Raw genomic sequence first — 122122 nt, forward strand, 5'->3', positions numbered from 1 at the left:
AGATGTATTATTGTGATGAAAAATTATTCATATTAACAGTATTACTCAGAGTTCGATTGTAATGATAAAAAATACAGCCATGCTTGGAAGAAAATGTTTCAACAGTGTGCTTTTGTTCCCCAGAAAATTGTGCTGCAGAATCATCTTTCAAAATGTTATGAGAGAGCGAAAAGTAATTTGAAAAAAAAAGAGAGAACATCGGAATAGGAAGGACAGAGAAGCAGAAAGGAAGAAATTAAATGAGGTAGAAAACAAAGAAAGCTTTGAATCTGTAAAGTGAGGTGTACCTTTGGCAGAATCATCACCGTATTCATATCCAAATTTTCCTTTATACAAAACCCCCTACTTCAATTTTCTGCTAGTCTGGAAATCAAAGCGGATGATCAAGATGAAATTACTTGAAATGCAGCTTTCGGATACAGAGTCACCTTTTCAAGAAACTTGTTTTTCCTGAGTAAATTTCAGAGACAAATATCAGTGCTCCATAAACATCACTTCAATGGGGCCCATGTTTACATATTCACTGACGATTTAGGGTAATAAACACCATAGCTGTTTTTACTAGAAGAAATGGTTACATCTAGATTTGGCTTGCTACACGCAAACACAATTGATATATCTCAATCAGCAGTCAGTCAACAGACTGCCACCTAAAGTCTATCTATAGCATAGAGGGGAAGAAGCATGAGGATTTAGTTAGTGAGGTTCTAAGCCAAAATGCTTATAAAAGAGCTCTGACTCCAGTAATTTACCTAAATAATTACACTGACTACCTTGAGCTAAGACAGCTTTAAACTCCCTCTTGATATAGGAGCTGGGCAGTGGAGTAGAGTGAAGAGCATGACCTTGTTACTAGGACAAGATGGAATATTGCCAAAGGATTATTTTATTCATATTTCGACAAAAGCTTTTCTTTTTTTTTGGGGGGGGGAGGGAGAGGGGAGTGAGAAGGGTGTTTGTAATTTAGAATTTTGTCATAGAAAGGTAACCTGCAACAACCAGGGCAAGGGCCATGACAGGAAATACAGTTACTTGTTATTTATATTACTATGTATGATTTCAAACTCCTCCAATTAACCAGAAATACAGCTCAGACAGAGATGGAAATGAAGTTCCTTCTAACTGAATAATTTACATTTTGCTTATTAAGTTTTTTGTTATCCTTTAGAGCATCTTTACTGCTTTATTAAAATTCCTTGAACTGGGGATAGTATTTTCACAGCAAACTTGTTAGGCTTGGTTTCGACTCACACTGATTTTTAGTACCTTAGCTTGGTAAAGTTGTTACTTGACTTCGTGGTTTCAAAGCTGGCTACCTGTTGTGAAGGTAGCTCCATGTGATCCTGAGCCTTTGTGCTTAGTCCCTTTGACCTGGTTAAACTGACCTGTACCATAAAATTACCTCATTTCTTGCTGCCACTCACATTCATCTTGCCTCACGCGCCTGGAACCATCTCCATCTACTTGGATCCTAAATATTTGTCTATATATACAGTTTTTAAGCGGTTACAATGAGCAGTCCGCAGTGTGTGGAGACAGGATTTACCAGCAGAAGTTCTTGTTTCTGAAACTGGTTTTAGCTACTGACTGTCAGCTTCTGATTTTTTCCGTTTTGTTTTGGTAGAGCTAAAAATGAATGAGAGGGGCTTTATAGAACCTGTCATTATGGCACTCAAGAGAAAGTTGCATCAGATGAAAGCCTAGACAAACTATTGTGGGAAACCACATCAAGAACCACTCTCTGTATATATACGCAGCAGCCTATAAAGTTTTATTTTGATCTAACATGTGAATATGTGCTCCATAATCTTCCTGGGTAATTTGAAATTGTAAAAGTACAGTTTAATGTATCTTTTTTAGCTCAGAGAACACATTCTTCTCAGAGAATTTTGTAGGTTTCTTGGGAAATTTCCCAGAGATATAATTCTAAGAAGGGATCGGCTAACCTGTCAAAAACAGAAGAAAAGAAGAGAAAAAAGGGGAATTCCAAGATAAGCAGCTTACTTGTCTTTTAAACAATCTCTGTGTTGGTTTGTATATGCCAGGGAGGTAGAATCCAAACCTTTGTATTAAACAAAACTATAAAACTAGTCATTTCTTCTTTACAGATACATTGTTATGAGAGGGCTCAAGACAATGCTGGCTGCCAAATCTCTCACAGAAACAATTTGTTCAACATGTAGAACACAAACTTCTCACAGACTTTCCCCTGCACTTTAAACAATGCAAACTTTTCATGTTATTTTCTCAGCATATTGTAATTGAGATCCTGCAGGTGGTTTTCCATGGCTTCACATTGCATAAGACTCGCAGCTTGAAGAAAAAAAATGAGAAACCATCCTATTCTGAGATGACACAGTGAAATATTTTCCGACTGAAGGAAAACATAGGATCAACAGTCCCCATATGAAGTAACTCAAGTACCCTCCTCCACACTCCTCGCTTGTCAGAATCTATATAATTTGGCAGGTTTGGATAATTTCTTTTGCTCCTCATTTCAGCCTCACCCTTTTTATCTAAGACTGCATTTTTCAGGCCACTGCCTTGAAAGGCTCTGTTGTAGACCGAACATTTATAGCAACCCTTGTGGTACATCTAGACAAGACTAGTCTCTCTTCAGAGCCCATAGTCTTTTACTTCAGAGTTCACATTTGAAGCCCTTGATTCATTGTGGTTTAAAAAAACTTTGAAGCAAAATGCACTCTTTGGCAAAAAGGAAACCCATAGGCTCCTGGCCCTTTTGATCGATCTATCTGATGCCTAGGAAAGCAGAGGCCTTCCTCTGTCTTATTAAGCATGTCCCTGAAATAGCAGAAATTGATCACATATTTTCATTTCAGGAGGACTTCAACCAAAAAACACCCCAATAACCAGGAGACATTGTTTTCAAAGATGTAGAATAAGCTACTGCATCTCCTCAAACACCACTGTTAAAAAACAAGGTGTAGGACCAGGAGAGCTTTCTTTCCAGATGCCATGACTTCAGGACAAAAAGCTCCGAAGTATCTGTGGCCAAGGCTTTGTATTACAACTGTTAAGAGAGTAAGACAGACAAATATGGGAGAGTCAGAACCTAGTGGGAAATATTAAGGCCTTCCATATTTCTAGATAAATGGTCAAACTTTAAACCCATGCTTTACAGAAATTCTAAGTTGAAAGGCTTTCTTTACAAAACAAAAATCAAATTTCTCTGGAGTTATTACTGGGTGTACAAAATGGCTTCATTTACAGTGGATATTGCAAAGAAAAATCCAATTCTCTACACAAGGAGCAGAAGTTCAGATTCCTTCTTGAAATGTTTGCATTTCACCTTCATAATCCCTTTCTATAGCATAGAGCATTTGAAATTAATGAAACTACTGTTTTATCTCGGAATGGTGTTTTTTAAGGAAGTTTGAGATGGATGTTGTAAGGATCTAAACCACAAGTTTTATTTTTCACATTAAAATAAAGGATATGAGGACAACAGTTTTGGATGCCTTAGAGATTTCAGCTTTGCATTGCTATGCCAACATAGAAAAATTCAATTTCAAATACTTGTTACACAGTAGGATTTGTACAATGCCTTATGGGAATATCCTGATCTCTGGTTTCACTTGTGTTCTTTGCAAATTCTGACAACATTCTCCAGAATGCTGGTCAGTCAGAATATTGTGCAGCTGATATATCTTTCCCATTTCGGTGTAGATACAGGAAAAAACATCATCTGTCAACTAGGAAATATATCTGAGAAGGTGAAGATAGTATAAGCAACTGAAAAAAGTACCACTTGTTTTAGAACATAGCATGTGACAGAGAAGAATGATTCAGAGCAAAGTGATTAGTAATTGTTATGGTAAATTACAATGACTTCTAATAACAAAGACAAGGAAAACCAGATCAACTTAAACGAGATAGGGTTACAGCAAGGCTCCTTCTTGCATCCCCAGTTTAGACACACCCCCCCGAGGATTTGCTGACCATTAGGCAGCCAGCCAGATGAGTCCTGTACAGCTGTTGCTTTAGGCACTTCAGTTCTGCTCCCACTAGCACAGTACTCCTTACCAAGCTTATTTTTGAAACAACAAAATTTTAGAAGATCTGTTACTTTGCCTGAAATGATGAAATGAAAGTTAGTTAAATAAGTGAATGAGATGAGTATTGTATCTTATTATTAAAGATTAGCAAACGGGGTATGAGCAGAGGAGAGGAGAGAAGAGGAAGTAAATAAGTAAACTACAACTCTTTTAAACTGCCTTTAATAGCATGTAAGGCTTTGAAACACACAGTGTAGAAAAGAACAATTAACACATCAAGGTAAACAGAGATTTGAAAAACAGTGAAGAGTAACAAATATTTTTATGTGAAGCAGACTATATGAGATCTACCTAGCTGCCTTTTTTTTTCAGAGAAAACCAACTCCTTCTATTTCTAGTCAAAATAAGCCAAGGTACTTTATTAAACCATTTATACATTAGCCGACCAAGAATTAGTCCACAATGGGAAAAAGGCTTCACTATGAGAGTAAGTAAGAATTTAGAGGTATGAAATTAATTGGAATCAGATCAAAAATACAGAGAAAAACACAAATTCCTTGATGTTGGACATCTTCACTACCAGGGCAAAAATGAAAAGATTCAGCCTGTTGCATTGAAAGGGAAAGTGTACGTTTGGGGGAAAGTTACTAGCAGAATTCTCTAGGATAAGTTTGGAGACTAAAAATAGTGCATAGTATCATGGCTAATTTTGGCACAGTGTGTGTGCTTATGACATTTTCTGATTACAAAGTCTGGAGGCAGTGTCAAACTAGGAAAGGCTTGGAATATCATAGAGGTCATTGAACTTCAGTTACTGGAAGAGGATGAGGTTAAAATGTACAAAGTGCAAGGTTGTACAGTTTGGAATTAATAACAGGAATTTTCTACTACCAGCTAATAGTTCATAGGTAAAAAAACAGTGTCTTAATCTGTTTCAGTAGAACTACCTACTGCTGGGGAGAAGAAACTATGAAACACCCCACAGTTTTCCTATAGACAGGCAGGTGTACAATCTATTAGGTAGGAATTTATTATGAACTTTTCTGAAATAATGGTAAATGGATGACAATCTTAATAGAGGACATTAAAAGGATTTACCTTATTTAGCTTATTACCTTATTTAAAGAAAATCTGAGAAAAGGTTTATTATTGTTCTCCAAATATACCAGGGATAAAGGAGGATAAGAGAAACACTGAAAGGGAAGACATTAAAAGTAGAACTCAGTATCAGCATAACATTACCTGAGTAAATTGCCATGAAAATCTATCGTGGAGATTAGAAAAGTTTAAAGCTGTCACAGACAAAAAGTACTACAACTTCCCAATAGGACTATGGAGGCAAACCCCACAAACCTGTTTAAAGATGAAAGCTTGATAAATTTGCAAATGGGATTATATGACCTGTTTGACCGCTGCAGGAAGGAAGTAGACGCCATAGTCTATGAAATCTTTTCTGATCCTGAGTTCTGTTATAGAAAAAAGTAGATGAGAAGGCTTAAGCAATGAAGGCAGAAAAAGGCAACAAGAAGATTTCAGTCCAAATATAAAGAAATTAATTTGAAATGAAATGCAGCTATATTCTGACCACCTGGACCTAGGCTAGCTGGCAATAAGGTAAGCTCTTCTAAGTGAAATTTCAGCAAATATTACTATTCTATTTCTTTTATGGCATACCCAGCTGCTCTTACAGCTACAGTTCTGGGACATTTCCAAAGCTGCTACAGGAGATAGATTTGTGTCCTATCTGAGCAGTTCTAGTTTTGTTTCAGTTATAACAACCGAGGGCCAGTTTTCACTACAGTGATAGTCCAGAGCCAGAACCTCTTTTTAGTACGGCTCCTGTATACGCTCATAAAACCCACTTTGCTCCCCAGGGACGTTCCCTGAGTAGCAATGGTTTTCATGTCTTAGCTCAAGAGAGCTCTGCTTCAGCAGAATGGAAAGGAGTTCCCGTAGTTTATGGACCTATCACACCTTTGTACAACTGCACAAACCCGAGGGTTTTGTTTGCCCTAAAGCCTAGCTGGTTTTGCCAAAAAAAAAAAAAAAAAAAAAGAGACCAACAGAAAGCAATTCTCTTTATAAGCCTTGCCCCGAGCATCTTATAAACAACAGGGGAAAGTCATAACGTGAAAGCAGCTCTTGGACTCCCTTATTTACGATGGGAACAACCTACAAAAGGCTAAATAAAGTAACTCCTAGCCGGTTTTTCACCCCAAGCCTCGGGTTCTGCGTTTCGGTGCCCTCGTTGGGGCGGATGCTCGCCCCTGCTCGCCGCCCGCTGCCGGGAACCGGTGTCACCCCCTTGCAATGGGACAACCCCCCCGGGACGGTCTTTTGTCCCAACTCCCCAGGAAGGGTGAGCCCAAGGGACGCCGAACTGGGGATCTGAGCCCGGGCGAGTGCGGGAAACGCGGGGGGCAGCCCCGAGCCTCGGGAAGCGAGTATGCTCCGTGCATCCCGCGGGGGAAGGGTAGGCAGGAGCGGGGGAGGGAGGAGAGAGGAGGGAGTGGAGCCGGGGAGGGCGGCAGGAGCAGGGGGAGGGGGGGAACACCCAAGGGAGGGGGGCAGGAGCCGAGATGGGGGGGGGGGGCAGGAGTCAGGAGAGGGGGGCAAAGCCGAGGGAAGAGGGGGCAGGAGCCGAGGGAGGGGGGCAGGAGCCGGGGGAGGGGAACTGGAGCCGAGATGGGGGGGCAGGAGCTGAGGGTGGCTGAGCAGGAGCCGGGGGAGGGGGGGCAAAGCCGAGAGAGAGGGGCAGAAGCCGAGGGGGGCGGTGGGGCAGGAGCCGGGGGAGAGAGGGCAGGAGTCCAGGGAGAGCTGAGGCAAAGCTGAGATGAGGGGAGCAAGAGCCGGGAGAGGTGGGGCAGGAGCCGAGATGGGGGGGCAGGAACCAGGAGAGGAGGGGCAAAACCGCAGGGGGGCGTAGGAGGCGGGGGAGGGGGGGCAAATCGGGGGTAGGAAGGGCAGGAGCCGAGGAGGGAGGCTCGGGTATCGTCCCTAAGCAAAAATCATAGAATCACCAGGTTGGAAAAGACTTTGGATCATTGAGTCCAACCATTCCTATCTGCCCCTAAACCATGTCCCTGAGCACCTCGTCTACCCGACTTTTAAACACCTCCAGGGATGGGGACTCCACCACCTCCCGGGGCAGCCTCTGCCAGAAAACCCTTTCTGTGAACACCCCACGGTTTCCCTCTTCCAGTCCAAGCCCATGTAGCCACCCCACCCCCCCTCCGCTCCCCACAAAAGCCGGCTTGTTTTATCCAGGATCCTCTCCATGTGCTCCTTCAACTTGGGCGTTCCCACCAAGATGTTCCACTGTAAGGTCATGATTTGTGAGCGCTTCGGGTGGTCTCCTCGGGCAGCCACATGTACAGCCTGTGCTCTCATTTTAAGAAGAAATGGAGAAGCATTTGATTACAAAGGGTGCTTAAACAAGCCTCTTTAATTATGATTTCTTTCTGCTTTACACTATAAATATGGCTGAAGATTACAAAGGGTTGTAAAATAAATACCAAAAGACAACATTTACAATTTTCCACACAGCTACACCCTAAACCGATAATATAAGGAAATCTGTCCAAAACTTTGAAGTGCTATTATAGTTTGTTATATGACAAAACACTAGGGTTTCTATGTATTTATTTAGCCACCTACCACTCCCTCATCAAGTTTTAAATCCATGTGCTTGCTATTTAGAAAAACATAATATTAAGGGGAGTTGTATTTTCAGCTTATTTGTATTACAAAAACATTAAATGAAAGCAAATCCTAGTAACAATTTATCTTTGACTTGTATGATAAAATCAAGATCTGCTTTTCATCTTTTATAAAGGGGGAGGAAAGGAAGCCTTTGATCTGATACACCTATTTTCTCCTTAATTATTTTCCTCAAACTGAATGCCTTCCCTATGATTCTAGAAATTAACTTTTTTAAAAGTATATTTTACCTTGGATCCCATTAAATAACAAAAAAAAAAAAAAAACCAAACCACAAAAAGACAGATTTGTAGTAGTATTTCTGCTCATTTGGGAGCACGTTGAAAGCAGCAGTAGGTAGAGATTATCTAGGCTAGACATAAGGAGGAATTTCTTCACTGTGAGAGTGGTGAGGCACTGGCACAGGTTGCCCAGGGAAGCTGTGGATGCCCCATCCCTGGAGGTATTCAAGGCCAGGTTGGATGGGGCCTTGGGCAGCTTGACCTACTGGGAGGTGTCCCTGCCCATGGCAGGGGGGTGGGAACTGGATGATCTTTAAGGTCCCTTCCAACCCAAACTATTCTATGATTCTATGATCTAAGTTAACAAAATGATGTAATAAAGCAACTTAAATTCCACAACTATTACATTATTGCGGCTGTTGAAATTATATCTCAAGACTGGATTATTTATTTATTTATTTATTTAGTCTGAGGAACTTGTCAGGTTGCATGGCCTGCTTTGTGTTTTAATCTGTTTTTTTCCAAGCTGTATCTTATTTGCAGTTCTCTGTGATCTTCCCACCCTAAGCAAAATTGCACTTTTGCTTCAGATTGACATCCTACATTGTGACTTCACTTTGGAGCATTATCGTATACTTCTTGTATAGTTTAGTCCACTGAAGTTTATGGAAACACCTTAATGGATCTGAATTATCTCAGTCAGGTACTGGCTGAAGCATCAGGTTGTTTATTTCTCAGGAACAAATAGTAAACTTCTCCAGTAGCAGTGGATTTGATATTTACCATGTTACACAGCTTCTTTTTTTTTGCTATATTTATAAGTAAGCCATTTGTTTTATATGGGAAAACTTGAGTAGAATCCACTGAAGTCATGTAGTTTGGCTGCTAAGCACTTGAAGAAAGCTAAAAGAAAACATTTGGTTTAAACACTGGATTGTAGTGGTATGTTCTTGGAACAAGAACAAAAATATTTTGCCATTAAATGAAAATATTTTTAATTACAGGAGAAACCACACTGAGTCTGTAATGCCTATTTGAAAGCTTGTGTGTACAGAAATGCATTAACAGTAAATTTCAAATGTTCCCATCAGGTGGCTACCATGCATTGGATGGGATTCCTAGTGCAAATAGTTCTACAGGAATATATAGTAAGTTCTTACAAATACTATTAGGAGCTATGTTGCCTCATTTAAAACAGTTCTGACAATCACTGTTATCTATGCCTCTAAAAATTAATGAAATTGTAGTGCTATGCGCAGAGGTGTGTAGCAGCACTGATAGATGCATGCTCCAGACATCCCTGTATATGAAAAGATAACTGATGCTGAAAAGTTTGGTTTGTGAACATGCCACAACCTTTTTTTTTTTAAAGGAGGTGCTTACAGACAAGCTAACCTGAAATTTAGTGTTTCTGCAATAGAAAATTGCAGCTAGCAAAGAGCACACAGTTGGTCTCTTCTGTAATTTTAGACAGAAAGGGAGTAACACTAAACCAGTTAAAACCACTAACCCAACTGCAGTTACTCAAATAATTTACTGACATTAAATTACTGACACACAAGAGCAGAAGTGTGGGTACTTGTGAATGTGCGATAGGATTTATCATACACATAGGAGTTCTCACCTCAGCTCTCAGTTTCCAAGGAACAGAATAGAATTTTCCAGTATTATTGCTTTCCCTTCACCATGTATGTACTAAGCTCAACAGGGGCTTAATGGAACTATGGCGTGCTGCTAATCCTGTTTATCAGTTCTCTGCCTAAAATCCTTGAGGAATATTTGAACTTTTATAACTGTAGCAATGAAGATGAGAGGAAGAAGACCCTCTATGAAGTGGAAAGAAAGGCTTTAGGAAATGTCTTTCAATGTTCCTTACTGGAAACCCAAAGAAGGTAGTTTTTTGAGATTTCTTATTTCATGTAATACTCCCCCAAATACAGATTCTGCCTAAAAGTCTCTTAAGTCGATTATCAGTGCAGCCAAAACATTATGTGGTGTGTAGGTGCAGGCTCCTCCAGTTTAGGAGTAGTCAAGATGAATGCTTTGTGTTGGTTCTTTGAAAAACATCACTGTCAGCAATCTAGATCCTAAGACTTTTCTCCCAATACCAAAAATTCAGTGGGTGCTACAGACTGTGAGGAAAAAAAATAAGACTACATTTGAAATGAGAGATTGTTATTAGTGCTCACTAATTTTGGTTTCAGATTATTTAACTTGAAGCTGTACGTCATTGCCTCTTTCAGGACACAGAAAAGAAACTACCTTTAATGTGTTCTTTGGACAACCCAGATCTGTCTGATAGGGTCAGTCTCATCTCATTTAACATATCAGGAAAAGCTAGTTGTCTACTCTTCTTCTATAGTTATAAGAAAGAGAAAAGAAATTACTTATCCAAGCTGCTTTTGAATGGCTTGTGTTGATTTCTGTCTGTTTAGATTGGGTACAGAAAGTCTACGTAACTTAATGTAAATATCAAAGTTTTAGAAAGCCAAACCAAACAAGATGACTTCCATAGTATGCAACTTGGCTGCATCTCTTTCCTATAAAGATTAGCAATATTGGAGAACAGCTTTAATCTTTCAAGAGCTAGTGGCATGAATGTATTTATCTATGTATGTATGTTTATAAAAATATTCATTAACAAATATTTAATATGTAAATAATTAGGAATTTACAGTGAAGAGTATGAGGAATCAGACAATCCAAGGGGTGGTATCAATAGGACATTTAAGTCAAATGATAAACCATAACTATTTGAATAAGGTTGATCTATTTTTATCTTTATAAATGTGATCTATCTAAAGGCAAGTTACATGGGAGTTTATGGGGAAACTGAAAAATAATGGGCTTTGGATTGTAATTATTAACATAAATTTTATTGTTCTCCCTCTTTATAGGTCTTTCTGGACATGCTTCACTAAAATTAAGGGTAAGTAAATACATCTGGATTTGGTAGAGAGTAGTAATCTGAAAACAGTCTAAGCTGAACTCCATTTTCCAGCATCTAATCCATTTTCCAGTTCAACAGTACAGCTTTAATTAGAGTAACATGATTTGTAATGCATTAAAGCAGTAGGAAAGGCTATGCTAGATCTGGATCAACACAACAAGAAAGTGAAAAAAAACCCAAAATCCCAAAGACTTTCCATAGCACAAATTAAAATCCTGGAATACCTTGAGTGTTTCATGAGAAGTTAATGGCATTAATGCATCTTGAGAAACACCTTTAAATCCAGCTGATTTTGCATGTTTCAGCATGTAATCCCTTTACAGTTGTCATGGAGTGATTGTGCTTTATAAGTAAAATTTTTTTCTCATTGCTATACGTAACCTAATCCTCCAATGTCTTATATGCTGTAGAAAATTTTATATTGGTAACTGAAATCGTATACGTAGTAGAGCTGTAAATTATGTCTGCAGTGTTTTGAAGGGAAACAAGTTAGATTCAAATGAACTAGCACAGCTACTGGATGCAGCATAGCCATGGCAGCAAGCAGTTCAGTGTCAGCTGTAAAATCTGCCTGTAAAGGTAAGTAAATATTTGGACAACTTGCTGGCACAGAGTTCTTGTGCTACAACGGTTACATTATTTAGCTATTTCATACACTGGTTGGGATGACCTCAGCCTAATAAGACAGCATAGCTGTATGTGTTGGCTTCTCCATGCCTTGCACAACAGACTTGAAAGTGCTCATGAAATGGGAAAGAAATTAAAAACTATACCAGTTATCTATGAGTATTTATATTAATAAGTTAGTAAAAAATGTTATACTGTTATGGATACTTCTAGACTTGAACTGTCAGTATCTTTTCCCTCCCCAGTACTCAAGTATCTCACATTATAGAGGAAGGGATAGTAATTATCAGTGTTTCAGATGAATACTACCAGTTCTTGTATGTCTGTGTTTTCTATAAACAATGTTTTTACATATTCCTCTAATTATTCAGATGATTACTTTACAAAATTATTTTTGTTTCTGCACTGTTAAACTGAGGAGTGCAAGAAGACTGGTGACTTGGACCAGTACTTTTTCAGGGTGCCCACTGAAGGCTGATTCCTTTCCTCTTGAAAATTGCTAACCTCGATCATTTCAGTAAGTTGCTTTATGGTGCGGCCCCTATAGGGGAAAATACACCTGGTAAGACACTATTCAGTGTGTTGAAGAGTGTTAGTCTCAAGCCTCTGATCATTTAATATCCACATGGTTTTGTTTCCTGAAACAAAATAAACAGGCTGGCACTTCTGGGGCAAAGAGAAGTCCCATTGATGTGCCTTCTCAGGCCTGTTATCTAAACTTACTTTTCACCACTGCTTTTATATTCAGTGTCTGAGGGTGTTCTTTACATGATGATTGAGATATTATTAGCAACTGAACAATTGTTAGAAATCACTATAGCTAAGCCAGCTGAATTTACAATTCTGCTGCCCTTAAAGCAGATTTCAGAAAACAGTTTTTTTCTCGAATCTAATTTGGCTTAGACATGAATAATTTACAGGCTGCTTCTACAATACACCGCAAAGGATCAATACAGACATAAAACATACCCACTACTGTATATGCCATCTATTGCAAAATGCCACTCTGTTCTTTTCACAGCAGAAATTGCAAACATAGGCACCAATTCAATACAGATTATTTTCTTTAGATCACACAAGCTATCCGTTAATTCAGTATCTAAGAGTGATTTGTAGTTCTTTTATCTTTCTTCTAATTACAAAATCGTATACCAACAGAAAAAAAAAGGTTTTTTCAGTGCTGAGCTTCTGGAACAAAAAATGGCTATTTGTTTCTTCTCATGGTTTATTTCTATTTTAAGCCTACTCACATATGTTAAAAGTAAGAACCTGTGTTTCTATAATGGGACTAGCAAGGTGTCTAATACCTATTCTGTCATATTTGTGCTTTTATGTACTTATGCACAAAAGAAAACCGGATATTGGGAAATGTGATTATTTAGATGGCCTGTACTTACTTGGCTCTACAGTTACAAATAGAAATGCCTTTGTCTGTGAACATCTTAAGTTCTGCGAAGTACATATAGCAGTCCTTATGCTACTATTATCAGGCTTCAAAAATTAATACTGATGTAAATGATGGTAGCTGGCTCTGTCTAAAATGATTTGGATCTGATCTGAAAGTTCTACATATGAGATGTACGTTTTGTAACTGAAGCAATTTGCACAAATAGAATTCTGGAGAATCTAGAATACACTACTGCCTTAGTATATAACTTAAAAATTTATTTGACTTTAATATCTAACTGGAGTCTAGTTGGCTAATTGCAAAAAGTGGACAGAAACCAGTGTGAGTGGATAGTGCTACTGTAAACAGCAATATCTTAAGATAGATTCCATTTACAACACACCCAGTATTCATGTTTTTTACTGTGAAACCTCAATTTTTTTTTTTCTAGAATATGTATATGCAAAGTTTACCACTCACCAATGCAAGATAACATCACAGTCAAGATTTGCCTGGTTCCAAAAATAGCATAAAATTTATATTTTTAAACTTTTTTTAATTTTGGAGAAAATAAATATTTAGAAGCAGTGCTTATTTTATAATCAAAACATAAATTTTTCCAAACTCCCAAGTCTGACAGGCTTTACTAGTTCTGGTCTTCAAGTTTCGGCGACGAAGCAACACAGGATTTACCCTTGGGGTAAACTGTTTGTGTAATATCCAATATGTGAGTATGTGAAGTATAATACAAACTTACCCTTCCCCAGATCTAGCCATTATTGTTAAAATTTAAATAAGAAAGTAATACGCACATACACTTTCATTTGACCTTGGCTTCTGTCACCGTTTTAAACCACATTCTTCTACTGCCTCTGCTCCTGAGAGGCGCTCTAGGGCATTTTATATTCTGGATTAAAACTAATGTTCCCCTGCTGCCCTTATGGGGGTAGTATGTATAACAATGGAATGGCTCAGCACTCCTCGTGCAGGGTCTTAAAACCTAGACAGCTACCATGAGGATCTAGTGATGTTTCTAACTTGTGCTTTTTCCTTTACAACTTAAATGTATCCTTCAGAAGCATTCATCAGTTTTACCTCTCCCCATTCCCATTATCTATACTGGAGGGAAAAAAAAAAAAAAGAACCTCATTTCTCTTCCCTTGGAATAGTTTGGTTTCACTTGCAATGTCAGCAGAGAAGTACATGTCTTTGGAAGGTATTAGTTAATTCTGTTGTCAATGTTAGGGGTTCAGAGACACCAACAGCTGTAGCAACAGCAGCAGTGACAGCAGGCCACTACTGGCAGTCGCAGCTTTTGTCCCTGTGTTAGATTATGCATCATTTTGAAATCAATCACTCATGAGGAGCAGTTCACATACGACAGAAATTCCTATTGAAAACTCCTGTTCTAACAACGGAGCAGAAAGTATGCCTTTTGATGCCACTTCTTTTTTTCTACTTAAAAGACTATGAATATTTTTAAATGCCAGATATGATAAGACTCAGTCTTCAATTTACACTGCCATAGTCTGGTAGACCTTCAAGAAGTTCCTCACATTTCACTTGAGCTATGATAAAATGTATTAAAAATCTCTACTGCTCCAGTGTGCCAAATCACCTTCCACGAGGAGAGCTAAATACAATGCATATAAGCTTGTTGAGTATTATTTCTTGAACATCAGGGCTAAACAATTTCCTATATATTCTAATTGCAGTGGTACATGAAGGAAATACAGGGAAATGTTTTAATCATTATTAGGCAAATGGACATTTCTTGCACAGACTATTAATACATCTTTTAGTTGTCTTGAAGATGGATTCTGCTGTATCTGTTCTGTTGTGATATTTTAATCATTTTGTAATTCTTTTCCATGCTTGTCCTTACTTATAAATTATCGCCTCATTTTGTTCTAAAATATTATGTTTTCTCTTTCTATATCACTATACACAGATTTGCATCTCAGGAACAACCCTTTTTAGGCACTGTGGCACAACATTACTCTAATAATTAGCTAACTTCCACATCAAAGTGCAGTGCTAGTGGTAGCTCAGCTTCAGAATTGGACTATAGCATCCTAAAACCTAATGGATGTAGATTTGTGGCAGTGCTTCTGTCACCACAAAAGCACCTGATCAGTAATTGTGAAGGTCAGGTGGACAAAAGAGGTCAACATGTCATTTGCTGTACAGTGGCCAAAAGCAGTGGGTGGAAGGAGGGTTTCCACACTCTGGGACAAAATGGAGTTTATTCAGCCCCTCACGCTCTTGCATCAAAGACTGAATAAGTTAATAATTTAGACAAAAAATGTGGAAACAGACATCCGCACTAGTAATGTTGCTTGTTCTTTGCAAATGTGAACCTTCTTTCTGTGAACTTAGCTTGGACAGCACAAAAAGTGGTCTCATTAAAGAAAGGAGCGTCTCTCTTGCCTCATCTTTACCCATTGTCATCAATCACTCACACAAAGAGAACGCAACATGAATACAATGTTCTTCTTACACCTTACTCTTAGAGTTTTTTCTAACAGAGTTTAATCCAGTTTAAAAGGGTTTAATCCAGTTTAAAGCAGTTTTTTAAACTTGTATCATTTCACTGAGCTGATTTGAAGCACAGACACAAATAGGGTGGTTTTTTTTCATAGCAAATAAAGCATTAAATTGTAGCACTTAGGTAGGAATGAATACCGTGGGAAGAGGTGTTTGGGGGGGCAGAGGGTAGCAAGAACCTCTTTAATTGGCTTTGCCATTCAAGGAAACTGCAGTGTCGGGTTTAGTTGGTGGTATGAAATGCTAGTTCTTCAGAATAAAAACATTTTTACCTTTACCTTGCATCCAGTTTTTAGAGATGAGAATGCCTTCAGCAACTGACAAAGCTTGAGAAAAGCTGACAAAGCCCAGCAAACTTCCTTAATGGTCACATATGTGGGTAATAATTACTGTTACAATGGAAGAATTTAAAAAGTTAAATCACCGTTCCCTACCTGCACCTACCATCTGTTACCTGCACTTGATGTATTATGCAAATTATAAACAAAGTGCATACAGTTAGCTCTGCTTTCTTTCTTTTTCCATGCAGTAACATTTTCTCCTGGTGTTTAGTGTACATCTACTTAGGATCCAAACAAATACTTTCAATGATAAAGGCCCTTTGATAAAGGGCTGGACTGCATGACCTCCAAAGGTGCCTTCTAACCTAACCTCTGCTATAATTTACAGTCATCTGTCTGTGCCTTAAATTACTTTGTGTTTCAATCAGAAGATGGAAATACTGTAAGCCAAACAATAAGAATAGAAAATGGATACGCTGTATAAATTTATGGGTTTGTATACACTTGTAATATTTTAAAACTTAGTTTCCAGACTGACTTGTTTGAAATATAATTTTTAATGTGTTTATCGGCTGAGCTGCTCTGTATTAACTCTAAAAAAGTCATTTATCATGGAAAGCTTGCCCCCAAGTTAATTTTAGAGGTGCTAGCAAATGCTGCTGTTATAAAGCCTCTTTTCCTGTTTATGGTAAGAACAGATCTTCTCTTTCCCTCGTACTTATTATCTTGCCAAACCCAGAGGTCATTAGCAAGGTGAATCTCTGTTTTTTCAGTGCTGCTGTCAATATAATTTTAGGAAACACACACAACTGCTGTATAATACAAGTTTTCACATGGAAACTTATGAAATCTTCAAATAGTTACAGAAACAATATTCTAGTCCACATTTTTCCCATTGCTGTTATTGATGTTCTTTGTATCTAGTATGTTTCAACCATATATCCCATAAAGAGGTCTCTGCCATTTCTCTTACACAGTTTCTGCAGACTAGGAAGGGGGTTCTAAAAGCTTAAATAGTTGCACCTAATAGAAGTTTATATCCATTAGGGATTAGGATGTTATGGCTCATATCTTATCTCAGCTAACATTACCAGGACTTAAATAATACAAGCAATATACCTGTATAAAAAACCACCACAACCTATTTAGTATATAATTATTCAAAACCCTGGGAAGTCAATAAATACATAATACAGACAAACTTAACTTTTCATTCGTATTCAATAATACAAGTGGAGACATACAGTCAGTTTTCCAGGTTTTCACCTTTAGGTGAAAAAAATGAACAGATAACTACAGAGAAAAATTAAGTTGTTTTTTTTAAAAAAAATATGTATACATTTATTTGAGGTTTTCAAAATACAGACCCAGCGCATCAAAGTCTTTGACAGAGGAGGCTGGTCACAGATCCCTTGTAACTGGGCTGTCAAAAAACAGTGAACAGTCATAAAGTATAATTAGAAGCAACTTGCCCAACATCACAATGCAGAGCTGGAAACAGAATTCCAGGCTTCTATTTAAAAATTGTAGGATAAACAATGTCCCCTATCTTCTATACAGTTTGAGATTTTTTTATCTTTTTTTGCATGCTAACAAAGTTTAGCATAACGCTGTGGCTTATGTGGCCTTCTTTCCCTCTGTAGCATTCTGGGAACAATGTTATAATATGGTCATGTTAAAAGGATATTTCCAGCACTTTCAGATTCTGAAGTTCCTTCTCATACTTTGTATACCACAAACTTGATCTGTCTCAGATCTGTGCAAGCACACACACAGTCACTCCCCCTATTAATAACACATCTGAATTCTGGGCTTATTTCAAATTTCCAAGATTTATTTATTCTAGACATACTAGGTTTTCCTCTGATAAAAATTAGAGAGAGATTGGCTTACCCTATATAGATCACTGAGCTGAAGTCAGGAATCCTCATCCTGTTTCCGATGTGCAGCTAAACCTTGGAGAAGCCATCACTGTACAACCTTATTTTTATCTGATAACTGGGAAAATCTTCTAAAGATGTATAAACCTTTATAAAAAAGCCTGGAAACATCTGGATAAAAAATACTGAATATTATATTACTAATAACAAATGCTTTGAAAAATTAACTGAATATCCATTACATATTAAACTTTCAAGAAGGACGAAAAACATTAAAATTCTGTAAAACTTACATTAACACTTATAACACTTATAAATTCACAGTATGGAAAAATTACCACATCTTTATTTTCTTAAACTAGTTTAGTTCATTATTCTTCAACAAAGTCTTAACTTTTTTTCCCCTTGAGGATCATACAAAGAAAAGAAGGTAGGTCATACAAACCTTGAATGAAAACATCAATATACAGGAAGCACTGCAACCATCACAAAATTTGCAGAGCAAAGGGAAGAAGCAGCAGAGGAAGAAGAAAATAATAATGACCAGGGAAAGTTACAGGGAATTTAGGCAGAAGAGAAGCAGTCATAGTGTATATGCCTCAAGACTTTGATTCTAGTAATTCATGACTGGGTTTGATTCTAAAATCAGTTAGAATTACCATTTTTTATAAATGAATAGTCAGTGTGAAAATGCAATATTTATAACTATAACTAATGTTGACAAATATATTATTCTCACACTACAGCTTCTGTTCTTTGTAAAGAAAATTTAAGTAGTCATTTTAAATATTGCAGAACATAAATTGTTGTTGTTCTCAACCTTTTCCATGTGTAATCCCAAATTAAAGAAAAAGGGGCCACAGGGTTTTCTCTCATTTTATTTTGGAAACTCCCTCCTAAATCAATATAAAGAAAAAGGTGGCAGTCATGATCCATCACTACTTCAGTGCTAAGGACTGAAATAAAATGTGATTCTGGATTTCTCGTAAGAATCTTACATCCACAAAATATTTCTGAATATTTTATAATTTAGAAATTCAGTAGAACGTCCAGGATTTTATCAGTGACCTGCAGAACGTAATGGATTTACATTAATATAAAAATTTTTAATACAGTACCTTCCTAAGCACTTTACACATTTAGTAGACAGACACTAAGAGCACAGAATAAATTTGTCAGAAGAGAAGCCTTAGGGAGGACCTAGCAGCAGCCTTCCAATGTTTAAGAGAAAGTTACCAACCAAGAGTTTGATGCCAGGCTCTCTGCAGAGGGGCAGGAAAAGAGAATGAGGGACAGCAATTACAATCTGAGAAAGGGAATTCCAGATAGATATAAAGAAAACATATTTCAGTATGTTATATTTAAGCATTGGAACAGGTTTCCCAGAGGGACCGTGAGGTCTCGGAGGTTTTTAAGACCCAACCAGACAAAGCCCTGGGCAGCCTGGCCTGAATTCAGTGTTTACCCACTGGAGGAGGGAGCTGCACTAGGTGACTCTTAGATATCCATTCCTGCCTGCTTGAGTCTTTGATTCGATTTGCAGCTAACCTGGGCACTGAATGTGACAACTTTTTAATAGGCAGCATGCAGCAGTGCTTAAGAGTTTAGGACAGAAAGCAAGATTTACCTCTGACACTCTCAAGAATAATGGGGCTAAGCAGAACAAGTAGGCAAACTGCAGTCCGCTTTGCTCCCAGTAACTGAAATAAAAAACAATGAACACACTACTGTTTTCATTTAAGCTTCTTTGGGCAGTCAGAGTCAGCAGTACTTGCATGCATCCCATTTGTGCCCTAGTCTGCCAGGTATTTTTGAGAGGATAGTGGCATACAAACTTTGCCATATGAGAAAGTAATGTCCAGAAATCCATTATATGGATTAAAATGTAATTCTACAGGTGAACTTTAAGTATTGCATCTGTTTTTAGAGAAATATACAGGAAGCAAAAATTATCCCAGGAGTTGATGTCTGCATAAAAGTACTCTTAGGCAGGAGCTCTCTGGTTCAAAGGCAGTCAATTCCAAATTATTCTAGAGATACGAGGAGTATAAGATACTTGTATTCTACTTTACTTTCCAGATTTTGTATTTGGGATATTTTTTGCTGTAGGAGGTATCTTGTGCCTACCCTAAAAATCTGGGTTTCCCCACTTTCTCTCTGTAATAGTAATCAGAAACACAACAAGGACATGTATACCAGGAACTGTCCCTGCTTTTTCCTTCTTGCCTCCATATGGAAGCAAGATAGCAACTCCTCAAGATGCAAAGAGGGGCATTTTGAATGAGTAATAATAGGTTTTAAAAAGAGATTTTAAAAAGATCTCAGTACCTCTAAATACAGTGTTTACCTAACTTACATAATCAGTGCAGCATGAAGTCTTCAGGATTCATTACGTAGACTTCACTTACGGCTCTCAGGTGATGTGAAAATACTTTTCCACTGTATTGTGGGTTGTGCCATCCTTGGCCTGCACCTGTCCCAGGCCCCAGCAGAAAGGCATAGAAGGAGGAGGTTCTAATTAACTAACTCACAATTACCACAATATCCAGTTTAGCAAAGACTGCCTCCTATGGCATAGTTCTCTGTTGTTGCAATATTTTTCTATTGTTCTCATTAGCCTTTTCCTAAACATTTTTGTGAATAAAGCAATGAAATTATAAAACAATGTTTAGAAAACACAAGTATCGAGCAGAGTAGGAATTAGAGATTTGACTGAGAGCACACAGTGCATATTTATGGGGGGATTGCCTTAAAAAAAACCATAGGCACTTCAGGTTTTCCAGAGAAAAATGCTTACGTGCAGTTATTTCTGCGAGGTGATTTTGGTTCAGTGAAACATTAAAAAGCTGCTGCTTTTCCGTAATTTCACTTGATCAGTAACTCACTGGGGATATTATTGTCAGGGCTGTGGATGCCAACACTTTAGCAGAGCAGTTATATGATCAGCAAGTTTTCCACAAGTCCTGATTCAGAAAGGAGCACTACTCTCTGATCAGAGCCTAATATTCATTGCCTTTCTTGAAACGAAAGCTAAGCATCGTCATATTTCTGGTTTCAGTATAGTTCCTTTTTCAAAGCCTATCAGCCTGTAGATCTTTCATACTTTCATATTTCTTACATCTGACCCTCAACTGGCACAATGCCAGTTGAGCTCAGTGCATAATTAATCAGTATCGATTATATTCATACTAGCTACAAGATTCCCATCAGCTTCAGACTGCAGAATATTCTTCCGTTGCCATCTTACTTTCTGTTGCCTTTCCTAGTGTGTGCAGCCTTGGAGACATCTATATTTACAACTTCTTGTGATTTATTTATAAGAGCAGAAGAACCTCCACTCTTAACAATGAAGACATCTCAAAGGTCTGCCTACATATAAACTTGTAGTACCTGAAGCCAAGATTTTGCTCTAGTGTTTTCCTTTGAGATATTTCATGGCAAACGGTCAACCTCCTCATCTCTTCTGAGATCTGCCCCTCTTCTCAAGCTAGCAACCCGAGAACACTCTTCATCTTTTTTTCTCATCAGATTATAGGAAGAACCCTTCTCCCTTTATTATGACTCATCCTTTCTGCATCCTCCTCCAAACCAATTAAAATATCTGAATCAAAGGAAAAGATGCTTTAGAACAGGTTTTTACAACAGTTAATGTACATTTGGCAGAGCATAACACTACCCAGATCCCTTTACTTTGGCTTCACGCCATCAGAAGCCATCTAGTCACATCTGTCTGATGATACATGCAAACTGGCATAAAGACTCACCAGGAAGTGCTTTTCAGTCTAAAAAACATCCATTAATCAACATTTTCTTAACTGGGGCTTTTGTGCCAAATCTCTTGGCCATGACTCTCCATAAGTAGAACCAGGGTATTTTGCTCCCTTGTAAGAATAAGCCCCAAATTACGTCTGCATACATTTAAAATACAGTGCAACAAAGGTCTACATGCATCTTTTCAGCAAACACATTTGACTTTGGAGTCCTGTGAAAAAGAAGACATGTTAAAGCCCTGCTAATACACAGACTATCAAAAGAAGCATGTCATATTTGAAATTCAGAACTGATATATGATTCAGCTCTGTCTTTTTCTTTTTCCTATCTCTGAGGTTCATGACTCATTTACTTACTTGAAGGATATCTGTCAGAATGTCTTAAGCTATTATTTCACAGTCAGACTTTATTCTACAGTCTTACACAAAGTAATAGCAAGATTTCTTTTGAGACTGTTTTGTATACCTTCTAGTATTTTTCCTGAAAGCTTTTAAACTCTTGGAGAACTAGGCATGGAATCATATTAAGGTCTTGCATATTTCAGGAGCATCATACCCTACACACAAAAATCCCCCACCAAAAGCAGCTATCTTCTGGTGTTAAGTGCATGACTTTATTAAGCCCTATTTGATTGCTAGTCCTTTTAAATAAAAGGAGAAAAAAGCATCACCTGTTATGCTAGGCACTAGGCAGAAAGAATAAAAGCAAGTAGTTTGGAAGGGTAAGTAGATAAGCAGCTAGAATAGAAGAATCCTGTACTCTTTTCTGACCTTTTCCCAGCTTTTATTGATATTGCCATTGTGTCTCTTATGAAGCTTCTCGCGTTGCCTGCTACCACAGCCAGGACAGCAGATGAGATAGAAGGTTACCCTAGTATGATAGATGTCTCCATATGTTTCATACTGAATTGGTGTTCAGATGATAACAGCAGTCACTTTTTTTTTAAGTAGGCCACCTGTCCCTCATGCAATTGTGTCAGCTGCTTAGGTTTAAAAATAATTTTTGCTAAAGAAAAGTCTTCATACTAATAGAATCTTAAAATGTGAGATAGTGAGATAAAAATTATATTGCTTATAAACTTCAGTGGGAAGGGGTAAATCTTAGCAGTTTTGGATTGCTCATTCACATTCCAATCTTGCTTCCTTTCCCTTCTATTTTATTTTCCTTCCCCAGCTGAATAAGATAAAATTCTACAGAGAGGACATGTGCCCAGACAAAAAGAGATCATCTAACAATTCTTGTTCAGCTACTGTTAGTTTATGTTAAAATTTAGGGGCTTTTTCTTTTGTTTTATTGAAGAAAAGTCCTGTAAACTTCTTGTTGGAGAGGACAGTTGCTAGAAGTCAAAGGCTATTCTGCATCAGATGGGCCTGCTGAGAAAATCCTAAGGTTGAGAAATGAAAAGGAAGCTATACAGGAAAGATGGGACCAGAGAAGTTAGAGAGGAAAACTATTTCAGCACATGTAGAGAAGATAAAGTAGATAACACTGAGTAACAAAGAAAATGGGCTAATTGAGCTGTCAGTTGACTTTGTGATAACTGTTACAGCTAAACAGTCTTCTTTTAATTTTCATGCATTTAATGTTATATCCAGAAATTCTTATCATGTTACAGGAAAGTCTTAATAAGCCTTTTCAGCTGCCTGGCATCATTCTTCTGAACTACTAGTTATTTCCAAAAATGTTACCTGTTTTCCTAAAGAGATTAAGACTATCTCCCATACTTCTGCTTGATGCAGTTTCCTAGAATCACCTTGACTTTCAAACTCGTGGATAGAGATGATAAACTGGAACTTATTTTTATTGTGCTCTGATCTCCCATTGTCCCCCTATACCCTCTATTAAGGAAGAGCCTGTACTCTCACTATTTCTTCTGAAGCCTTTTTTCATACAAGAAAAACATTTTTTCAGATGCTGTTGTTGAGTATAGAAAGAGCTCTGAAGAAGGAGTCAGTGATTTTAAATGTATTTTTAGATACAAAATCAATTTTTGGCTTTGGTCATAAGGGAAACTGGTTTAAAGAAACTGAACCAGTTCTCTTATTTCATAGCTTCTAAAGCATGTCTGATTTCAGGCAGTTTGAATACTAAAAGCATTACTAAAACCAAACAGGCAAAGAGTTCCCCTCCATCCCAAGCCCCACCCCACAGTAGTATTCAGAAGGAAAAACAGGGTAACTTTGCAATGTGGCTTTTTCTGCTTAAATGAAACATTGAGAAGCAACATCAGAGTTTATTTTCAGTTATTGCTCTGTTAAAAAAAGAAAAAAACAAACCCTGTAGTCTAAATCAGCTTTTCTCTTTCACATGAGCTTTATCAGGGAATTACCCAAACCTTCAGCATTTTTTTTCTGACATTATCATAGAATCATAGAATCTTAGAACCGTTTGGGTTGGAAGGGACCTTAAAGGTCATCCAGTTCCAACCCCCCTGCCATGGGCAGGGACATCCTGCTAGATGAGGCTGTCCAAGGCCCCATCCAACCTGGCCTTGAACACCTCCAGGGATGGGGCAGCCACAGCTTCTCCGGGCAACCTTTGCCACTCTCTCACCACTCTTATGGTGAAGAAATTCCTCCTTATATCTAATCTAAATCACAGAATCATAGAATAGTTTGGGTTGGAAGGTACCTTAAAGATCATCTAGTTCTAGCCTTCCTGCCATGGGCAGGGACATCTCATCAACAAGATGATCAACAAGAAGGATGTTGAGGCTCTGGAGCGTGTCCAGAGAAGAGCAACAAAGCTGGTGAGGGGGCTGGAGAACAAGTCTTACGAGGAGCAGCTGAGAGAGCTGGGGTTGTTTAGCCTGGAGAAGAGGAGGCTGAGGGGAGACCTTATTACTCTCTACAACTACCTGAAAGGAGGTTGTGGAGAGGAGGGAGCTGGCCTCTTCTCCCAAGTGACAGGGGACAGGACAAGAGGGAATGGCCTCAAGCTCCATCAGGGGAGGTTCAGGTTGGATATCAGAAAAAAATTCTTCACAGTAAGAGTCATTGGGTACTGGAACAGCTGCCCAGGGAGGTGGTCGAGTCGCCTTCCCTGGAGGTGTTTAAGGAACGGATGGATGAAGTGCTGAGGGACATGGTTTAGGGAGTGTTAGGAATGGTTGGACTCGATGATCCAATGGGTCCTTTCCAACCTTGTGATTCTGTGATCTCCCACCAGGCCAAGCTGCCCAAAGCCCCATCCAACCTGGCTTTGAACACCTCCAGAGTGTTCCCTGCTCCAATTTAAAGCCATCACTCCATGCCCTTGTAAAAGCCTCTCCCCATCTTTCCTGTAGCCCCTTCAGGTATTGGAAGGTCACTATAAGATCTCCCTGGAGCCTTCTCCAGGCCGAACAAGCCCAACTGTCTCAGCCTGTCCTCGTATGGGAGGTGCTCCAAGTTACCCAAGGATATTCTCAAGAAAACATAAGCCTTTGGAAAACAGAAAGAGTCTGGAAAACTTTGTACTTCTGCTGCGCTTTTGGTTATGAAAACAGCTAATACGGCAATTTTTGATGAATGTAAACTGTATAAAGCACTACGATGAGCCTATCCCTGGAGGTGTTCAAGGCCAGGTTGGATTGAGCCTTGGGCAGTCTGGTCTAGTGGGATGTCCCTGCCCATGGCAGGGGGTTTGGAACTGGATGATCTTTAAGGTCCCTTCCAACCCAAACTATTCTATGATTCTATGGTTCTGTGATTCTATGGTTCTGTGATTCTATGGTTCTATGATTCTATGAAGGGGAAACGACGGTGGCAGATTCTGTGAGCCTGAGGCGTTGAAGGAAGGAGAAAGCCCCGACCTTTCAGGGCTGCTTCGAGCACCCCCGAACCGGGACCTACCGGGCTCGCTTTCTCCACCCCCCCCCCTCCTTCCCCCGCCCCCCTCCTTCCCCCGCTGTGGCAGCGCGCGGCGCGGCCGGGCACGTGCGGGGTGCCCCCCCCCCCCCTCCCCCCCGCCCTGCCATTGGCTCGCGGGCGCTTCCCGCCTCCTTTGAAAGCCCGAGGCGGCGGCGGCGCTTTGTCAGTCGGAGCAGAGCGGGAGAGGGAGCAGGTAACACCCTGCCCTGCCATTGGGGAGCCTCGACGGGGGCTCCGAGCATCGCGGGGCTCGTCATGATTTCGAGTTGGTGCGCGTAGGACAGCAGGGCTTGTTTTGGCAGCTTTATGGCGGGGAGGGGTCTTTTTCTTTGTGTGTTTAATAGCATCAGATAACAGGTTGGAAGGGATCTTAAAGGTTGTCTAGTTACACCCCCCCTTCGCACCAGACCAGGCTGCTCAACCCGGCCTTGGACACCTTTAGGGATGAGGCATCCACAGTTTCCCTGGTCAACCTGGGCCAGTGCCTCACCACCCTCATCCTGAAGAAATTAGAATCATAGAATAGTTTGGGTTGGAAGGGACCTTGAAGATCATCCAGTTCCAACCCTCAAATTCCTCCTTACGTCTAGTCTAAATCTGCCCCTCTCCAGTTTATACCCATTCCCCCTTGTCCTATCACTCCATGCCCTGTAAAATCTCTCCCCAGCAGTCCTGTAGCTCCTTCAGGTGCTGGAAGGTTCCTCTAAGGTCTCCTTGAAGCCTTCTGCAGCCTGAACAACTCCAACTCTCTTAGCCTGTCCTATTTATTTGGGTTTAGTTTCTAGTGATTTGTTAAGGTAGGCTTGCTATCTAATCAGCTGAACCTCAAAATGTGTTTCTTGAGGTCCTTGAACAACAGTAAGGTGGTACTGTGTACTTCAGAACCATGATGCTTGCAAAGTAGTAATGGAAAAGCTTGTCTTGTGACTTCTCTTTTGGATTATCTTTTTATCTACTTGACTTCTCTTTTGGATTATCTCTTCATCTACTTTTTCCATTGCCAAAAAAATAGTGACAGTAATGGTGAACCCATAAGGTAAGCTTTTTTTTTCCTCCTTGTTCTAATGCCCTTGATGATGACAAAGTATTAGTGACTTGATTAAAATTAGCTGGAGATGTAGAATTCATGATGTCACTGCTGAAATGCATCTCATTCTGAAATGATGAAACTTATTTTTCTTATCTGTTGATAAGTATTTAGCAAGTGCATGCTGATGAAGAATCTCTCTATGAATTTATATTCCACATACATTTGTCTTTATTGAATTTTATCCTTTCCTAATTGGATAGGAATAGTAAGTCATTCTAGTGGGATGTCCCTGCCCACGTCAGGGGAGTTGGAACTAGATGATCTTTAAGGTCCCTTCCAACCCAAACTGTTCTATGATTCTACTTCATCTGTTTAAAGGTAGGAGTATCAATGAACACCATCATAGATATAATAGAGCTGCTGTGAGAACCAGGGTGCAGAATATAATGTGAGACCTGCACAGAAGTACTTTGTAGGGTGACCCTGATTTATGTGCTACTTGAAGAAAAAGTAAGCAAGAATCATGAGGGACTAAAGTTATAGAGGGTGGGTAGGAGACACTTAAGCGTAGAATGCCAATTGGGTTTTTATCTGCCTTTAAAACAGCTGTAATAAAGGCTACAAATATGTGTGAGCTGATGTATAAGCACATATGTTCTAAATTCATTAATTCTGAGTCTACTTAGGCTGACCACAGTTAGTTATCAAATTTCCACATAGATCTTTGCTATGACTTGGCTACACAGATGCACTTTTTTGTGCTAATATTTACTCAGTCTATAAATTGTAAAGTCAGCTTGAACTAAAAATTCTTATATGGTTCTTGCTTAACCCTGAACAAATCCCGTCTTGCAGCTTTAGTTCTGTCCCACTGCAGAACCAAGCAGGACTCTGGTGGTAGCTGCTTTTGAAAACTGCCTGGGTGTCTCTTTGGAAATAGTCAGAATTTTAATGCACAGGCTGGCTGTGTTCATTTATAGAATTTCTGTTTCCAATAATATCCCTGCTGATCTCATGAAAGGGGGGGGGGGGGGGGGGGGGGGAAATAAACAGTAATGAAAAAGATGCTGGGTTTGTTCCAGCTGAAAGGAACAGCAATTTTTTTTTCCCCTCAAAACTCTCCTCCCTCTCTCCCATCTGCCTCCCTGAGAGGTGAAGAGGGAATGTGACTTTTGTGTTGGTCTCCCCAGGGAGTTTTATGTGCCATAGGTTTCTTTTTCTTATAAAATGTCATCGTTCTGCAAGTCTTAAGTTCTCTCCCTCATAATTTCTGTCTGAAAAGGCCCTTGTGAAGTTAATGTAGTTTAAAGTAATGATCAAGATATGTGCTGCTAATTCCTCTGCCAAGTTTTATGACTTCACAAATGTGCCACTTGCTCTGGAGGGTTTGTTGCTATGCAAGACTTGCAAACCATAGTTACCAAATTAGTTACAGAAAGCCTCCTGCATGCTACTCTTCATAGATGCATCTCTGAGCTCCATGGGGGCGCTGCTTCAATAGGTCACTTGTGTGGATGGGCTTGTAGGGTTGGATGTGAAGCGTAGCCTTGAACAGGGTGAGCTACTGGTATTTTTTGCTCTCAAATGCAGTGCTTCAAGGAATAATATTTAAAAGTAAAGACTGTTTCAGGTGACAGTTGTATCTAAATAATTTAGATAAATGCTAGTAACTTCTCCCTTCTTTCTCTTTAACCTTCCTTAAATGTTTTCTTTGATTAAAAAAAAAAAAGGGCCTCTAACACTTGCTGTATTGATTTGTATGTTTGCCTATGGAAACACTTCTTGCTGTTTTTACTCTTAAACAGTTAGTTACTCTCAGACAATATCCTATTATAGGATGTCTTCAAGTTAAAACCCAATTTTGCAGAGGCTGACATGCATTTAAGTGTATGCAATTAAGTATAGGTATATGTCTTTGTAACCTGTTAAAAGCAAACATTGTTCAGTGCCTGTTCAGTACCTCTTGTTTTTCCAGTTTTCTTTTAAAAGATGCATTACCCAGCTGCAGGAATTGGGGGGGGAGGTGCAGCTGGAGCAAGTAGTGAAGAACGCTGTGAGGCTCCAAGTTTTCCTTGATTCGGTACTGCAGGGGTGTGTGTGTGAATTCACCTAGCGAGAGGGACAGCAGCAGCCCGGCTGTATTGTTTATCTGGGTATCTGGTACTACTTGTGTTAATCTTGCAGGAGAGAAAATAAAATCCTGGCATCTTGTCCATAGCAGCACTCTGCCTGTGGCTGTTAGATCAGGGCACGGCTTTCCCTGTCCCACAGAACTCAATGCAGAAAATGTTTCCATCCTGTGCTGGAATAAAGCAGATTTCTCCCCCTGCCCCCAAGCTTTTGCGGAAAAAAACTGTGTGAGCAACCAGAATAGCCAGTGGCTGGGTGAAGGGGGCTTTCCAGGGCTATAACGAACACGGGGGTCAGAGGCTTTCCAGGGGTGTAACAAACACTGGGCAGGTGCTTTCTTTGCCCCCTGGGGCGGTGCAGCCGGTCTCCCTTCTCCCTGGTGCTTGCGGGAGCTGCTCTGACCCTTTGGCCTCAGGGCAGGAGAGGTGCGCGGCCGCCAAGGCGAGTGGAGGAGCTGACACCACCTTTCCCGTCGCTCCCTCCCCTCGCCGATCACATGTTTGTTACGCTGGAAGACTCCCAACAAAATCTGGTTGCTACGTAATGATGGGGAGCTCTTTCTTTAAAAGGGAAACGAGAGTAAGGGGGAGGGAAACCCCCTCCCCCTTCTGCACCCCGAAAACGGGTGAAACAGGAGAAGTGGGGATTTTAGCTACAGCCACCGTTCATTCGAGAACAGAGAAATTAAGTCCTAGAATGCTTTGGATTGGAAGGGACCTTAAAGATAATCTAATTCCACTCTTCCCCCCGCCATGGGGAAGGACACCGGGAAGCCCATCTCCTAACAAGTGTTCCATGGGCGCGGCGTGGCCGTGCGCGTCCCGTTCTCCCGGCGAGCCGAACCCTTCCCCCGCCGGAGACGTGGGTAGTTTGAGGAGGAGACAGAAGGCGGCTGCGGGCACGGCAGCCGGGATGCGGGCAGCGGCATCCCCGCATCTGCCGAGACCCCGGCTCGGGAGCGGCACCTCGGGCGGGGGCTGGGCAGAGGTCCTGCCGGTTTTTCTAGCCCTGCCCCCGAATAACAGCAGCAGCGCCGGGGTGAGTCACTGTTTGGAAATGGAGTGGGCGGGCGCGCGTGTAAGAGAATGAATGATGTCAGGCGGGAGCGCGGCTCTCGCGGCGAGCATGAGACTCGCGGTAAACACGGCGGCCCCGAGCGAGCGCTGCCCCCGGCGCGGAGCCGCCCTCCCGCGGGCAGCGAACCGCGCCGGGCAGCGTCGCTGCGCTGACGCCCTTAAAGCCAGTCCCCGTCGCCGGGGAGAGCACAGGCTGAGCCAGCGAGGGGAGCGGATTGCCAGGGGAAGGTAGAGGCTGTGGCAAACTTTCTAGCGGCTTCTGCGCGCTGCTGTCTCAGCGCGGGGGGTGTCTGGCCATAAGGAACTGCAAAGCCCAAACCCGAGAGCCCTGGGGCTCCGAAAAAGACTTCCAGCTGCCTTAGAGGAGGAACCACCGGCAGCGCAAGCTTCTGTGTGTGCAGCTGTGCAGATGAGTTGGGAACGGCACAGGTGGAGTGTAAGTATGGCACCCACATTAACGCACCTCAGCGTGTGGGCTGGGAAGAGCGATCCTGCTCTTACTCTCTTCCATTTCTAGAGTATGTTCTTACCTGCCAAATAGTCTTAATTTTACTCTTGAAGACGTCTCCTCAATTAAGGAGGACACCTTCTGTTTTGATGCCTTTGCAAATAGGTAATGCAGGGAACGTTACTTAGTTTGCTGGTGAAATTTGTGTGTCCTTGATGTCGGCAGTGCCTGTGCACAGATTAGAGCAGTACCACGTACCTAGTTGAACGGGAGGGGAGTTCAAAATGCTGAATTTCAGCTCAGGAAGAAGAAAGATTACTGTAAGGATGGTAATGGTGGTGTAAAGGTGCATAGCTGTAGGGTTCGTTTGATGGGTTTTGTTGCTGTAGGTCTGCTTTGTTTGAAGCCACTCTGAAACTTCTGAAGTACAGCTCGACTAAGCTTGACTTGTACCAGAGTACATTTCTATTGACATTGCATGGTTTTTGGCATAAATACTTTTCACAAGGATTTTGAGCTAATGCATAATGCATAAGTTTAATGCATAATCTTCTGGCAAAAATTTGGAAAATCAAGTATCTATCTAGCCTCAAACCACTTAACAGTTAATAATTTATACACAGTTAATTGTATAGGTGAATAGTTCCATAGAGATATTGGCGTAAACTGAGCAGGTGCATGATATTTTGTGAGACAGCAGGCCTCACAGAAGTTTGAGCAAGTGTCACTTTAAGTTGCATTTGTTAAGTGGTTTGCCTAAAAAACCTGCTGCTTTTTCATTACGTTTAATGCAGTTGCTTATATGTATTATTATTTGACAGGGCAGGTTTTTTGGAGATTGTACAGCCTTAGGTTCTTTTTCCTCTATTAAACCAGTAACTTTATTTGAATTTAAATGGTCTAGGGCTTAATTTACTGGAAAAGTCGATATGCTTGCTTCTGTATTTTTTTTTCCGTTGGATGAGATTTACATTACTTTCTTTACATTACTTTTCAGTAAAGAAATAATCAGTTTGATATTAGAGAAACATATACTTGTCTCTCTCGCCTAGAAAAATATTATTGAAGTGCTCTCTCTGTAGTACGTGCAGTCACAAGGGGTGTTTGAACAAATCAGTGTGTGTGGTAACTTAAGATGACAACAATAGTATCCAGATAAAGGCCTTTAATGAGATTGATTTCTCTACTGTCCTTCAAGTGAACTCTCACAATGGAGAAACAAGAACTTGAAGAAAGCAAAGATGAATTCCCCCTGTGTTAATAGGTTGTAAATCTGAAGCTAGGATAACTTTAGCCCTAAGTTTTAAACATTGAGCGATAGTTGGCATGTTGATGAGCATTTATTTTTCTGGATTGTGAAAGCATCTTATGATTGTAATATTGTAAGAGACAAAAATGATGAGGCTTCACAGTCCTGTTTTCATAAACTAATTTTCTTCTGAATTCAAAACCTGATGTTTTAAGTAGACATCAGAAGTAGCATATCATGATGCAGTATTGTGAAAATGTCATATTGTCTTATCGATTTAAAAGAAGCAAACACAAACCACAAAGATGCCTCCTTGTCTCTGGGAGAGCTGAATAGGAGACTTTATCTCAAGTATGTTTTATTCTAAAAAAAAAACAGAATTCTTTGTTGACAGCATATTAATATGCCAAGTAAAAGTATGAAGGCTGGAAAGTAGTGTAATGACTGTAAAGGATTAACAAAACAAAAAAAAAAAATTGAAAAAAATGATGGATTTAAAAAGCAGAGTAATCTTTCTTAAGGACCAGGGAATGTTAAAAAAAGTTTGTGAAGAAGTGGTTTATCACACTTAAGTCTCCTAGTATAGAAATGGACTTCGAAGATGCAGCTATTGGTAACAAAATTGCATATATCTTCTGTTTGGATTTTTTTTAATGTTGATGGGCTGTTGGCCTACACTGTTCTTTGATACTATTTGTGAGGAGTGGACAATACAGATGCTGTGACACCTTATTTAGTATGGATATGGTATTGCAGTAGCCCAAACAGATGCTCGGAAGATTAATGTAACACTAGGTCCACTGTCTTCAGAGATCTTTGTCTGCTGGGAGAATTGTTTGTACCATGGATACTACTGTTCCCGAAGATGCTGTGGACACTAAGAATGTCAGGCATCCAGGCACCACTGTCCCAGCAGATGCTGAAGACCTTAAGAGCTGCTGATAGGAAGGTCTTATGTCATACAGTTAGCTCTGTATTGTCCAATCTGCACCTGTTTGAAAGATAATTCTTAAATACACTGAACCTGAGTCTTTAACTAAGGCTCTACAGCTTTAATGACCACAAGTATCTCCTTCAGGGAGGGGGGGGTGTGCGCTTGCTTGTGTTATTACTGGGTTTTGTTTGTTTTTTTTTTCCCAGACTAGCTCTTGTGTGGAGATACATAAAATACAAAGAATAAAGTCCTTCTGACCCATGTATTTGATTTTGGAAGCCTACTTTATATTTGTTGATACAAATTCTAATAGAACTAAACAGTATACTAAAACTAAATAACCTTCAGGAAAACCTGTTGCTTACCCTCCAGCTGACATGTATTGTAGTGTGTAACACAAGGCACTGCTGTGCTTCGAGGTCATTCTTGTTATTGCTGTGTAAAACTTCTAGCCTTATTTTGTGTTAGGTCCCTTTCAAAATACACAGTGTCAAGTGTGGGTTCTTCTTGTTTGCAGTCTGATGACATTACAAATATTGAAATCTAGCCTTTTGTATGGATGGAGAAGTTAAAATAGCTTCTCAGAGTATCTGAAGCTGTCAAGTTAATCATTGCAAATCAGTGTTTGGGTCTAAATGCTAGAAGAAAATAATTCTTGAAATTCTTGAGCATGATTACTCAGGAACACTTCATTGCATTCACTCTGACAAGGCAGGTTGTTTGGCATTTTTTTTTTTAGTAAAAAATAATGTATTCAATATTTAACTGTTTAATTTTCCAGGTAAAATACCCTTTCTCAGGGTAACCCTGGAAAAGGAGAGCATCTGGTTTGCTTGAAGGTACCTGAACTAAAAGCAGGTGGCTTGCTTTCACTTACCTGCCCCAGTTTATGTAGGTTAACTTGCAACTGCCATATTTAAAGTTTCAGGGGCATCCCACTTAATCTTTATAAACTTGATAAACAAAAACTAAGTTGCTGCTGTCAGTGGAACTGTGGGGCTTCCAAATGGTGAGCTTTGCCACTGCACAAAGCAGTGTCTTACTATTTCCGGCTTTTTGAGTTAATTTCTTGCTGCTCCCTTCTGTAGTCTTCTGTTTCCTTTATATATTCAGTTTTCCTCAGGCTGGATCTTACTAAAATCCTGTGCAATGCAGTAGGTTTCACGATAAACTTTGCAGTGCTTTTATGCATCTGTTGTTACTGATGCAAAGCGGAGTAGGTTTGTACACTTGTTCTTCCTTGAGGAATAGATGCTGAGCCTTTTGGGTGTAACTCTGAATGCTTTGGGAAGTTGCATCAGCTTAATTTGGGTGACTTAAACTAAACTGATGCGCAGCACTCACAGACTGTTTCAGTTAACAGAGGCTACATTTAAAATAAATTAATTTGGGACTCTTTTTGATTTATCAGTAATATGGAATTCTAAATGGAGTGTGTAGAGCTACAGGAAGGACATTGAGGGGCTGGAGCATGTCCAGAGAAGAGCGATGAAGCTTGTTAAGGGGCCGGAGAACAAGTCTTACAAGGAGTGGCTGAGGGAACTGGGGTTGTTTAGCCTAGAGAAAAAGACTGAGACCTTATCACTGTCTACAGTTGCCTGAATGGAGGTTGTAGCGAGGTGGGTGTTGGTGTCTTCTCCCAAGTGATAGGTCATAAGATGAGAGGGAATGGCCCCAAGTTGCACCAGGGGAGGTTCAGATTGGACATTAGGAAAAATTTCTTTACCAAAAGGGTTATTGGGCACTGACAGAGGCTGCCCAAGGAGGTAGTTGAGTCCCCATCCCTGGAGGCCTTAAAAGACAGGTGGATTAAGTGCTTAGGGATATCATTTAGTAGTGGACAGGTATAGTTGGACTTGATGATCTCAAAGATCTTCTCCAATGTAGCAATTCTAAGATTTTGTGATCATGAAAGAAATAAAGAGCAAAACAAAACTAGTAAAGCTAAATATGTTTAAGCTGTTCATCATACACCCCCCCCCAAGAATTTACAAACTGCCTGCAGTAGTTTTTAATCACTGGTTTTCAGAAGATGTTTTTGCTTAGTGTCTCTGATATCTTAGACCCAGTTCAATCTTGCTAATACCATAAACTCAAATGTTTGAAGAATTAAAATTTGAGTACTAGTAAGGGTTAAATCATACTAGTATGTTTAAGTTTTAATTTGTATGCAAATTCTGTTGGCAAAGTGTCACTGAACTAGCAAAACATGCTATATTTTGTAGTTGTAGTGTGTAACTTAGGGGAGGATTTTTTCTTGTTTAATTGCAGATGTTTCATACTCATGCCTCTAATACTAGAATTGAAACTTGGTTGGTTGGTTTTTCTTTTTAAAATCTGTAACTGTAAAATAAGTGGGAATTTGTAACCCTATCAGAGTGCTGGAATCTGTCCAGCCTCAAAGAACAACAGTCTGTCAGAGCCTGTCTAGAATCTTTATTTTATAAGACCTAGCTTAAAGCATTAAGCAAAATATAGTGGTTTTCCTTTATTGAAGTGTTATTACATGTGTTTTGGTATGTTACCTCCCCAACATATCTCTAGTATGACACATGAATCTGTAAAAGACCTTTAAGTAGTCATGTTCTCTCACTGATTGTGGTTTTGTGTTGAAATATATTTGCATTATAGTTTTTATCATTTTAGCCTTTTACTCTGCTTAGTTTCCTAAGATCTTAAACTATTGTGTGATGGGTGCTGAATGACTTTCACAATTAGTTTGTGAAATGCACCTAACAATGACAAAACATTTTGCTCATGCATACACCCAAGTGCCTGCTCAGGTTCACTCCAGTGCTAGACTATTGGTTAGTGAAGCAGACCTAAATAAGGAGACAGACTTTCCCTAGGTAATATAATTTGCTAGAGAAACATCAGGCATGCCTCAGTTAACTTTTTTGTGTGGAAGGCGTGATATAATCCTATAGCTCGTTAATAGTTCTAATAAGTTTATACAGTAATTACAGCTCATCTGATTTTTTTTTTATTTCCCTACATCAACCCTGTAAGTGGGAAACGGCACTTGCTGTTTGTAGATACTTTATAAGGGTGCCAAGTACCACTGCCTATATCTTGGTTTGAGACTGAACACAGATCATGTTAGAGCAAGCTGTTACCATCACTGCTGCTGCTCAAAAGGACATTTTAAAAACTGGAATGCCATGTTACTGTCTTGACAGTGCTAAAACCCATGTTTAATGTAGAATTCTTTTATATCCCATGCCAGTTTTTCTGGTTCAAATTTGTGTATGGTGACTTAAGTATAGACACAAAAGCTGAAATTCTGAAAACGAATCTTTTGTTGTTTTGTGTGGAGGGAAATTAATTGCTATGGATCTACTTTGGGTTAGTTCATAGTAGTTTTTCTTCTGTCTTATCTATTTCAGGAGTATACAGAAATTACGAATATATTGTAGCTTAAGTTAATTCATGTTACTTTTAGTTCCTGTGTATTAGAGGCTGACAAAATTCCCACCAAAGTTTATGGAGTTTCCTATTTTCATAACATTGTACTAATCTGTAAGGGTGCTATATATGAATTCTTTACATTGCTATTTTCAGAAGCAGGATCTTGTCTTCGTTTGATTTCACTCTGATTTTTATATATCATCTTGAGTGTCACTTGACAAGTTCATTTCTGGCTTCTGGCATAACCACCTTGGTCTTGCATGAGGCTTATGACCACAAATCTTAGCTCCACTTAATAAGTTACAAGGCCAACTTAAGACGCTTGCTCAGCTGCAGTTATTGCAAAGTGGAGATGCTGCAAAGGAGAAAAACCAAAAACAAACGACTCTACTTGATGTGGAAAATGTAATGGAAAGCTAATGGTGGTGCTGCAAAGTGCTGTTGTATTTCCGTCCTATGAGAGAGTATGCCTCTAGACACGATGCCTTCATTGACACAATGCTTGTCAAATGTCAAAGCTAAAGTAGTTGGGCTAAAGAATTTTCAGCTCTAACAAAAATATACATAATTACACTTCTTGCTCTAAAAGTATTTTTCATTGATATGTAGTGCTTCTTTTAAAGTGTAATTCTACAAACTTGGGTCAGTTTGTTTTCCTGTGTATACTTATTTCTAGTCACTGGACAATCTGAACAAGAAAACTAACTGCCCAGCTTAGTTTTACTCTGCGGAATGAATGTTCCCATAAACAGTTTCTTGTTGGTTGTTGTTTTATGTTTTCTTAATTTGGACTTAGAAAAAGTTTAGATCCTTAAACATCGTAAGAGATTAGGATAAACTCATTGGCTCTGTGACATTTGGGGAGCTCAGTACTGAATGATTGAACTTAAAATGGTATGCTATTCTTCTTTGGGCCTTGAATGTAGCGAAGAGTTGCAAGAAATCAGAAGCACTTTGTTCTATCGTGCTGCATTAAGGGCAAACACTAGAACTGTGTTCTTTTACCTTACCCACAACTTTTTTTGAGTGTGCATGCGTGTGCGCTTTTTTCTATTCTCCCCCTGCATCCTGTTGTAGTGAAATTGGACACAAAGCTTTTAGCAGTGCAAGCCTTTCTGGAACATGTGTTTAAGGCAACACAGTTCAGTCAAAATTTGACTGTGATGCATGTAATAAACAGAAAAGGCTATTGGTTATAAAAGTCTGTATTGCAATTACAAGGACAGCTGTGTGAGCAGTATTGTATTTAGGCCTCACCTAATTTGCTTAAAGCACTACTATCTTGATTAATTTTCCATAATGCTTACTATTATGAAGGTACTTGCTCTGGTTTTAATAGTTTGTATTCTCTGTAGGTATAAGACTGATACTGTGTAGCTTATGATTTTGTTACACGTTGCTGAAAATAGAACATGAAAAATCTACTTTAGGCATGCATTTATAGTAATATTCTACAGTGTTTCCAATTGGAATCAGGTTACAAGTCTTTCTCCTTTCATCGTAGGGCTTACAAAGTGCAGGACACGGTATTTTTATTGTTGTTTATTTGTAATAATGTGATTGAATGGAGTAAAAGAGAGTGGGCAGAAAATTTATTTAAGGTTACTTTTTTGTCTTTTTGCTATTATGACTGTTTTAAGACGCTCTTTCTATGCTTCCCATCTCTTCTATTAATGAGCCTTATGGGTCTAGGACAGTTTGTGGATTGAGTTAAAAAAGCAAAGGCAGCCTCTGCTTCTGTGTTGTTTTTTGGTTTTTTTTTTGACCAGTGTTGTGTCACTTGATGATTTCAGATATGTGAATTAGAAGTATGTGTACATCTATAAAACCTCTCTGCTTTTGTAGTTTAGAATTTCTAGGGCATAGTTTGAACTGTTAAGTAGCTGCTGCTTGTTTCTCCACTGAATCTCAGTCTTTGACACAAACTTGCTCTGAGCAAAATGTCAGACTTCTTCAGAACAGATTAAAATGCTTCACCCAAAGCAAGTCGGTTTGGGGATTTGTAGGCATGTAGTCTAGATGTACTCATGAGTTGACCTGTACCTTAGCTCAACAGGACCCTCTTCCTTAGGACATCAAGGCATTAAAACTAGTTAATCAGTTCTGGCCTAATGTTTAATGTTCAGCCTGATGTAACTTAAGTCTGGCCTTGTCTGAGAGGACCTTTTTCTCTCTGTTTACCCCTTAGCCAAGCAGCATCTATAGAATGATTGCCCATGAATGACGTTTGCGGATAACCAAGCAGTATTTCAAATAGATCTTCATGTTGATACACGTCAAGCAACATATAGCCTCTTACCTAACAACTCAGAATGGAGTTACTACTTTCAAGTATGTAGGTGTGTGAGCACCTTCTTGTCTTGTGTTATTCTGTCTCCTGTACTGCGTGATGAAAATGGTGAACGTAGTTAAACCAAATAGTATCTTGCTCTCTGGCGGTTTTTTGTGTTGTTTTTCTTTTTTTAATTGCTTGCTCTGGAAGTCCACGCTTCAGCTCAAATGTTGAGGGTTAGTGGAAACTCAAGTTCTTGCTGTAAAGTGTCTCAGTATGTGCATGTGATTATTAAGTCTTCTGGTGTCTGAATATGCTTAAATTTTACTGTGAATTCTGACCCTGAAGACTTCAGGGGGCTGCCCTGGCTGATTCTTTGCAGAATAGATGATGACAGCTTGTGCCATCATAGGGCTTGTGCTGCTGCCCCATATAACCAGAGTTGAATAGGTCTCTATGTTGTCCAAATCTCTTTCATAAGTCTTGCTGTCAGACATGAGGAGACTGGGAAGCTAAGAGCTTTCTCTGAATAGTCCTTCTTAGGCTAGCATAGTTAATTACTCTTTTGGAATCAAACTGTTTCAGAGTTGAAGAGGATAACTCTTTTTTGTGTGTATGCTTTAGTATAGCTATCCTAGGAATGTAGTAAGAAACACCTTAGGCTTTGGAAGATGTCTTTAATCAAAAGATCCAACACTCCTTTTCTGCTTATGATCTGCACATCTACATCTGAGTATTGAATACTTAAGGCAGCTCACAAAGTGCATGATCTTAAATCAGATATCAGGAAATCAGACTTGCTCAGAGGCTGGACATGATTTTCAGGCTGACTTGTTTCCCAGGCTTTGCTGGAATACTAACACTACAGTACAGAAAACCTGTTTCTGTGTGCTCTTTGTCTTGAGTGAGATACTGAATGATGGGAACTCATCTGGAAAGTTTTAGGAAGGGATAATATATCTGCTGTAGGGTATAGATTTAGCTTTCTCAAGGACTTAAACTACAGAATCATAGCTCAATTTGTATCTTATGCCAGAGCTGCATTTTGTCTTCCTTGTGGTGTAAAGACTTTTTTTAGTTTCTTTAAACTTTTTTTCATATGTGTAGACTATTAAAAGAACTTCTGGTTATTTTAAAAAAAGATTCAACAGAAATACTCTTTGACAACTTAAAAGTCAAAGTACTAGGAAGAGGGGGAAAAAATAGATTGGCTCTGGGACTTTAGATAAATTCCTTCTATTCCTTAAAAAAAAAACCAAACCCCAAAACCTAGAAAACAAAACCACTCCTCCCTCTAAGCTAAACAAACACAACATCCCCCTCCCTTTCCATAAAAAGCCCAAAACAACAAAACCCCACCCTGCATGTGGGTAGTGAGTTGGCAAAGTGTGCTCCTAGCCCAGAAGGCCAACTGTATCCTGGGCTGCATCAAAAGAAGCGTGGTCAGCAGGTCGAGGGAGGTGATTTTGCCCCTCTGTTCTTCTCCTGTGAAACCTCATTTGGAGCATTGTGTCCAGTTCTGGAATCCTCAGCATAAGAAGTTGATATGGAACTGTTGGAATGGGTCCAGAGGGGGACTACAAAGGTGATTGGAGGGCTGGAGCACCTTCCACATGAGGACAGGCTGAGGGACTTGAGGTTTTTCAGCCTGGAGAAGAGAAGGCTCTGAGAGGAGACCTCATAGCAGCCTTCCAATACCTAAAAGGGGCCTACAAGAAAGCTGAGGAGGGACTGTTCACGAAGGCTTGTAGTAATAGGATGAGAGGCAATGGGTATTAACTGGAGAGGGGCAGATTTAGACTAGACATGAGGAAGAATTTCTTGACTATGAGAGTGGTGAGGCACTGGCCCAGGTTGCCCAGGGAAGCTGTGGATGCCCCATCCCTGGAGGTGTTCAAGGCCAGGCTGGATGGGGCCTTTGGCAGCCTGGGCTGGTGGGAGGTGTCTGTGCCCATGGCAGGGGGTTTGGAACTAGATGACCTTTAAGGTCCCTTCCAACACAAGCTAATCTATGATTCTATACAGATATACCATACAGATTGCTGTACTTCTTGCAGTTAAATAAAAATATAATTGACCTGTAATATGAGTTACAATTGCACAGCCTAGACTGATTGAACTGATTATTACTGCTGCACTGAGGGGAGTGGAGCAGCCTAACACAGGGTGGCATTTCCTAGTGTCCCAATGTGGCTTCTGCTTCCAGCTAAATAAAAGATGCCAGCACAATAAAGATGTTGTGAGGTAAAGTGCGATCTTCTGTGCTTCAGTTCTGCAGCAGTGAAATTGTGAAGCCACTCACTTTTTAAGGTAGTAGCTCTCAAGTAAAATTGGCATAGCTGACCTTCTGGATTAAGACTTCCCTTCATGACCTTTCTGTTTCTTTGGATAGATGGAAGTTTTTTGGGGTAATGCTGGTGCCATTGATATTTGGATGTTCTGTCCTACTCCTGGCAAGATGAATCTCTCCCTGAGGAGAGTAGTTGAGAGTAGAGGCATGTGCAGTGGCTGTAGCTGTGAAATGGCCATGCAGCAGCAGTTCCTGGAACAGCTTGTTTTAGCAGAAACTAGATGCTGCAAGCCCTTGTGCTGGCCTGTGTTTATCTGGGTAGATACCTTAACAAGTGGCCTGGGTTACTGTAGTGTTATGTTGGTGGAAGTTACACATTATAATGGCTTGGATTTCATGTTTTGCTCTAGACTGTAATCCTCCTTGATTATGTCAATTTGCCCTAAAGTCAGAAGGTCACTTCTGAAGCCAGTACATGAACTGTCCTTGCTGATACATACAAATATATTTTGGCATAATTGGTATTTTTGAGGAAGACTAGTGCAGGAGCACAGCAGAAATAGCAACACATAGTCAGATGTTTTTTGTGAGAAAACACCAGCTCGTAGACCAGAATAATTGTTTTTACTGTGCCCTGATTTTGCAGAGTTCTGCGCGGTCGTCTTTTAAACCTGATTACACTAGTTCCAGTTGTGCAATTAGTTCTTTAAACTTCTGTAACTGATCCCATCGAGTTAGTTGATTCCCTGCTTCTTTGCTGTACACTGTGGTAACTTAGCACATATTCAACTTTATCACTGGTCTTCATGAGTCTGCAGGTGAGACTGATTTCCTTCTAAACTGTTTTGTCATTTGCAATTGTTGCTGCTGCAGTGTGTTTTGGGGGAGCAGTTTATAGGATGTTTGTCACCTTGTAGTTAGTCTTTCCACATTTCAGCTAGTCTACGTAACAGTACTTTGTCCTCCCTTTCCTCCCATAAATGAGTGTATATATATATAGATACCTGGCTGGACATGGGATAGGAATGCTTTTAAATGCTTCTTGAATAATTTTTATGAAATGCCTTCTGTTTAGAAAGAAGTTTTAGAGCTCTAGGACCTCACACAAAAAGGTGACCAAGAACTATGAAGTATGTTCAGAAATAACTTTTTCCAAATGTCCTTTCTGAAACATCTTGTTTGATCACATGTTCTTTTCTGCCTCTCCTCCCTGTTCCCCAAAATATCTCATGGACAGTAAAACAAATGTCAGAACTGGACTTGGGATCCAGCTTGGTTTTTTACTGTTTAAATAATATCTTGACTCAAAATTTAAAATGATAGTAGTGTTAATGTTCAAGTCTTTAAGCAAAGAAACGGAAAAGAAACACTATTCAGCTGCAGCACACTGTACAACTGATAAAAGTGCCACTTAGCAGACAGTTTGGCTGCTTCTGTTTCCGCCTTTCATTCCTGCTTGATTAGTTTGAGTGGTCATTTACTTTCCTGTACTTCTAAACATAACAGGTTCAGTGATGATAAGCCTCCCCTGGGCATAGCAGGTAGCTTAGGGAGTGGAGGTTGCTACCTGAGGTACATGGTACAGTATATTATAAAATTGTGCAGTGTAGATTCAGAGTAACCTGTGTACTTTCACATCAGATGTTGCCTTTTGGTAGGATAAGATCAATTTAACTCCAGTGATTAGATTAATTTCACTTGTACTTTTTGAGTCATGCTGTGTAGGTACATGGGCAAGATGTAGATGTTGCAAAGCAGTTGTCTAATGCTACAATGAGAGAATATGATGATGGCTTTTCTAAGAGCAATGCTGAAGATGGTACTTGTCTATTGACTTGCAGGAGTAGTTTTAATCTTGCCATTTTAGTAAATGGGAATTTGGGATGAGCATCATTAACTTGGTTCTTTAAATTCTTTTTAGAAGCTTTAAAAAAGCAATAAACCTCTTGGACTACTAGGTAATAAGGGAAAGGAAAATAAATGAAAGGATTGTGAGTAGTAAAAGCCTCTATGCTGAGCCTCATGAAAGGCTTGGCATAAAAAGAATTTGTTATTGTAGTGATGTTAAATGCTAGAAGATAGAAGATACTTACCAAAAGGTGCAGTTTAGCAAGGAGTAATGGTGAGACGCTTGAATTATTTTGGAGATGTTTAGTTAGGTATTGATGTAAATAGTAGCTCTGTGAGGGGCAGTACAAACACATAAATTGTATTCTTGAACTCTTCTGACCTGTAGGGTGGGGCTCAAATGGAGACAGCAAAATGGGAAAGGTGTTGCAGAAAGAATTGGAGTGATATTTGTAGTTATTTTCTTCTGCTGTTCCACTGTTACCATCCACTTGAAATTTTATTTTAAACAATAATACTCGGTGTTGTGGGGACATAGCGTGCCAGGCAGGAGAAGAGACAATTCTAAGGAAATGTGTCCTGTTTGTGTCTCTGCGGCAGAAACAAAAATGAAGAAGGAAGTGTTGAAGTACATAGTACTTAATAAAACTAAACAGTGGATTCTTCCCTGACTAATTACATAATAGAAAAGAAAATGCTTTTTCTTGTCAGCATAATGTGGAAAGTATTTTCTTCTATTAATAGAAAACCTTGAGCTAATGGAACACTTGAATAGGTTTAAGGAAGGCCATGGAACTGCATTAGAAGCTTAGGTTGTGATGACTTTGGGTTTCAGCTGTGTAGTGCTTAAACTTGATAGGTAGAATGTCACTGGAAAAACACAGTTACGTATAGGAAATTTGGTGTAACTTTGGTTACTGCAAACTGGAAGCTTCAATAATATATTATGAAAGGATTCTGTGCTGCTGTTCTCATCCTCTACATAAACATGTGTATGGGCTGATCATGGAAGTCACTGAAATTACTCAGTAATCTTAATTTTTTAGTGTAGGAATTAAAATTACCTGCTTTTACTTCTAAAAGCGTGCCATGAAAAACTGCAAAAAAATAAGTAGGGAAACAAATGCTGTTCGGTATGTGAACAGCATTTAAATTTAGGTGTCTGAGTCTGTGAACAAACAGCTTGATAAAGAAGTCTGAGTGTTCCCATCTCTATTTTATTGGAAGTTTTGGCTGTGGTGGGAGAGAGTTATGCTGTTGCTGCTTGGTGGTAGGTGAGGTTAGAAGCTAGTAGTTGTGTCAGGAAGGTAGGGGGAAGACCAAGATATCAGAGCAGATCATGTTTCATGATCAGTTTCAGTCAGTGAGTTTGGGAGGATGTGTTTGTGTCTGTGTCATGGCTCTTAATTAATATTCATAAAGCTTTCCAGGCAGCTACATCAGAATTGAGCAAGCTGAAAACTATCTAGGAGTTGTTATGAGGGGAGAAAGTATTCAGTGACTCTTTCAGATTTGTTTGACAGTGTAGTGTGCTAGCTTCTTAGTGCTGGCACTGAGGGTAGAATGTTGATTAGGATACAAGCATGGGATACCTTAAGGTAAGGAGAGGGAAGGAGATATTACTGTTTCTGGAAAAGGATGTTTTCATTGCTTGAACCTCCGAACACAGCAAGTGTTGCTCCAATGTAGAGATCAATAACTTGTAATGTGCCAAACAAACCCAGGGATATGTGAAACTAGCTTATAGTATGATTCTAATCAGTTTTGAATATGTCCTGTCGTAAGAGTTCATGTGGTGTCTTTCTGCTGTCATTAGATGAGAATACAGTTAATGGTTGTCTCTGTCATATGCCTTGCAAGGACTAATGTCTGTGCTAGAGTTTTATTGAGTGAGAGTTAGGAAGTGCAAACCTCTGCGTGTACTTCAGTGCTAAAACAGCTTTTGTTTGGGGTGTATAATTTGTGTATGTATTCCTTACTCATTATCTATGAGTGTTGTAAAATACAGATTTAAGCAGTTGTTGTCTTCTCATTTTAAACTTTAAGGAAAAGAGTTCTTACTGCTGCAGGAAAGAATGTTCTCATGAATTTGACCTCTTATTTTGGAGCTGGCACTGCTGCTTCTTGGGAGTAGCACAAAGGAAAAACTTGACAGGCATCATCTTAATTACCCAAATATTTTTAGGGTGTATCACTGATAAATTTACTCTGAATATGTGACTTCCTCTTCTAGCTGCCTGATGGCTGATAAGCTGTAGCAGAGTCACTTTATAGCACACATTAGTCACTGTGATTCCTCACTGCCCTGTACTGAGAGTGGTGACTAATCTTTGGGTCTGACTTTCTATTATGAAGTGTAACCTTTACCCTTGGTAACTAGGTGGAGGATTTCACTAAACAGTCTAAAATGTTCCTGCCTTTTGTGCCAGGCTCCCAGCCCCACAGCCAGTAATCTACAGCTTTTGTATGAGCTGGAAAGGCCATGGGGCATTAGATGTGCTGTTACGCTCTTTAGAAATCTTTAAACCTTTCTGTCTCTTTGAGAAGAATCGTGTTTTGGATAGTGGTTCTTCAGCAGTGTCTGCAAAGCTATAACAGAATGAAAGCAACTAGCAGTGAGAAGCTGAGATGCTCAGACAGCAAACTACTGAAGGCCCGGTGATCCAGAGGTTTCTTCTGGCACTCTTTCGGAGTTCTTTTGCCCAATAAGACTGAGGTAACACAGTGACTTCCACTCTTTGTAGAGTGTTTATAATAGTCAGCTCTAATGAATGGAAAAAGGACATAAGCCCAATATTTCTTTGCAATGTTACTAAATATGCAGTGATAGAGCACCTTATTTGCCTTTTATTCAAAAGCAGCTGAATCAGAGCTTAGGTGCATGTTCAGGTTAGCAGTCTTCCCCGTCAAGATCTGAGTACTGAAATGGGCTTATTTGGAGAAGATGGATTAAGCAGGAAGAAGAATTAATCCAATTTTTCTGGAGTTGAGGAGTTGCGAGCAGGTCTTTAGCCTCTTGGAAAAAGGTCAGTATTTCTTTCAGCTCTGTTGAAAAGGGATTTAGAAATGTGCATTGGCAGTGAAAGCAGACAAAGCTGTCCTGAGCTATATTTAATAGGAGCGTAGACAGTATTTATAGGGAAATAATTATTCTTCTCTATTCAGTGCTGCTTAGCTGTATCTAGAATAGCGTGTCTGTTTTTTAGTCTTTGATCCAGGAAAAACAAACTGGAAGCAAGCCCAGCAGAGGGACTCGCAGAGTGGTCAGGAAGCTGGAGCACAGGCCTTGTAAGGGGAGGCTGCGGGAGCTCGGTAGTTTGATCCTGAAAAAAAACTGCTCAGGGGGATCTAACAGCATCCCTTTCATACATACAAGGAGGTCATTGGAAACATTTGGGCCAGGCTTTTTTCATAGCGGTGGGAGGATGAGGCATGAGGGGCATCCTTTAATGAAAAGGAGATTAAAAAAAAAATTAAAGAAACCCCCTTTCACTGTGAGAACAACTATATAGTGTGGAATGGACTGTCTGGAGAGGTTGTGCATCTTGGGGATGTTAAAGGTACAGCCAGATGAAGCACAGGGTGAGCTAAATCTGATGTCATAGCTGATGTTGGCTGGAGGCCTAGAGACCACCTGAGGTTTCTTCTAACCTGAGCTATTCTGTTAGCACTTTTGATTCTTCAGAAATTACTCTGACCACTCTCAAACCCTTAGTTTAAAAAAGACTGTTAACCTGTAAGTAAAACTGACTTTGTTTATGCCATATACGTATGGATTATTGCCAGAATGAGTTAGTTGCCATTGAGCAGATATTGCAACCTTGGCTTTTAAAAGATACGGGTTGATAACCAGGAGGAATGTCTAATCCTGTCATGGTGTCAGAATATGAAGCACCTTTGAAAGGTAGCAAACTCTTAGTTACCAAAAATGATTCTTGGGAGTTTGGGGACCAAACAGTTGAAGAGTGTGAAGAAGCCTTCACGTGATTAAGGGAAACCTACTCAGGAGTGGTCAGACTGGTAAGGGCTCAAAGATATTTTCTTTTTTAGGTAGTCACTAGGGTTCCAGTGAGTCCTCTTAAGGAAAAATGTATTTCTTTTATTTAGAATCTACGTATTTCTATGTATGTGCGTATGGATTTTTTTCATGCTTTTTGGCACATGGTTTCAGAAACCTGGCACTGCTGTAGAACACACTGAATACTAAATGCCAGAATATGGAAACTGATATCCCTCTTACAGTTAAGAGGTGCAAAGAAACAGAATTCCACAGAAGTGGTGAAACTTGGATTATACAAATAGATAACTAGTAACCTTGAAGGTTTTCCCTTCTTTGGGGGTTAAGTGTAGAGATTTAGTTCTTCGAGGACAGCTTCTGTTGGTACATTATTAATCCTAAATGAAAGAATTGCAAAATCCATCTCTGAAGAGGTAGAGGGAATATCTGCTTTACTTCTGTTACTGAAAAGAATTTTATGCAGGGTAGGTAGTTAATGCTTTTTATGGAAGTTGAATTTTATTGCAAGTTATGATATGACAAATCTCAGTTCAGAGAGCATTTGAATGATTGGTACTTCCATAATTGGCTTTCTTACTTGTGCTTTAGCATCACATGAGCAAGAAATGTGTTGGGAGACTATTAGAGAATGTATATAAACTTGTAACTTTTGGATAAACTGCAGTTCACTTTGTGTGTGCATTTATATATTGTAAGCATAAATATTGTACTGCCAAAGACAAATACAGCTCTGAAAATATTTTTACTATAGGGATGTGGAAATGATAAGCAAACCTAGTAAAGTCAGTCCTGTTTCTGCATGGCCAAGTACTTTGCTGAGATCTGATTTAGCAGTTTTTTTTTTGGTTTGATTATTTCTTTTTTCGAATGGCCTACATGCTGTAAGATATATGTATACCATGGAAGAAGGGATACTATAAAAACCAGATCTGGAATGCTTTTAAAAATAAAAAGGGAAACCCTAAAAAGCCAGGCTTTACTCATTGCTATCAAAGTAGCACAGGTTCCCCAGCTTATTTTCTGTTTCTGGTCCCGTAGGTAGTCCTAAAAATTTGGCTTAAAATACAGACTAGCCGACAGTTGTTTCCTGCTAGTTGTGATATAGATAATGTGAGAGAAAGTTATAATATATTGCTCTCTTCTATTGTGTAGTGTTTTTTTCCTGTGGTACTTGATTTACAGACCTTTTTTTGCAACTACAAAATACAAGACTATTAGAGCTGTAGCAAATGTTTGAGCAAACCTTAACAATGGTGAATGACACTTAAAAATAATACTGCCTAGAAGACTTTTCCATCTTGTGTATGAGGATGTAGCTTTCCTTAATGTGTCAGAGTAGATTAGTCTCTGTTTTGGACGCTCTTTTTCCAATAGTACAGTTCCTATTTGGAATAGTAGGTTAAGAACTACTTATTTGGAAGGCCTGTGTGAATTGTGACTAATCAGTCCTTGATAAATTATAGGAGTTAAACTATTTTTGAGAAATGTTATGGAACTTCCAAGTACTAGACTAGAAACACCAGTTGTGAGCAAACTTTATGTGAAAATGACCTTTCTGTGAAAATCAGATGACTAAGAAGCTAAATAAAACTGCTTGCTATTATGTTATAGCGTAAAGAGCCAAATGTAGATGTGCTTTCTTCCACTTCTCTCAAAGCCATAACCCTAGTCAACTCTTTACTTTTGAGTGACAGGCAAATGGGGATGTAGAAAACTAAAGGAGCGATTTGCATGGCAGCAAGTAGAAACTCATGATAAACAGTTAGGACCCCTGTTCTTTTTGCATCTCTTTCACTCTTGAGATTTTTCCTTGAAATATGTTATTTCTGACAATTGACTTTTGTGTAATATTGCTGGTAAAGAAGCTCCCCTCCTTGACTGAGGGTATGTGTTTATTTGTAGAAGGTATTGAAGTGGTTCCAAAAAGAAAACTTGTTCCTAAAAACTGGGTGTATCCCATAGAGGAATTTTATTTATCCTTTTGAGTTACTCGGCCAGTTTTGTGAGTCAGACTTCCCCAATGGACGTGCCTTGGCTAAGCAATTGGGTTTGGTTTTTGGACCCTACATGTTGTCAAGATGGCCAGGTCTGAACCTTGCTGCCTGGTTACAGAAGTCATCAAAGGCCTACTACTAGTCAGCTTGTGGGCATCTCCTGGGTCTGATATGTGGGCATTTCATTTTCGACAAAAGAAGCAATAGGATATTTTACCTAAATTAGTGCAAGGACAATATGGAATCTAAAAGGAACATACCACTCGTGGGGACTTGAATGGATGTGTGAATTGGGGACAGGAACTTGGCAGAAAAACTGAACTTTTGAGGAGTTCCTGAAAGCTTCAAGCAGAGTGGTTTTGTCCTTTTCATGAATACAGTTTCTGCTTTCTGTTAGAGTATGGGAGAAATGGTTTGAAAAGGCACCGTAAAGGAAAACCTTTGTTACGTGTTACTGGTCACGTGATGTATAGCTCCTTGAACTATCAATGTCAACAGTAGTTTGACCACAGCATGCACTCTGCTTGAAATAATCTTGGTGAGACATCAAAAATGGTAGATCAATATACCTTACAATCTGTTTAAAAGTACAAAGAAGGAACAGAACTTTTGCCTGCAAGCTGTAAGTGTAATTGCTTTGTTTAATAAGTTAATGTAAAAACCTGCATGCCACTACACTTTTAGATAGTTAGGTTATTGTACTTCAGGTGCTCTTTGATCTTTAAAGCTTAGTTGGCTGTCATTAAATACCTAGATTCTCTGTTCCTGATTCAGGTGTTGACCATATTAAATGCCTTCTCTGTTTGGGTAACAGAGAGAGGGGAGGGACCAAAACACAAACATCAACTTCCCAGGTTGTTTTGGTTTTAGATTGTCCTTGCTGTCAAGAAATCAGTTGCTGGACAGGTTTGGTGTGGGTTTTTTTCTAAGCAGGTTGTTTTCTCTTAAGCCAAGTTCTGTGATACAGGGCTAGGGGGACTGGGAGCTCTAGTTTCCCTTATGGTGACTTAATTGTATGTATAGCATGACAAACTGTGGCAGCCTGTGTTGGCGTGCAGAGACTTGAGGTGCTAATAGTGCTGAACTTCTCTTAGAGAACAATTTAAGAAAAGAAGTATAATTTGCTGGTAGATAGTGGACACTTTGTATATGATAATGCTACTTTTTCCTTAAGAGCTGAACAGAGTAATAAAAATAGGTACATCACAACTGTAAGTAAGTGGCTTCACAGAACTTGGAAGGTGGGAGAAGGAAAGGCCTTTTTGACTAGAGTAATTTCTGTAGAGGTGAACTGCATTCTTTTCTCTTTGTAGAAAATGTTAAAAAATCTACTGAAGTGACAAATGCAACCTGAAATAAATCCTGTGCAATAATGAATCTTGCTATTTGTTCCTGTTTAAAAAAAAAAAAAATCTATTTAGACATATTTTTAAGTAACTAAGGAACAAAACCAGATCCATCTGTGGTCTGTTCTACATCTAGGCTATCATAGTTAAGAATAATCCAGAGGTATATTTCTCAGTTCTCTGAAATTTCAGGCATGCTTTAGTGGGTACTGCAGTAGCTATGTAGACTTTTTTTTTGCTGGTTGAAAGTGTCATTTAGATCCAAGAAAACTTAATGGAGCTCTCCACTTACAAAATCAAATCCTGTCTTGTCTTGCCCTTTTGTGTTCTGTTGTATCACCTGGACAAACGAGATTTACCTGATCTATGTGGACATCCATGTTAATATCTGTAGGAACCTTAGGGTCAAAAAAAGGGCATTTCATACATGATGTCTCCTAAGCAATAAAATTCAGTATTGCTGCAAATATAGATTAGTCATAATAATGACTACTGATAAAGCAAGTCTGTGGATCTTCTTTTTTTTTTAAGTTCGTGTACTAATTGGAGATTTATCAAGTTACTTAGTAGGAACTGGCTTCAATTACTTCGCAGTAGCCAGCTGTCTCTAGTTTGCCTTTTAACTGTATATGCAAATAGACTTGGATGGAACTTAGAATAACCATATTTAAGATATTTGTTGTCTCACCTTACTAGTTCTGAAGGTTCTCAGTATCTGTTTTGTTTTGTTTCAGGTGGTACAGCTCTAGAGGAAAGAAGGATTTGTCTTCACGACTTGCATTCCACTATTTGAATAGTGAAAGCACAATGGACACTTTTTAGAGTTTTACAGAAATCAAAAATCATCTAGGAACAAGAATTTTTGGCTTTGAAGAATAACAGACTTTAGAGAGGCCAGAAATTGGCACCAGTAAACCAGATTGGAATGAATACCATTGAGACAGCGAAGCTTGAAGAGCATATGGAGGGTCAAAACAACGACAATTCTAATGGCTACTCACGACCTACTCTCTCAGTCAGTGAAGAGAATAAAAGTGGCCCTAGCAAACCGAAAGGCTTGTCTAATGGCTTGCGAAAAACAGGGAAGAAATATCCTGATTACATCCAGATTGCTATGCCTGCTGAGTCTAGGAACAAATTTCCCCTGGAATGGTGGAAAACGGGCATTGCCTTTGTCTATGCTCTCTTCAACTTGATTCTAACAACTGTCATGATCACTGTGGTCCATGAGAGAGTACCTCCAAAGGAGCTAAGCCCTCCCTTGCCCGACAAGTTTTTTGATTACATTGATCGTGTGAAATGGGCTTTTTCTGTATCAGAAATAAATGGAATGATACTAGTTGGATTATGGATATTTCAGTGGTTGTTTCTTAGATACAAGTAAGTAACTGTATTTTTTTTTTATTCTGCTGTATGTTTTCAGAATGTTGTTTTCCCTCATTCACTTTAGGTAGAAAAAAAATCTTATGGTAGAAACTGTGGCAATATTGTAGAATAGGGCTGGCAGGAAGATGACAAAGGGATAACTTCATTAGAAAATATTCCAATGTACATGCTGGGTATGGAAACACATCAAATAAAGAAACAGTTTTCTCCTGATTATTCAATAATGTTTTTTAAATCTGAATTTCTAATGCTTATGTTGTACTAGTCAAATTTATTCTGAGATTGTTGCTTTCAAAAGTGTTTACTGATAGGGTGATCTTTAAAAAGAAGGGAGGATGATGATATAAAAATCTCATCCAAATTTTAGGAGGGACCCAGTGTCCTCTACAGCTGGACTAGAAGCTCTTTCCTTAGTAGTCTTCTGCTTAAACTGTGCATACTTAAGTATGTGGTTAACATACAGGACTGGAAAGAGAAGGTCACTAAATGGAGGAAGATCATTCTTGACTGCACACTTAATTTAGACTGCGGCCACGTTGAATTTGTTAGATGACTTTGGTGGAAGCTTTGTGGTTATGCTCTATTATGAGCTAGCAAGACTAAAACTTGAAGACTTTAGAGAAGTGTGGTGAAGAGCAGGAGGTAGAGCTGCTCTTGAATTCTAGGGATTTAGCCATGTAATAAAGGTAGAGCTCCGTAACTGTTGTATGTATATCCTGCATGTGAACTTTGTATTCAACCTCTACCCTTCCCTTACTTTCAGATCTATAGTGGGACGCAGGTTCTTTTTTATAATAGGAACTTTGTATCTCTACCGCTGTATCACTATGTACGTTACCACATTACCTGTGCCTGGAATGCATTTTCAGTGTGCGCCAAAGGTAAGAGCCTTTGCTCCCTAATTCTTGCCTTAGTCTCTGCCTGAGTCCTTATGGCTCATTAGAGCAAATAGAAGATAATGTTTCAGGTGCTATCGAATAACACAGATTACTTTGAGTTCATGTCTCAGAAGTGTAGATAGTGATAAACCAAAAGTTGTGAGATAAGCAAAGAGCCTCAAGCTGTTGCTGCAGTTAAGATGCTTTAAAGGAGAGTACCTGCGTGAGCTACCGAATCAGAAACTTGCTTCTTGAGGCTCAAGCTAATCCTTCTAGTACTGCAGCAATATTTTTCTTATATGGTGGAATACCCAAGGTCAATTGTAACTCGTATGGTGATACACAGGCTTGCCTTGCAGTATCCTTTTAAAACCCCTAATGTTATGTGGTTTGTCCTGTTTTTCTTGCTCTTTTGCCAAAAAGCTGTCACAGTACCTGAAGTTAACTGCCCGGCTCTGCTTCCAGCCTGCAAAATATATATAAATGGACTAAAACAAGTTCAGGTATTTAAATGAGCTGATGCATAGAGAAACACGTACATGCTAGTATTTCTATAACAATATTTAAAAAAATTTGCGGCAGTATAATTAGGTGATGACACGAAGGAATTCCTTTACTGCTGCTTTAGGTTACCAATAAAAGGCTATAGACATATAGTGACCATGAAACAAATGGTATCATGTTGGAGAGAGTAAGAAACAGTTTGGTTGTGCACTGAGAAGATGGGGGGGTGGGGTTTGAAACAAAAATATTGCCAATTGATTTGGGAGATTTGTCACTTCTTGTGTAGGCTCTCATCTGTCTTGAGGTACAACATCATGTCTGTTTAGTCTTAATTCTTTTATATCTGGACAAGCTACAAAAGTAGTGGATGAACTACTGTTCTTATGAATCAGTATCTACTTGAAAAAGCTTTATGTTCTGCTCTTAAAGGCCTAGCTGTTTTGTTCTGGTAGCTCAGGGAATGACTCTGTAGTAGACTGTGTATTGTAGAATGGGAAGAGGTGAACAAAGGAAGACTTAAATGTCTACTGAAAGTACATTTTACTAGCATTAAACCAGAATTAATTACTTGAACACTGGAAAAACTTGATAGCCCTTCTGGATTTCTTTTTGTCCCATGTGAATGTTTTTCTGATTATGGAAAACTCAGTTATACCTTTATCTTGTTTGGGTTTTTTTCCCCCAGAGTTAATCTTTAAACAGGTAGATGAAACTAAGTATTTGCCTGGTATCTATGAGAAATCAAAAGCTAATCCTAATGGTTAAAATAATAAATCCTCTAAATCTGTGTAAGTCTTGACTGAGTTCATAACAAAATCTAAAATTAAGTGTTTGAGGGTTTTGTTCTGTAGAAACATTGCTTAGTTCCTAGCAGAATGACAGAAGTGCTATGCAAGGTTCCACTGAAATGTTTTGAAGGTTTTGAATGTTATCCATTTTGTTGATGGCTATCATGAGATACCTGACCTTACAGATTTTAATGTTTACCTTTTCTGCATCTCATTCCCATACAACACATAATTTAAAATAGCCTGGGAAAGCATAGACAGCATGCTAGTGTTATCGAGCTGACCTTTAGCACCTGTCCACTTTGATAGGCATGCTTATTTGTTTAAGAATATGTGAAAGAAAGCCAGAGAAAATGAGGATAATTTGTCATTTTCTCCCCGATTCCATGTATGTTTGGGCAAGAAATTTAATCAAGTCACTTATGATGCATCTTGAATTTTTTTTGCACTTTTTCCTGGTGTTGTAGTTGAATGGAGATTCTCAGGCAAAGGTTCAGAGGATCCTGCGACTGATTTCTGGTGGTGGTCTATCCATAACTGGATCGCACATCTTGTGTGGAGACTTCCTGTTTAGTGGTCACACTGTGGTATTAACGCTGATCTACCTATTCATCAAAGAGTGTAAGTCATGATATTTCAATGCACATTTCTTGTTCAGATCTATTGACCTGGGAAAACACGATGGAAGTACATGCCCTCAAAGTTACTGGTCAGCTGTACACAGACTGTATGAGTACTATGGGTTTGAAACACAAATGATGGTTGATTGTGGAGTGAAAATGGAGCATGAGCTGCAAGAGCTTAATTGACTAGACATGTCACTTCTAACTTTCTTTAAAGTGTTTACTGGTTGATTGAAGCAAAGTAGCTTTTTATTAGCTGTTGACAGATTATTCAAATTTGGGGTAAAACATATTGTAGCTAATTTTTGCAAATCAGGTTTGTGTAAATTGGCTGATAAAACTTGGATTTTAAGGAATTTTTGTGGCTTGAACATAATGCCATGGCACGCTTGTACTACATCCAGAAACAATGTCACTTCAAGTGTGCTGTACGTGAGTTACTCCAAACAATGGAAAGTTGACTCATGCTCCTTGGATGTCTTCTGCTAGAGTGAGTTATGCCTCTTGAAGTTGGTAAGAATTTGGCAAGCCTACAGAAGATAGTGGGGATGATGTTTTCCCCCCTTTGCTTTATGATGTTATGGATTGTAGGGGTAGAACTCTTATCTCCGCTGTACATACAGCATCGATAGAAGCTTTGGAGAACTGAGCACTAGCTTCTAAATCTGATATATGGTAAGCAGTACTTCTACCCTGGGAACTTGGCCACTCATGAATACATATTGGGGAGTTCCCTTTCCAGTTCACATGTTTGGAACACATTTGGAACTGGAATCTTCTCTCATACTGTTGTCACAAACTATGCAAGTGCTAGCTTGGCTCATGGGAATGTGTAATTCTCCCTGAAACAAAAATAAGGCTAGCCAGTGTCAGCTGAACACTTTCTTTTTATTAAAATGTTGTAGGAATTGTTGCAGTGCTACATCCTGCCTTATACAAACCACAATGTAAAAACACCTGTTTAATACGACAAACTTCAAATCTGCATATGTGAGATTTGTCCAACAGCGATTTAAAATGCTGATTACAGGCTGCTGATTCTTAGGCCTAGGTCATTGTAAAGTGACCATTACTGGGAGAATGGCATGTGTAACATTTGAAAATTACCAACGCAGTATTAGGAACATAGCCTAATAGATTTGTTATTTGCCTTTGTGTGTGTTGTTGCAGCTTAACACTGCCCACATACTCTTTAATATCTTTAGTATCGGGAAAGATGCAGGTAATATAATATTTTCAGGGCTAGTGTACTTGTCTACTTTCGTCATAAGGGGCTAGAGGAATTGTATCACACAATTCTGGTAATAAGCCCTTTGCTGCCTAATCGTTAGGCATATATTTCAGTGGAGTTCTTTTTCTATAAATGAGAAATGGATAGCTTTTCTCTTTCTGCATCCCATATAATTAGCAAAATGTTATCCGAGTAAGAGTTGGAGCTGTATAATTGCTCTGAATTATAAGTTGTTCATGATCTTCTTTTCTGTTCTTTTGATGTGCCATGTCTTCAGTTCAAGATGCATTCTGAGGTTTTTATTTCTGGCATAGTGGATTTTTTGCTCTAGTCTTTCTTTCATTCTTTGCTTCTTTATGTATAACCTCACACTCCAGCTTTTTTGCCAGGAATAGTTATTTACATTTTTTTTGCCTCTTTCTTGACTGGAGCTGTTTTATGTCGGCTTCTTGAGGGTTTACTTGATTTCATGTTTTGTCCTCCTATAGTAACTATTTTATGCAGGCCTCTCAAACTACTACTGGGTAGGGTTGTTCAGATTGCTTGCTTTTCTGCCAATATTGTGTGAAAGTAAAGGCTTATCACTGCCCCACAAGGCAAGGGGTGCCAAAACCTCCCACTGTGAGTGAAATGAAGCCCATTAGCCTGTCAGAAGTTATGAATGGTCATTGTGACACCCAAGGCATTTTTCAATGGGGAGAGAAGGGCAGGGGAACTTTTCCACTGAAGTGGCTTAAATGCAATTTGAAGAATAGCTTCACTCCCATTTGTTAATATTTAATGAAAGGGTGTAAAGTCACATACTGCACTTGTGCAGTGTATTCTGTTTCACAGAACAGAGGTTTCATGCAAAGTAGTTAAAACTTAGGAATTAAGAATGTCTTTTCCTGTTTAACCTGTGATCTCTGCTCAGGTTATATCAATTCTGGACATTTTACTTGAGTATAGGTTTGCTTAAGCATAGACTGTTAAAAAAAGCAGAGTTTCAATACAACCAAGTAAAATAATCGGTGTATATCTTGCCTCAATTCTGTCTCTTTCCCTACAACTCATATCCTAGAAGTGATTTAAGTGGAAAACAAAATCTGACTAGTAAATGGGTCACATCGCTATCTATCTCTAACTGCAAGTTCATCTTGGGTTTATTTTACAAAGCAAAAACACTTCGTAAGTTCACATAACTCTTTAGTCTCATTTTCTCTGTCAAAACAGGGTTCTTGTGCCAGCGTGGTATAAATGAGTTATGTTTCGAAATTTAGTAGCCTTAATTAAATCATCGTTTTTCTTTCCCCCTTCCCTTTGGGGAATTGCTATAATAACGTACATGGCTTTGTGCTTGTTTTTTTCCTATCACCTCCCTATTTTGCAGATTCACCACGTCATTTCTGGTGGTATCACTTAGTCTGCTGGCTAATGAGTGCTGCTGGCATAATCTGCATCCTTGTTGCTCATGAACACTATACTGTAGATGTCATCATTGCTTACTATATCACCACACGGCTTTTCTGGTGGTACCACTCAATGGCTAATGAAAAGGTAAGTGGCAAATACCTTTAGAGTCTATGTAGCTCGCGTTTGTTAATACTGCAAAAATATCAAAATGAGTTCTTGATTTTGAAATAAAAATTGAGGCTTCATAGTGAAGTCTAAGCAAATTGGGCAATGAGTTTCACTTTACTGGGGTTTAAGTAAATATTTAATGGGTTAATGAGTTCTTTTTTTGATCTGTGCTTATTTCCATTTTTTATAAAGTTTTTAGATTCCTTATACTTTGGCTTAGAAACATTTCTTTGAACTTTGAGGTTTTATTGCTGTAGTGGCTGTATTAGAATAGTCATTATCTGCCTAAGCTTATGAATAAACAGTAGTTTAATAATAGAATTCCTGACCAACCTGAATTACCTAGACATACTAAAATTCTAGTGACAGTTCTCTAAATGTCACTAAGAGTACGTTGTTCAGAAGGATCTACTGCAGTTGTTTCAAGAACACTGTCAAGTAGGAGTGTAGCTTTCAAACCATCTTTAACTAGTTTTCAACTATATTATCGATGGAAACATGACATGCTTGAAAGGACTTTTTTTCAAAAAGATGAGTGCTTTGTTTCCCTAAATTTTGTAGAGCAGCAGAACAACCCTTTGCATTGAAGATGCTCAGGTTGTAGTGTACATTTGGACTATGATGTATACGCTGTCTCCGTAATCTGTTTTTTTTTCTAGGCTAAATGCACCTCATCTTTGCAGAAATGCATGTGAATATATTCCATTTTTGTAGTTGTCTTGACTCAATGTAACTAATTGTAATGCTTTAAACTGACTGGGTTTTTTTTTTCTTTCCTCTTTTCCTACTTGTGCCAATACAGACTTTAAAGGTCTCTTCGCAGACAAACTTTCTCTGTCGAGCATGGTGGTATCCAATATTTTATTTCTTTGAGAAGAATGTGCAAGGATCTGTTCCTTGTAGCTTTTCCTGGCCGATCTCTTGGCCTCCCAGCTGCTTCAAGTCTTCATGCAAAAAGTATTCACGGGTTCAGAAGACAGGAGAGGACAATGAAAAGTCTACTTGAAGAAAAGAAGGGAAGCATCTGCTCTGTTTTTTTTTTACCAAAACATTAATGCTGTAACCAAAGCTCTTAAGAGGACTACACTGCAACTGAAGAAGTGGACCAAGCTTCTGTGCAATTGATTGGAAAGACAATTGTAGATGCGCATATTGCCATTTATGTTTTCTTGTTATCAGGCTGTACAGACCTATTCTACTCTTCAGTGCTAATAGAATGCACAACTTATGGGTTTTTTTTATTAAAGAAAAAAATGGAGCAGGACTTTGCTTTACTAATGAGATAGAGGTGCCAAAGACCACATTAACACTTTCATTACTAACTATCACTCATCCACAGAAGCACCCAAAAAAATCTCATTCAGAGTTCTGGAGTGTGTAAGGGCAGAAATATCCTAAAATGTAAAGGCACAATGTCAGCATATTGAAGTATATAAAAAATAACTCAGTTGTGGGAAGTGGTTGGTTGCGTTGTTATTGCTAATGAAGGTAAGGCCTTTGCATGACTGGTACAGCTGTAAGGGAGTCTTGATGTTTTTTACAACCTGCGCGTATGAATCTTATGACCCCAAAATACTGCTTACCACCGTTATCGCCCATGTATTCTACTCTATAGCAATTTTTACATTTTTATTAGTAATTTTATATTTCAACTGTTGTGCTACCTGATGACTTTGAAAATTAGGAATAGCTGCTAATATTGGAGCTCAAGGAGCCTAAAATTTTATTTTTAGAAAAGGACTCAGTTTCCAAGTATAAATCTTTAATTGCAGTTTGGCCTTGTGAAAATAGCTATATAGTGCCTCTTAGTATATGTACGTGCAAATACACACAGAAGCATACACTGCTGTGCAGTTAAACATATATTAAACAACACTACTTACTGGAAAGAGTGATCATACAGTTCTTAATTCAGGCAAGAGTCCTACATATCTCACCTGCTTGAATGCAAGGCCAAGTCCAAAATGGGGCTATATTTAAAATGTTTTAATTTTAGTAGCTATCTCTTACTGAAACTATGTAGCAAGCTTGCTTGGGAGCCATAGTTCTGCATTGAATTTCCTTTTTACCTGTTTGCACATGTTTCTGTGACTTACTTTAAAAACCCAAAAAGTGCCAAGGTGAACACCTGCAACAATAGCTTTTCTTCGTTTGTTACCTAAACCCATTTAATAGTAAATGACACTGTGGTAGAACTCGCATGGAGATTCCTTTTTTTTCCCAGGGTTTTGGTCGAACTAAAATGGCTATTTAAGCAAATTGGCTGAGAATGTGGGAAACTACCATGGCATAAACATGTACCAAACCCACAAATTAACCACTACCCGGTTCTTGTTGGCTTTTATTGTTTTGTATTGTTGGGAAAGCAAAGTAGAAAATTAGCATACCATGTTTAACCATTTCTGTTCTGTATTAACTTCTGCAGTTAACCTGATTTTATTTTCAAGTCTTCATTAAAACCTGACAGCAAAAATAAAACTGCATTAAGTATTGAAGAGCTAGTAATATGAAGGAAATGCTGCTTTTTTAGCGAGTGTCTTGAAGTGATTGCAAGTGTGAATACAGTTTAAATAATGACAACTTGCTTTTAAGAAATCCAGTTATAAAATGCAATACAGAGTATTCAAATCTTTTTTTTTTTCAGTTAAGGGGATCAATTGCTGAGTTGTACAGGAGAATATTATTTATGTGCATTTCAAATATTTTTGTGCATTATCAAAATAATACAATAAACAATGTTCCTTACAGTACATCCTTGGTAAAACTTAGCTAAGAAAGAAATTCTGCTGATGTTTGGTTTTATTTAAAATAATCTTCTTGGGATCTTACTCTGCCCCTGGAAGTTGTGTGTATGTGCATACCTATGTTTTCATTTGCTTGCTCCTGGCAGACTTTGAGCAGCTAAAAAGACAGTATCAGAAATGTCTTTTTCAATACTGTAAATGTTAGTCTGTTGGATGTCAGTCTGAAAGTCTCCCAACATACCTGCTAATCAATGCTACTTCTTAGAGCATAATATTTTGAACCTGCATTTTAAGCGAAGTTGCATCTTAAATATGGTCATGTTAAGCCACTTGCAGTAATACTATCTTTTAGAAATTGTGAATGAGTGTCATTAGCGGCAACCATGCCTTGAAAATAACATGATGAAAAGTGTTCCAGGCAGGAACATAAACAGTGGTTTTCATCTAGTGGATGAATAATAAATACTTTGATAGTCTAGATAGCTAATTGTCTGCATAACCATCATGGATCTTGGTGGGATTTCTGTAATGTATCTGCAAAATGGAATTTATTCATGCAGGGTGAGGTGTGTAGTTTTGTCCAATTACGCGCTTTTCTGGAAGGTTTAAATATTGAAGGTGATGAAATAGAACCAAGTAAATGTTATGCTTTTGTTGGGCAGTGTAAATTTTAATTCTCCTGCAGACTTTCATAGAAACTCCTTTTGTAATGCAAAAGGAAAGCTTAAATAGTAGCTCTAGCTCAGTATACTTGATTCCTATTCTGTCTTGGTCCTTCTGCAAGTGCTTAAACTTTCCCATTGTATGAAAGCCCTCAAAAGTGAGTATATGTTTAATTAGCAGAGAGCCACACTTCTCTGCCCTCAGTAGCTTTATATTTGCTTTTGTGAACTTGGATGATATAGATGTATTTGAAAACTCTTTAGGCATATATTTAAGGTGATCGAATGGGGTAAGTAATGATATATGCTAGAGCTTCCTGCCATAGTAATTTATCCAATACAAACCACAGCTGATACATAAAAACTATTAATTTGAGAACTTGGTGATCTTTGTACATAAATACTATGAAGCTAAAAAGATGGTTTCATCCTAAGAGGAAAAAAAGGATTTCAGTTGGTTAAAAAAAAAAGACAAAAACCAAACCAACAAAAAACAACCAAAACCAGGGCAAACTTGGACTTTGCTCAACATACTGATTGCTTGGTTGTAGGCTTATTTGGGCTGTATGTGCCCAATATTTTGTGTTACGTCACTGTTACTTTTCAATAATAACTTTTCTTACAGACATCACAGGAGCTGCGCCTGTACTGTGGCCATAAAATAAAATGTTACTTCTCTCTACTAAAGAGCATTTACATGAACTTCCCACACACTTAAAAAGGGCACTATGCATATACACCCAGCTTATCAGTATGACTTAGAAACTGTTGGGTGCTTTGCATTTATGAAATGAGCTTAAATGTCTACCCTAAATTTAAACCTAGATGTAAAAGGTTAACTTGAATGTTTAAAGAAATAGGCTGGTATGTGGTCATGCTATAAATGCTTAATTCTGGTGCCAGCAATGATGAACTTATACTTAAAACTGCTATGAATTGACGTTTTTATGGTACGTGCTTAGCACTCCCATGTGGACACAAATGGTACTAAGCATTAATCATTCTTCCTTGCCGCTTCCTTGGAAAGATAGCTACAAGTGGGATAGTAGTAAAAAGAGCTGTGCTAAACACTGCTATGAACTCTAGTACTGGGTTTGCTTCCTTCCTTAAAAAAGGGGGATGGGAGACAAGGAAGGAAAAAAAAATCAAGACTGTGTTTAAGATGCTATCTTCATTTAAGAGAAATAAAGCTTAGTAACAGACAGAACTGGGAAGTATTTTAAGAGATGTGAGATAATTCTCTTAAGTGGATTTGCTATAATCTAATTATCTGTATCTTAAATCAGAATCTGTTCAAACTGTGGCTTTCTCCCATCACTAGTGTCTGGATAGACAATTTACCCTAAGTTATGTGGTACTAACCCAAGTTCTTTGTCCTTTCAGTAGATATGAAGTATGATTTACAGTTCTAGGGACCAGCTCCTTAGCTTCAGTGCAAGGTGAAGTTTTTCCACTTAGTCTTTTTTATGTTAAAAAAAAAAAAAAGGCTGGGGAAAGTTCATTTAAACTATCTTAAAGGTGCATGCAGTAATTTTGAAAACACATCCAATTTATCAGATGTACTTGAACCATTTTTCCTTATTAGCAGACATAACAGCTGTAAAAATCCATTGTCATCTTGGTATTTTACAGTATGTTTTGGACTTACCTAGAAGTCTTCTATAGAAGCACAGAATTAGAGTGGTATTGTAAGATTGAATACTTCTGAGTTTGTGTTCTATACCAGGCATTGTACAGTCTGTCATAAGTTCAGTTACTGAAAAAAAGGGGTCTCCATTAAAAATAAGTGGTTCTGTTAGACGCCACTCAAATGAGTATTGATGCCTAAGTGCATGTGAGAAAAATACTCCAGCATATCACTGAAGTAACTTGGCTTATAAGTTAGCATTCATATGCTACTTCATGATGCTTCCCAATATCTAAAAAACTCCACAATTATACCAGGAAACGGGGCATGAAAAGAAATGCTTTTGTGGTACTTGCAAGAAAAACAAAATAAGGTTAAAACATTGAACTAGATAGTGATCTTTTTCTTTTTCTTTTTTTAACATTAGAATGAGCTACACGTACACCTAACTTTTAAGTAATGTAGGATTAAATTGTTCACATGTAATAGTGGTTCCAAAAAAAAAACCCATAAGGAAACAGGCAGTATGAACCACTTCATTCTACAGTACAGATGTGTCTTGTGCTGGATTATACTGTGCTGGTTCTCATCTGTAACTTACAATGTAAAAAGAAAATTCAGTGAGAGAAGCTTAGAGATCTTAAACTACTTAAATATGATTAGCAAACTTTCATAAGCTGTTCCCCCAAACAGTCATAAATGCTTTCTAAAACAAGAAGAAAGTATAGGAAAAAGTTCCTAGTTCTGAACTTACCTGTTACTTCAGTAGATAATATTTTCTAACTTTTCTAACAAATGGAATTCCTGAATGACTCTTTAAGATGTAGCAATGATACTGTGTGGTCTGTAGAGTGTATCTGAAATACTGGTGCGAGGATTCCTTCTCTCAATGAAAATTAGTGCTTCCAAATTCAGGAAGATTTGACATATTCTCAATTAAAATATTTTAATTCCTAAGGACTTAGTTTAGCACACACTATAAGAAGCTTATGTTCTGTGCCTGTTTGCTGTGGACTAACCTTTAACATAAAGATGCAGCCTAGGCAGGAGGAGAGGGCAAACTGGCTCTTGCTGGAAAAAGTACATTGTGACTTTTTTGAATTAAAATTTTATTGGCTGCATCCTATGGGAAGCCTTAGCCATAATACAGTTTAAAAAAAAAAAAAGCTGTATTATACCATTGTATTTAGAGTTGACTCTTTTTCACATTGTATTGGTTGGCCTAGTCCTCCCCCTGGATGAGAAGCGAGTGGTTTTGTTCTTCACTTGTTGTGTGGTTAGTCATAACTGGGTTTAGTTCTGGTAAATGTCAATGGAAAAAATGTGGATCCATTGTATACAGTGCCTAGGGTGCTTTTAAAGACTCAGTGTGAGGTTTCTACTAGTAGAAATATTTCTTTCAGGCCTCGCCTATATAATAGTAATTTCTACTCTTGTATTTGCTCTCTGCTTAATAAGGTCTTTGGGAGGTTAGCATTTGTCAAACTGTAAAGTTATTACAGAAGGATCTCCTTTGTGCCAGTTGAGGTTAATTTTCACAAATGGCTGAAATGTGTTTGAAGGTGACTTTTGCCTTTCTTTTTTTTTTTTAATTAAAAGTAGTCAGAAAACAGTCTGAAGTAAAGGCATCACGAGCAGTTGGCCGCACACAGGCACATGTATGTGAAGAGGGCCTCTGCTGCATATGCAAGAGTGGATGCAGTACACAGAGGCTTCACTGGGAAGGTAAAGTAGGTTGTACATATACAGGCTGTGAGCCACCTTTGCTTGTCATTTTGAGCCCCTTTCCAGCTGAAGGCACAGTACCAAAGGTGGCAGTGGCTAAAAAGCGTAGGGAAAATCGCTTGCAACCCAGAAAATTATGAAAGGGACTGAAGGGATAGACCACTGTAAAACTGATTGTCAGAGAGCTGTGTTGTAATTCAACAAAGTATATAATCTGGTGTTACCTCAAGTATGTGAGTTGCATTTAAAGTGAGGGGGTCCAGTTTATTATTATTATTACTGTTATTATGATTTTAATTAGAGATAGCAGAAGTGTTGAGAATATTGAGGAAATTTATTTCCCTGCTTACTTTTACCTTTACCAGTGAAGTGTTTGTAGATGGACCTTACCAAGTACTGCTAAACTCCAGCCCCTCTTTCATTTTGAGTAACTTATCAGTGCTTTGCTGCTGTAAAAACTGGGTTTGCATTCCACTTTTTTCATAGTTTGCCACTCAGAATGCTGATTACACTTCAGCCTCAGCTGCTTTGGGCTCCTGTCTTAATTTAACTGTCTCTTTTAAATGGCTCAATACAGAAGAACAAGGGTTTACATTTGAGAAGGCTCCAAAACTAACACTAAAGCCAAAAGGTATTATCATCAGACATATCTTTGCACATTTTGACACTTGAAATTATTTTCAAGTACAAAACTTAACATCCTAGGGCATACTCCTTATCTCAGGAATCAATTTTTGCTTTTTAAATGTTTAGTATGTTCATTTGTGTTTATTTTCCTGATTCAGAACAGCATGTATAAGATGAGAAAGAGAGATTCTGGGTAGTTTCTGAGGTCAGGGTCACACCGAGGAACCTGAAAGTAAAAGAGGAAATAATGTTTCTACTGTGTTTCTTGTGTTTTGCATGTGACTCTGAGGAGAACTCTAAAGACTTCTGTAAAAATGTTACAGGACATCACTCTTAACTGCAACATCCTCATCAGCTGAGAGGTTTTCTTGCACAATTTCTCCTAGATTGAATCCAAAAATCTGTATATTAATTGGAGCTATGTATCCCAGCTGGAAAATTAGGCAAGAAAAGTTGTTGGCTCTTGTGGAACCCTAGGTGGTGATACAGGAATGCTGGAATGTTCGCATTATAAGGATCTACTTTATGACCTTTTATATATAGCATTAGGGTCCAGTTCTGCAAATGCTGTATGGAATAACGCTACAATAACAAATGATGCTTTAATACTTAGACCTTTTGTGTTGTAGTTTCTACTAGTGTTTGCAAACTGGGCCTCATTTTTACATAAATTGTTCATCATTAGAAAGAGTTAGCTTTTATGCTGCAAAACTTTCAAGATGGCACTTTCTAGCATGTCAGCTGTTTTGGTTAAGTGGATGACAACTCAGTAATTTGGTTTGTTTTGTCCCATGAGATACTAGAGTTGTGGTTTGTAAGACATTGCAATCCATGTTCACTGTGGAAAAAAAATAATTGCACTAGCTGTACTTTTAAAAAAAGCAATAATGTCAGCATCTTGTAGCTTTTATCTCCAAAGGTGCTATCTGTCATGATCACTTGCACTGTTAACCATGAATTTGGTAAAAACATGTTAAAGAAATTGTCCTAGGTGGTTTAAGCCCCACACTCCGGGCACTGGTGCCGAGTGAAAAACTCCCCACAGTTTACTTAGCACATACAATTTGGGATTTTATATGGTTAGCCTGTGTAGTAACAAATGCAATACTTTGCAGGGCTGCTTACATGACCACACACATCAAAAATCAAAACCCCATGTCCATTTATGGTGCTAATGATCTCTTAATTATCAAAAGCTGGTATTCTCTTCTTAATGGCGAACATTCAGGAAAGCTGTTGTGACACCTTTTCAATAAAGCAAAATTTCTCTGCACTTTAAGCCTGTTCCAAATGCTTTTTATGTAAACATGACCCTTTTCTAATTCTGTTCTAGAAGAACAGCAAAATACTGTAGTAAGTATTTTTAATGCAGGAAAACGTTAGGAGAGTGTATAGGTCTAGACTATACATCCAAGACTAAATTTTCATAGGTGCTTATGATAGCTAACCTTCTGAAACTTGGCCTAAAATACAAGGATTATAATCGGTAGGATAACTAAAGCATAGGCTAATAGTTTAAAAAAAACCAAAACCCTCTGACATCATCAGTGTCAAAGCCTTGGAGACAGAGGGCATGTGAAATGAACAAAACTGTATTAGGAGAACACGGATTATGCAGTGTAAATCCATCTTGCTGAAACTTTTGAAAAACAAACTTGTGAAAGAACATGATCACTAACCATATCGGAAGAACAGAAGGGAAATTTGATGTAATTAACAAGGCAATTCTATAGCAGAAAAAAAACCCCACATGAAAGATCCTTAAACTAGGGTTGTTTGCATTGCAGAATAGCAAAGTGATTGTCTATCTTTGTTTTAAAGCTTCACGAGCAATCTCCTCTTAAGATGAAAAACTGTCAAGTGCCTTCTGTTGCAGAAGACAATGTTGCTCTCGCCCCACGTACACACCTTTCGTCGTGATTTTGTTGCATTTAATGCAACAAAGTACTTCAAAATCTTTCCCAGAGACATCTTTGCGCAGCAATACCTACACTTTTTCTCTGTGGAGAATACAAAGCCTTTAGTTGTTGTTAAAGGCAACTTCTCAACTTGCAATTGTAAAAGTGTCTGCCTGTAACACATTTGGAAATACTAACATAGCCTGCTCTGAAATAAGAATTATATTCTTAATTGATACAGACAGGTTAACATGCAGAGCGGGAGCCGTGTCCAGGTACATGCTGAGTGAGCAGGGTGCATGTACAGCACTGCATACACCCTGATGTTTTGGTCACTAGACTGCTATTATTCATATACTGGAATAAGTTCTCTTGAATCACTTGCATCTAGTACTTCAAGAAATAAACAGGCTTCTCTAATATCTATTTTATGGAACTTTGGTGTCTGTGGAAAGAATATTCCAGATCTAGAGTAACTTCATTTAAAGCAGAAACAAACCCACAGTCTATGATTAAAAATGCTCTGCCAGCCCTGCTTTTGAGTGAAGGCAATAATCTGTGTTGTGTTTTGCTACTTCTCTGAGCACTTGCTTTAATAGTAGGACACCTGGAAGAGCCAAAGATAGAACAGTTCTAAGCCACATTGAAATATAACTTCCCTATCTTTTAATTACTAGATGCTTCAGGAAAAATGGGTTGTCTTTTTTTAACTTACAAAAAAAACCCCCGTGCAATATTGGGATAAAAGGCTGTGTGCTTAAATGCCCTGCAAAAACAAAACCTTTGTGAGCATGTGATGCGCACTTGACTGAGAGCAGATTTTTAGCATTAGCGTCTGCTGTGAGTCACAGAAACGTGTTTGTCAGTGCACTTGTCTAACTCGGAGCTCTCAAATATTTTCAATATTCTTTTGACAAGGAGAGTGTTCTTGTGAATAAAGTGCCTGTGGAAATAAAAAGGTGCCTGCAAGCTGAAATAAAGCACATAAAAACACAGCCCGTACTTGAAGAGAATGGGTGTTAACAACTGTATTGAATAACTGGTCAACAAGCATTGATGAGATTGAAAGGCCAAGATGAAGTTTGAGAAAGGAATATTATGTTGCTTTTGAGAGTTTGCTGTGTTAATTAAACTTCCAGTGTTTGGGCCTTTAATCTAACTTTGTTATCCTTAAAGAAAAATAAGTTACTTTGAAATATTGTCTTTTTTTTAAAACCCTCATTTTAATGATGGACTTTGGAGTTTTTGTTTCTTTAGTAAATGGAGGGGGGTTTACCTGTTAAAAGTAGAATCATTAAATGCTTTGATTACTCAGTTTAGCGCAAAACAGTTTGAGGAATGGATTTTCCATAAGTGCGGAATTAAATGGGGGTGTTTTTTATTAAACCGATACTAGGGCTGAAGAAGAATGATTTCAAAGGAAAGCCTCATAGTCCTAAAACTTGTATATGTAGTTATTTGAGGTATGCAGAATATTAGTAAAGTACTTGTTTATATTTTACTGTTAGTTTTATGCTTTAAAAAGAGGCTATTTGATTCAAATTTTAATTGGGAAAACTGACTTTAATTTTGTAACAACTTCTCTTATAGTTACATAGAAACATCCATTTAATGACATTTCAGTGTGAAGCTTACATTTCATCAGTAAATTCACTTAAAACTGTGAAAGTAGTTTCATTTTAATCAAAATTAACATGAAGTTTAATGTCTGGGCAACATAGAATTGGCTATGTGCCACTGAAAACAATCTTCCAAGTGCATATTGAAGCAAGGAGGGAGTTTATCCACTCCTCATCCGGACTGAGAAGGAAGTGAGGCTCGATTACCCTTCTGTAAAGAAAATGGGCAAAAAAGGTAATGTTTCAGCTGTACTGAATAGTATAGCTGCTTATTTTCTGACTGTAGAAATTAAACTTTCCTTGGCTCAGCTTTAAAATGTTTATAGTTCAGCTGAATTTTCACCTGTTTATCTATATTTTTCTAATAGATGTCTTTTACTGGTGTATATTGTAATTAACCACCGAGTTTCTGCTAAATATGGACAAAGAAAAGTGTGTTCTGTTCTGCCAATTTAAATCTGTGATATTAGTTTTTCTACTTTGTTTCATCCATGGCTAGTAAAATATCCATTTGCTGTTTATATTAGATTAAAGAGAGATTGCATCCAGTTGCCTTAATTGCTTGAAGGAAAGTTGACCTTGACCACTTCAAGCTTTATTTGTTTCTAAAATTCCTGTAACTTCTGTATAACTGCAATAAAACCTTTTAAATATAGTCCAGCTGCTATTTTAAGAGCCGCTTGTCACTATTGTTACTGAACATTCAACTATTTACAGAAAGGGTGGTGTGTTGTGTTTTCTATGGGTAAGCACCATTTTTTGGTTGCATTTTTGTTTCTTGGAGGTCACTTTAAAGGTGCTGTACTTGTGTTTTGCCTGCTTGTGTTTGACTTTCCCTTTTAGTGAAGGAGTATCGAGAGTGTTTACTGAAATCCCTGATGTTGCAGCAAGTGGTTTGGAAGCCTATGTCTTTTTCAATGTCTTAATTACCTTTGTGGAGATTAAATTTTAGGCTGTTGATCAGATGCAGGAAGTGTGCCAAGGTGTTTTTCACAGGGGCGGGGGGGGGGGGGGTTACCCTGAAAACCTGTCAGGCTGTGGGGGAGGGTTTTATTGTGGTAGATGGGTGTTTGAGGTGTTTTTGTGTTGCAGGATGAAAACTAAATCCACCTTCCCTCTGAAATTCAGGTGCAGCTCTGAGGAGCCTCTCAGTGCTGCCCTGCATTTGCCAAGCAGTTAACTTAACCTAGAGCTGCACCCTGTTCCAGGTTAGTCCTTGGTTATGGTCAACAGCTCAATATCCATATGGCGATCCATGACAAGTGGCATCCCTTCAGGGGTCCATACTGGGACCAGTGCTGTTTAATATCTTCATCAGTGATACAGACAATGAGATGGGGAGAACCCTCAGCAAGTTTGCAGATGACACCAAGCTGAGTGGTGCAGTTGTCACACCAGAAGGATGGGATGTCATCCAGAGGGACCTGGACAGACTGGAAAAGTGGGGCTGTGAGAACCTCATGAGGTTCAACAAGGCCAAGTGTAAGGTCCTACACCTGGGTTGGGGCAATCCCCAATTTTAGGATGGTTGATGATGTGATTGAGAACAGCCCTGCAGAGAAGGACTCGGGGGGTGCTGGGTGAAGAGAAAGCTCAACATGAGCCGGCAATGTGCGCTCGCAGCCCAGAGGACCAACTGTATCCTGGGCTGCATCAAAAGAAGCGTGGCCAGCAAGTCGAGGGAGGGGATTCTGCCCCTCTGCTCCTCTCTTGTGAGACCTCATCTGGAGTATGGTGTCCAGTTCTGGGATCCTCAATGTAAGAAGGATATGGAGCTGTTGGAACGGGTTCAGAGGAGGACTACGAAGATGACTGAAGGGCTGGAGCACCTTCCCTACGAGAACAGGCTGAGAGAGTTGGGGTTGTTCAGCCTGGAGAAGAGAAGGCTCGGGGGAGATATTATAGTGACTTTCCAGTACCTGAAGGGGCTACAAGAAAGCTGGGGAGGGACTGTTTACAAAGGCTTGTAGTGATAGGACTAGGGGCAATGGGTATAAACTGGAAAGAGGCAGATTTAGACTAGACATAAAGAGGATTCTCTTTATGGTGAGGGTGGTGAGGCACTGGCACAGGTTGTCCAGGGAAGCTGTGGATACCCCATCCCTGGAGGGTGTTCAAGCCAGGTTGGATGGGGTCTCGGGCAGCCTGATCCAGTGGGTGGTTGGAACTGGATGATCCTTAAGCTTCCTTCCAACCCAGACCATTCTATGACTCTATGGTCTGGTGGGAGGTGTCCAGGCGGGTTGGAACTAGACGCTCTTTACGCTCCCTTCCACCTCAACCCCCTCTCTGATTCTCTGATCACCTCCCTCTCCCTCCTCTGTCCCTCTCCTATCATTACCACATCCCTTACGCTGAGGATCCCCCCTCACACCCTGCCCCCCCCAGCCCCGCCCCCTCCCGCCATCTTTATCCCGGGGGGGCGATGGCGGCGGCGGGCAGCGGCTGGTGGTGGTGGTGGCGGGCTCCGAGCGCCGCGGAGGTGCTGCTGGCGGCGCTGTGCTGGCTGTGCTGCCGCTGGCTGCTGCGGCGGAGGCCGAGGCTGCCGCCGGGGCTGCCGCCGGGCCCCGCGCCGTGGCCGCTGCTGGGGAACCTGGCGTTCGCGCTGCTGCCGCCGGCGCTGCTGAGGCGCTGGGCGCCCCCCGCCGCCTCCCCGCACGTCTTCCTGACCGGGCTCACCCGCGTCTACGGCGCCGTGTTCCGCCTCTTCGTGGGCAGCCGCCCCTGCATCGTCCTCAACACCTTCGCGGCCGTGCGGGAGGCGCTGGTACAGAAGGCGGAGGTGTTCAGCGACCGCCCCGCCGTCCCCATCGTCCTCATCATCACCCGCAGCAAGGGTGAGCGGCGGCGGGACGGGGGCCCTGCCTGGTAGGGGGGGGTCTTGCCAGGTCACGGGTCCCAGCAGGTTGGGGATCCCACCTGGTCGGGGGTCCTGCTCAGCTAAGGGGTCATATCCAGTCAGGGGTCCCGCCTGGTCAAGGGTATCACCAGGTCAGGGGTCCCTGCCTGGTCAGGCATCCCAATTGGTCGAGGGTCCTGCCCAGTCAAAGGTCCCGTCTGGTCAAGGATCCCGCCAGGTCAAGGGCCTCATCAAGTCAGGGATCCCTGCCTGGTCGGGCTCCCCGCTCAGTCAAGGGTCCTGCCTGGTCAAGGGTTCCACCAGGTCAGGGGTCCTGCCTGGTCAAAAATCCTGCTTGGTTGGGGGATTCCACTTGGTCAGGGGGTCCCATCCAGTCAAGGGTCCCACTCAGTCAAGGGTCCTGCCTGGTCAAGGGTCCCACCAGGTCAGAAGTCCTGTCCAGTCAAGGGACACACCAGGTCAAGGGTCTCACCAGGTCAGGGGGCTCTGCTTGGTCAGGCATCCCACTCAGTCAGGGGTCCTGCTCAGTCAAGGGTCCCACCAGGTCAGGGAGCCCTGCCTGGTCGGGTCACAGGGTGCTGTCCAGTCAAGGATCTCACCAGATCAGGGGTCCCACTCGCTCAAGGCGTCATGTCCAGTCAAGGATCTTACCGGGTCAGGGGTCCTGCTTCGTCAGGGGGTCTCATCCAGTCAAGGGTCGTGCTCGGTCAAGGGTCCCACCGGAGCAGGGGTTGCGTCCAGTCAAAGGTCCCACCAGGTCAGGAGTCCCTGCCTAGTCGGGGGTCCTGCTTGGTCCAGGGTCCCACTGGGTTGGGGCTCATGTTCACTCAAGAGATCCCACCCGGTCTAGGATCCCTGGCCAATCAATGGTCACACCCCATCAAGGGTCCCTCTAGGAAAGGGGTTCTGCCTGGTCAAGGGTCCCTCCAGGTCAGGAATTCCATCAGGTCAGGGGTCCCGCAGGTTTGGGGATCACGTCCAGTCAAAGGTCCCACTCCATCAAGGGGTCCCTGCCTGGCTGGGAGTCCTGCCTGGTTAAGGGGTCCTCTCCAGTCAAGGGTCACGCCTGGTCAGGGGGCCTGCCAGGTCAAGAGTCCCACCAGACTGGGAGTCCTGCCTGGTCGGGGATCCTGCTCAGTCAAGGGTCCTACCAAGTCAGAAATCCTGCCCAGCCAGGGGGTCTCGTCCAGTCAAGGGTCCCACCAGGCCAGAGGTCCCTGCCTGGTTGGGGGTCCCACTCAGTCAAGGTTCCTGCCTGGTCAAGGGTCCTGCCTGGTCAAGGATCCCTCCAGGTCAGGGGTCCCACCTGGTCAAGGGTCCCAACGGGTCAGGGGTTGTGTCCAGTCAAGGGTACCACTTAGTCAAGGGGTCCCACCTGGTCAAAGGGTCCTGTCTGATCAAGGGTCCTGCTAAGTCAGGGGTCCTGCTTGGTCAAGGGTCCCTCCAGGTTGGGGGTCCCATTTGGTTAAGGGTCCTGCTTGGCCAGGGGTCCTGCTTTGTCAGGGGGACCTGTCCAGTCGATCCCTCCAGGTCGGGGGTCCTGCCAGGTCAAGGGTTCTGCTCAGTCAGGGTCTCGCTCACTCAGTGCCGCACTCAGCGAGCCTGGCACAGCTGGCTCCTGGCATTTTTACACCAATCAGATTGACTAGCAAGCACAATCCTATAGCACATGTCACACCATGTTTTATAGCGTGTCTCACATCGTATTTTTTATTATAAATACCTCAGAAATGTGTGTTTCAACACCCCAGGAGCTGGGATGGTGGAGCACTGGAACAGGCTCCTCAGGGAAGTAGTTATGGCACCAAGCCTGACAATATTCAAGAAGCATTTGGACAACGCGCTCCGGCACATGGTATAAATTTTGGGATTGTCCTATTCAGGGACAGGAGTTGGACTCAATGATCCTGGTGGGTCACTTCCAACTCAGATCATTCTGTGCTGTGCTGGGATGAATGGATAACCGGTGTGGGGTGCAGACTGAACCATCCGCTTGCTTTTTGTTCGTCAGAAGGTGTGCGGAGAGAAACACACCCTGCCTCTAGGAGAGCACAGCATCCCTGAGAGCTCCGCTGCACCTGCCGTGCATGACAGCTGAGGTCACTGGGGCCAAAACGCCTGATGCCGTTACCTCTGAAGGCTTCTGAGAGCGGGCTTCTGTGGAGCTTGCCTGCGTACAAGCTCCTGTTCCTGAGATGTTTGCAGGCATCTTGTTCTGCTTGTCAAAACTTACTGAGCATTTTGGGTTGTTTTTTTCTTAATAGGTTGAAGGAGAGTTTACTAGCTTTTGTAAAAAAAAAAAGGCATGGGGAGTTTAAACCCTTGATGGCAGGATCTCAGTTAGAATTTCTTCACGTTTCACTCTGTTACAGATCTCTGTGGAAAACTGTTTCTCAGTTTAGGAGGGGTAGCCCAGGGAGACTTGTTAATTACTGTGCTTACTGTGTTGTGAAACTTCATCTTTTTTTTTTTTTTTTTTTTTGAGGCCAGAGAAATCTCTTGGTTATGTGCCTGAAACTTTTTGTCTTCTATTTTTTACTGTACCAAGATTACTCCTCTGAAGATAAGAGGAAAGTTGGGGGACCTAGATCTTGTTTATTAAAAAGCAGTCAAGTACCATTGCTATAGTTGGTTTAAAGGATAAAAAAATAAATGGTTATTGTTATTGGTTTAATAATGCTGGTCTGAGACAGATCTTACTGGTCTGTAGGTGTTAATAGTTCATGAATATTTTTAGGTGCGGTACATTCAGTAGGGACTGGGGGAGGAAAGGGGAAGAGCAGTTAGATATGAGATTAATTTTAGTGAGGCATCACTTTACTAGAAGAACAAAAACAGAACTAGCCTGTGTTTTAATGACTTTAAATTTTCTCAGGTTAACCATGGAGTATGATAGAAACAGCAGGTTGTGTATTTGGTTGCGGTATGTCTGGTGTGGTCTGTTAATTCAACAAAGAGATGTTTCTGTTTGTAAGCTGAGCAATGTTTATATTGGAAGCTGAGAGGTTTAATGTAAGTTGTTTTGCAATGACACAATCATGCAGAACATGTGCCTAGAGGCATCAAAACTGTTGAGATGCAAATCAAGTAGATTTTTGCCAAGTGACTCTAAACCTGTCTTCGCTTTCCATCTTCACTGCATGCATATCCTGTATCTTGCTTATTGTAAAAGAGCAACCTTGCTTATCATAGAAATATGTATGCACGCAAACAGCATTGACAAGTTTATATAACACAAAGGGGAAAAGAAATGCAGAGGCAGAACCTTTGTGTTTTAATATCTTCTGTTCTGCTTTGCTGAAGGAATTTGTCTCGGGACGTTGAGGAGAAAAGGCTATAGCTAACATGTCCTAGAGCTAACAGTTCCTACAAAATCGTTATCATTTGTAATAAAGCATCTACAGTACCTTTTCTCCACCTATTAGTGTCTTGCAAAGACTAATTAAACTTTTGATGTAGACATTCATTTCACCAACTGAGAAAACAAAGACCAGGATTTCCTGATGCTTTTATAAAGAACTTAGTGCTCTTCCTTTAGCTTCTAGCCTGCTGCTCGGGATACATCTACTACATATTCTTTCTCTTTGTTCTGGCTCTTGGGTTGCCCCCCTGTCTAACTATTTCTTCTTGAAAATAGAGCATTTGGGTTTCAGACTCCCCCTTCCTCTTCCAGGTGTTATCTTTGCACCATATGGCCCTATCTGGAAGCAACAGAGGAAATTCTCTCTCTCAACACTGCGTCACTTTGGAGTAGGAAGACTCAGCTTAGAGCCTAAAATCATTGAAGAGCTCAAGTTTGTAAAGGAAGAAATGCTGAAACATGGAAAGGATCCATTTAATCCTTTTCCAGTCATTCGCAATGCAGTGTCCAATGTTATCTGTTCTATGGCCTTTGGCAGGCGTTTTAACTACGAAGATGATGAGTTCAAGACAATGCTGAAGAACATGGCCCGTGCACTAGAGCTAAGCATGAACAGCTCTATGATGCTGGTCAATATCTGCCCTTGGCTCTACTACCTTCCCTTTGGGCCTTTTCGGGAACTTCGGAAAACAGAATTGGATATTACTGCTTTTTTGAAGAAAATAATTGCACAGCACAGGGAAACACTGGATGCAGCAAATCCCAGGGACTTCATTGATATGTATTTCATCCATGCAGAAGAAGAAAAGAATAACAAGGAAAGCAGTTTTAATGACGACTACCTGTTTTTCATCATTGGTGATCTCTTCATCGCAGGCACAGACACTACATCCAACACAATCCTGTGGTGCCTGCTCTACATGTCTCTCTACCCAGAAGTACAAGGTAAGACTATTTTTATTCTGGGTGCTTTGTTCCAGACTGTAAAGCTCCAGGTGGGTGTTCAGCAACAGAAGCAAACAGGGACAATAGAGAAGTCATTTGGAGTGCAAATAGCACACGTGTACAGGTAATTGGAAAAGTTGAAATGTAAATCAGATATTTTCTATCCTGCTCTGCTGTGGCCATCTCCAGGTTAGTGCTATATATTAATTATCTAAATGGTACTTTAATTTATGCATTTCTTGTGTTTTGGGACAACTTTATCTTTCCTGAGTAATTCCAGGGAACCTTGGCATGTTTCAAAGGCTTTGGCAATTGTGACATTCCAGGCCTGTAGTAGTGATATAAGATAAGTGAAATATGTAGTAATAAGGTCTGCTTTTATGCCTCCTTAAGGAGGGAGGTTCTTGAGCCCAGCAGTGGAGTTTGGAAAGGTGAAACACTACCCACTGTAGAGGAAGGTCAAATTAGGGTCAGCTTAAGGATATTGGACTTAAAGAAGCCCATGGTGCCAGTTGGTCAGTGTCGCAGGAAGGCCTCTTGCCTTGAACGGTCATGGTAGTTGTGTAGTTGCTGGTGACAGTGGAGGTGGGGGAGAAAGACATGGGGAGCACGTGGACCTAGAGGAGGGGGAGAAGGAACTAGGCCTGTTCAGTGTTAGGTGACTGAGGGGACACCTTATGCTGTCTACAACTACCTGATCGAAAGATCCCAAGAAGATGGAGGCAGTCTCCTCTGAGGTGTGCAGAGGAGGGAGGAGAGGCAGGAGAGAGAGTCTACAACAAGAAAATTCTGATCAGACACCAAGAAAAAAAATTCCCAATGAAGACAGCAAGGAGTGCAACAGGTTGCCCCGAGAATTAACAGAATCTCCAACTTTGGAAGTATTCAGAACTTGGTAGGATAGGACCCTGAGTAGGCTGATCAGAGTTATATCCAGCTTGGAAGATGGCTTTGTTTTGAGTAAGGTTTTAGATCAGATGACCTCCAGAGCTTCCTTGCAATCCAAATTATTAGGTGCTATGATCTGGTTACTGTTTGTGACAAAGTTCTAGAAAACTACTTGGAAGTTTTGTGGGTATGAAAAATACTAGTCGTGTTGGAGAGGTTACAAGATTAAATTAGTACTCGCTAGAGTTAAATTTCAGGAATTATTAGGAAAAATTTCCATCACCAAAAACTTAACGTTAATTTTGGTTAAATATTTTCTTCTATTGAGTCTTGTTACAGTACATGTGGTTGCAAAGCCAGCGTTTTCTTTAGTACTAGTCATCAAATTTAGATGGTTAAATTTAAAAAAAAAGAAGCAGTTGATTTATTTACTAGCAGCTTCTACTAAAGTCCTACATGATTTCCATTTGGAACATTGTCGGTTATATGGAGACTGAAAACCTTGGCAGGATGTAGGGATTCTTCTTAGGCCATTCTACCTTAGTTGACAGTACTGAAGCATTTCCCAAAGAGACCACTGTTTTTTTGCTAGACTTCTTGCTAGCCTGGAGTGAAGAATGGTAAACCTCAAATTATCCAAGAACAATATAAACCTGGAATTCTTCTATCAAGTATTTGAGATTTTGATCATGTGCTGCATCCGCTTTACAAGTAAGCAAATAGATACTTGTTTACAGCACCTATCTGTCTGGAATAGTCTATTTAAATAGGTCAAGATCATAGTTTATTGCACAAATCAACCAAATTGTTGAGCAAAGATTGCAAAATAGGACATCGATTCAGTATACGGCAGAGAGTCCACTGAGGACGAATGTGAAAAAATGTTGTTGTGTAGGCTTATTCTTCTGTTTTTACTGGTTGTGTGTTACTGCTGCTTAACTTGATGTGCAGTTAAATGAATTAGATATGTTATAAATTACAGAAATGAGATCTAGAAGAATTTTGTGTTTGTTTCTTTTTTTAACCCCTTTCCTGATTGCAAGGTACTGTGCATGTATATGCAGGTCAGTTTTCTCTCCTCTGCTGTCTCCTTACATTTTTATTGCCTCCAATTTCCCCCTTTTCTCATGCTTTGGCTGTTGTCAAACAATATAAATAAGCTTGGTGGTCCACAGTGTATCACTTGCCGCTAAGTGTTGTCATTTTCTTACTTCTAGTATCCCATTCCTTATGTATCTTGATTGCCTGGGGGTCATGTTTGGTTGGGGTTTTCTTTTCCTCCCTGATAATATGTTTCTCTTATCCCCTAACCAAAATACACAAATTGCATAACTTTTAGAAGTAGCAAATGTTGCAGACACATTCTGGAAAGGCAAATGGATATCACGAAGAAATCCAAAAGAATGTATTTGTCTGTGGAAGATGGGTTTGCTTTTTACATGAGAAAAGAGAAGGGTGGGTGTGCATGCGTGCGTGCATGCATGCTTGTAGGGAGTCAGTAGGCAGTATTTGGGTTGGTCTGCTCCCTGACTTGATTTTGATCCTTGACTTCTAGGGGAAGATCTGTGAGATTTTGAAATATATGAAATTGGAGCAGTTCAAACAACATGCTAGCAGAGAAGCCTTGAAGTCTCTGTTTTTGCAGTTGGTGATGTGAGCAGCGGTTTGGCTACTTTCTGTATAGTTCCACATATATTTACAAACTCTGAAGAAGCGTTGTTCAGGGTAAAATGCTGGTGTGACGTTTGACTGAGACAGTCTCTTTTTTTTTTTTTATTTATATTGAAACCTTTACTCATTTAAATTATTGTGGATGTGCATACCTGACTACAGGGCTATAGTGTAGACTTATAGCAGGTACTCGAGAGCCACACCGTTATCAAATCTCTTGCTGTTGAGGTGTTTTTTACTGTGTTCCTCATTTGGGAACTTGTCTCCTAGCAAACCCAGCAGGTGGCAGCAAGTGTCCACTGAAGACAGTTGGTATGGTATTGCCGAATGCTGCTATGGAAACAGAAACTTTTAGCATTGAGCTTTTATTTACTCCTGAATCAGTGCTAAGGAGAGAAAAGCACAAAAACTCAGAGCATCAGCAGCTTGAATTCTGGATTTTGGAAAAGGCTAGCAGGACAACAGCAGAGGCAATATTCAGGACATAAAGTGTAAAAAATGAAAACCGACTTGTATTATTTTTGATTGAAAGTTAATTTTGAGGTCTCCTCTATCAAGATTTTCTTTTGCTTCATAGCCTGATTCCAGGTTACCTGGAAGAAGAGGCATATTATACTGTACATGGGTGAAGCATATCTCACATCTTGGAAACATCTATGAAGATAATTACTTGTACGCTGAGCCTTTAGGGAGAAGAAAGGGGCAAACAAATATTTTGACACTCTATGCCTCACATGAGTGAGGGGGGAGATAAGCTTATTAACTTCTGCTTTTCCTTTGCAGAAAGGGTGTGTGAGGGAAGTAAGATCTGCTGCTGCCTTTTGGGGGAACTGAGGAGTAGCCAAGTTTAGGTTCTGTGAATAGAAAGTAGGAAACAGTAGGAGCAAGTTAAATGGCTTCAGTGCTTGCAGTATGAGCATCAGAATTCCTGCTCCAGAATGAAGTATATAAAGCAGCTGCATGAAAAGCTTTCCCACCTCTTCACCACCTTTCCCAGTTTTGAGAACTGGATCTCTCCAGGGACAGGGACCAGCTCAGGCACTGCACTGCATGCAGTCTCTCTCTTCTTTTTTTTTTATTCAAATACAGGCCAGAAGCTTGATGTTTTCACCATTCGAAGTACTGTGTAGTTAAACTCTTAAACTAAGATTATGAATACTTCTGGAAATGGAGGAGAACTTTTTTGTTACTTTTCCAATACAGAAGTGCTAGCAATATCTGTCATCTCAATAGCTTTACTCTTGACAGTTGTCGAGATTGCATTTGGTTTGTTCTTAACCAAGTCTGTTCTTAAGACTTATGTTGGCATAGTTACTTCAGCTAGGGATCATGTGTCTTGTAGTTATTCTTGACCAATCTACGTAAACAATGAAGCATGGGCAAATGAAATTGAGATGATGTCTTCTCACATATTGTGCATCTTTCCTTATTTTTTATGTTTCTCACTCCTTTCAAATAGAGAAGGTTCATGCAGAAATTGAAGCAGTTCTAGGATGTGACAAAGTTCCCTCTCTTACCCACAAGACTCAAATGCCCTTCACAGAGGCAACCATTATGGAAGTGCAGAGGATGACTGCAGTCGTTCCCCTTTCTGTTCCTCGGATGGCTTCAGAAACTGCTGGTAAGCATTATTAGAGATTTGCTAATACAACGTTTCTTTTGTGGATGAAAGTCTGGTGGGATGTCTAGTGAGAATTTGTAAAGACCTCGTTTATGTATTAGACATGTAATCCAAGTATGTAAAATGCCACTTAGAGTCTTGAGATACTCCTCTATTTAAGCAGCGTGTCTGACTGAACATCCAGAAGTTTTCTAATTTAGAGCAATTTCTTTTCTGGGGGTCAGCTTGTTTTGACTAATGTGCTTTGTGGTAGCTAGCAGCTGGGACTCCACCTCTGTACCTGAAACAGCAGAGTTGGTTTTTGGCCATCTGACGCAAAGGTCTGAAAGCATCGCATTGAAGCAATTGGTTTGTTAAAGCTTGAAAGGCTTATGCTGTTGAGCTCTGCTCCTACAGAAAACAGTAGTGAATATCCTTTTCCAAGTCATCTTGTTGGCTATATGTTTTCGTAAACATAGCTGGACACTGGCTGAAGTGAGCAGAGGTAGCAATACTTGGCTTTCAAACCCAGTACTGAACTGATCTGCTTTTTTAAATGTTTTGGCTTGCAGGACAGTGAGTTGCAACAAGCTGAAATGAAACTAGTCACTTCAAAACCCTTTTGTGGTGAAAGCTCAAATGCATTTCTAATGATTGCTGCTGCCTTTTCTCCACTGGCAGCTGTTAGTGTAACTTGATGTCTTTCCAACTGCTCTGACCTGTGTGATTCTGACCCAGGCAGTCTAGGAGAGATCACCTTTGCCTTAAGCTCCTGCTTTATTTGCAGCCCACAGATGGGGATCCGTATCATTTTATGAGTTGTCTTTTTAATAAGCAGAAGTCTCTTATGTCTACTTCTAGCAACTTGTCACATCCTTTGTCTCTGTGCTTTTGTTTTAAGTGCTGCAGGGATATACTATTCCGAAGGGCAGTGTGATCGTGCCCAACTTGTGGTCGGTGCACAGAGATCCTAACATTTGGGAGAAACCAGATGAATTCCAGCCATCGAGATTTCTGGATGAAAATGGCCAGCTAATTAAGAAAGAGTCATTCATTCCTTTTGGAATGGGTAAGATATCCACACACAGCCAGCAGCTGATGGGGGGGTGGGGGTGGTGTTTCGAGTGTAGGGCCTTGGAGGTGTGCGATGTGAAAGTTGCACATAGGACCGACTACAGAACTTGTATTATTATTACATTCCATAGCTTGCTAAATGGATTGTATTCCTGAAAGGTCCAGTTGTCAAACAGAAATGAGAAATGATGACTTGTTCTTCAACAAAACTTTTGCTGTATTGTAAATCATTGTTTTAAATCTAATAATTTAAAAAAACATACATTGCTGATGTAGATGCTGTTAATATGAAGCAGTACAGCTGAGCAAGGCTTAGACTCAAATATTGGAGACCAAAGCCTCAGAGTTCATGGCTTGATAATAGCTTGAGCCTTTCTGTGTTTAGACTACGCTAGCATAGGAATTGCATGTGTGTTAACAAATGGATCAGCAGTATAAAAACAGTAATATATTTGTCTTTTCTAACTGTTCTTTAGGTAAACGTGTGTGTATGGGAGAGCAGTTGGCAAAAATGGAACTGTTCCTAATTTTTGTAAGTCTAATGCAAAGTTTTACCTTTTTGTATCCTGAAAATGCTGCAAAGCCATCTATGGAAGGAAGGTTTGGTTTAACTTTAGCTCCATGTCCATTCAATATAATAGCTTTGAAGAAATGATATAACATCAAAAAAGATTAAAACAAAGAAATACTTTGCTATTAAAATCCAGCTTTGTTTTGTTTCCATCTTATTCTGTTATTTTCTTTCCAGAAAAACACCAGCTGCACAGACTTTCATAGTTGGTGAGAATGATCCATTTACATTTCTGGAAAGAGATTTTTATTTTTTTTGTATCAGCTGCTACATTCCACAAATGGACTGACAGCATAGTTTGCAATTTGATATTAAAAATTGCTGGTCTTAACCCCTCTGTCTTTAAGCTATTACTATCAGTTTGTCAAATATTAATTATGGGAGAATGGTCCAAAACATCTGTTAATGCTTTAGCAAATAGTAATTGTAATTTTGGTAAAAGCAGTACATAAACATTTAATTTGCCAGATGAGCGAAGGATATCACCTAATACAAAAAGGATTAATGAATGAGAGAGTAATTAGCATTTTCTATGTTGAAGCAACATTATAACTGAGCTTAAAAAATGACAAATACTTTTTGTAAATGACTGAATTGCACTTCTTGTAACCTCAGAGGATTCTTTCTTGCAAGTAAATCATAGGTGTAGATTGGATCGAATCAGTCTGAATTCCTGTATCCAAACATTCTTGACTATCAAAGCTCGCTATAAACAAGCAGGCATCAACTCTTAAAAATCCAGGCTTGGAAACCAAGTAAATCCTTGAATGTGCCATGTTTTTAACATAAAAGCAGTTTGCAGTGTCTGGATGCTTATATTTTATCTCAGAATATGAATGAGAGCAGATTTCTCTAACAAGAAACAGTAGAAATCTGTTCTCTCTGCTACCAAGCAGATACTGAAGACGACATCTGTGCTGCCACTTTGCATTTGCTGTTTTCCCCATGATAGCGGTGGCATCTTGTTTTCTGGCTGCAGTCTGGATGAAACCAACAGCCTGCTCATCAGAGAAGACTCTACATGCACAATCCTGAAGTTCGGGCTTGCACTCAGGTCTTGAATTTACAAGCGCCATGGCCAGTACTGCTACAACCTGTTTGGCTTTGGGAACTGGAGCCTTCAAATACAGCATGAATAAGGCACTACAGGTGTAGGTCTTAGGCACTTAGGCATGGAACGTGAGGAATCTGACAAAATTGAGGTTTGCATATAAAGGCTTTCTGTCTGTTACCTCCCATATGGTGTTAAAAGATCTCTAGTTCATACAGTATCAGTGTATCAGTACCTTATTCTCTTCACACTGAAAATTTTAGTGCTGTTGATCATTATCAAACCAATTGCCAGGAAAGCCTGTTCATAGGCATTTCAGAAGGGGGCGCTCAATCTTGTCTCTTATTTGAAGGACGTGTAAAGTGATGTTTTGGAGGACATGTAACAATTAACTTCTAAATAATTGTTCTTAATCATCCTTAAATCTCTTTATACGTCTTTTGATCTAGCAGGATTCCATATCAGATGTAATAAGTACATGTGTACTCTTCTAAGGAAACACTGGCTTCCTAATGTCAAACTCACAAGACTGGAATGTGACCTTGACTGTAAAGTGGAATTAGATATTCTATAGCAGAAACTAAACCTAAACTCCAAAAGAAGAGTCTCTTCTTCAGCTTTAAATTAATCTCTAGTTTTGTCACTTTTTAACTTGAAGTTTTAAAAGCCAGGTAGTGCCTAGCAAAGACTGCAAGATTGTTAATTTGGATTTAAATTAAGGTTTTCTGTTAGCTGTTTTGAACAACAGAGTGGTTTAATTTCTGAATGACCCATTTGGTTGGTCAGATATCCCGCGGTTTGTGAGAGATCTTCCAGTTCTTACATAGGCTAACTTTTGACTTAACAGGTTAGCCAATGCTTATGTTATTTTTTTCCTTTGTCTGAACTTTTTGAAAAATAATACCATAATGAAAAGTTGAATTTTATACTGCTGCTGGTAAACTTGCACTAAAAGCTGATGTTATTGGAGTAATAAGCACTTATTTCTTTAACTTTCTATTTTTCCAATGAATAAATAGCTTCTGTACAGTTGGGATTTTTCTCTGAAAAAATCTTATTTATATATGCTTAATTGCAAAGCTAAAATTAAGCGTTGATAGTGTTTATCTTTCTGTTGAAATGCCTGTTTAAGCAACATAATGTTGTTGGTGTGCAACTGATCACTTTATATATAATACTTGTCCTTTTAACGAATGAGGACACATTTGAAAAGCACTTTAATATGTTTTATTTTACAGAGTCCAAAGAAGACGCAATTCATGTAATTCCCTAGTATGTGGGATTGTACATATTTGTGCTCATTTTGCCGGCTGGGTTTAAAATGTCACTTGAAAAATATCCTTCAAAAATTGTCCTTTTACAAACAGTATTTTGAGATGTGGTTTTGGGTAATACCTATAATCAAATGCTGCATAGTGTGACAAGCTAAAAATAGTGATGTGAAGGTGCAACTATGTCAATGTCTGTCAGAATGCAGGGTGCTCTTGAAATGCCAGTAGTAATGCCTTTCATGCCTTCCAGATGTACTGAAATTTTCACAGGATGCCATGAAAGTAGCTAAACAATAGCATAAAAGCAACAAAATGTTTGTGGTATTACAAATATGTTGCCATCTCTGGTAAACTATAAGTAGTGTTGTAGCAGATTTGGTTTGTGTTTGTCAATGTATCCTTCCCCTTCCTTTTCTTAGCAGAGGAAGCATCTCAATTGCCTTACTGAAAAATGTGTGTTTATAGAATTGTATAGCTATTTCTGAATGCTGAGGATGTCTTTATTTCTAAAAATGACTTCAGACTTTGCTTCAGTGTAATTTTATTTTTAATAAAGTAATTCGCAAATAAGCATTTGATAGCTTTGCATAGTCATTTTCATGAGTTCCACTTGTTGACTAAGCTTGTGATGTTGAGTTTACCTCTTAGGAAAAAAGCTTTTGAGTGAAACGATGTTGCAAAATGTTTTGGATGAGCAGTGAAGGAGGTGGGGAAATCAAGTGATACTGGAAAGATACAATGCCAAGCATATTATGGTCGATAGAAAGGGGATGTCTGTTCTCAATGCAGTTTTAAAAACAGTTACTCAGAATAAAAGGAAAGGGAAGATTAGACATGAGGAAAATAAAAGAGTGAGTGAGTTGCCACCAGGAGATGCACACTCTAAGGAATAAGGTAGAAATGAAAACCACAGTCAGAGTCGAGGTGTATTTTTGTTGGACACCTGGCATAGAAGGCTTCACAGAGTGGAGGGCGGAGGGGGAAGGGGGTGCCCAGGGAGAACCTAGGATGGGAGGCAGAGTTCTAGGGCCTCTGGCCCAGAGAGAGCTCAGAGAGAGGCAGGAGGTCCTTGCATGTAGAAAGGGAGGGCTGAGGAGGAGGCAGCCGAGGTGCTTGTGGGGAAGGAGTGGAAGTGAGCGCTGTCATGTACAGAGAGCTGGGTGCTCAGGAGCGGTATGTGGAAATCCTGCGTCTTACACCCTGGAGTTAGCTGCAGGTAATTTGGCAAGGTGATATTTTTTAGGGAGTTTCCTTAGTTACCTGCTCAGCTGTTACTTGTACATGCTAGAAACAGGAACCCTAAGTCTATTTGGGTAAAGCTCTTTTCAGCAGCCACTTACTGCTCCTGACTACTCTGCTGTCAGATGAGGCTGAGTGAGGGAAGAAGGGTTTTTTGCATTGCACTTTTGGTACAAAGCGCAGACATACGAGAATATTCCACTTCTTTCGCTTGAAGAAAACAAGATATTCCACAAGATATTCAAAGATATTCCACTTATTGTAACTGCTGGTATCATTATGAACTTTACAACAGTCAAAACTGTTTCTGATTTGGAGCTGGCTCCAGCTCTGCCTGATATTGCCTTGGAGATGGGGAAAGGCTGCAAACAGAGGGGATTGCAGGAGAAGAGGCACCAGTTCAGCACAGATCAAACTGAACACAGGATGTTATCATCTCCAAAGAATAAACAGTGTCTGGAGAAACACTGTTTTAAAGCAAACACGCTGTCAGAGGGACATTCTGCTCAACTTTCAAAAAATACAATTATAGAATCATAGAATAGTTTGGGTTGGAAGGGACCTTAAAGATCATCTAGTTTCAACCCCCCTGCCATGGGCAGGGACACCACGCTAGATCACGATGCCCGAGGCCCCATCCAACCTGGCTCTGAGAAAGTTAAAGGTGGCAGAGGGAAAAAAAGCATAATTACTTAGATGAAAGTTAACCCTAGCTTAAATCAAAGATATTCCACTTTTTGTAATAGTAATTGCTGCTGGTATCATTGTGAACTTCACAATAGTCAAAACTGTTGCTAATTTGGAGCTGCCACTAGCTCTGCCTGACCTCGCATTTGAGATGGGGAAAGGCTGCAAACAGGGGATTGCAGGAGAAGAGACACCTGTTCAGCACATATTATACTTCACACAAGATGTTACCATCTTCAAAGAATGAACATTGTTTGGAAAAACACCTTCTGAAAGAAAACATGCTGTCAGAGGGACATTCTGTCTAACTTTCAAAAATATTTAGATTAATTTAGCTCTACTTCAGCATAAATCAAAGATTCCACTTTTTGAAATAATAACTACTTTTTGTATCAGGAACAAGGTTGGATATGGGGCACAGTCCTCACTAGCCCCTGCCTGGCTTGGTGCAGGGGCTGCTCTCGTGTCTGCCCTTCACTGTAGAGGTCACCACATTGTCTCCAGCGTGCTCACATTCTTGCTGCAGCAGTGTTTCTCAGGGTTGGAAGCACTCTGTAATAAGAGTAGTTCCAAACTAGCAAAGGATTTCATAGAATCATAGAATTGTCAAGGTTGGAAAAGACCTCTAAGATCATCAAGTCCAGCCATCAGCCCAACACCAACATGCCTACTAAACCACATCCTTAAGCGCCACATCTACATGTTTTTTGAACCCCTCCAGGGATGGTGACTCCCCTGGGCAGCCCGTTCTAATGCCTCACCTCTCCTTCAGTAAAGAAGTTTTTCCTAATATCCAATCTAAACCTCCCCTGGCACAACTTGAGGCCATTTCATTTTCAGGCTAGTGATGCAAGAAGGTGGGTAGAAGGGTGGTGTGCAACTTTAGATGAGAATCAAAGGCCCAAAAAGAAAAGGATGGATTTCATACAAGAAGTAGTTACTATTGCAAAAAGTGGAATAAAAATAAATAAAATAATGAAGTATGGTTAGGTTTTGTCTAAGTACTTGTAATTTTTGAAAGTTAGACAAAATGTCCTTCTGACAGCATGTTTGCCCTAAAATAGTGTTTTTGCAGACACTGTTCATTGTTTGAAGATAGTAACATCTTGTGTGAAGTATAATACATGCTGAGCTGGTATCTCTTCTCCTACAACCCCCTCTGTTTGGAATTCTCTTCCTGTCTCCAAGGCAAGGTCAGGCAGAGGTGGAGCCAGCTCCAACTGATGCCGTGAAAAGCCAGACTCGATAATCAATGCCAATTTGATTATTAAGTAAGGCATCCTTTTATGCGACATCGTGCATGCAAGGGATAGCTCCACCTAATGTGCGTGCAATTTCCAGATCAATTCACAAAGGCAATACACAGTCAAAACATACGTATTCATCACTTTTCCTGGAACAGGGGTGTCTATTATAATCAGTTCCCAGAATTTATTTACATACGTTTTCTCCACTTGGTGCACATCCCCTGCCCTCTGGGGGTCTTGGGCTGGGGGCTTCTGGAGGGAGGCTCACAGTCTTCTTCACAGTGAACTTTTCAACTCTCCTTCTTGCGCATGCTCTTAGACAGCTTGGGCACCTCTTCAAGGTTGCATCTGGTCCTAGCTGGTTCTTCTTTCTCTTATCACTGCACTTGTCCTTGTTATCTGGCTTAATTAGATACAGTCACATTCTTCTCCATTCTTTCTAACTGCAGCCTTGTTAAAATTCCTTATGTAAGAGTAAGTATCCAGATGCAGGCGAGCTAAAAGTTATTATTCCAGCTAATCCTAGATTTTAGTTCTAAAATCACAAAAACTATACATAATATTCCAACATATAATAGGTTAGTAACTTATAAAAAATAATATGGAGCTGTTGAAACAGGTCCAGAGGAGGGCTACAAAGATGATCAGAAGTTTGGATCACCTTCCCTATGAGGAAAGGTTGAGAGAGTTGGGGTTGTTCAGCCTGGAGAAGAGAAGGCTCAGAGATCTTATAGCGACCTTCCAGTCCCTGAAGGGGCTACAGGAAAGCTGAGGAGGGGCTATTCATAAAGGCTTGTGGGGATAGAACCTGGGGGAACGGGTACAAACTGGAGAGGGGCAGATTTAGACTGGACATTAGGAAGAATTTCTTCACAATGAGAGTGGTGAGGCACTGGCACAGGTTGCCCAGGGAAGCTGTGGATGCCCCATCCCTGGAGGTGTTCAAGGCCAGGTTGGATGGGGCCTTGGGCAGCCTGGGCTGGTCGGAGGTGTCCCTGCCCATGGCAGGGGGGTTGGAACCGGATGAGCTTTAAGGTCCCTTCCAACCCTGACTATTCTATGATTCTATGATCTCTTCCTTCACAAATCAGCAGGGGTTTTGACTGTTGTGAAGTTCATAATAATATTAAAATTAGCCCTTGGAAAGTAACAGAATATGCGTAAGATTTCTGGGAAAGTTTATCCATAGGCATGGCAGTGGAAATCTGTTCTGGTAACCAGCTCTTGTCTCGCTGCACATGATGGACGGCGATCACTCCTCGTGCTCCCGCGGCCTGAGAAAGGATGCTCACTGTCTGAAGCTCCAAAAGGAGTCCCGGAGCGCTTTATTCGCCGTCATTTCGCTGCCGCTCCCGCCCCGCCGCCATAGGGAGGCGGAGGCTCCTCCCGCCCCACCCCGGGGCGGTGCGCGCGCCCTCCGCCCCGCCCGGCCCCGTGCGCGCTCTCCGCCATGGCCTTCGCCACGCGCCCCTTCGTCCGCGCCGCCTCTTCCGCGGCCGCCGCGGCCGCCGCCAAGAAGCTGGTGGTCAAGCACGTGACGGTGATCGGCGGCGGTCTCATGGGCGCGGGCATTGCCCAGGTGGGTGAGCGCGGGCGGGGGCGGGGGGGGTGCTGCCCTCGCGCCGCTGGGGGAGGCGGGGCGCGTGCGGGCACCGCGGTCGTTCCCGCCCCGCGCTGAGGGGAACGAGTGGGATTGGGCTGTTCGAGACCTGCTGCTGCGCTGAGCGGTAGTTGACATGGATCTTAGAATGGGCTGAGACCAGTGGGATGAGGTTTAACAAGGCCACAAATTCCGGGTCCTGCACTTGGGGCACAACAACCCTGTGCAGTGCTACAGACTGGGGGAAGAGTGGCTGGAGAGCTGCGCGGAGGATAAGGACCTGGGGGTGTTGGTTGACAGTGACTGAACATGAGCCAACAGTGTGCCCAGGTGGCCAAGAAGGCCAATGGCATCTTGGCTTGTATCAGAAACGGTGTGACCAGCAGCACCAGGGAGGTGATTCTGCCCCTGTACTCAGCACTAGTGAGGCCGCACCTCGAATCCTGTGTTCAGTTTTGGGCCCCTCACTACAAGAAAGACATTGAGGTGCTGGAGCGTGTCCAGAGAAGAGCAACGAAGCTGGAGAACAAGTCTTACAAGGAGCAGCTGAGGGAACTGGGGTTGTTTAGCCTGGAGAAGAGGAGGCTGAGGGAAGACCTTATCACTGCCTATAACTATCTGAAAGGAGGTTGTGAAGGAGGGAGCTGGCCTCTTCTTCCAAGTGAGAGGGGACAGGACAAGGGGGAATGGCCTTAAGCTGTACCAGAGGAGGTTCAGACTGGATATCAGGAAAAAAAAATTCGCAGAAAGAGTCATCAGGTGCTGGCAGAGGCTGCCCAGGGAGGTGGAGTCACCATCCCTGGAGTTATTTAAAAGACTGGTAGATGAGGTGCTCGGGGACATGGTTTAGTACCAGATAGGAATGGTTGGACTCAGTGATCTAAGAGGTCTTTTCCAACCTGGTGATTCTATGATTCTGTCATAGAATAGTTTGGTTTGGAAGGGACCTTAAAGCCCATCCAGTTCTAACCCCCCTGCCATGGGCAGGGACATCCCACTACATCAGGCTGCCCAAGGCCCCATCCAGCCTGGCCTTGAACACCTCCAGGAATGGGGCAGCCACAAGTTCCCTGGACAACCGGTGCCAGTGCCTCACCATTCTCATTGTGAAGAGTTTCCTCCTTCTGTCTGGTCTAAATCTGCCCCTCTCCAGTTTATACCCATTCTCCCTCATCCTACCACTACAAGCCTTTGTAAAAAGTACCTCCCCAGTTGGCAAAAGAATCCTATAAAAATTAGTACCTCCTTCTTCCCACCTCATTCTTGTCATATTTACAGGAAAGAAGAAATATCGCAAACGGTCATACCATCTCCTTGCAATGCAAACAGACACCTGCTCAGTCAGACTCTACTACTCAATGATCTTAAGAATACTAAATGTGCAGGACAAGAGTGCCAGGGAATCACTTAATGCTTTTCTCATCCAGAAGTGCTTTTCATGTGGTAGAATCAGAAATTATAAACTCCTGGCTTTCAGTAGGATTTTTTTCAGCATACATTGGCTTCTTCTGACAGCATGAGACAGGCTGAGAGAGTCGGGGTTGCTCAGTCTGGAGGAGAGAAGGCTCTGAGCAGATCTTACAGCAACCCTTTGAGTATCTGAAGGGGCTACAAGAAAGCTGGGGAGGGCCTATTTACAAAGGCTTGTAATGGTAGGATGAGAGGCAATAGGTATAAACTGGAGAGGGGAAGATTTAGACTAGACATAAGGAAGAATTTCTTCACCATGAAAGTGGTGAGGCACTGGCACGGGTTGCCAAGGGAGGTTGCGGCTGCCCCATCCCTGGAGGTGTCCAAGGCCAGGTTGGATGGGGCCTTGGGCAGCCTGATCTGGTGGGAGGTGTCTCTGCCCATAGCAGGGGGCGTGGAACTGGATGATCTTTAAGGTCCCTTCCAACTCAAATGATTCTATAATTCTATGAGAAAGAAAGAGGAGAGACAATTTCTTAAGTGTTGGAAAATAGGGAAGCTTTATTAACAGGGTGCATAGGAGACTGCACTCAGTGTTACATCATCTCTGCTTTGAGATAAATTTGGATTGATAAATCGGAGACAGATGGTTTGCAAAACAGTCCTTGATCCTTAACAGTGGTAGAACTCTGCAACCTCTCTCACAGCCAAATACCAGACATGTTTCTCTTGAGAAGCTGATCTCTGAAAACGTGCAGTCTAACAGAATATGCAGATCAATTCACTTCCCCTGCAGAATTACAGCATTTGCACAGTGTGCATCTTCCTCAGACGTGAGAACAACTTTCTTCAAAGGTTTTCCAACTATCAGCATTTTCCAACTGTCAGTACATGCTGCCTGGTTCATAAATAGTCCACACATTGTCTATGAACAACCTTAAACTTTCTTCAACAATTCCTTCAGTGGAACCTTCAAGCTCTTGTATCAAGGTACAGAGGAATGTTTTTACCAGCTAAGTTAATAAACAACTAGCTAATTCCTTAGCAAAGAAATAGCCCCTGTATTCCTTCTGCTAGAGATTTGCCAGGAGTGTAAGAAATCTTCAGTTCTGGGAAGGAAACTCATTAATTCATTAAAATAGAGAACTGCCATTCATGAACTCCACCCTGACTGTCAGTTTCCACTTGGGGATGCTTCAGTACTCCAGTTGCCCTTTCTGAAGTTTGTGAACTACTCTGGTATCTTGGGTAGCAGACTCTTCCTGTGAATTAAGTAAATATCCAAATCTTAAATCCCTTACAGGACCCTCAGTCTTCTGTCTATAACTATGTCTATAACTATGAAATTAAAGATGAACTTGAAAGCCAAAGACCTGTGATTAAACACCGGGAAAATAAGTCCTATTTAAATATTAACCACTTCATAATTGTGCAGATGATTGATAGTTAGATGTTCATTTTAGTTGCTGTATTCTACTTCACCAGCTTATAAAATGTCACTTGATCTGCCCCCTTGTTGAGTCAGAAGATTCTTTCTTGGACCAGCATTTTCCAACTCTCATTACATGCTGGTTAGTTTGTAAATAGTCCTCACAATATCTAAGAACAACCTTAAACAAGTTACAGCGTTTACCTTGGTGGTTCTTGCCTCACCACCTGTTGTGAAGATTTATGGATTAACAAGAGAACACAAGATTAGAGAACTGAGAGTGGGCAGCAGTGCTGCCTGCTCCTTTGCAGCAGTGACCCTCAACTCACTGCTAGGCATGTCCAGTGTTTCTGATTCTGCCACGTGAAAAGCAGTTCTGGATGAGATAAGCATCCCAGATTCCCTGGCACTCTTGTGTTGCATATTTAGTATTCCTGAGATCATTGAGTAGTAGAGTCTGACTGAACAGGTGTCTGTTTGCATTGCAAGGAGATGGTGTGACCATTTGCGGTATTTCTTCTTTCCTGTCCATGTAAATATGACAAGAATGAGGTGGGAAAAGGGAGGTGTTAATTTTTCTATTTTTTTTTTTTCCAACTAGTCCGTGATGGTGTAGCCATAAATGAATAATCAGTGAAGCATCTCTTATGAATGCGCTTGGTACTGATTTTTCTTTCTGAAGAGCGGCAGGTTTTCCTTTGCATGGCAATTGATCAGCACCAGATGAGGTGTTAGGAGTGCAAGTCTGAGCTTGGTTTAAATATTTGTAAGGATTCAGATGTTTTGGTGAAACAGCCATAGTGAAAATAAAACATCTAGCTGCAGACTGACACCTCATTAAATCTCTATTTCTGCTGCCCAGAGGTGGTCTGGCATGTCTTAATTTGCTGGATTAGCGGGGCAGCTTGGATGAGAACAGTGCCATGCTTTTTGTCAGGACATATCTCTGGATAACTAACAAGATAAATGTAAATTAATGAAGTAAAAAATAATGAACAGCTAGTTTTTGGTACGCTGTTGCAATATGAGAAAGAGACATTATATGTTTGAAATTAACTGAATACCAGCCAAAAGGACAACCCAGTAGTGCTGTCTGTAGCTGAGCCAGGATTTGTACCAAGCACGTCATAAGGAGAGTTTGCAGGCCATTCAGGTCTGTGCAGAGCTTGTCAGTAGCAAGCATTTCACTTCTCCCATCTTCACCATGGCCTTACAGTTGTTGCACGGACATGTTCATGGCCTACCAGCAGAGTTACATTACACCCTGGGAAGATAGGGCTAATCACCCCTTGTGCCACCAGCTCACCCTGCCAGTTTTCATCTCCACAACCCTTTTACCTAAAAGATCCAAGGATCACAGCTAAGCCATTTGCTCTTTTCAAGATGGCTGTTTGTTCTCTAGCCATAGCCGCAGAATTCAGCTGCATCCAGGTGCAGGTAGTGTTCTTTAGGCAGCTCAGGGGAAAAATAGATTTCCTTTTCCTTTAAGCTGTTTGAGACCTTTATCTCTTCCCTCTGTCCCAACTGCATGCAGGTTTTTATGATTTTTCTACTAAAGTGCATGAGTCTCGATTCAGTGTCCTTTAGCTCTCTTGCCCAATTCCTTGCCTAGTGTATTGTCTGCCCCAACACAGATCAATGTGGTTGTTTATTTTATGGTACTGATGTTGACTTTTTTTTTTTAACTTGCAGGTTGCAGCAGCCAGTGGTCACACTGTGGTGTTAGTAGACCAGTCAGATGAAATCCTTAAAAAGTCTACAAAAGGAATTGAAGAGAGTTTGAAGAGAATGACAAAGAAGAAATTTGCAGATAAGCCTGAGGTTGACATCATCTTCTTTATACCTCCAGAAGAACTTACCAGAGTAGAACTACCATACTAAAGTTCTGATATTGTGTACAGCTCTGTATTATAGAGCATGTTGATATACTGGCTTAAAAAGAAAACTATTTCCAGTATGTTGAAGAACTTGTTCGGGGTAGTGGTTGTTTACTTTTTGTTGTTTTGTTTTTTCCTCTTCAGGAAGATTGAAAGATGTCTTACTTGATTTTCTTTCCTTTGTAGAATTCACCCTTGAAGTAAAGGTTTAAAACAGCTTGGTGATGCTAAATTTAAAATGTAAAATGGTGCCAAATTATTCATCTTAACTTAATAGCAAGCTGTCTTTGAGTACTTACCTAAGAATTTACAAGTTTTGTCCAAAAGTAAGAAAATTGTCCTAATACCTTTCTGAGGACCATTTTTTTTTTTAAGACTTGGGCACAGGATTACTGCAAAGGAGATTATAGTGCAGGTTTAACTACCCTGAATTAACGTGACTTAGATGTATAAGATACTTTGCATTTGCATTACTGAGTTAACACATACAGCAAGTCACTGTGATGCATTTGATGCATTTAAATGTATATCCTACATATCCTAAGGGGTATTTGTTTACTATGCCTCTTTCTCTAAATTCCACCGCAGATTAAATTTTTCTTTTGATACACATTCACATATATAATATATACTGGTATTTATGATTATTGGCATGTAGTGTGCAGCAGACAAAGGAGATGAAAAAGGGCTTGTTTGCATGAGGGGATCCAGGATTAAAATAATAGTAATACAGGGATAACCAGAGCAGTATAATTTCCTGTACGTATTTATAGGAAGTCTTTTAATCCAAAAGAAGATTGTCCACATGATGCTTGTAGTTTATATATGACTGTATTCTAGCATGTAGGTATGTTTTTACTTGTGCTACGTCTCCATTTAACCTTCATTCCAAGTCTTGCACTTTTGTTTCATTTCTGTCCTCACAAACCATGTCAGTGATTGGCTGATATACTAGACAGAAAATAGAATAATTTTTCCCCACTTTTGCACTGAAACTATAATGAGTGTACGCCATTTCATTTCCTGAAGTATTCATGAACCAGCACATATCTGTTCATAGGAGTGAAGCCAGATAATCACTGAATGAAAACAGTGCAAAGGTTTCAGGCTGGAAATGTTCCTCTTTATGGAGGCCAAGTCTAGGTTGTCTCAGAAACTACTGATTGACCAACCAGTTGTTCCTTCAGAAACTTATGCTGAGAGTTGGACTGCAGCAAATAGCCTTTCTAAAAGAGTGAGTTCAAAGATCTGTTTGCTTCAAAGCAAATTTGATTGGCTAGGAAAATTTTGTCAGTGAAAACATCATATCTGTGTATACTTGTACCTTTCTTACTGGTTTGGAAATGTGGCAAGCGGTCTGAATTTTCAAGGGCTCAAAAGCACCTCAGAGCACGTAAAAATAAATAATTGTAAATAGACATTACAACTTCTTGGAAATGTTTCAGGCTGGTGCCGAGTTCATTGAGAAGACTTTAAAGAACCTCACAACAAGCACAGATGCAGTAGCAGTGGTTCACAGCACGGATCTGGTGATAGAAGCCATTGTGGAGAACCAGGAAGTTAAAAATGAACTCTTCAAGAGGCTGGATAAGTTTGCTCCAGAGTATGTGTATTTTTCATGTTACATTTTGAAACTTAGACCTTTGTATCTTCTGTTTTTATTGTTACACTGTTAGTTCTGCATTGTCTTAACCGTCTTCTTTTAAAAGCAATAGTTTTTCTCCCTTAGACTAAACGCCAGGCTGTCATGTGGTATGGTATAGTTGTTCTACTAGTGCATATGCTGCAAACACTTTTGGGTGTATTCAGGCAGGTTTATTAATAGTTTCCTTGCTTTATATGATGTGCATCTAGGTATGTTTAGGCGTAAGGTTTGTCCACCTAAGCATGTTCAAATCCAGATGCGAATACACAGCAGTAGAATAAGCTTGTCTTGGTACACATGGGGTATGGTTAATGGGTGTATTGCCATATTTAAATGGGGAATAGGAAAATATTTGTTTTCAGTGCACTTGGCATGAACAAGTTTTAAGAAGTCTCAGCCTCTTAGGTGTAAGTCACAGTCAGCTCAGCAAAGGCTTAAGTGAACTAATTTTACTTTGTATTGCAAGAGTTTGGAAATAGCTCACTGCTGGTTATTGTGTGTGAGTGTAAATAATTTTCTTAGCATGCACTCAAGTTAGTTACAGTCCTTTGAAAACTGTTGGAAGTGACTGTTGAGGTATATCCAAACCTCAAAATGCTGCAGTCTCAGAAGCCTGATCCTTGTAATGGATGAATTGGGATCACAAGACCTTGACAACTTACAGGTTGAGGTTTTAACCAGTACAGCTAATCTAGGGGTATTGGCTAGGAGGTATTCTAGACTGTCTAAAGAATGAGGCAAGCTGTGGCTTGAATATGATGTTAAGGGAGGAAAGATGTTCTCAGTAGTTGCCTTCAGCCTGGGGAGCTGTCTTGTATGGTCAGCAATCAAAATCACTTGGTAGTAACGAAGACAATAAATAATCACAAACGGCAGTGCACTGAGCACAGGGTAACTTGCTGTCCACCTTAGTCGGACAGACAAAAGTAAGTAGATGCCTTTGGCAATTATCAGGATGCCTTGTCATGATTAGATTGTGCTTTTTTTGTGTAAACACCATTGATTGCCTGAGTCCTTATTTGTATTCAGTAGAGAAAGCTAATGAGCAAATTAGAGTGTACTGAATGTGAAACTGTCTAGAGCCAGTGAGTGAGGAAAAGTGGGCACAGGGACTTAGAGCCAAATTCAATAATGTGTGTGTTTAGAACACCTGAGGCTATTTTTCATAAGACTGAGCTGGTTTTAGTTATAGCAGCCTTGAAGCATCAGATTTTACATTAGAAGGTTAAAGATTATTGGGACTTGTTCAGATATACTCCCTCCTGTGGTAAAAGGCATGAGTTTGCAGGGCTGAGAAAAATGACATCAGACAAGAAGCCTTCCTTTTTAAGAGAAGTGATTGGATATAGATACCTTACGTGTAGCATCAAGGAAAGGGAAGGGAATGGTGAAGAATGTGTGTTGCAGTGTAGAAACTCTAGATGAAAAGAAAGAAAAAGTAGTAAAATAGTAAAACTTACTAGCCAAGTGTTTGTAATATTAGCTATGAAATACAAATGGTAATTGTAATTTTGTGAGGAATATAGAGTTGGAGATCCTGTGAGTAGCGTGGAGAAAGGCAGAAATGTCTAGTGAGTGTTTCTGTGTGTTGCAAGAAAGCAGTAGGCTTTACTCAGCCTGCGCAATGCTGTGGTGGAATGGAAAGCTTTCTGAGTCAGCGCAGGTATCTTACAACCTTTGCAAAGAGTCATTATTTCAAAATTTCTAAAGCTTGTACGTGGACTAACTATTGTGTCGGCTTCATGGGAGTCATGAACAAAGTGATGCTGAGGTAAAATCTCTTACTTTAAGAGAACCCAGATATAAATCTCGCAATGATTACATCTTGCAAATCAGTGCACTTAATTTTTATACAAATATTTGCATTCTTTTTATACAGTGGCAGATTTATAGCTAAGATAAGTGTCTTTTGCGAGGTCAAAACTGTTAAATATTCTTTTAAATGTTAAATATTCTTTTTAGTACCCCACCTCAGAACAACATACGGCCCACTTTATGGTGGGGAAATAACAAAAGAAGTATAAACAAGAATTCTCTTGTAAGAAGTATAAACAAGAATTCTCAGGACTTTTTTGTATCCTTCTCCTTAACGGATTCTCAAAAAATGAGAAAACATAATAAAAAACTTAAATCGGTGCGTTTTTTTTTTTTTAATCCCCAAATGTTTTCTTTTAATGCCACTATAAGATGTCCTATATAATTTTTCTGAAAGTGCTGTTGTGAAGCTTGGTTATATCTTAGTGAAGTGTAAACAAAATACCAATATAGATTAAAATTTGATGAGTCGAGTAGGATAACTTTTTGAAAGATCAGTAGGATACAGCCCACAATGGAAGGGTAGGGTTTAATCGCTAATATAGTTTCTGATTTTTGTTGTTTGAAGAAAAAGACATTTCTGTACGTTTTTGGTGTGCTGTCGGTATAGCAGAGCTGCTGAAGGTCTGAGATACTTCTAAAAAAAATAATATTTTTGAGTTTAGAATCAGTAAATCTGGTTTATGTCTCGAAAAGGACTTCATTTGTGTCTTAAAATTCTTGTGATTTTGTGTATCCCTTGCAGTGTCCTAAACATGGCAGTTTTTCTCTTTTCTCTGTTTTTTTTCTTTTTCCATCAGCTCTTTGCTCTGTTGGTATGTTTTGCTCATCACATTTACCGTTGGTCATTATTTAAAAAAAAAAAAATCCAAATATTTCTTAAGGCTCCAAAGTACATTTATGATATGGTAAATGATTGGATATCCATATATATGTAAATGATTAAAATAAAAAGTATCATTTAGTTTCCAGGATTGCTGAAGGAATAACCTGGAATAGATTTGGGGAGTTAATAAAAATTTTTTACTTAGTTTTTTTTTCCATCACCTAAATTCAACAGACTAACTCGAGAGTGAGAATCGCACACAGCCCTTCCAGTGGTTATTTCGTCATTGCTGTAGTTACACCTCAGCAAAAGGCCCACGATAATCTGCATGGATATTTCTGAGAATTCTGTGGATGGTTAGCCAATGGATGTCCACTTCTTTTTAGTGCACTAGTTGCCTACTGTCAGAAAAACAGCTGTCATTTATGCAGTCAATATGTTTCTTTATTCTAGGCATACGATATTTGCGAGCAACACCTCATCCTTGCAAATCACGGAGTTGGCTAACTCAACCACCAGACAGGACCGATTTGGTGGTCTCCATTTCTTCAACCCTGTGCCTATGATGAAGCTTGTGGAAGTAAGTGTCTGTGACGTAGACTCATAGGATGTTTTTGGTTGGAAGGGACCTCAAAGATTGCCTAGTTTCAACCCCTCTGCCATGGGCAGGGGCAGCTTCCACTAGACCAGGTTGCTCAAAGCCTTATCCAACCTGGCGTTGAACACCTCCAGGGATGGGACATACACAACTTCTCTGGGCAACCTGTCCCAATGCCTCACCATCTTCATGGTAAAGCCATTACATCTTACCACTACATGCCCTTGTAAAAAGTACCCCTGCATCTTTCTTGTAGGTCCCCTTTAGGTACTGGGAGGCAGCTACAAGGTCTCCTTGAAGCATTCTCTTCTTCAGACTGAACAACTCCAACTCTCTCAGTTGTCTTCACAAGAGAGGTGCTCCAGCCCTCTGAGCATCCTTGTGGCCCTTTGGACGTGCTCCAAGAGGTCTGTGTCTTCCCTGTACTGAGGGTCTCAGAACTGAACGTCGTACCCCAGGTGGGGCCTCACAAGAGCAGAGTAGAGGGAGAGTATCACTTCCCTTGACCTGCTGGCCATGCTTCTTTTGATGCTGACCAGGATACTATTGGGCTCCTGGGATGTGAGTGCACATTGCAGGCTCATGTCCAGCTTTTCATCCACCAATACCCCTAAGTCCTTGGCAGGGCTGCTCTCAATTCCTTCCTCTCCCAGCCTGTATTTATACCTGGGGTTGCCCTGACCCAGGTGCAGGACCTGGCATGTGGTCTTGCTCAAATTCATGAGGTTCACATGGGCCCACCTCTCAAGCCTTTCAAGGTCCCTCTGGATGGTATCCCTTTTCTCCAGTGTGCTGACCACCCCATGCAGCTTGATGGTGTCAGCAAACTTGCTGAGGGTGCCCTAAATCACACTGTCCATGTCTGCATGGATGTTAAAAAGCAGCGGTCCCAATACTAACCCCTGAGGAGCACTACTCATCGCTGGTCTCCACTTGGACATCAAGGTTTTGACCACAACTCCTTGAGTGTGGTCATCCAGCCAATTCCTTATCCACCCAGTGGTCCATCCGTCAAATCCATATCTCTTACTTACGGACAAGAATGTAGTACGGGACAGTGTTGAATGCTTTGCACAAGTCGAGGTAGAGTATGTCAGTTATTCTTTCACCAGTGCTATAACCGTGTTGTAGAAGTCCACCAAATATGTCAGGCACCATTTGCCCTTAGTGAAGCCCTGCTGACTGTCACTAGTCACCTCCTTATTTTCCATGTGCCTTACCAGATTTTCCAGGAGGATCTCTGTGATCTTACTGGGCACAGATGTGAGAATGACCAGCCTGTAGTTCCCCAGGTCTTCCTTTTTTTTCTTTTTAAAATCGAGGATTATGTTTCCCCTTTTCAAGTCAGTGGGAACTTCACCAGACTGCCATGATTTCTTAAACAGGATGGATAGTGGCTTAGTGATTTCATCCACCAGTTCCCTCAGGACTCGCAGATGCATCTCATCAGGTCCTATGGACTTGTGCACTTTTCCTTAGGTGGTGTCGCACCTGACCTACAGTGGACAGTTCTTTTATCTCCCAGTCCCTGCCTTTGCCTTCTGTGACTTGGGCTGTGTGGCTTGAGCCCTTGCTGGTGAAGACTGGGGCAAAAACTTCATTGAGTACCTGAGCTTTCTCTATATCCCAGGTAATCAGGTCTCACATTTCCTTTTGGATAGGGCCCATATTTTTCCTGGTTTTCCTTTTTTCACCAACATGCCTATAAGAAGCTTTTCCTTTTGCCCTTGATGTCCCTGGCCAGATTTAGTTCTATCAGGGCTTTAGCTTTCCTTGCTGCTAAGACAATTTCTCTATATTCCTTCCAGGCTACCTGCCCTTACTTCCACCCTCTGTAGGCTTCCTTTTCGTGTTTGGGTTGGCCCAGGAACTCCTTGTTCATCCATGTGTCATGATAACCACTGTAGCACAGCAGTGTGGTTTTCGTCACTGAGAATGCGGTTGAATAAAAGAGTAGATCTCAGTTTGCAGCTCTGCTAGTATCGAATAAGCTACCTTTAGTGTAAGAGGGTGGTGCAGCCTCTGTTGAGGGGCAGATTGAACAGACAGAGATAAGGACACTCAGAAGTTCTCCACTGAACTGCCAGAAGAGGTGCCGTTTATAGTGACCGTTTCAGGCATACAGGCAAATTGGTAAATAAGGACTAGTGAGAGCTTAAACCAAATCATCCCATGACTGACAGAGGAATTTGATTGTTACCAGCATACAAATCAGTAGAATATGACATGAGATGAAATTGTACCACTTTGTGGGTTTTGAAACAAAGCCAGTCATGTTTGTTTTAATCTTCCAGATTACTTGTTTGCAAGTATTACAGTATTTTCCAGTCTTTAAGGAAGTGTAAAAAGGTTTTACAAAACTCTTCAGATGTCTTTTCTAAATGTACGTACTTTGGCTACATCATGTAATTTCTAATAGTACTGCACTGTAGAGAAGAATAAGAAATAATCCAATACAAGAGTTTGTCTGAGCCTTGAAAGTTAAGGTCACATTGCAGAAAAAATGACAAGTCTCTTTCTCCTCTTTTTTCTCACCTTCCTCTGTTATAGCTGGCCTTGATTGGCTAGAGCTGATAAACTTGAGTAAGTGAAAATGAACTTTGCATTTTGGCCGCTCTGCCCCAGTGTTATGTACTTTGTGCCCTTAAATGGTGTAAATCTATTTCCTCTGTCCCATGAGTGATTGGTTCAAGTATTGCTTTGGTGACAAGCACTTCATGTCCATTATATCTGCCTTTCGAACTCCTGAGATTCACATTATTACACTCTTTTCTTGTTTCCTGTTCTTGTTAAAATACTGCTGTTGATTGCTCGGTGTCTTTGAATATATCATTCTCTTCCTTCCGCTTTTGAAATATTTGAAACATTTGGCTGGAATCAACACATTTGATTCAGAGTGTGATTGTTTAATGAGGGCCTGGATGCTTGCAGATTCGCTAACTTCTGTACCCATGTGCATGGATTTTTTTTTTTAGTTTAATAGAGCCATAGAATAGTTTGGGTTGGAAGGGACCTTAAAGATCATCCAGTTCCAACTGCTCTGCCACGGGCCGGGATACCTCCCACTAGACCAGGCTGCCCAAGGCCCCATCTAACCTGGCCTTGAACACCTCCAGGGATGGGGCATCCACAGCTTCCCTGGGCAACCTGTGCCAGTGCCTCACCACTCTCATCGTGAAGAAATTCCTCCTCTGTCTAGTCTAAATCTGCCCCTCTCCAGTTAATACCCATTGCCTCTTGTCCTACTACTACAAGCCTTTGTGAACAGTCCCTCCTCAGCTTTCTTGTAGGCCCCTTTTAGGTATTGAAAGGTTGGTACGAGGTCTCCTCTCAGAGCCTTCTCTTCTCCAGGCTGAAGAACCCCAACTCTCTCAGCCTGTCCTTGGCTGATTACAGATATCTTTAGCATGATTACTTAGGTTAACAGGGGCATTATTGATTTCTGTGCTAAGAACTACTTAGTACTACTTGTTGGTAGTAATTTATTTAGATTTATGAGATGTTCTATGCCTTGTCTTAAGCCTAAAACAAATTACAATCTTTAGAAATGTGAACTAAGCCTGTGAGGTTTGAAAAATGCACAGTATATCTATTATTGTTTGTAAAAAAACAAAACAGGGATCCCTGTCTGACTGCAATGATCAGGCTTTATGACTTGTGGATTTTTTCAACTGAGTTATGAATGTCCTAGCCCAGAGTCACTCCAGTTGATAAGTGATATTTGAAGAATTCCTAACTGTTTTTTTTTCATGTTGGCCTTACGTCAATCAATAGGAAGGGGGAAAATCTCTGTTTGACTTGATTGTATGAACAAGGAGGTCAGCCTTAACTGCTTATGTAGAGCATTTTTCAGTTGCTGCACTTGGAGGTCTGTTTCAACACAGCTGTCACAAGCAGCTCAGCTTTGGAAAGTTCATTTTTTTTCCTTTTTTTTTTGCATGTGGGACAAGTCTCTAATAAATGACTTCATGAATCCCAACTGCAGTGAAGTACAGGAAATACATGTGACAAAAACTTAGTTCTGAAGAAAATCAGCATGAAAATGGGCTGCTCTAAAGCTAAGAGGACGTAAAAAATTTGCAAGATAGATTTTAATTTTCTTTAGAAATAAATGTCTGTACTGGGTCTACATTGGGCACAAGGTAGATGTTACCATCGTTTATATCAGGAACTATGTCTTCTAGAGTGATGCCCTTGTGTTTCCTGAGGCAGCAGAGACTATGTAGCTTTTAAAGTTGTTTTGTTATACTGTAATCTCTAAATGTGATTCCAAAAGATGGCCTGTTTTACGATCCATACTGGCTGAGTGGGAAAGTGTCCTAAAGAAACACAGTTTCAAAATGTGCAAAATACTGTATCCATCTTTACAATGGATTTCTGTCTTTTACATATTTATCCACTGAAATTACTTTTTGCAAAGCAAAAGTTTTGTGATTGGATTGCCGTTTAATCATTGCTGTACTGGGAAATGAGAGAGATTATATTCATAAATATGCTTATACACACTCCCTATTTTCCCCCTGCCCAGGTCATCAAGACTCCAATGACCAGCCAAAAGACTTTTGAATTGCTTATGGATTTCAGTAAAGCAGTAGGAAAGAGTCCTGTCAGTTGTAAGGTGAGTACGTTTTGATGGTGTAGGATTCAGAAGCTCTGTTCTTGAAAGCCATTTGATTTTAAGCTGGTAGGTTCTAGGAGATGTGAGCACTTCAAGAATTTCCAGGCTGCTTTTTGTCCACGTTCGCTTCCCTGTTAAAAGAATTTGACAAAGAAAATGCTCACGTTTGCCACAAATTCCTCAAAATAGAGTGACTCTAGACATCTTGTCTAGAGCAGCATAGCTCACAAGTGTAGGAGTTTACAGGTTTGCTGCAATCCAGTAATTCAATGTCTGAGTGCTGGACTGATTCTGGCTTACTGATGAATTGCTCTGTGGCTTTAGTTGACATTTTTTTCTGTTTCTGTCACAGTTTTGCAGTACGTACTGTGCAGAAGATGCAATGAATTATTGTTAGAAATTAGCTGGGTTGAGGGTAATGCTGAACCTTCAAGTCTGAACCTTTTTTTTTATCAGTTCCTCTTTGTAGAAGGAAAGTTGCTTGGACTTCTCTGGATTAAATATTGAAATAAAATGGAATGAACAATAGACATCTGGAACAGTAGCAGTATACTATATTTGCAAAACTCTTCCTCTTTTCTTTGTATTTTTTATTTTTATTACAGCTTCAGTAAAAGAAGTTCTATATCAGTTTGTTATCTTCTGACAGCATTTATCTTGTCTTTTCATTGATAGCATTGGTGCTTGCTATTGAAGTGATGCTAACTTTCATAAGGATGGCTTACCAGTGAGCAGTGGGGGAGAAGTACACTAATTAGCTAGGGGTGTTTCTAGTAGTGACCATACTAAAAAAACTGTTAGGGAAGAACTCCTTTTCTCGTATCCTTTGGGAAACTGTATCAGCAGAATTTTGATAAAGAAAAGGTGTTTGCCAACTGGCAACTTTAAATTGTTTTAATATTAATTAAGTTGGGCTTATAGTAGTGTTCTTGCTTTCAGTTATGATGAAGGTTTATGTGCCTTTCCTTGTTCATGAAATTCATCCTTTATGTTTTAATACTGAGCAGATAAATCGGATGAAATATACAGTATAGAAAGTACCAGAAGTTGATGATTAAATATGTCTTCATCCACTTGTTTAATCTGTCATGTAGTGTTTGATTGTGGTACTGGTAAAGAATGTTTTATTTAGAATCCCTTTTTTCTTTTCATAGGACACTCCAGGGTTTATTGTAAACCGTCTCTTGGTGCCATATATGATGGAAGCTGTTCGACTTTTTGAGAGAGGTACTTGCTGCGATTATTGACTTTAGGGAATGTTGACATAAAATACTACTAAATGTTATATTCCTTCAGAATAGCCTTGGTATTCTCTTAAAACTTTTAGACTTTTAAAGGCTGGAAGTGAATAGTGAACATCAGATAATAAAACAGTATGTGCAGTTGGAAAGAACTTTTCTTCTCTTTAAAATGTCAATGTATGCAGAGTTGGAAGTTATTTGTGTGGGAAATTTCTGGTGGAGGAAAACATTTCTGTTGTGGAGATGACAAGGTGAGTGTAGTGCCGTTGTAAAATTATCCTCTGCGAACTATTCAGAAACTCTGTCTCTCCATCCCAGGAGATGCTAGCAAGTAGTTGAAAATCCCATAGTGGGGCCATTAGCAAAGTTCTCCCGAGTTCATTTATATTGGGCTTGTGAAATAAAATACCAATTTTCAGGTGAGGTAAGTAGTATAATACTCAGTGTCACACTGCAGTACTGGCATACAAGTGATTTGGGCTCAGCTATTTCCCCATAAAACCTCCTGTTCCTCTTCTATGTCCTTTTATTTTTAGAAATAGGTTCTTTAGGAACTGCCATCTCACTGTTGATCTTTTCCGCCTTAATACTGAGGGTAGGTAGAAATAATCATGAATCCCCAAAGAACCTCTGAATTTTTTAAAGCATTGTTAATTGTTTTGAAAAAGAGACAAGCCAATAATGTAATGGATAATGAGAAATTATGGACTAAATTGTGGAATATAATTGCTTCTATTTATTTCAAGTGCTCTGCTCATAGCTCCGTGCTACTAAGAATGCCATTTGAAACATTTTGTTTTTGAAATCACTGCTTTTTTACAGATGAAAGCACTCCATTATAAGGATTCCACCAAATATGCTTTAAATATTAAAAATCTCTTTTATAACACATGGAAGGGCTGGTTTGATCTCCAGAAAAAAAATATAAACCAACACTACTTGTTTATCCGTCAACAGATGTACCTAATTACATCTCAAAGAGAGAAAAGAGCAAATTTAATGACTTGAAAGACAAAGACATGGATGCGAGGGGGCATTATTCTTTCGGCAAAAGTCACAATTTTAAATCAACTTATGGGTGTTCCAGTGTGTGTAAAAGAGGTGCCTTTGTTAAGTGACATATATCATTTTGCATATTTCAGGAGACAATAGAACTTTTAATTAGATGTAGAAGTAAACATGTCACTGAGATTGTATGCTAAAATTGACTTTTTTCTGCCTAAGCAATACAATATTTTGATTTCATCTTTATTCTGTTTGTATTTTGTTCAACAGTATGGTATTTCCAAACTTGTTAAAGTTTATTTATGAATTTTTAACTCTAATGAAGTCTGTTTAAAAAGCTGTGTAATGTTTTGAAAAGCCCGATGACTGTCTTTTAAATGAAATTTTCCACTGAATCAGGTTAAATTTTTATTGTACCCTTTGCATTAATTCTCAGAGTAGACACTTTAGCCAGATTCTCCTCCACATTAGTATGAAATTGGGTCTCTTTATACAAAATCTTCTCAGGTTAAGCGTGCACTTTTGCATAGGCGAAATACCTTTAGTATATTAACAGTGATTTTAACAGAGAACATATTATAAGTATTAATATATAGTGGTCTGTACTGCCATATTCTTAGTGGAAAACAAAAAAAGCAGTCAGTCAGGTTTCTGTGGAAGTCTGCTGTATACTAGGAAATGAAAAGTAGGTGTACAGCCCTTAATTGCCCTTTAACTATTTTCAGTTGTATTGTAGTGCAACTATATATGCTGTCAGGTGGCCAAGTCCCAGGTTTGACCAACAAAGTGGGACAAATCTGTTAATAAAAGAGTATGTACATCTGCATAAACTTCAGATGAGTTTAGGATTTATGTGTGTTTGAATTTGAGGAACTGAAATTCTGTTAGAATTAAATAAGGGCAGTTTTCCCAGTTTCTCAGAAATAAAACATGATTTAAAAAAAATAAACTGTCAGTTTTAAAGAGTAAAAAGAAATATATAAAAATTATTACTTCATACAGAACTTCTACATAATTTGTTGCCGTTAGAACAGTTCTCATTTGAAAAGTTCTTTCTAAGATTCTGTGATTGTAGATGTATAAATTGCATAGGCTATGTCTGCCATACTTTTGGACACTGTGAATGCCCAAACACATTGAGCATGGATGTTCTTAAACAAGTACCTCTGGGATTTGTTTAACTTTGCCTTGTCATAGGATCTGCAAAGAAGTGCACTGCCTTTATCAAAATATGTATTAAAAATAAGCAGTAGAGATGTATCTGCTTTTGTGACAGTCTAAAGTATGCATTCACAGCAAATGAATCAGATGAACATTCATTGACAATGTGGCAGTGCAGGATTTGTATTGTTTTAGGCACAGACTGTAGTAAAAGTAACAAATTTTTGATGGTTTTGATTTTTAAATAGTTTTGGAATTTTTTTAAATAATCTTGGAATTTTGAATTTTAACTGCACCTGCAGAGTTTCTTAAGGTAACTCTTATCTGCCATCACCGATGCTGATGCATATCCTCTGGTGGAAGTTCCTGTAGCTCAGCATATTATTCAGCTGCTACTTCTCCTCCACCATGCCTACCTTGTCCATCAGCTGGATATCACTTGCCTTCTGGCTGTCACAGAGTAAGGGTAGCTCTGTCCTGTGCATCATTCAAAAGCGTCTGCTGATCTCAGGAAGCCGACATTGAGATCTTTCCTTGCTACGACTATTCAGCTGCCTCTAAAAGCTCTTGATTCTTCATAGTGACCAATTCTTCCTCTAGTCTTACAGTTGAGCAAAGTAGCTGTAGCCCCTTCAATAGTGTAGTAGATTGATATTGAAATGCAAGAGGACACTAGAAAAATGCAAAGCAGGCCTGCAGGGCTTTTCTGTTGTTTTTGTGAGAGATTCAGCTTTATATTCCAGTATGTGTATGCTGACTCCAGTTTTTGTGGTTCTGAAATGTGTAGAGATTTCTGTGAAGAGCTGCACCAGGGTGAAATAACACTCTATCAATTATTTATAAGTGGTGCCAAGTAGATGTGGAATCTTCTCTGTTCATCAGACTGTCAATCTTTTCTCTAGGAGATGCATCAAAGGAAGATATTGATGTTGCTATGAAGCTTGGGGCTGGTTATCCCATGGGTCCATTTGAACTGCTGGACTATGTTGGGTTGGATACCAGTAAATACATTATAGATGGTACTGCATGCTTATTTTCTTCTGTTTTCCCCCTTTTTAGCTAAATTGTAGATGAGCCTTCTAATGAGAATCTGATTCTTCATTAGTTTAAACTTAGCCTTTTAACTGCTGAGAAGAAAGGAATAAGAATTTGTCTCAGAATGCTGTGTGAGTACAGCATTTGTACTGTATGTCTGTGCTCTATGCATACAACAGAACAGTGGTGGTTTTGCTGACTTAGTCAAGTTCCAGAGGAAAATAATAATAACATCAATGGAACTTAATATAACTAGAAACAGTCCGTGGGAAGAGACACATGTACAGGAGGTAAGAAATTCTGATGGAAAGCAATAAAGTTTGAGACTCCCTATCCTATTTCTGCCAGCCATGTTTTCATTCTTAATTAATTGGAAAACCAGTAAATACCTTAAAAGATGCAAGTACACAGTCTCCCTTTCACTTCAGTTGATAAGTGAATGAATGTTAGTACAATAATAGAAAGAAAAGCATAATTATTCTCTGAGGCAAAATGTCACCTTCCAAATGGCATCTTCGATGAAACCACTCTTGCTTTTAGCGGGTACTGTGGAGTAGTGTTACATTGTTCTAACTGGCCATGTCTTTAAGAGGTATAAATTCCACTTAAAACTTCTTTCCACGTGAATTTCTTTTCAGCATAGCCTTTGTTTTATTTCCTTGTACCTAACTATATTTTAAAAGTTCTGAAATTTTTTTAAGTATTCAAAATCCACAGTCGTGGAGATTATGAAGGTGTTCAGAGTAGACCACACCTAAAGATTAATTGCTAGATTTGCTCACAATCATCAACACTGATCTGTGCTCTGTGAAGCTGTATTGAAGAGTCTTGGAGAGTCTAGAATAAATTCCAAACCTTCAGTTTTCTGACTTTTCTAAAGAGGTGCATATATCTCTTAACTTTGCATATAAAGAGAACTGATACTAATTAATCCATTTGTTTTCTTCCCCTCAGGATGGCATAAATTAGACCCCAACAATCCTCTTTTTGCACCCAGCCCACTCCTGAATAAACTGGTAGAAGAGAAGAAGCTGGGTAAAAAGACTGGAGAAGGATTTTACAAATACAAATGACCTCCAGACCTCAAGAGGTGTTAAAACGATGTTTGTATGCTACTCAGCTTTGCCATATTACAGGTGAATTCTGTTCAGACCTTCCCAAGGATGGCACAGCTGCATTTAGAACATAACTCACCTCTGAACTGAGTGCACTAGGTAGCTATTTCTCTGCTGAAAGCTTGATTTGGTAGATTATTTTTTTTCTGGTAATTCTGAAAAGCTTTATATGTACAGTGCCTTCTTGCAGTTGTTGATTTTTCAGGTGCGGAACAGAATGATAAGTATGGGAAACATTGTTATTGGGAAAGTCCTAAAAATAACTGCACTTTCTTAAAAATAAAATTTTTAAGAATCCTTTATCGAATGTCATGGCTTGGAGTTGATGTACTTGGTTGTAGTCCACTGGGTGGCAGTCTGTTTTCACTCTCGCAGACATAAGGATGGAAAGACAGTAAGTTGTTTTAGGATTTTTCTTAAATGCAGTGCTAATCCGTAGGTGTAAATTACAGTGCCTTGAACAGTAACTTTTTGAATGTCATGTTGTTCAAGAAAAAAATACAAATCCTGCAATGGCAGGCTGTCACCTGGACAGAAAGTTCCCAATACAGCATTTAAAAGCAGAATTGGTGATTTTCTGACATTTTCAATTACCAGTTGAGGGCCTTATTTCACTAGGTGCTGCATAAATAATAATAAAGAAGTAATTTCTTTTCTGAAGGGCCTAATACATAGTTTATTTTTTTTATTAGGTAAGCTAGGAGACTGATCAAAGCTTCTGTATGCTTTCTAGAGTCCTGTAAATTTGCTTTATTTACTGCCTACTCGTTTTAAGTGTGATTTTGCACACTACACTACTGCTGTAGTTGAGTGCTGTTGCAAATGAGTTTTTTAGATAAAAGTCATATTTAGATGAAAGTGTGATTTAACAGAGTTCAATGACAAGGTCATGCTGTTACATGGAGGAAACGTACAAAGAAAAATGGGAATATAGTCCATGTGGAGTGATTTACACATGGACTGGGGATGCATCAAGTCATGATGTTCAGAATGGACCCTCTTGCTTTCTAAACTCCTTCTCCCAGGAATCTAGGTGCAGCTGAATCCAATCCTAGTCCCAGACTTGGTTGACGGTGTATGGCTAAGATGTATAGAGGGTAATAGTTCTATGTGTTTAGAGCTAAAAGGATTGTATGTGCACACCTGATCCTCTGTATCTCTTAACTAGGATTTCAAAGTTTAATTGTGCTGCTCCACTTACCTTGCTGACTCTGCCAGGTGTCATTCCTTCTGAAGTCCGAAACTGAGGTTTCATGAAACAGACTCAGGCATAGGATTTCATAAAATAAATAACTTAATAGAGCAGTACAGCAGCATGTTCAGCTCCAGAGAGAGTGACGACACGAATTAAGAAATCCCTGGGCAATTATACCCTTACAGACTTATTTAACTGCCCCTCATATGATGGTTTGATCCAGTATTAATATTCGGATCTGAGGTTTTCTGGTTCCTTATTGGATTCCTTCGCTGTCTTTAAGACAGATTGTTATCTTGTCTTAGTTGCAGCTGTTGTTGATGGTCTCTAGCTTCGAAGCATGTATATCTTGTGGGTTTTGTTGACTCTCAGTTTCATCTGAGTAGGTTGTATGCCGTGGGAAGGTTTTAAGTGGAAAATCAGAGCTTGTGGCCTAGTGCTTCAGTAAGTCGTAGAATCAGAATTATAGAATCACCAGGTCTGGCTACTCGTGCTAAGAAAGTTTAAGCAAAGCTAGGCCAACAGCATTCTAAATCACACAATATTGTAACTCTAAATGATTTATGCTATTTTAAATACTACTTATTTAAGCTAAACAACTAATCCCTGCTAGAGAGGAGGATTGCTTAGTGCGCAGTCCAATTGCTGTCCAGGGAGAATTCAAATGGGGCTCACCACCAATCTGTTGCTTGTAGAAGATCTCAGTGCTTTGAGAAGGACCCTTGAGAGGCATCCCAGCACATGAGATCATTGCCACACAGCCACACTGCCTACCAGAGGGGTCTCAAAGAAGGCTCACTTTGGCAGTTATATTTATGACAAAACTATTTATGATCATATTGATGATAAAAGTGGCTGGCTCATAGTCAAATTGCATAATATAGGAGAGATATGCACAAGGCTCCTTATACTCACAGTTTATCCACATTCACTGTGTCACTGTGCTCCTTGTGGGTTTCCTGGAGGAGTTCTTGGCCCTATTGTGGACAGGCCTTTATCTCCTCTGGAACGTGACCCAAACTGCTGCTGGTTTGGCTAAGGCGGGCCAGGAATCAAGTGCATCCCTCACAGCTACTTCAGGGAATTGAAATTAGAGTCTGTGCTGTGTAAACAAATAGGTGTGTCTAGCTCTGTGAGGCACCTTCTGTTTTGCAAATTTATTTCCTTGGGGCTTAGCAGAGACTGGATTTGTTCATGGCTGGAGTGCTGCAAATCCTGCCTTTTGTCAAAATATTGCAGAGCAAGTTGGCATGAGGGTTAGAGTTCAGTTCAACCGAGCAGTAGCCTTCTCTTACTTTATGTATTTTGGATCTGCAAACTGAGTGCTTATATGTATTTTTTCATTAAAGAAATCATGAATAATAATTTGACTCTAAGTTGCCTTTTCTTTTCTCCCCCAACATCTAGTTGCCATTGCATATTAAGAAACTGAGTCTGACATATGTTAATTTCCTTGCCCACGATCACACAAGAAGTTTCTTAGTAGAGAATAAGAATTTTTGGGTTTACTGGATCCTAGTTCCTAATTGCAGATCTTCTGATTTTGAGTCGCTAGTCTTGAAAGAATTGGATTAAAGGAAAGAAATGGTACTGTAGATAGTCTCTTTCTTTTACTAATATATTGTTAAATTGAATTGGTTTTCCTAAAATGCAGTCCACTTCTTGCATCTGAAATCTGTTTCACTTGAAGGTTCTTAGTGCCTGTAATTCAATTTAGTGACTTTTAAGTGCTGCAGGGTGAAGTTAGCTTCAGAACTACTGTTTTCACTAGTACTTAAAAATGAGAACATATATTACTCTTGTGTCTTAAAAAATGGTAATTATTTTTACAGAAACATTTAAGGAGAATTAACTTGATGCTGCTCCCTTTACTTGGAAGATTATTTTTAATTTAGAAATGCTTAGGTTTGTATTAAGGCATAGGCTATTTAATATTAAATGTGAAAAATATTTTTTTCACTATATTTTAGAAAAACTGTGTTTTCCTTTCAGGGGCACTAACAGATACAGTATGTGTATATGTAATACATACAAGAAAACCGAAAGAGGAATTTTTCGAGTTTGGCTTGCTATTTCAGAAGAGACTTCTTTTTCTCAACAGCAAATAGGCCATGTGGAGGTACTTCACTGGTGGGTAGGGATCGTTTATTTTGTCAGCACGTGGAGTGCTGCGCTAGTATGAGCAGAGATGAGATAAAGGGCCAAAACTTCAAATACTCTCCCTTAAGTGTAGATCAGAACACATAGTGGTAATTGGATGACTGAGGCCATTGAATCAAGGTTAGCCTTCTCTTTTGCTCCTCAGCCAGGAGGTGTGGAGGATGTAGATGTCGTCTTGGGTTCAAGATAATGGTAAATTGGTTGTTCCTGATCGGTACAACAAATTCTGCAGCTTTGACAGTTTGAATAATGAAATGAAGTAATTGTCTATCTCCACCTTTCTCTCAAGGGTTATTTCCAGCCCTTGCTATGCCTGTGACTTATGTGGAGGTGCATGATCCACCTTTCCACTGCATGCAGTGTTAACGAGTGGAGGGGGATCTCCTGATAGTCAGTACCTCAGGCTAGGATATAGTACAATAGACCTGCTGTCACCAGTTAGCTCTTCCTGAATTTTTATTAATAGAGGAAAAGAGATTGTGGGAAAAAAAAAAGGGATAGAAGAGAAAGGAAGAAGGATGTTTGCTTTCCTTTACTGCCTACTTTTGAAACCTTTAGACATTGTTACCCTTTTTGTCTGGAGGCCTCGCAGATTTACAGCATTTGCCCTACTTTGGTCAAGGCTTTGAGATATAGGCTTGGCACAGGTTGAGGGAAGCTTGACAGCCAACAGCTGAGGAGTCAGACGCGATCCCAGCTACTGTATCTGGGAAGATGGCTCTAGATTCAACATCTGTGTCATTTCAGCTGCCAAACACGCTCCATCTGTGGTCATCCTTGCTGCTGACGCGGCTGAATATGGGAGCACAGCAAACTTTGCAGAGGGAGTTGAAAGCTGACTCTTAATTGGACTGGAGAAGAATGCTCTGCTTGAGTGGCTTATGGAGTATAAAGTGCAAGAGATGGCAGTGAAGTTGGATCCACAGAGGGGTTAAATGTGTAGTAGTTAAATTTTGGCTTTCCTGTAACAAATGAAATATTCTTCCTTAATGGCACTGAGCACAGTAGTACTTCTGTATGGGTCAATAGTAACAGCTGCCTGTTTGTTGAGTGCAGATGTCCTGAAGTTCTAAATCTGCATCTGTGTGTGCAAGTCATTGAGCTTTCCCAGTATATTACTTACTGTAGGAGATTAATTTTCTTAGAAGCTAAGGATATCAATTTCCACTATGGATTTGATCCTGAAGTGGGAAAGTGGAGTACGCTGCTTCCTCCTCCCTTCATTGTAAGGACTTGCAGAACATCACCTTGGTAGGAATTTAGTTGGGAAGACAGCATTGCCAAAGAATTTAATGTATGTTAATTGTCTGTTGATGAAGTTTAGCCCCTGGAAATAAGTAGCCGCCTTGAAGTGAATAGCCCAGCTCTATCCAGAGGGGAGCTTTGTGATCCCATGCCTTATCTTACACAGTTGGAAGAAGGGCTGACTGAGCAACTGCACAAAACAACTTGAAAAAGTATCTTTTTTTTCTTTCTTAGTCAAATTATATTTTTCCTCCAAACCATCTGGGTTTTGAAGTGACAATGTAAACATCCTTCAAAAAACAGTTGTTATAAATTGCAGGCTGTTGACAAAACAGGAGTTGACTTGAGTGTCTGACATGAGGTCTTCCAGGCTCTTCAGAGCCATGAGATCCGGTGCTACCAGTCTAGTGCTCCAGCAGTGAATCAGGCCTCTGGAAAGCATGGTAGTGGCTTCAAAAGGAGATGAAAATTTTGATTTAGTTTTCTTTTCTTAGTGCCACATTTGGTGGTAGTTCTCCTGATGTTTGTTCTGTAGATAAGGCTCTTATCACACTTGCAGATATCTGTGAAACTTGAAAGTTTGTCAGTCAATCTCTTCTGTAGATCCACTGACTATAAATTGGTGCATGTTTATCAGGCTGGACAAGAAAAAAAAAAGAAACTTTTTCTAGAAAGCTAAGTCTAGTGAGATGTGAGCGGTTAAATCTGTACTCATTATTAGAAAAAGAATGGCATCTGAAGAAGAGATATTTCCAGTTTGAAGACCCAAAGGGTTGTCGTGGTGTGACCAGGTCTTGTGTGTTCCTGATTTTGTGCTAGGCTTTGGTCAGTAAAGTCTGCAAATGAGTTAGGTGTAAGCTCAGTGTAACATATTTCTGCAGTCAGAAAGGTAGGTGCTAGAGAATGTAGGCACTAGTGAAGCATCTTTGGTGTTACTGTGTACTTTCATTGCAGTGGAATATTGAGGTCTGTGATCCCAAAACCAGCATCTTTTGGGTGCATGCAGTGTAGTAGCATAAAGGAGATGGGATTGCATTGTTCCTTAGGGGGGAGAGAAAAAAAAAATGATTAGCCATGAGGAAGCATGTGCTGTTTCTGCTGTTGCTTTGGGGAAGCACTTCTGACTAATTTAATGAAAAATTCTTCTCCGTGCAGAGAGATCGGAGAACTTGTGTGAAACTACAGTTGCTCACTGTTCTATAGTGAATTCTTTGTGTAAGCATCCACTGTGTAGCATGATGAGATACAAAATGTTTTCTATCTCAGTATTGCTCTTCAAGCCTTTGTCCCTTGTGATACACAGGTGATGGTTATTGCGAATGTGTATACTAACAGTTCTTATTAAGCTATCAACACAAAATTGCCAAAGTTTAATGCATGCTGGTTATTTTTACATCTAGAGAAAGCTGCTTTAAACCAAATTGCTTTAAATATGTGAGCACACCAGAAGCAGGTTTTGTTTGTAGTGACCAACTTTCCCTAAAAAACTTACTGCTGACTGTTTTGGAGTTAATTTTCTCAGGAGGGGCAGTAGGCTTCCTGCACCTGTAGCTATTGTGCTACATTATTACTTTTCTAACTGGTACCACAGCAGTGACCCCCAGTCTCAGTATTTTTATACACAACAGTTTGAAACCACATGAGCAATTATAAGACTGACCTAAATGATGCCTATTTCCCTGTGCTTTCTGGAAGAGGCGAGTCCAGGAGCAAAAGCAGATGCTATGATTCCTTTGAGAGCTAGATCTTTTCAAGTTATATGTTCCTAAAGTAGCTTTCCCTGTTGTTCACAGCAAGAGGGAAAAGCTTTTGTGAATTCTGTTAGAGAAGGGTTAAGTAAAGCCACAATCTGGTAACTACATGTAAAGATGTTTTGTAGAATGATCTGTCTTGAATTTTATGATCTCAGAAGTTCATGTTGAAACTGAAATTTCTTTTTATGTACTGTTTGCTATCCAGTATACTTTTCCATTTATGAAGTGCTATGCAGAGACTTAAACTAAATTTATATGATCACAGAACAGCATGTAATGAGGTCTGGAGTTGTTACTGATAATATATTAATCAGATTTAGGTTTGTATGCCCATGGAGCAGCTTTGCACTTATTCAATTCACTCTTCTCTTTTATTCCCTTAGAGATTTTCTATTTGGTTTTCTATAAATTGCAAAATACTTGCGGCAATGCATTCTTTGCGGAGAAACTAGCACCATAGAGCTCTAACGCTGGCTCAATTTTTTGGTTGCTTCTGGGGTAGGAATAATACAAAACACTAAACCTAGTTATTAAAGGACCCATTTCTTTTGTCATGTTGTGGCATGAGGCATCACAATGAGGCATACAGCCAAGTTTTTTTTCCAGGCTTGGGTCAGATGCTGTAAGTTGGCCGGGACACAGAAGGATATTTTAGTGCAAGGCTTTGGTTGGCGGGCACTGAGGAACTTGTCACTTACTTTGGCTGTTTCATGCTGCCAGATAACAGGATTTTTTCCTAGCCTGTTGTTCACTGCTGCTTTGCTTGATGCATCTCGGTCCTGCCTGGTAACAGCTTTTTCTGTTCTGATCCCATTTTGATGCCAGCAACCACTTCTAGGGTGGTTTTCTGTAAATGGACAAACCCTTACAGTATTTGCTAGTCGGAGAATGCAGAATTTTTGTCATAAGTAACCTAAACCCCCCGTTTGGAGTCTTGGCTGCAGCAACAAAAATCTTGTGGATTAACCACTTTCAGCAGCAAGAGGCTTTCTGATGCACTGTGGGAAGAAGTGTATACTTGGTGGTAGGTCTACAGTAAACAGCTGGAATTTGCATGTGGTGAATTAGCACCGAATAAATTCCCCTTTTTTTTTGCTTAATTATCCTTGCATATTCAAATGGATCTATTAAACATTTGTGCAATAGAAATTGGTAAAACCACACATTTACAAGTGGGATTTGATTGCGCACAAACTCAGATTTGTCTGCTCTGCTGGTGGCAGGGCCTGGGTAAGTAACATAATGGTCTGTGATCTGATGAAGGGACCGCTTTTTTCCCTGACTTCTCCGGCATACAGTGATCTGCTGAGCTGGATTGAAGCACTCCAGCTGTCAGAAGCTCTTGGTTCAACACTGAATCTTCAACTACTTTACATTAACTTTGTTTGAGACCCGTTCCGAATCCTACAGAGCTGCAAGCATGTGCAAGTGTAAGATACAGTGTGTTTATATTTCACAGTCTTTTTAATTGCTCGTTTTCTTTAAAGATACTGTAAAAGGTAAAATGTCTGACAACTACTTGATGTCCTTATTTCTCTGAAGACAAGAGAACTAATAGGTTCCTTACAGCTGATGTTGCAATTCTTTCTTCCTCACAGCTTAGAATGAGATTTCGAAAAGCTTTTTGTTTCAGTTGGAAGCCTAGCGATGTTTTCCAGAATGTCTAAGCAGGTGAGACATCTAGCTTCCATTGATTTCTTTTCAGCACTGAAATGCCTCTCAGAACTTAAAGAAGTATTTATGGAAGAGCCTCATTTTTGAGCATCCTAGTTTTATTTCAACCTTGAACTTAATTTTCCAAAGAATGGGGACTATTACAAGAGCACTGGCATGGATTTTAATGACAAGTTCCCCACCCCACTCCTGTTCTTGAGAGAATGTGAAAGACAACAGCAATTTTCAGCCTTTTCCTTCTCTGTTTGCTGTTTATGTAGTTTCTTGAACACAGGTTCAGTTGCAGGAACAAAACGCTGCTCATGCTGCTAATTATTAATTTCAGGCATTAGCAATCAGACTGTACTTCTAACAGTCAGAAAAAATACTGCCTTCTGATTTCTCCATCCTCCCACTTCACTTTCTTTTGAGCCAAAGGGTTCTCACAACTGTTTATGGATGGATTTCTGGGTGCTATGGCAACATTAGTGTCAGAGAACCAGCAGCAAAAGTTAAGCACTTAAATAGTGTTCTAAGTGCTTAAAAAAACTCTTATGCGAATCCTTTGAGGAAGGAGCGTGGGTGAAATAGACTACAGGGAAATATCTCAATGAGAGAGAGATGATTTGAATGAGGCTGTGGACTGTAAAACCCAGTCAGACTGCTTTTAGGAAAAAGGTAGTGTCTGTGAAGAGTGAGATCTATGATAAGCATTTAAACAGCGTGCTTTAGGACACAGAAGATACTTGGAGAATTTAATTTATTCAGTACTAGAGATGAGGTTTTTAAAGAGATACATTTTTCTTTTAAAAAGGAGAGAGAATATGAGGGGGGGAGATGCTGTTACTTTCACACAAGTGATTTTACTGATACCATCTCTTTTATTTCTTTAAACAAAAGCATTAATTGAAACTGAGGGAGAAATCTTTCTTTTTGTTAGAGACTTGGCATTTTATTGTTGGCTAAGACTGAAAGCTATTGTGCCCAAGTTGATGCTAAACTGGCAAATCTATTAACTGAAGCCAGTATTGTTATTTGGATCTAAATTTGTAAGGACATTTGGTTGTCTTAGAATAAAAGTTGGGCATATAGTTTACCTCAAGGGCAGATTTATACTCTGAAGGTCATTTGCACAGGTTTACAGCTGAAACTGTTGCTCAGCTTATTGACACGTGACATTTAAAGTAGTGTGGTGGTGGAAGGGAAGAACAATGGCAAATGATGATAAATGTGTCAAATGGTCATACAACACACATGATCTTCACCCGCAGGCTCATTGCTTTTTAGCAAAGGGCAGAGCTCTTCTACAGTGGCAGCTAACGTTAAAAGGAGGAAAGTTTCCTGCAAAGACTGTGACTTTGAAAAATGGCTTTTATTGTGATCTTTGGGAATGAACTGTTACAATGACAGATAAGACTGGGCTTAGCTATGGCTGGTATTATTTTGACTTAGAATTTCATTTTAAGTCAGGTTATGAGAGTAGTGCAAACTTGTAGGCACCCAGATCAACTTGCAACTGATTTATATTGAAATTGGGAATTAAAATCTAAAAATCAATCCAAATAATAAATTAAATCAGTCTAAACAAAGGCAGTGCCCATACAGCAGGCTCTCCTGATTTAAGCATAGCAGTTTGTGAAGGCTTGCTTGCCCACACAGCTTGCTTTCTTTTAACTAATATTCCATGTAAATTTTTGGCTGCTGGCAGGGAAGAAGAACCACTTTCTCTGCTTTCTGAGTGGAAGGAAGTTCTTTAGGAGAACTTGCTGGATCTGTTGAGGAATAGAAAGGGAAGTATCAAAATCTGGTATTTGGCATGACAGCTGGAAATCCAGAATGTGCTAAAAGATTGTAGATACCTTTGAATAGAACTGATTTCAAGATGTCAGTTAGCAAGGACATGCTTCTGCCCCAACTAGCATGTGCTTCAAAGAACTGTGTGGGCTTTCTTGTCCTGTTCAGGAGTGGTCACATCTATAAATTACCCAGTTTAACCAAGTATTTGCCATAACGTCTGAAAAAAAATGGATTAAATTTGGTAAAGGGATGGATGAGAAAGTGCTCTCTAGTCTTGAGTGTTCAGCAGTCATAGTAGTAGTGGGTAGTTGGGGCTGGTGTTACACTTTTGCATTTCATCTTTCCTGTGAGCTGCTAGTTCTGCTTCCCTGCGATCATGGAAAGGTAATGCTACAATAGAGCACAAGAGAAAATAGTTCAGGGGAAGCACTTAAATCCATGCTCTTCAACTTACTGTGTTCTTTTCCTAATCTCTGAGTTGTTACCATTGCCTCTGGAAGTAAGTTAAATCCCAGACAAAAATGGTAACAGGTTAAGCTAGTGAGACAGCTGTTGGAGGAAAGTGATCTGAAGAGTTCTTCAAACGCTAATTAATAAATACAATATATTCCATGTTTATGTAATTGTGTGGTAGCAGTTATAACTATACCCATAGTGTAGTTGTATGCATCTAATTTAAGATAACCATTAATTCTTCTGTCTGTGGTTTACACTAGTTCTATATAATCATATCTGATCCTCACCAATGTATCTGTGAGCTAAGGAAGTACCATCCTTGAAATGCCTTTGGGGAACAGATGTATAGGGAAATTCATCCTTAAATTGGCTTGAAAATAGTCTTTTCATTCATTCTTTCTTCAAATGGTATTTATTTCCAAACTGGTCTGAATGAAGATACAGTATAGGTGTTAGACTTGTGCTAGATCTACATCCATCTTTTATGTTCACAGGAAATACAGCATCAGGTCATCAGAAAGGGGAGACTGCTTCCTAGTGGACGACAGCACTTAAGCAGTGCTGTTCCATCAACAGGGAATCCTCAACTGCCTGTGAGGACAGGGCAGGAGCAGAGGGCTCAGTCAAACACAAGAGAGAAGTGGGAGGAGGAGTGGAAGTGAAATCAAGTGGACCAGAGGAGGAAGGGAATAAACTACTTGGATATTAAAAAATTGCTTGCTCTTCTCTTTCAGTAAGTAATTTCAGTAAATTCACACTTAAAACAAAATAGAGGAAGAAGCTGTTCCTGACAGTCATGACAAAACGAAACAATTCACAGGAGAACGGTAAGAATGAAATGTATTTCAGGGTAGCAAACCCAGCAACTAGATTTTTAGAATCTTGTCACTCTCGGGCTTTGAAACTTTGTCTTAATCAAGGGGTGTAGCCACTGCCATGTTCTGGGGGTACTGTCTCCTATTACCCAGTGCTTCCCTTTCACAGGCAGTGAAAACCGAACCCTGACACAGCATTTTGCTTTGTCAGGATCGGAGTCCTTCTTTCTGGGGCTTGTCCTCTCTTGAAGAAAGAGAGATAGTCCTACCTCAGTCTAAGCAATATCCTGCAGGATTCTATGCCGGTTTTCTTAGCAGTAGGAAATTAGTCTAAATTCAAAGAGTTGCCTCTCCAAATAAGTGTTTTGACCATCATTAAATTGTGGAGTATCTTATTTTTTGTATTCTGCTGAAGATTCTATTTTGTCGTAGTTATCGTTTCTCAACACAGTGTACAGGCCGGGCCAGTTCTTGTGTGAGTTGCTCTTCTGGTAAGAGGCAGATGGAAATTTTTCTTCTAGCTTTTCCGGTTCATGTTCTTTTTCTTAGCTGACAGGAATGAACAAACCTGTCACTTACTAATATATGTTGGGTTCTTGGGAGATGGCATGGGCAAGTTTATTGAAGTACGTTTTGTAGAACATCATTCACAGGAAGAAGCCCTTACTATCCCAGACCAGGTAAATAGTGAGTATTGTCTCAGCCAAGCACATGCTGCTTCTGTGGCTCAGTGAAGTTTCAGTTGTTGCAGGAGGAATGTGCCAGACAGAGACAAGATGTCATCTAGAGCCCATGGCCTGAAGTTCTCAGTATTTACCTGGGAAGACAGGGAGCAGAATTCTAGTCCTTGCTTTGACCTGGCCAAAAGCTGGTGGGTTAAGAGGTTCATATCCTGTATTTCTTGCAGACATGTCCCTTTTCCTGGGGCTGCAGATGCCTGGGTGTGCTTGCTTGCTTTCTAAAGCTGATCTTTGTATTCATGAGGAGACTTGCAGGGTAAATTCATACATTAATCCAGAGGTTCTCTTCCTGGCCTATCAAGTAATAAAAATTAACGTGTTTGGGCACACTTTCTAGGTTCTTGGCTTCACATCAGGATGTTGTGTTTACAGCAGGCAGCTGCTCTCCTTTTGGCTAACTTCTTTCTTAGCCCAGTAGTTCTATCACTGACCTGACAGGAGAAATGTGTTCATAGCTGACAGGATTCTGGCTACCTGTGGAATCACTTTTTCCCCGATAACATTCTACTTGATATTAGGTCATGATGGTGGAGAGGACGCTGCCTGGCATGTTAGCCCCCTCTGAGTGCAAGGGAAAAACCTGCAGTTACATTATACTGCACATTTCTTAATCTCTTCATTTTCTGCCTGTCTTGCTTTAGCCTAATTAGCTGTTGTGTAGATCAGAGCATGAGGCCATCAGGAAACTGGGAACGAAAAAGCCTTGTGCACTGTTGTGGTTTCAAATAAGTGCAGATGACTGACACTCTGGATTCTGCTGTTCTACAAGGATTGGGTCCTTAAGGTCCCCGATTTGCTGCAAACTGACCTAAGGATTGAGGTGTCACTTGTACAACTGCCTTTTCTGTTTGGATTAGCAAACAGAAACTACAACACATGATACCTCTCTAGAGCTACTGAGTCCCTAGAAGCATAACTAGCGAATCTGTCATCGCTTGCTGTGTAAGAAGCCCAAGTTAGCCTGGAGCATTGTTCTTTTATGTAACAGAGGGGAAGTGGCTCTGGTCCAGGTGATCCAGAAGCCCGAGAAGCCAGTCTGTCCTGTGATGTTGGCTTGATTAGCTGTAAATAATCCTGGCTTAACTGCCCCGTTCCGTGTCTTTGCCCTTTGCTGTTTTACGGTAGGACGTCGTTCCTAGCTACTAGGATATCTCCTGAGTTTATGAATGGGACTACCTGTGCCGTATCTGTGTGCAGAACTGGTTTTGGCGCATGCATGGAATGAAGTATGGAGGGAGAGAGTGAGTTTATGAATGCTTACAGAGAAGCACCTGGATAATTAACTCAGCCATTAGGTAGGAGCATTTAAATCCTTAAAGACATCTTCTGTGGGAAACACAGGGTAATCATCTCCTCAGGCACCCAAGAGAGACGTGGTTAGATGCTAACTTCTGCCTTAATTGCATGTCAGGAATTTAGGTGTTGTTTTTGAGTCTCATCTGGCATAATTTATTCAGTATCACAAGGATTTACACCTAGTCTTACTGCTAGGCTAACACCATCATCACTGGGCCATTTTTACTGGCTCATCCATCTCCACTGACAAGCTGGTGCAGGACAGTGGGAACCCAGGTCAATTTGCTCTTTCAGCCCCACAGGAGCAAATGGCAATCGGCAGCTGGGGCAGGAGCAGACATCGACCCAAGTCACAGAGGATATTCCACGACAGCACCGTTACCCTGTTTCAGGTGCTCTCATGGCAGCATCCTAAGCACTGCATATTAGTTAACCTTTCGCATAGTAGCTATATATGAAATGTCTTTGATCTATGAATGAGCCCAACACATGGTGCTCCCTCACTGTATGTTAACAGCAGAGACGTTATTTTTAGCTCTTGAATTATTCTTCACTATTAGAGCTGAAAGACTTTTTGTCCTTAAGACAGGCAACTGTTCACTATATGGTGTATTTGGGGACAATGTGCTACATAAGGCTAACACCTAGATTGGGAACAATTTTTTTACAAAATGGGTAAGTGGCTTTTTAAATAACCATTAAAAAATCTAAATAAAGTAGTTGTGTTTTAAAAAGAACTGTTATCTTTAGAACATGTAATTTAGAGAACTCACTACAGTAATCCTTGATTTAGAACAATTACTGCACTAAAGTACTGGCTTTTTTCCCTTTAAAAACAAACAAAAAATCCCAAACCAAAAACCAGACAGGTTTCCAGCAAAGGCTGGGATGATTGGCTGCAATGGAAATGGAGCCAAGTCTTGCAAAACTCCAGCAGTTGCTGTTCTCTCCGTGGTCTTTTCTCCGTCCACCTAAGAGCATTCCCTTGTCTGGTCACTTTTTTTCTTTTTTTAACATAATCACTACTTGCTAGAAATAAATATTGCGTGGACTAATATGCTGGTTACATTCTTACAATTGGGTTTGTGTGCAGTGCCTGCTGGTTTAAGAGGAAGCTGTTTTATAACACTGTTAATTATGAAATCTCTTATGCAACGGAGGCTAAGGGTCAGTTATAAACAATCAAATCACAAAGCTTCCTTGGGCAGCAACTCACCTATGTAGTTTCTAGTAGCTCAAGCTTGACTCAGTGCAGTCTTGCACCAAACAAGATGCAGAAACTAGAATACAAATATGCTGATTCAACGTACAGTTCATGCTGTTTCTTTTGCAGGGGTGCTCACAAACCACTGGAATAGTTTATCTATAGCCACAGTGTTTTGTTTTGTTTTTCTTTTGAAGATCTTTAGTAGAAATCAGGCAGCTGTGTGTGCTTTTTAAAGCCGTGGAATACCGGTTCCTGAATAAAAGGGGAAACATGTCAGAGGAGTTGCAGGTTGTGTTTGGGGCTTGAAAGACTCAACACGCCTGTGTTTTCAGTTTTGAAGCCTGCAGAAGATCTGCTTGCTATTGCAGGAATGTCTCACGGGCACCATGCACAGTAGGCAGGCCATGGTGACTCTATGGATCCAACACCATGAAACCAAGCCCTCCGCAGCTGATTCTGCAGGCAGCTCCAGTCCCTGACTGTGGGATAATTTATACAGCTATATGAAATTGAACTGTAGTCTCCCACCCCTCGTGTGGGCATGGACTGCAGCCAGAAAGAAGAGAATCCATATTCCTCATCATCACCTTAAAACCACTGCTGCAGTCACTAAGATTTTAGTAGGAAACTGAAGCTACAGGAGGGAGAGGGATCACAGACCCAGGTAGTTCCACTTGGGCCAAATCTAACTAAGAAGAACAAGAGAGCACTGAGCCTGCCCATTCCTTACTTCTAGTATGAAAACAAGAGACTTCTGCTTCCTTTAGGAAGAAAAAAAAAGTAAATTTCCAAAATCGC

General features: G+C 40.0%; 3 protein-coding genes across 10 annotated transcripts; all 3 read left to right on the forward strand.

Annotated features, from left to right (window-relative positions):
- The first annotated feature begins 6356 nt into the window (after nucleotides 1-6356).
- Nucleotides 6357-68038, forward strand: SGMS2 (sphingomyelin synthase 2). Of its 8 annotated transcripts, XM_054065453.1 has the most exons (8): nucleotides 6357-6375; nucleotides 9049-9105; nucleotides 10855-10886; nucleotides 50029-50674; nucleotides 51444-51561; nucleotides 53318-53471; nucleotides 56074-56240; nucleotides 57067-68038. In XM_054065453.1, exons 4-8 carry the CDS (start codon nucleotides 50220-50222, stop codon nucleotides 57268-57270), a joined length of 1098 nt encoding a protein of 365 aa, XP_053921428.1. In that variant the 5' UTR covers nucleotides 6357-6375; nucleotides 9049-9105; nucleotides 10855-10886; nucleotides 50029-50219; the 3' UTR covers nucleotides 57271-68038. The 8 variants fall into 8 exon arrangements, with proteins under 8 accessions (XP_053921428.1, XP_053921429.1, XP_053921430.1 ...); XM_054065454.1 differs by lacking the exons at nucleotides 6357-6375; nucleotides 9049-9105 and adding an exon at nucleotides 9833-9849; XM_054065455.1 differs by lacking the exons at nucleotides 6357-6375; nucleotides 9049-9105; nucleotides 10855-10886 and adding an exon at nucleotides 29034-29449.
- Nucleotides 68039-69566: 1528 nt separating this feature from the next.
- LOC104062885 (cytochrome P450 2U1) lies at nucleotides 69567-83018 on the forward strand. The gene is made up of 5 exons (XM_009565011.2): nucleotides 69567-70003; nucleotides 73700-74332; nucleotides 78351-78512; nucleotides 79393-79560; nucleotides 80042-83018. Exons 1-5 carry the CDS (start codon nucleotides 69592-69594, stop codon nucleotides 80218-80220), a joined length of 1554 nt encoding a protein of 517 aa, XP_009563306.2. The 5' UTR covers nucleotides 69567-69591; the 3' UTR covers nucleotides 80221-83018.
- A 4009-nt stretch (nucleotides 83019-87027) lies between these two features.
- Nucleotides 87028-109550, forward strand: HADH (hydroxyacyl-CoA dehydrogenase). The gene is made up of 8 exons (XM_009565010.2): nucleotides 87028-87210; nucleotides 91763-91891; nucleotides 93393-93550; nucleotides 96687-96813; nucleotides 101360-101449; nucleotides 102604-102676; nucleotides 105759-105875; nucleotides 106846-109550. The coding sequence occupies exons 1-8, from the start codon at nucleotides 87082-87084 to the stop codon at nucleotides 106962-106964; spliced, it is 942 nt and encodes a 313-aa protein (XP_009563305.2). The 5' UTR covers nucleotides 87028-87081; the 3' UTR covers nucleotides 106965-109550.
- The last annotated feature ends 12572 nt before the right edge of the window (nucleotides 109551-122122 follow it).

Source organism: Cuculus canorus, chromosome 4, assembly GCF_017976375.1.
Source record: "Cuculus canorus isolate bCucCan1 chromosome 4, bCucCan1.pri, whole genome shotgun sequence".
In the NCBI taxonomy this organism is placed as follows: domain Eukaryota; kingdom Metazoa; phylum Chordata; class Aves; order Cuculiformes; family Cuculidae; genus Cuculus; species Cuculus canorus.

Excerpts from the sequence above, each read along its gene's own strand:
- SGMS2 (XM_054065453.1), top strand. The coding sequence starts at position 50,220 with ATGAATACCATTGAGACAGCGAAGCTTGAAGAGCATATGGAGGGTCAA. Across the intron at positions 51,562-53,317 it reads ATTTTCAGTGTGCGCCAAAG|TTGAATGGAGATTCTCAGGC; the intron begins GTAAGAGCCTTT and ends CTGGTGTTGTAG. Across the intron at positions 56,241-57,066 it reads ACTCAATGGCTAATGAAAAG|ACTTTAAAGGTCTCTTCGCA; the intron begins GTAAGTGGCAAA and ends GTGCCAATACAG.
- LOC104062885 (XM_009565011.2), top strand. The coding sequence starts at position 69,592 with ATGGCGGCGGCGGGCAGCGGCTGGTGGTGGTGGTGGCGGGCTCCGAGC. Across the intron at positions 78,513-79,392 it reads GATGGCTTCAGAAACTGCTG|TGCTGCAGGGATATACTATT; the intron begins GTAAGCATTATT and ends TTTTGTTTTAAG. Across the intron at positions 79,561-80,041 it reads ATTCATTCCTTTTGGAATGG|GTAAACGTGTGTGTATGGGA; the intron begins GTAAGATATCCA and ends ACTGTTCTTTAG.
- HADH (XM_009565010.2), top strand. The coding sequence starts at position 87,082 with ATGGCCTTCGCCACGCGCCCCTTCGTCCGCGCCGCCTCTTCCGCGGCC. Across the intron at positions 91,892-93,392 it reads AATTTGCAGATAAGCCTGAG|GCTGGTGCCGAGTTCATTGA; the intron begins GTTGACATCATC and ends GAAATGTTTCAG. Across the intron at positions 101,450-102,603 it reads AGAGTCCTGTCAGTTGTAAG|GACACTCCAGGGTTTATTGT; the intron begins GTGAGTACGTTT and ends TTCTTTTCATAG.